This window comes from Apus apus, chromosome 6 (assembly GCF_020740795.1).
Source record: "Apus apus isolate bApuApu2 chromosome 6, bApuApu2.pri.cur, whole genome shotgun sequence".
Lineage (NCBI taxonomy): Eukaryota > Metazoa > Chordata > Aves > Apodiformes > Apodidae > Apus > Apus apus.
In genome coordinates, this window is record NC_067287.1 from 37,548,893 (window position 1) to 37,687,472 (window position 138,580).

General features: G+C 55.6%; 2 protein-coding genes across 2 annotated transcripts; both read right to left on the bottom strand.

Moving 5' to 3' along the window:
* Window positions 1-12,777: 12,777 nt before the first annotated feature.
* LOC127386711 (aryl hydrocarbon receptor-like) lies at window positions 12,778-37,227 on the bottom strand. The gene is made up of 11 exons (XM_051624178.1): window positions 37,187-37,227; window positions 36,873-37,060; window positions 26,418-26,524; window positions 21,486-21,575; window positions 20,022-20,145; window positions 19,635-19,765; window positions 18,815-19,017; window positions 18,570-18,679; window positions 18,133-18,274; window positions 16,058-17,630; window positions 12,778-14,535 (listed from the first exon to the last, which is right to left on the bottom strand). The coding sequence occupies exons 1-11, from the start codon at window positions 37,225-37,227 to the stop codon at window positions 14,380-14,382; spliced, it is 2,865 nt and encodes a 954-aa protein (XP_051480138.1). The 3' UTR covers window positions 12,778-14,379.
* A 1,720-nt stretch (window positions 37,228-38,947) lies between these two features.
* On the bottom strand, window positions 38,948-56,580 carry LOC127386712 (aryl hydrocarbon receptor-like). The gene is given in 7 exon segments (XM_051624179.1): window positions 38,948-39,026; window positions 41,932-42,464; window positions 42,467-42,710; window positions 48,510-48,696; window positions 50,872-51,059; window positions 56,141-56,250; window positions 56,521-56,580. Coding segments are annotated over 7 exon segments (1,401 nt in total).
* Window positions 56,581-138,580: the final 82,000 nt, after the last annotated feature.

Here is a 138,580-nt window from a genome sequence, read left to right on the forward strand (position 1 = left end):
CTGGGGAGGACACAGGCCAGCTAGAAGCTCCCGGGTCAAGACAAAGGACAAGGAGGGTTCGCTCCCCAGTGATGGTTCTGGGCAAAACAGACTCAAGGTGGGGGGGAAAAGAACCATTTATTTTATCACTCAAGTCCAGGGGCGGCAGGTCCACATTTGCCCCCTCCTGGTGCCTTCAGGGGATGATGCTCTGGCACTTTGCTCCGTGAGTGCAGGGGGACAGCCTGCCATCTTGCCACGGGCTGCAGGGGAGCTTCTGCTCCAGCACCTCCTTCCCTGTTCTTCCTCACCCACCTGGAGATCTCCACTCCAGCAGTGCTCTCCGCTCTCCAGCTCAGCTCTGCTCCCCTGCTCTCTCTGCTCGCAGGTCTCGGATCAGGTCTCTCATAGGTTGTTCACAGAGGTGCATTTATTGTCGCTCTCCACTGGCCTTGGCCACCTGAGCCGGGGCAGCTTTTAGTCCCTTCTTCCAGGAGCCAGCCCTGGGGCCCCTCCCCTGCTTCCAAAACCGTGCCAGAAGCAAACCAGCACAGCTGGTAAGACCCCACCCAGAGCCCCCGACACAAGAAGGACACAGACCTGTTGGATTGTGTCCTGAGGAGGGTCACAAACACCGTCAGCAGGCTGGAGCACCTCTCTTAGCAAGACGGGCTGAGGGAGTTGGGATTGTTCAGGCTGAAGAAGAGTCTGGGGGGACTTCACAGCGACCTTCAATCCCTGAAAGGGGCCTGTAAGAAGGCTGGGGAAGAGCTGTTCACTGGGGCATGTAACAACAGGACAAGGGGAAATGGTTTTAAGCTAGAAAAGGGTAGGTTGAGGGTTGATATTAGGAAAAAGTGCTTGAGCACGAGGGTGATGGGTCACTGGAATGGGTTGCCTAGACAGGTGGTGGAGGTCCCATCTCTGGAGGCATTCAAGGTCAGGCTTGATGGGGCTCTGAGCAACCGGGTCTAGCATGAGGACGTCCATGCTTCTTGTAGTGGGGTTGGACTAGAGGACCTAGAGAGCTCAGTGAACACCCAATAAGCTCCTGCACGCCCCCCAGAGCTGGCGCACAGACACCTGCAGCCGAAACCCAAGGGCAGTGCTCCTCTCTGCAGATCTCAGCAGGACCAGGGTTTGAGCTGCCAGGTATGAGATATGGGGGCTGCTGTCATTTGCCATGCCTTCAAGGGCTGGAATGGAGAGGAAGAGAGCCAAGGTCAGAGCTGGATCTGCAGGGACCCCCCAGCAAGCCCTCCTGCCAGGGCCAAGCCACCCAGCTCTTCCCATGGCCAGGAGGGAGCAGGAGCCAAGGGCAGCAGCCAGAAGGTGCTGCCCTGAACACCTCCCATGCCTCTGGAGACTCTCTCTGCTCTCCCCACACTGCCCCTGCTCTGCACATAGAGTGCAGCCCTCCCTGGCCGGGCAGGCTCCTTGCCCAGGGTCTTTCCTCCTCCCCACCAGTCCCCACGGAGCCCCTCACTCACCCTCGTAGATGGGCTGGAGCTTCTCCTGCTGTCCCGTCACGTGCTGCCCGGCAAGCCCTGGGCACACAGACACAGCCTGTCACACGCCCTGCTGCTGGCCTCAGCAGCCCCCCAGCAGCCCAGCTGCCCCCCAGCAGCCCAGCCACATGCTCTCCTCCTCCCCTGGGCAGGGCTGAGCCCGGGGCTTTCCCCGAGCGGGACGTCCAAGGGCAAGGGTGGGCGAGGGTGGCAGGGGTGGGCGAGGGTGGCAGGGAGCCCCGTGGGTGCCCTGGCCCCACGTCGGCTCCTCGGGGCTCCAGGGCAGCCAGGGCTGGGGCCAAGCTGCAGCAGGGCAGGGAGGGTCCCCCTGAGGCTGGTGGCTCACCAATGAACCTGATGGCTGCTTCTCGCAGGGACTCCTGTGGGCTCTGCAGGTACCGCAGGGACTGGTCCAGGTACTCGTCCACTCGGCTGCTGTCCTCTGCCAGCTGGAGAGGGGACAGAGGGAAGAGTTGGCACAGAGGCTGCTCTGCAGCCAGCACCGGGCTGCCCTGCTGCCAAGGCCCAGCTGGGCTGGCTCTCCGCCGGAGCCTCGAGCTTGGGCAGGGAGAGGAGCCTGGAGCAGAGCGCTGGGGGCCGCGGGCAGCAGGGCAGGGAAGGGGCAGGGGCGCAGGCTGGCGGCGATGGGCTGCAGCGCTGGGCAGGGGCAGCCCTGCCAGCCCCACACAGTGGGCACTGGGGGCTTGTCCAGGCTGGCTCTGGGCCTTTGGGGCCATCCTAACCAGGTGCTTGCTGGCCGCCCGTGTCTTCTCCCGCAGCAGCAGCTGGCTGAGCCTCCTCTTCTTCAGGAACTTGGTGGCATGAAGCAGGGCTTCCCGAGAGGCCTGCAGAGCAGCAGAGACTGGGAGGTGGCAGCGCCGCCCCGGGCACGGGACCTGCGTCCTCTGCCCCGGGGCAAGGCTCGGGGCCGTTCCTGGTGCTGCCCTGGCAGCAGGACAGAGGCAGCCCAGGCCAGGAGGAGGCTGGAGCGCTGCTGCCCACGGGGCGCCAGGGCAGGAGGCAGCCAAGCCCCCTCCCACAGCAGCACCAGCAGGTCAGAAGTGCTCACCTCAGCCACGGGCTGGTTCTCGTCGTGCAAGAGGATGAAGAGCGGGAGCAGGCTCTGGTGCACGTAGGGCTTCAGGGGCTCCTCCCCTTCTCTCGCTATGTGCTCCATGACGTCTCGGAAGAGGCGGACGGAGGGGCACTTCACACTGTTGGCATCCTGGTGGAAAGGAAGAGGGCAGGGCCTCAGCACTGGCCAGGGGTCTCAAGAGCCACAGGGTGCAGCATTTCTGGGCAGCAGCCAGTGTTGTGGTGGGGGGCGCAGAGCCTCACGGCGTCAAAGAGCGGCTGGAGCTTCTGAGCCAGCTGCACAGCGACGTCGCTGCCGATCTGCGCGTCCATGTGATGGACCACCTTGCTGACAACGGAGAGGGTCATCTCAACCAGCTCCCTGTCGGCTTCCTGCAGCAGCTCGATGAGCAGAGGCAGCAGGAAAACCATTGCTTTGGCCTGTGTGGGAAACACCAGCGTGCTGTGAAGCCATCACCCCCGCTGGCAGTTTGACCCCCCGGGGCTGTGGCCCTGGGGCCCAGAAGACAAACACCTGCCCCCAAGGACTCCTCGGGCAGGTGAAGTCTCCGGCAGCAGAGCTGGGAGCAGCTGCCACAGCTCCCAAAGGCTGGCCAAGTCCAAGCTGCTGTGGTACCCAGCAGCCCTTCCCCAGCCCCACAGCAGCAGCCCGGCTGCAGCCAGCCGCCCCCTTCTTACCAGCGAGGGTCTCTTGCAGAGTGCCACGAGGACCCTGAGCACCAGGTGCCGCATCATGCCGCACTCGCTTCGCAGGTACCTGGGGATGAAGCGCAGGACCTGGCCCCCCCATTTCCTGAGTTTCTGGCAGCCCAGCAGCTGGAAGACAGCAAGAGAGCAGGGACAGGGGTGCCTGGCCAGCAGGACCCCCCGCCCGCTGCGCTGTGCCTCCCAGCCCTGGGCAGCTCCAGCTGCCTCGGCCTTGCAGGAGCCCTGAAGGAAGAGCCAGAGCTGGCACAAGGTGGGCAGGAGTCCCAAGTGTCAGCCCAGCAGCCAGGGGCCCAGCCCTGCCCCAGCTCCAGCCGCCAGGCTCCCCTGCAGCTGCAGCGACACGAGGGCAGAGCGCAGGGAGGCGGCTGGGCCAGGCAGCGCTCGCCATCCCTCACCTCGGCAAGGAACGCCATGGAAGGCACCTCCCAGCAGGGCTCCTTGCTGCTCAGCACCTGCACCAGGTGGCGAGCGATGCAGCCGCACAGGCGAGTCGAGGTCCCCCGCAGCACTCTGGCAGGGGAAGAAGGCGCCGTGGGCGCTGAGCAGGGAGGGCAAACCACTGCCAGCACCGCCTGGCAGGCGCCTGGTCTTTCTGCAGCAGGCAGGCAAAGGCAGTGCCCAGCAGCAGCAGCAGAGTCCTTTTGGGGAGGAGAGGGGGAGAAGAGCAGGGGGCTCTCACCTGGCCAGCAGACCTACTGCATAGTGGTGGGTCTCGGCGTTGAGGAGGGTGTCCCAGCCGCGCTTGCGCTCGACCGCCAAGACGACGTGCTCCCAGCCCACGCGGCAGAGCAGCGCCTTGATGGTCAGCACTGCAAACCTGCGTGTGGAGAAAAGCCCGGGTGACGCTGGGAGCCCGAGTGCTGGGGCCACGGGCAGGAGGGGGGCAGCGGGCCGGAGCACCTGCTGGGGCTGGTGGGGAGGCAGCTGTGCGGCTGGATTTCCCCCCACAAGGTTTCGACCTCCTCTGGCGTCTCCTGCGTGCTGAAGAGAACCTGGGAGAGCAGAGCCAGCAGGAACCCGGGAAAACACGCCGACAAGCCGTGTGGGGTCCTGGGCAGCTGCAGGATCTCCCACAGCGCCCTGGTTGCCTGCAGGGAAGAGAAGAGCCCGGGGCAGCGCTGAGTGCCCAGAGGTGCCGCGGCCAGGGCCGGAGAGGGCAGCCTGGCGGTGCCCATGGGCTCCAGAAACTCACGGCCAGGGCAAAGACCTCTGCGCTGTGCCCGTCAGAGGTGGTGGTGATGTGCAGCGGCCAGTCCTGCAGCACCCAGAGCAGCTCCGGCAGCACCCTCTCCGCAGCCCTGCGCTCCGAGGCCATCACCCTCCAGATGCTGGCAGCAGCCCTGCAGGACCAGAGGGGTCTGTCAGCGGGCTCTGGCCGCAGCGCCCAGCCTGGGCAAGCCCGGGGCCCCCGAGCAACGGGCTCCTGAGGGGCAGGCAGGGAGCGCGCAGCTGCAGGGCTGGCAGCGGAGGGGCCCGAGAGCCTGGGTCTCTCTTGGCAGCCTCCGTGGGATGGGCCCACAGCTGAGCCCGGAGCCCTCCAGGCAGGGAGAGGGGCCCCGTACCCGTCGCATGTCGGGGCCTGGCACAGGAGGGTCACCACCACGTCTTGGGGGCTGGCGCGGGCCAGCTGCAGAAGGGTCTCCTGCAGCTGGTGCTGGGCAGCCGCGTCCGTGTCGCCCGCCAGCAGCTCGTAGATGCAGCTGACGAAGCTGGGCACCTGGAGGAGACGTGGCCCAGGGTTGCTCTGCTGCCAGAGCCAGCCATCTCCCCAGCTCCCCCCCGAGAGCCGCTGCCCTTCCCACTGCACCCCGCTGGCCTCACGGGCTGCTGGGTGCCCAGCGGATGCGGCTGGAAGGGCCACACGATCCCTGCGAGGCTGGAGCCTCAGCCACAGGCAACTTACGCTTCCCGCCAGCACGTTGAGCGCGGAGCTGGGGCGTCTCTCCTCCATGCTGCTCAGGCCTGGCCTCGAGGGCTTCCACCGCAGGCTGGGAGACACCTCAGAAAAGCACCACGGGTGCAGGGCACCAGGGGACAAGGGGGCTGCGAAGGGTCACCTCGCAGCCACGCTCTGTCCTGTCCTGGCCTCGAGGGCTTCCCCCGAAGGGTTGGAGGCACCTCAGGAAAGCACCACGGGTGCAGGGCACCAGAAAAGAAGGGGGCTGCGAAGGGTCACCTCGCAGTCACGCTCTGTCCTGTCCTGTCTAGTCCTGTCCTGTCCTCCAGGGCTTCCACCGAAGGGTTGGAGGCACCTCAGGAAAGCACCACGGACTCAGGGCACCAGGGAACAAGGGGGCTGCGAAGGGTCACCTCACAGTCACACTCTGTCCTGTCCTGGCCAGTCCTGTCCTTAAGTCCATCTCCAGGCATTGTGAGGTGGCACTGGCAGGTGGCATTGTGAGGTGGCAGCATCTGGAACCAGAAATCTAGAGCAGATTCTAGTCTAGATTCCAGAAATCTAGGACAGGCTCTCTTCTAGAATCACAGAATGGCAATGGGTGGAAGGACCTCCCTGCAGAGCCGACCCCTGGAGCTCCTTGTGCTCTTAACATAGAATCTGAGAATACATGGAGGTAGAAGGGACCTAGAACGGTCATCTAGTCCAAGCCCCCTACATAACTGGAGACACAGAACAGAGGCTCAGCCCGGGCCTCGAATGCTTCCATGCAGGGGCAGCAACAACATCTCTTGTCTGTGTGGGCCAGCTTTGCGATGCTGTTTCCTTCATCGTGCCAGCTGACATCTAAACCCCTCTGATGGTCTGACATGGTCTGACACCCTCTGGCTTCACTGCTCCTTTCAGGGCTCTCAGATGTGGTTACTTGCCCAGGGGCTAGAAAAGGGGAGGAGAGAAAATAAAGAGCTGCTGGGTAGAAGCCAGAGTCCCAGCTAGCCTGCTGTCAAACGAGCAGAAGGTCGAGTCCATCAGGCTCTGCCCTGGGTGCATCTGCTGCTCTTTCTCCAGCTCGATGCTTCGTCAGGAAACCACCTGTTTCATGAGGCTGAGCACCTGAGCTGGGCATTTTCCTGCTGGGCTGCAGCTCCTCCTGCCACAGCCTCCTCTCCCTCTGCCACTTGGCTCTGCCCTTCTCTCCCTTCAGCCCATCTTCTGCTGGAGCACGGCTGTGCTGTCAGCAGGCAGAGGCTGAGCCTGATGCTCCTCACGGAGTCGTTGGGCTCGGAACAGCTTTGAGAGCCAGCCCAAGCGCTGAGCCAGCACCCTGCCAAGGCCAGCACTTGAGATGAGTTCAGTCCTTGAGGAAATACTTGAAGTCACGATGCTGTATACTTGTGCAGATCCCATTTCTTCCACACAGGGTCAGCAGAAAAACATGCACAGCCAACGAGTTTTAAGCAGCTGGACTGAAAGACCATCCATCACTTTGCTTTTTTTTTTCCCTAGCCACTTTCAGAGAGACTGGGGAAAAAACCCAACAGAAACAAAACCATATCTATCTATCTATCTATCTATCTATCTATCTATCTATCTATCTATCTATCTATCTATCTATCTATCTATCTATATCTTTTCCAGATATTTCCTTTCCCCATTTAAAAAAAAAAACAACTGTGATTTTAGCATCCAATAAGATTTTGTAGTGCAGTTTTGAGCACTTTGCCTTCTCCCTTAGCAAAGGAAAGGCCCTTCCCCTCAAAAAGAAGATAAATTAAAATCTCACGCAGTCAGCCTCCCCCCCTCAACCCAAACCCCACAAAGGAACCTGCACCATTCCTTCTTCCCTCTCCATGGAGGAACAGGATTGGGTTTCCCAGTATTTCCAGGCAGGTAACTACACCCTAAGTGAGCTGCTATCACCTGGAGAGCGGGTCCAATCCCTAGCAGTTGACTCACAGTGAGAAATGTCCCCCAGCCCCAATGATCAGGATACTCAGGAGGAAGAGCAGAGCCAAGGAGATCCCCCAGTGCCCCTGGAAGGGTCCCTGCTGCTTGGTGGGCTCACCACACCACGGTGAGCCCCTTCCTCAGGCATCTAGGGATGCCACAGACACTCAGGATCCTGAAGCCCAGCTCCTCAGCCCCATCTCAGTGGGTAGAGGGAGGACACCCTGGAAAGCAGACAGGATGTAGCCACCTCTTCTGTGTTTTGCCCTTTTGCAAATTGACTTGCTCTGTGGCCTCTGCTCTGCTTAATTGATCCACTGCCCATCTCCAGCAAACAAATAGTTCTCCTGACTCGTTCATAATGTGCTTCAAATAAAGTGTGCTTCTGCCTGAGTGAACACCCTTTGGGGGCACTTTAAATTGTCACAGTGCATAAGGATTTCCCTGAAATCTGTGTTCTTACAGTGCTGGGTCTCCACAATGGCCCCTGGAGCCACACTTAATCTATTTCAAGGGATATAGAGACTTATTTTGCTTAACAACCAAGTTCTTCCCATCCTCTATCTCCCCCTTCCCCTCAAAATAAGCTGAGTTTTGCTTTTTTTCATCCAGAAAACAAAGAAAGCCAACTTCCAAAAAGTGCTTCTTGATCCAGCTCTGAGAACCCACCAAATCAAACCACAATCCAGTAGAAACTGGGCAAGAGGTGTAAGGATTCAAGCCCATGTGGGATCTGATGACTGCAGTTGATTGAACCTGCTGCCTGAGGAGCATTGCTGAGGAAACCAGCGAGATTAAACCTCCCCAAACTTCCCCTCCTGTTTTGAGCAAGTAGCCAACGTGCCCAGGAGACACAATCCACAAGTGTGAAGTCCCACCACGGTAATGTCATTTAGCCCAGACTTAACACCAGTACAGAAATACTTCTGAAGGAACAGCCATGGCTGCTGGCCAACAGGGAGGAGCTCAGATTTGAGCTTCTTTGCACCCTCCTCATACATTTCCAGGGCACAGACCACAAGCAAGCAGCAAAGTGCCCCAATGCCTCCCAGCCTGCAGTTCTTCAGTGATGCCAGACCCCTCTGAACAGCTTTGTGTGCCAAGGAACTCCGTGAAACAGAGACAAGGGGGCTGGATGTTGCCTGTGTCTGCACAGATTTAGAAGGTGAACCACCTCATGAGAGTTATGAGCACGAGAAGGCCCTAAAGTGCTGCCTGGTTTTACTGTCAATCCTAGCAAGAAGCATCTCAGATGAGAGGAAGTTCCCATGCTTGCACAGGGTGGTTTTGGGTAGCAAGGAACTCCTCAGCGTCAGGAAGAACGGATCCAACTGCTCCGTGTCTGCCTTTGGATCTGTCTATCATGGAAAACCCAAAAGACCAAGGTCCCACACGCTCTTCCCAAGAGCTGCGATGTGGAGCGTGAGCTTGGCAGGATACTGCAAAAACTGGGATCAGAGCTGCTTCCCAGCTGGAGTCTAAAATAACCATGAGATTGCCTCCACAGGGGCACAGCCAGCACGGGCAACGCTTGGCGTGTTCCTCTCCCAGCTTGCCCCGGTCTTGCCTGGCTTCCCCTTCACCTTTCTTCAAAGCTTCCTTCACTGCAGGTACTTCATCCCTGCTGAGGGGAAAGAGAGGGCTGAGCTTCACCTCCACCACCACTTCTTCCTGCTCTCCTTTCACAGAATCACCAAGGCTGGAAAAGACCGTGAAGATCATCAAGTCCAGCCTATGACCTGACACCACCTTGGTGGGCATGTCCCATGGGAGATGCTTTGCCAGCCACCTCCAGAGAGCCCCTTGCCATGCCTGGCTCACAGAGGCTGCCCAGTACCCCTGCACCACCCGTACCCCACCATGCTCCCAGGAGTGCTCCTTGGCTCCCTGCACTGGGAACAAGATTTCCCAAATCAGGCACACGGACACCTCTGGGAAATGACTCTCACCTTAACTGCATGCAAATACTTGAAGGGCAGGATCAAATCCATAAACCCCAGGATCAACCCATGTAAAGCCTCCTCCTTCTCCAGAGGTGGGAGAGAAGAACCCCGTTTCCACAGAGACTCCTGTTCAGAGGTCAAGTAGACCTGACAAGACGCAGCCGATTTCCCTCGGGGGATGAACTGAGCCCCGTGGGGTCACAGTAACTCAGAGGGCACCTCAGAAGATTCCAGCCCAACGTCCTGTTAGGCTCCACAAACTGGCTCAAAGAACTCTACCCCACAGGAAGGCAACAAGGTCCAGGCAAAAGCAAAGATCTTCCAAAGACACCACGCAGTGTGCTGGCCCTGGGGTGACCACTTTGGTGTCACTTTTGCCCCTAAGGTTGATGTAGAGCTCATCCACCTCTGAGCTCCACCACTTTGTGCACAGACACTGCATCAGTTGTTTGCTAGCTCCTTTGGGCTCTGCTTTCTGGAAAGCAATTCCAGCTATTGATTTTGCGGAGGGACAAGGTGCAACTGGATTTTCTTCTCCCTCGAGAGCTGCAGTTCCCTTTCCCTTGTGTGGCCAGGACACCACCAGCTTGGGCTGGGATATTTAATTGCTGTTTCACACTCAAGCCAAGGGTTTTTCTGACACGAGCCATCCTCTGGAAAAGCAGCAAGTGCAGAGATGCAAGCTCTTCTTGGGCAACCTCGCAAGAGCTGTTTCCTCCCTCAGAGAGCCAAACCCACTGAAGATGCCTGGAATAGCTGGGGCTGGAGCCCAGCACCAATGCAGAGTCCACCTCTTCAGGTTGGAAAACCTCTCAGATATGTTTGAGGGTTTAGCAACCACTGTTGACAGCTGGCCAGGAAGAGGGGAACTAAGGATTTGGGAGGAGGAGGGGACAGAATTCAAAGCAGAGATGGAACACTCTGACACCAGGCAGCCCCAGAACACCTCTTTGCTCAGTGGAAAGACATCACAGAGACATTTCAGCAACACACCACCAACAATACATCTGCTAGCAAGGGCAGGAGCTTCTCACAGTTGCAGAACAACAGGCTGGCTGCATGTCAGGAGAAAGAGAGGACAGCAATTCATGGTTATAGCCAATGAAGCATTAAAATAACCAGGGAAGGGCAACTTCAACACTGGCAGGTGCTGGTTACTTTAGCATAAAGCTAATTCTGTTCTGTCCTGAAACAGCAAAGCCTCAGGAGAAGGGATCTGACAGACACAACCTCAGTGATGCTTCACTGGGTACAAACCAGCAACAGTAAGAAACATAAAAAGAAAGCTAACATGCTTGAAAAGAAAGGTTTCACTGGAGGTTTAACAGTGATGAGCTTTGACCCCAGCTTTCTAAAACCCTTCAAGTAAACTGAAGGAAGTTTCAGTACAAAAGGATGAAACAGGGGAGCTGAAAATATTTCCTCTAGAAAGATTCCACATTAGAGTTGAGATTATTTTTTTCTGACAGGTGCATTTATCAAAACAACATGAAAAGTTTGACCACCACCACCAGGATTCCAAAGTACCTCCTAGCTGTCAGCTGGTTCTTCCTTCCAGGATGATGCTGGATTGCTCCATCATTCTTTGTATTTCCAGAGGCTTGGAAAGTCTTTGAACCCTCCCAATATTGGTTGCCCCCCCAATATCAGCTCATGACAACCTATCACAGGGACACACAAATTAATTTCTTTGGGTAGACAACTGTTAAGCTCATGCCCATCCTAGGTGAGATGGGGTTGGCCACTCCAGGAGCCCACAGGCCAGGCATGAAGAAACACCTCCCACGTCCTCCTTCATCTCTATTTAATGCAGGAGCTACTGGGAAGCATTCTGCTCTACTGCCCACAGCTCCAGCCCTCATGTATAATGGATGTCACACACTGGTGGTGTGGGCAAACAGCAGGATGAGCTTTTACAGAAATATTTACCTTGCTCTCTGCTGCCTTGGGGCCTTGGGATACATCTGCTCCCAGCCTCCTGGGAACCAGTGCTTTCAGCTTCATGGATCAGGCAGCACCCGACGTTCCCTCTCTCTCCCAGCTGGCTTCAGCCCAGAACCTTCTTTTGCTGCAGGCTGTAGTTCACAGACCCCCACCCTGGCTAGCATTTGCTGCCTGGGAAAACTGGGTATGACAGCAAAGGAGGAAGATTAAAAAAAGAGGAAAAAAAAATAATCCCCTTTGCTCTCCTAATATCTCACCTAAATCTCCCCTCTTTCAGCTTGAAACCATTCCCCCTCATCCTATCACTCCATACCCTTGCAAAAAGCTCCTCCCCAGCTTTCCTGGAGCCCCTTCAGGCACTGGAAGGTGCTCTAAGCTCTCCCCAGAACCTTCTCCTCTCCACACTGAACTCCAGCTATCTCAGCCTGTCTCCACAGGAGAGGTGTTCCAACCTTCTGACAATCCTCCTGGCCCATCTTCATCATCTGTTGCTTGAGCCCTCTGAAGTGCTGTATCACCAGGGTGCACAAATCCACAAAGCACCTCGAAGACCAGGCTGCATCACCCACTGGAGCTGGCCCAGGAGGCTCCTACAACAAAGGGATGATGCTGATGAACCAGCCAGGCTGGTGGCTGAACCCACCACAGGGCCCAGACCTGCCCAGCCCACCAACCTCTCCAGTACTTGTGAGGCTGCAGGCACGTCCATGGCAGGAGCTGAATGAAAGGTGGACTCCTGAAGGCTGTGAGTGCTGCTGGGGTGGGGTGGCTGCACTCCTGGCTGCTTGCTGTTTCAGTGGTGGTGTCACCTTCAGTTCTTTCAGGCTACACGTCCTGCACGCAGCAGTCCCCAGCATCAGAGGGGACAACACCAAACCAAAAACTATCATACAGAGAGGAAATGTTCTCTGAGGGCTGATCATCATCCAGCAGCAGCTCAGATCTCCCTCAGCAGAGGACTTCTTACAGGCATGGCAAGCAGGAGGCACAGCCTAGTGACCAAGCCAGACTGCACCCCAAACTGATGTGGAAGCTCAGCTGCACCCTTCTCCAGCCCTCTAAGCCTCAGCTGTTCACCAAAGGCTGTGGACAAAGGTCCCCAGGCTGAGCTCTGCACGACTCACAGGACCAAGGAAAAGCAGGTACAAGCTGAGAAAGCTCCTCTGTAGGAGCTTTTGAAGGGCTCTGCCTTCTTCTGGTGTGGGAAAGATGCAGAAGGTCTTTCCACCACCCCAACTGCACAGCTTGCAGCTGCCTCCATCACACAGTTGTTCTGGTTGGAAAAGGCTCTTTAAGATCGAGTCCAACCACTAAGAGAACTCCACAGAGTCAAGAGCTTAAACCATGTCCCTCAGCACCACATTGCTCCCAACCTCCTTCAGGCAGTTGTAGAGTGAGCTGTTCTCCTTGTCTCCAGGCTGAACACCCCTCAGCTGCTCATCAGGTTTGTGCTCCAGCCCCTTCCCCAGCTCCACTGCCCTTCTCTGGACACACTCCAGCCCCTCCACGTCCTCCTTGTCAGGAGGGGCCCAGAACTGAACACAGTACTCAAGCTGTGGCCTCCCCAGCACACCAGGGTGGGCCCTGCCAGCTTCCCTCACAGGCAGCTGCAAACCCTGCCATGCTTGAGCCAGGGAGGAGAGACAACCAGCAAGGGAGATGGCTGGGGCTGAGCTCCAAAACCATTTATTGAAACCAAAAGGATTAGAAAGTTCACACGAAACCAAAGCTGGACACACAGGAGGAGGCTTTTTTTTCAGGTTTCTTAAAGAGTTGCTGTACTTTTGATCTTTTGAGCAGCCTTTTTTGTCCCTTCCCATAGGATGCTACTTTGGGAAGGCAAGAGGGTTGGTTTTTTTGTTCTCATCCACTGGAGTGGCATAAAAATAAATCTGTCAATTAACAATATGTACATAGATACAGGCTGTATTTGTTTTCTGTGGGAAAAGAACACTATCAGTACTTAAAAGGATCGTTTTAATTACTTCCTTCATCTTATGGGAGACTTATTTTTGTACAGTTAAAATCCAAAACCATCTCCATAGCTTAAGCAGCTCCACAACTTCTCTGCAGGTAGGGCTGATACACCAGCCTGCTCCTGCTGTTTGAGGACAACCCCTGCTGCCTTTCTCAGGTACTTCAGACCCCATTCCCCAGGAGAAAAACTGCTTATCAGCCAACCTGGGCACCTCACACAGAGCACAGCAAATCCCAGGGGTTGGTTTTTGCTAATCTGGAGTCTAAAAAGTGGGAACACCCAGGATGCAGGGAAACCCGGTGATGGGGAAGGACCAGTGCAAGACGAGAACACAACTCAAGGTTCATGTTCCTCCTAAAACACACAACAGCCATACAATGTGGCCACAGCCACTGGTGCCTGGCTGGGATGGCAGGAAATTCAACATCAGAGATGAAAACCTTCCCTGTCTTTTCTTTTTTTGGACACAGGAGTCTTGGATCTGCGTTGGTTCACCCATGTAATTGAGAAGCTTTGGTGAAGCTGGAGGATGTTGGCCATCAGAAGCCACCTTCAGGGCAAGAGCTGCTTACCACAGACACCATGAGGACTGAGGACTCCTGAACTGTGGGAGCCAAGGAACAGCTGGGCAAAACACACCCAAACACACCCACAGTTAACAGCAGAACAGCAAAGATGGAGAACTTGCTCCCTGGCTTCTTGGCAGACTGCAGGATTTGCCCCACAAATGTCACACCTCCAACACATCAGCCTGGCTGCTGATAGAGAGCAATCCTTTTTTTTTCTATTTTTGTTCTTTCCAGAGCACCAATTAGTGTCTGAATGCCATTTAAAAAGGCAGCAGCTGCCATAAAAGGCCCAAACATTTCCAAGCTGACCCTCAGCGTGACGTGAAGGCAGGATGGGCAGACACTCAACCCACTGGAGAAAGAAGAGCAAGGAGGCTGGGTGGTCAGGATGAGAGACAGCAAGTGACAAATGTGATCTCTAAGATCCTCCAGCTGAGACACAACTCTTGGACACCATGAGATAAAGACAAGGTTGCATGGGCCAGCTGACCCACCTCATGGCCCAGCTGTCTCCCATGCCCTGGGGAAACCTGCCCTCCAGCCCCACTGCCCTCCTCAGGCCAGGGGCACCTCCACAGGTCCAGCACGTGGAGCCTCAGCAGAGGTGTGATGGTGGGAAGCTGATTAGAAAAATAACATTAAAAACAAAAAAAACACACACACACACACAAAAAAGCCCCACTGAGCCAAAGCAACCGACACCAAGAGCAATGGCAGGACGTGTGGTGGGGGAAGTGTTGGGTATCTGCAACTTGAAGACAGCTCCTTCCCTGGGGAGTAGTCCTGCTTTGTCTGGTCCAGTCTCTCTCTCCTAGAGGCAGAAGTCCCTGCTGGAGGCATGAGGGTCATCTGGCAGCACTTCTTCCCGAGGATGGAGCTGGCAAGGGGGAACCAGGCTCCCCCCCAGCACTGGGTGGTCTCCAGGGGGTCTCACAGGAGTGCTGGACAAAACACAGCCACTGTCAGGCTAGGAGAAGAGAGAGAAAACACAGGGTGTTGAGGCACTTTGCAGCTTTTTACTAGTCGTGATGGGACTGGTGCCCAGAGGAGGCTGGTAGGAGAGGAGCAGGTTTGCTCCTGCTCTTCCACCCCTGGTGGGGCTCAGCAGTGACCCCATACACGTCCCCACACCTTTGCCCAGGTCCTGTCTCACAAATTCTGACCTGTCCCTTCTTTGGCAAGAGGCTGAAAGCACACAAAGGGTAAATGCATCCAACCTCCTCAGCAGGCACTGGTTTTCACCTCCTGACCTGCTAACTGACCTCTGCAGAGCCTGACCAGGTGTGCCCCAGCCCTGCAGCTCACTCCTTAAATTATCTGTAAATGGACCTGGACTGCATCTGAAGCAAGTGCCTGGGTCCTGCACCCTTGCTGCACTCCCCCTGGCAAGGCAAGACCATGCCAGCCACATGAAGTGGTCACCAAGCACTAGAGAAGTGTTGGGGCTGTTCTCCACAGGTCCTACAAGCTCCCAACCCCATAGGCAGGATCAGAGTCAAGCTCTTCAACAAAGCTAGAAGGGACCTGGTGTGTTGGGTGGAAGAGATGGAGCATGGGAGCACCAGAGGTGCAGATTATGGCCTTCAGGAAGAACTAGAAGCTGCTTTGACAGCATGTGAAGGGCCCAGAAGTTAACATAGACCCCTGTGAGACAGCAGGGCACCAATTCCAGTGACAGAAGATGTCTGGCAACAAGTAAAAGCTGCCTCGGGGACAGTAATTGCCAGGGCAGGGCAGGGCAAGCAGGGAGACAGGACAGACTTGGACATCTCAGCCTGTCTGGTGGTGCCCCGGGATGGGGAAGCATCACTCCAGAGATGGGCTCCTCCAGGATCTAGGCTGGCTCTCCATACTAGGGGCCCCAGCCCAGAAAGGCATCTGCATCTCTTTTAAATCCCTGCAGGGATGGGGACTCCACCACTGCCTTGAGCAGCCTGGGCCAGGGCCTGACAGCCCTTTCAGAGAAGAAATTGTTCCCAAGAACCAATCTAAACCTCCCCTGGCACAACTTCAGGTCATTCCCTCTTGTCCTATTGCTTGTAACTTGGGAGAAGAGACCAACCCCTCCTGATCCCCCCCCAACTCCAACCTCCTTTCAGGGAGTTGTAGAGAGCCAGCAGGTCTCCCCTCAGCCTCCTTGTCTCCAGGCTGGACACCCCCAGTTCCCTCAGCTGCTCCTCATCAAACTTGTGCTCCAGCCCCTTCATCAGGCTGGAATTACTCCCTGTACTGAAACTGCAATTAAATACACCACATGGAAACCAGACTCAGAGACAGTCACCTCCTAAAGGGAAGAACACACTCTCTGGGTCTTTTGGCTCTTCAACTCTTGGTGCAAAGAAAACCCCTTCAAATCTTCCTTTCTGGCCATGAACCAGCTAGAGCCAGGCCATTCCTGTCCACCAAGCAGGTGCCTCCCTGTGCTGAGACCTCCAGGAAATCCCAGCACAGACAGAGCTGAGGATGAGAGTGGAGAAAAAGGCCCTTACCCTGTGCCTGCTCTCCTGGCTCAGGGTGTGTGTCCCATAGGAGTTCACAGGAGGCTCCAAGAGGCTGACGACGTTCCCGAAATGCTCTGCAGATGAGCTTGGAAAAGGGTGCTGGGATGTGGAGGGAACAGGGCTGGGCTGCTTCTTGGGAATAAGCTGGTATGAGGAAGGGGAGAAAAACCCAGAGTGTGGAGCCACCTCTTCCTGAGCCCCCACGCTGCTGGCAGCTTCCACACTGCATAATCTGCTCAGGCTGAAGTGGGTGGTGGGCACATCAGGCCCTGGACCCAAGCAGCCCTGGTGCTGGGAGATGAAGTCTTGGCTGATGCCAGAAAAAACAGGCTGAGCTGGGGAGCCCAGGAGTGGGGAAACATAGTCCTGCCATGGGCTGGGGCTGCTGCTGGCCAGGAGGTGTGGAGCAGAGCCAGGGCTGTGGCTGCACAACCCATTCACGGGCAAGTGACAGTGTCTGGGCTGGCTGGGAGGTCCCAGCTGGCCCTGGCTCTGGCTGGGCAGGGAGAAGGAGTGGCAGGGATCTTCTCGGGTGGGACGCACGGGCGTGAAGTCACCCTCCAGCTGCTGAGTCCCGGGTGGCTCCCGTGGGCAGGGCACTCCTGGGGGTGAAGTGGCTGCTTTGTCCCACGAGGTGCCCTGTGCTGGCTGAAGGAAGTGGAGCAGACCTTCCTCCCCAGCTGGCTTCCACTGCAAGCCATCAGATGGCTCTTCCTCCTCCTCGGCTGGCACCGGTTGCTCCCAGAGGGGAGCAGGGGGCTGGCCTGGGGCCATGCCGGGCTGCATCACAGGCTGGGGCAGGAACTGTGAGTCCTTGTGCTCCATGTGGGCCTGGTAGGTGGCAGTGCCTCCCCGTGGGCTCAGGGATGTGCCTGGCAGGGGACAGACCTGTTGTCCCCCTTGGTTCTTGCTCACCAGAGTGGCGTGGACATAGGAGAGAATCTCGTTGCTGGCGAAGCAGTTGTTCAGGGATGGGCTGTGCTCAGGGTCCCTATTGACCATCACCATTTTCTCATCCAGCAGCAGGAGCTCCAGGTCCTCAGCGTTCAAGCCCAGGCCCTCCAGTGCACTAAAGAGCTCATTGTTGGAACAGCTCTCATCACTTTTAATGGAGAGCGAGTCCAAGGTGGCCAAGACAGGGCAGTCCCGCTGCAAATCCACGAGCCCCTCTTGGAGGCTGTCCCCTTTCAAAGGAACTGGAGCAATGTTCATACTCCCAGCATCTCTTCCTGCATCCAGCAAGGACACATCCTCCAGGGGGTCCCCAAAACTGCTGCTGAAGGAGTGGTTAGGTGCAGGAGCTGGATGGGAGACATAAACCGCCTCATCCTGTCGCATCACGGCACCCAGCAGAGAACTGGGGTCAACAGCATCCTCCTGGGAGTGCCCTCCATGCCTCTGGGAGACCCTCCTGGACCTGCTGGTCTTCCCTTTGCTCTGGAAAGGGTCAGGGAAGCCCGGGAGAGGGTAGGCACTTTGGTATAAGAGTGCCTCTCCTGTAGCGAAGGTAAAGGGAAGATGCATGGACCGCTTCCGAAGGTGCTCTCCTCCCTCTTCATCTCTGCGGGGCAGGAAGAGCAGGGTGAGGCTTGTACATGCACAAACACGTGCCACAAAATGCTACTGCAGTGGAGCGTTGTGCAAGCCAAGGTCCCTTTGCTATGACCAGCCTGCACCTACCAAGCAGGGCCACGTGCACACACGCTTACATGTGCGTTTGCAAACAAAGACGCGCGCTTGTTTTTATACACGTGCACAAACCCACTCGGCTGTAGCATAACCAAGAGGACACTTAGAGGGTGACAGGGCTCTGCCAGGCAGAAGCCACGCCTTTTCCCTGCTCACCTAAGCTGCAGCCACCCCTCAGGACAGGGACGTTGCCACACCTGAGCCCCCAGGCTCTGCAGCCACGCGTCCCGTGTGCAGCCCGGTGAGCAGCCACCAGTCTCCCCAGGGCACGTCACAAGAAGCGGCGACAAACCAGACACCCTGCCCAGCTCGGGGCATCCCAGAGCCCACCCCGCTGGGAGAAGCCAGCCTGGGCTGAGCCAGGTGGCACTTACACCAGGGGCCTCTGGGTGACAACGATGTACTCGGGCTTGCCGTGCCGGTAGACGAGCCGCGCGTTGGCCTGCACCCACTTCCAGCGCTTCTCCTTCGTCAGCAGGCGGAAAACCGTCAGGCCGCTCTCCCCCGTCCTCATCACTGCCAGGAGGAAGGAGGTGTGCCCAGGGCTGCCAGCTCATCACCAGAGCCTGGGCTGCCTACCCTTTCCAGCCGCGAGGAGCGGGTGGGGCGGCGGCAGCAGCACGGCTGGCACGCGCAGGGGACGCCGTCCCAGCCGAGCAGCCTTCGCTGCCAGCCCACCCCAGGCTCCCCCGGCAGGAGCGTCGCAGCGAGGCATTAAAGCAAAGCTTCCTAATGGGGGAAGAGCTGCCAGGCTCCAGGCAGCAGCCCACAGAGGTGGAGAGGAGGGACCGAGAGAGAGAGAGACTCTTACTCCGGACGTGGTTCTCGGCGCAGTACAGCATGTCGGCGGCGTGGACAAACTGGTAGCCAGTGCCGCGCGTCCGCAGCTCTGCCTCGGTGTAGCCCAGAACGATCTTCCCCCTGCGGAGAGCGAGGCAGGCAGCCAGCTCAAGAGGCAGAGCCACGCTGGGACATCACCCAGGCAGGGGGCAGGGTATGGACCCCAGCCCCCTGGAAGCTCACAGCATCACCCCTCCAACCAACTCTGCCGCTCACTTGGCATCGCACGCCAAGGGGGTGAAGTCCAGCTTGTGCTTCGTCCGGAAGATCATGTTCTTGGTTCGGATCTGCAGGATGGAGGGGGGCTGCAAGGGGGTGGAGATGGCGAAGAGAGCCAGCTGGGGTGGCAGTGCAGACCCATCTTCAGACCTTTTGTTCTGCCCATGCAGGAATTTCAGCCTGCCCTGAAGGTTTAAAGCCTGGGGAGAGAAGGAGAGTTCCGTGTCATGCCGAAAATCGGACAGAGAGAGGAGAGCTGCACAGAAAGCAAACCATCTCACTGCAGAGTTGATGCCCAAGAATCCTTGTGATCCCAACACTCCCCACTAAAACGAGACAGAGGACCTGGGGGATGCTATGCTGAGCTCCCTGTGACAGCAGCCCTCTGCTTTCTCCCCCTGCAGCTGCTCACTGCCAGCCTGGGGCAGGACGAGAGGGAGAAACAGTGTCCCTGCACCTGGGGGTATGAGGGCAAGAATCTAACCTGCAGCAGAGAGGAGGAGGAAGGAATACCACCTATTGGGTCTTTAGGCATGCCTTTAACACAAAAAACCTGGGAAAACATGTGGAGGAAAAGCACTTTTGTTCAAGATTCAGCACCTCTGATGGGAGAAGAACAAAACCCACGTGGAGACCAAACCTCTGAAAACCAGCAGAGATATATCCCGGTTGAGACACACGGGGCTTGTGTGTGGCAGAAAGGAGCACTGGGGTCTTTCAAGGCCAGCTTTGATGCTGCAAAAGTGGCACAGACCCCTCGGGGTGAGCCTGCATCCCTCCTGCTGGGGAGGAGGTCACAGCGTGGGTCTGTACTCACCAGGAAGCCAGAGGAATTGTCCAGGAGGCAGCGGAAGCGGCACACAAAGCTCCTTTCCAGAAAGGAGGAATTTTCAGGGGGCAGCTGATCTGGCTTGTAGGCGACAGCAGAAGAGCCAAGACTCTTCCCTCCTGTGGGAGAGAGGGACTGAGAGAAGCAAGCAAGGGTCCCCAGCAAGGGCTGGAGGTGCCCAGCATCGGGGGCTGCAGCAGCCTGCAGAGCAGCAGGAACCCGTGGTGATCTCCGGGGCTTTGGATGAACCCACAGCCTGAGCCACGAGGATGCAAGTCCCACACAAGAAATGGCAGGGAACTGGGCTTCCCGACATCCCTGGGGAGCTACCCTCCTCATGACAACTAGGACGCCTGCCTCCCAGCCCATGTTTACCTTCTGGAGAAGGCTCACCCTCAGGAGAGTGTGGTGGGTTGAGGGCCCAGTGGAGGTTGCGTCTGAATTCCTGCTGGTCCTCAGTGTGGATCAGCTCAAAGACACTCTGGTGCATGACATCTGTCTAGAGGAGAAAAGCAATGCATGGGCTCTGTGGCCTGCCCACAGGCCCCAGTTTTCATGTCCCACCTAGAGAGGGCCTGTCACAGGCTCAGATCCTGTACCGTTGGCCATATCCCACCTAGTTTCCCCAGTGCTCAACTAGGTCACTGACTGAATGAGGTTTGACACCTGCCACCAAGAACTGGTGCTGGTGGGAACAGGCAGCACATCTCAAAGGACTGCTTGCTTGTGTTGGGCCAAACTTTCCCCTCTTCCCTCCTAAAAAGCCACCAGCAGCAGTTGCACAGCACCTCTCTGACATGCCCATGTCCCCGTATCACGGTGTCCTTCAAAATCCTAGTGCTGGCTTATGAGATGAAAACATGGGCTTGGGAACAAAACAGCAGCAAAGCCACCTCATTCCTACACTGTTCCAGACAGAACAAGGCACCTGCTCCAGCACTTGCTCCTGCTGCTCAGGTGGATGGTCCTGATGGGAAAAGCCAGCTGGTGTGTGGGAACACCACCAAACAGCAGTAACTAAAGGACTTTCCTAAAGTCCCACTTCCTCACACATCTGACCAAGTGCCTTCCAGGTTACTTGGGTGCCCAGATAACCACAAAGCATCACAGCCTCATGGGGATCACCAGGAATCACCCAGAGGAGCGGGTGCCTGAAGGCAAACTAGGCAGGAAACCCCAGACTTAGGGTCATAGAACCACAGACAGGTTTGGGTTGGAAGGAACCTGCAAAGATCATCCAGTTCCAACCCCCCTGCATGGGCAGGGACACCTCCCACCAGCTCAGGCTGCTCCAAGCCCCATCCAACCTGCCCTTCAACACTGCCAGGGAGGAGCACCCACAGCTTTCCTGGGCAACCTGTGTCTCACCACCCTCATAGTGAAGTATTTCTTCCTAATATCTCCTCCAAATCTCCCCTCTTTCAGCTTAAAACCATCTCCCCTCCTTGTATCACTCCAGGTGCTTGTAGAAAGCCCCTCCCCAGCTTTCCTGTAGCCCCTCCAGGTACTGGAAGGTGCTCCAAGGTCTCCCCAGGGCCTTTTTCCTTCTTCAAGCTGAACGACCCCAACCCTCCCAGTCTGTCTTCATAGGTGAGGTGCTCCAGCCCCTCTAACAATCTCACCATGGGAACATGAACCTCATAGCCTGTCAACGTGGGTGGTGGAAAACACCAGTGGGCTGGTGAAACTGCTTTTACAAATTCCCCCCCCCCCCCAACCACTTCTGGCAACACGAGGTCCAAATTCACAAGACCAAGGGGAAGCCCCACAGAGCCCCCAAGGAAAAAAAAACAATCCATCACTCTGCAAACCCACCCCAGGGAGAGGTGTCCCACCAACCTGGTGAAATCCCAGGTAGTCCTGAATCGTATGCGAGGAGTAAAATATCAGCCCTTCTGATGTCACCACCAGCACGAAGCCATTGAGGGCCTGGGGGGGGGAGAGAGGAGATCAGCAGGTACCTGCCATGCTCACATCAGCCTCTTCTGGTTGGGTGGTGAGTTCCTTTCTGCTCAGCCACCCAAGTCCTGGCGGGTGCCAGCGAGAAGGTGGCTTGAGCTGCTGGCTCCACCAAAGGAAAGATGTAGGAAAGGAGACAAAACGTGGGAAGCCCTGGGGGGAAAGGAAGACCTGGGCAGGGGGGGGAAAGGAAGCCTTGGGTGGGGGGGGAAAAGAAGCCCTGGGAGGAAAGGAAGCTCTGGCAGGAAAAAAGGAAGCTCTGGGGGGGTGGAAAGGAAGCCCTGGGGGGGGGAGGAAAAGGAAGCCCGGGGGGGGGGAAAGGAAGCCCTGGGGGGAAAGGAAGCCCTGAGAGGAAAGGAAGCCCTGGGGGGGGGGGGGGAAAAGGAGGCCTTGGGGGGGGGGGGGAAGGAAGCCCTGGGGGGGGGGAAAAAGGAAGCCCTGAGAGGAAAGGAAGCCCTGTGGTGGGGGGGTAAAAGGAAGCCCTGGGGGGGGGGGAGGAAAAAAGGAAGCCCTGGGGAGGGGAGGAAAAAAAGGAAGCCCCGGGGGGGGGGAGGAAAAAAGGAAGCCCCGGGGGGGGGAGGAAAAAAGGAAGCCCCGGGGGGGGGAGGAAAAAAGGAAGCCCCGGGGGGGGGGGGAAAGGAAGCCCTGGGGGGGAAAAAAGGAAGCCCTGGGGGGGGGGAAAGAAGCCCTGGGGGGGAAAAAAGGAAGCCCTGGGGGTGGGGGGGGGAAAGGAAGGCCTGGGGGGGGGGGAAAGAAAGCCCTGGGGGGGGGGGGGAAAGAAAGCCCTGGGGGGGGGGGGGAAAGAAAGCCCTGGGGGTGGGGGGGGGAAAGGAAGGCCTGGGGGGGGGGGGGAAAGAAAGCCCTGGGAGGAAAGGAAGCCCTTCTTAATGGCATCTTGCTGCCATAACACTGGGTACTACCTTGGATCCCACCAAATCCACCAAAGCACCTTCTTGGTTTCACATCCTTCCAGCAGGACAGGAACAGCACCAGAGACCTCCCTCCTTGCAGCTGCCTCTGTGCCCCCTGCCTTGCTGTGGCGCCAGAGCAGACACAACTAGGGCAGTTCTTCACAGACCTGAGGAGCCTTCTCAGATTCTGCTCTGCTCTGCCTCACTCAGGTGAACTCCACCAGCTGACCAACGGGGATCAACCCCAGCAGGGCCGTGTTCACCAAGGAAACAAGACGGTACCTTCTGCTGGGTTTCTCTGAGGTCCCGTAGCTCTTCTGGGCAGCTCTTCCCAGACTCACACTTGGCCACAGCCTGCTGCACAGCACTCCCCCGACCTGCACAGCCCTCTTCTTCCAGGCCCAAGCATCAGTGTGTGTGTGTGTCTTCAGGGAAACAGGGTGCCTGCCTGCCCCTGGGATGCACTCATCAGCCACGGGATGCTCCCAGCCATGCTCCTCTTCCTCTGGGGCTGGCTGTCCCTAGTGCATGCCCCCTTTCCTGGGGCACCTGCTGGCTCCTGCACACTCTCCACCCAAACAGGCTGAACACTGTGCTGTGTTTTCACAAAAGAAAAGACTCCAGCTCTGCTGCCCCTGCAAGCTGGAAGCACGAAGCCTCCCCCCCCCCAGAAACCAGCCATCAGTGCCAAGTTCCTGATGCATTTTTGATGCTCCACCACTTACATATTTTACAGCCCACTGGCCCTTCCATCCTCTACTCAAGCTCCAGGACTGCAAAGTCATCCTCCAAGGGAGTGCTCTGTTCCCAGGTAGGGATGGGCTGAGTGGACTGGAGCCTCCATCTTCCTCAAGAGATGCTCGTTGGCTTGAGAAATGTGGGAAGGAGCCTGGGTGTCTCCTCCAAGCCAGCAGCCCCAGGGCTGGCAGGACAGGATGCAGGAGAATGGACCAGGGTGAGTGGTCCCTTTACACCTGGAGATCCATGAAGATGAGAAGGTGCACAGGAGCTTCCCTGCTAGTCTGGGAGTGCAGCAGCTGTCCCAGGAGCCTTGGCTTCTCATCGCTGGCAGGAGCTGGTGCCCATGAAAAGTGCTGCTGAGACAGGCACCCTTCAAGATGCAGGGAAGCAATCCAAAGCACTGCACCAGCCTTTGCCAGCCATGGGGGACAAGCCCAGAGCTTTGAAGACCACGTCATCGCTTTGTCAGGCCAAGGAGCAGACCTACAGGAGTGTCCCCTTGGCCCCGGGAGGCCGCCATGGCTCCGTGACTCAGTTTCCCCAGCTCTACATGATGCCAACAGGCTTCCAACAAACACCTTCAAGCCCACAGCGCTGCCTAAGAGCAAAGGCACTGAAGTCCCAAGAGAAGAACCACCAGTTTAGCTCTGCAGAAGCTGAGCAGCTTTCCAGGCTGGGACAGCACTGCCCTGCCAGGGCAACAGGCCCCCACGGGGATGCCTGAAGCAGGAGCCCTTGTAGGAGGCAGAGGTTCTCCTGCAGCATGGACCCCACAAGTCCTGTGTCTGCCCAGAGCTGAGAGCTGCCCTGGAGCACAAACCTGGCTGCAGGCAGGGAAGCCCCAGTACCCAGCCCTGACCTGCTTCCCCCACTTTGCAATGTATGGACATCAGGATTCATTAGGGTCTAGCCTGTGGTCTCAGCCAAGCCCAGCTATTGTTGCTGCCAGCTCCTGTTTCATCGTCCAGGTCGGGTGTTTCCCCCTCCCCACCCCCCCTTCTCCTTTCCCTTTATTCTGGGTACAAACGCTCTCTCTATTCACTGGGGGTTGACCTCAGCCTGTGGGAATCTGCTGCCGAGGTTAATTAGTGCTGCCAAATGCACTTTAACCCTTTGGGCCACTCCAGAGGCATCGCCCTGCCACAGCCAGCACCATCCTGCAGCACCCTGTCCTTCCCCCACTGCACCAACCAGCACCCAGAGGCAACACCCAGCACCCAGCGAGGTGCACCTGGGCACAGGTGGCCCACCTGGTTCTCAGCCTTCCCGAGACCCCAGCCCCTTATAGAGAGGTTTTCATGCTTAGCCCCAGTTTAAGATGTGTCCAGTTTTGGGCCCCTCACAACAGGGAGGACATGGAGGGGCTGGAGCGTGTCCAGGGAAGGGCAAGGGAGCTGGGGAAGGGGCTGGAGCAGAAGGAGAAGGGGCTGGAGAACTTGTGAGGAGCAGCTGAGGGAGCTGGGGGTGTCCAGCCTGGAGACCAGGAGGTGAGGGGAGACCTGCTGGCTCTGCAGCTGCCTGAGAGGAGGTTGGAGCCAGGGGGGGTCGGGCTCTGCTCCCCAGGAACAAGGGATGGGACAAGAAGAAATGGCCTCAAGTTGTGCCAGGGGAGGTTGAGGTTGGATCTTGGGAACAATTCCTTCCTGGCAAGGGTTGTCAGGCCCTGGCCCAGGCTGCCCAGAGTGGAGTCCCCATCCTTGGGGGGGTTTCAAAGCCCTGGAGATGGTGCTGAGGGGCATGGTGCAGTGGTGGATTTGGTAGGGCTGGGTAATGGTTGGACTTGAACTTAAAAGGTCTTCTCCAACCAAAATGATTCTATGATCATTAGATATTTTCCTCTGCTGCTGGAGACAGCCTTGGGGGAAAAGGAGAGACCAAACAAAGGCAGGCTGGAAAACTGGACGAGAGAAAGGGGAAGAATCAGGGTGGACCAAAAGATGAGACGAAGTTCAGACATGAAAGGTGACAGAGCTGCTGGAAGTCGTTTTAGAAACATGTAGGGACACTTCTGCGTGGCACAGAGGCAGGTCCTGAGCCCCTGATGTGTCCAGCATCACACAGACAGGCCCCTGGAAGTGCCAAACCCACCCAGAGCATTGAACACCTACCTTGATCCATCTACAAGGCTGGCATCAAGTCGATGGGCAGGACGTTCATCTCTGGCAAGACCTACTGACCATAGTTTTGTGATTTCCTCAGGATTTTGGTTATTCACCAGCTCAGCTTTAGCCTCGCTCTCACTAAACACCAAGGTCCCAGCTCTCCAGCAGGACAGTCATCACACTGAGTGATGTAGGGCAGGAGCTGGGGCTGCCCAGCATGCTTGCCCTGCTCTGGACAAGAGCCAGCCAGGGGACAGTGCTGCAGCCTGGGTTTGGGTGCCAGGCAGGGAGGGAAAGGGAGACCCATGTCCTTGCAAGACAGGAGCCTGGCCTCTTCCTAGTCACTGTGGGGGGTTTGTAGAGAAGAATGTCACCTCCTGGTGCATCTGAATAAAGCATGGAAGCAGCAGGCTCAGCCCAACCCTGCTGCAGCAACACCAGCCTTGCCTGCAGCATCACCAGAGGAGCCAGCTCTCACACATGGCCTCGGGCAGAGCTCCTGGGATACATCCACACTTCCTGTGTCTATGGACTGAGCATATAGCCCAGCAGCACCTACAGATGTCCTCAGTGTTGTGTACTGCTGCCCAAAAACCAGGGAAGGACTCCATGACATTTTCCTCCTCCTTTTCACCAGTGTTTGAGCAACACCCCTGAGTCAGGACCACGTTGACAGCCACATCTTGGCTCCCGTGTCCACACCTTAGGACCTACACACACAGAGAAGCAGAAGAGCTCAGCCTCTGTGGCCCAAAGTTTAGCACTGATTCCCCTGAGATGGAGGGGGTTCTGACACCCACACCATTTACAGGTGGCCTTTTTCTTCAGGAAGGAGGGGAAAAAAAGAGAGGAGAAGCAGCAGCAGAGTTTCAGCCCCAGGGACCTGAACCTTAAACCTCCCCTGAGTCAGAAGCACATGAACTCACTTCTTCACCACATCAGCCTGCACTCAGTGACAGAACAGCCTGGTTTTTTTTTTTGGATAAAGCTCAAAGGTGCTGGCAAGGGGAAGAGAGGAGAATGCCAGCAGGGACAGGTGGCCAAGGAGGAGCACTAACCTGTAGGAGCAGCTCACCCTCTGGCACTGCTGCTGAGCCTGGAGCTGGCCCATTCCTGCAGTCCCCATCACTCTCTGCTGCTTTGGCACCGTGATTCTTCAGGGCAACTACACAAAGCAAAGAGAAAGGGCTTCAGTGCTGCAGTCACACACACACACAAACCACCACCACCACCCCCACCTGGAACACCGACCTGCCTGCAAAGCTGGGCACTCCCCTGCCAGGGGAAGCTGGGATGCAGTGTCAGCCCTTTGCTTCACCTCCCAGAAGAGCTGATTTGAACAGGAGATTTTTCACCCAATACCCTCAGCTTCTTATTTTGCTCTATTTTTTGTTGGTTCCCCTTCCCCCCGACCTTCACCATCCTACAGGTAAAGAGCAGTTAACACCAGGGATCACTAAAGCAGACAGGCTTCAGCAGCATGGCTACAAGTTCCTGCATGTACTGGCAGTTACCTGCAACCCCCAGCACAAAAAGGATGTGTTCAGTGAGCTCACCAGCTGGAAATCTCTCTTATCACCTAGTAGCAGCGACCGTGGAAGTCCCCACATCCTCATCTGGATCCAGGACCAATGTTTCCTGCTGCTCCTTGCAAAGAGCAAGAGGCAGCCCTGGGGCAGCACAGCACACACCCCCCTCTGGGTTCCTGGGGTACAACCACAGCTCTGCCCTCGCCAGGGGAGTCACTGCACCCAGCGTTTCTCTGCCACCCTGCACCAAAAGAGAGCAGCTCTGGCATGCCCTGACTGTGCAGAGCACAGCTCACCTAACAGCAGCCAGAGCCTGCCCCAGATGAGAGGCACTCTCTCCCAGGACAGGGAAGGTGTAATTTTGAAGGGTATAAGCCCGACAGGCTGGACAATGGTGTCTCACTGCAGCTGGCAAAGAATCATGGAATGGTTTGGGTTGGAAGGGACCTTCAAGACCATCCATTTCCAACCCCCCTGCCATGGGCAGGGACACCTCCCACCAGCCCAGGTTGCTCCCAGCCCCATCCAACCTGCCCTTCAACACTGCCAGGGATGGGGCAGCCACAGCTTCCCTGGGCAACCTGGGCCAGGCTCTCACCACTTCACAAGAAAGAATTTCTTCCTAATATCTCATCTCAAGCTCCCTTCTTTCTGCTTAAAACAGTTCCCTCTTGTCCTATCACTCCCTGGCCTTGCAAAAAGCCCCTCCCCAGCTTTCCTGGAGCCCCTTCAGGCACTGGAAGGTGCTCCAGAAGGTCTCCCCAGAGCTTTTCTCTTCTCCAGGCTCAACAACCCCCAACTCAGTGACACAGCAGGTTCATTCAATCAGTTTAAGACAAGTGACAGCTCACAGTGGGAGAAGAACAACAGGGGAAAACACCTCCATGGATCCCACCACAGACACCCGAGATGGGAGGCAACCTCCCAGGGACCAGTGCACAATCAACACGCCTGAGGAAACCCCTCACTCCGTGCAACCAAAGCTGTGCCTGGAAGTTTTGTACCATTCTCCCCGAGGGAACAACTCCTGGCAATATTGTTCGGGCAGAAAAGATTTTCAAGAGTAAGATGACAAGAGGCCTGGGCGTGGCAGGCCTGCCCAGGAGGCAGCAGAGAAAGCAGGAAAGCTGGGAACAGTTCCTGCAAGCACCATGAGGACAAGGGAAGGCATTTGGCCACTGCTAGACCAGTACCTAGGAGGAAAGGTGGGAAACTTCTGCAGCAGCAACCACTGCAGCCTGCCTGGAACACCCCTTGGCTCCTGCTCAGCTCCTTTGATTTTGCTTCTCCCAGCTCTTGTGCTGCATGTGCCAAGGAGCTGCAGGACTCAGCTGCGATGGGAGCGTCAAGGGGACCCTGGAAGCAATTTAACACCCCATGGAGCTGTCAGCAGGAGCAAAACCGTGAGCCAAGATCGAGCAGCAGGTCAGAAGGCACCTGCCACCAGCGTGTAAACCAAGCCAGGCTCTGTAAGGCTCAGCTTGCCTTGGGCTTTGCCAAAGCAGCTGTTGAAACTCCACGCCAACCCTGAAGAACCTCAGCACACGAGGGCTGAAGCTCACAGGGGAAGCAGCTTCCCAGCCACTGCAAAAGGTGCATCCTCCAGAAGCTTCTCTGAGCCTTCCAGGATCAGGAGGTCCAAAGCTGAACCCAGAGGGTTCCCCAGGCACCACGAGCAGGAGGGGCTGGTTCATTCCCCAAAAGCAGGGACCCCCCACCTGCCAGCAGATGGCTGCTGGGACAGGCACAGGCATAGCAAAGGCATGCTGTCCCCTTCAGACCTGCTCTCTTCTGCTGCCAGGGGCTCCCCTTCCCTCCCAAAGCCCTCTGCAAAGTGCTGGCTGGATGGGACCAGGCAGTGTCCCCTGCCTGGCTTGGAGCCCAACAAGCCACAGGAGCACGGACGGGCCATCAGGCAGAGCAGCCTGGGAGCACAGTGGCCACATCAACCAGGCAGGGCCCTGTGGTGGGGATGGAGCAGGTTTCTAGCAGTCCCCTTCCAGCAACTTGCTTTTCTGACCCCTGGGAGCAAGAAATGCAGGAGCACTGAATTATTAAAGGCTTTCCGTGCTCCTCTGCTGGCTCCCAGGCTGCTGGACTGAAGGTGCAAGATGAAAATGACCCTGGGTGATGGAAGAGCAGCTGAAGGGTTCTGCCCTCCACCCAAAGGTCTGGCTTCATGGTTTGGGATTTCCCCACAGAAGCCAAACTTGATCACAGCCAGCACCTAAAAAAAAACACAACCAAAACCAACCAGACTTTGCCACCAGCATCTGGGCTGCTCCCAAGATTGGGGGCCCAAGGAAACTCAAGTTAAACCCAGGGGATGGCCCAGTGTGTTGCAGGCAGATGGTGCTGCCCAGCCCAGCCTGCTCCTGCAAACAGGATCGGACCAACTGGGGCTGAGGGGCCACCCCGATCCACCAGGATCTCCCCGGGGACCTTCCCCCCCCAGCCCGTGCCTTTTCCATCCAAGCCACCCACGGGACCTTTCTCTTAGCCGCCAGGCACCTCAGCCTGGCCTCCTGCCTGGTGCTCCCCGGGCTTTTGTCTCTCCAGAAACGGCCCCGCTCAGCCCCCTCGGGGCAGGCAACTCAGCAGAACTGTCGCTCCGCATCAGCCCGACGGAGCGGACAGGAACCGCGGAGCCTCCTCCTCCTCTCCCCTTCCTCCTCCTCCTCCTCCTCTCCCCTTCCTCCTCCTCCTCCTCCTCCTCCTCCTCTCCCCTTCCTCCTCCTCCTCCTCTCCCCTTCCTCCTCCTCCTCCTCCTCCTCTCCCCTTCCTCCTCCTCCTCCTCCTCCTCTCCCCTTCCTCCTCCTCCTCCTCCTCCTCTCCCTTCCTCCTCCTCCTCCTCCTCTCCCCTTCCTCCTCCTCCTCCTCCTCCTCTCCCCTTCCTCCTCCTCCTCCTCTCCCCTTCCTCCTCTCCCCTTCCTCCTCCTCCTCCTCCTCCTCCTCTCCCCTTCCTCCTCCTCCTCCTCTCCCCTTCCTCCTCCTCCTCTCCCCTTCCTCCTCCTCGTCCTCCTCCTCTCCCCTTCCTCCTCCTCCTCCTCTCCCCTTCCTCCTCCTCCTCCTCCTCCTCCTCTCCCCTTCCTCCTCCTCCTCTCCCCTTCCTCCTCCTCCTCCTCCTCTCCCCTTCCTCCTCCTCCTCCTCCTCCTCTCCCCTTCCTCCTCCTCCTCCTCCTCTCCCCTTCCTCCTCCTCCTCCTCCTCTCCCCTTCCTCCTCCTCCTCTCCCCTTCCTCCTCCTCCTCCTCCTCTCCCCTTCCTCCTCCTCCTCCTCCTCTCCCCTTCCTCCTCCTCCTCTCCCCTTCCTCCTCCTCCTCCTCTCCCCTTCCTCCTCCTCCTCCTCCTCCTCCCCCCTTCCTCCTCCTCCTCCTCTCCCCTTCCTCCTCCTCCTCCTCCTCTCCTCTCCCCTTCCTCCTCCTCCTCTCCCCTTCCTCCTCCTCCTCCTCTCCCCTTCCTCCTCCTCTCCCCTTCCTCCTCCTCCTCCTCTCCCCTTCCTCCTCCTCCTCCTCCTCTCCCCTTCCTCCTCCTCCTCCTCCTTCTCTCCCCTTCCTCTTCCTCCTCCTCCTCCTCTCCCCTTCCTCTTCCTCCTCCTCCTCCTCTCCCCTTCCTCTTCCTCCTCCTCCTCCTCTCCCCTTCCTCCTCCTCCTCCTCCTCCTCTCCCCTTCCTCCTCCTCCTCCTCCTCTCCCCCTCCTCTCCTCCTCCTCCTCCTCTCCCCTTCCTCCTCCTCCTCCTCCTCTCCCCCTCCTCTCCTCCTCCTCCTCCTCTCCCCTTCCCCTTCCTCCTCCTCCTCCTCCTCCTCCTCCCCCCCCACCCCAGGGAAGGGCCAGGCAGGAACGGGGCGAGCTCAGCCCCCAGGGGCGGGGGGAGGGATGGAAATGGTCCTCCTGCCCCAGCACGTCTCCTCACCCCGAGCAGGGCAGCGAGGCGCATCCCTCGCCCTCTGTGGCTGTAGCCGGGGCTGCAGCAGCAGGAAGGGGTTTCTCCCCCTCTGCTCTTGGGGGAACCCCCCCTTGCCCTGCAGGGCTGGGGCCAGTCCTGGGGTCCCCAACGCAAGAAGGATGTGGAGCTGTTGGAGAGAGGCCAGAGGAGGCCACGGAGATGATGGGAGGGCTGGAGCAGCTCTGCTCTGGAGCCAGGCTGGGAGAGCACTCTCATCCCACCCGGTCTCATCTCCAAGGCACAAGCTCCCTGCCCACAGCAGGAGGCTGCTTTCTGTGCCACGGATGGTCCTCACCCACGGGTGCCCACCTTGCTCCACCACCCAGCCCTGTGCTATCATCCCCCCCTCCAGGAGCTGGAGGCACCAAGAGGGGGGGGGGGGGGTGGGTGGGTTTCCTCCACCTCCAGGATGGTGCTTCCCTTGGCACCCAGCCTGGGAAGCTGCTCCACGTGATGCTGAAGGGACACCTCGCCAGGTTGGCCAGTGAACTCCTGAACCTGCCAAGGGGGGCTTTGTGGACCTGAGAGATCTCTGCGCCAACCAACGGGGTATGAACATTTCTGAGAGGGTATCTCCCAGCCCCATTCCCTCCACCCAGCAAAAACCTCCAAGTGGGAACAGGGTTTTCACGTCAGCTGCTGCCTCAGGGGGAGGAAAATGAGGTGACTTGGTTCCAAATCCACTCCAGACGTGGATGGAGGAGGAAAAGGAAACCCCACCGTTTCGTGGCTATTGCAGAGCAGCGAGGGGTCATGTCTTTTCACCACTGCTGGCACCACGAAAACAAGGCAAGGAAGCACTGAACCCCAGCACCAGTGATGGCCAGGACATCTCCACACTGATTAGCAGTCCAATCAGGCCTTGGACCAGGAGAGAGAAGAAGGTTTTGGCCATGGTGCTCCCTGCAAGAGCTCTGCTTTTTTTTTAATGAATGACATTGACTTCTATCCATCTCTGTCTTTCTGTGGTTTGTGCCAGTGCCCTGACAAGCAGGGCTTCCACTCACCTCGCCCTGAGATACCTCCAGATCTTCTTTTCCCACCCACCTCTCCAGCTCTGAGAAGCTCACAGGCAGAGTGACCTGCAGCCCTGCTGCTCAGCACCCTCAGCCTCACATGAGACAGTCCTGCAAAACTCTTTCCTGCACTTCATTATGAATGACACGTTGGGAAGAAACCCCTTCAGGTTTCTTTTCAATAAGCTGAGGTTGTTTTCATTTTTCATGTTTTCCACCCAGTAAGAAGGATGTTTTCCTGAGAAAAGCAGAACAAAAAGCATGGGAGCAGGCGAGTTCCCTTCTGCAGCAGCCTCAGTTTCTCCCTCCTCTCTTGGCTTGGCAAGGTCCCTCTGCAAACAAGGGCTGGCATTGCCTGCCACCCACCCACACTGCTGGGGGCAAGCTCCTCAAGCTGGTGGGAAGTTAAGTGGCTGTTGTGCAGGCAGGCCAAGCCCTGTCACCTCCTCTCTGGCTTCTCCAACAGCACCTGTGCTGTCAGCACAGCAAAGCTGATCACAGAATTGGGGTTGGAAAAGACCTTTCAGATCATCCAGTCCCAACTGTTAACCCAGCCCTGCCAAGGCCACCACTGAACTATGCCCCCAGACACCACATCTACACAGCTTTTAAAAACCCTCCAGGGATGGTGACTGGGCAGCCTGTTCCAGGGCCTGACAGCCCTTTCCAGGAGGGAATTGTTCCCAAGATCCAACCTCAACCTCCCCTGGCACAACTTGAGGCCATTTCCTCTGGTCCCATCCCTTGTTCCTGGGGAGCAGAGCCCGACCCCCCCTGGCTCCAACCTCCTCTCAGGCAGCTGCAGAGCCAGCAGGTCTCCCCTCACCTCCTGGTCTCCAGGCTGGACACCCCCAGCTCCTTCAGCTGCTCCTGCTCACACTTGTGCTCCAGCCAGCAGGGCACACTGCTAGCTCACATCCAGCCACTGTCTCCCAGCATCTTCAGTCTTCCCACGGCCCTTCTCCCCCTCCTGAGTTCACCTCTGTCACCCTAACCAGCATCCTGACAGACAGAAGCCACCTGGGTGCTCTGTGAGCTGCAAAGCCAGGCAACAGGGCAACAGAAAGACATCTGAGCCCCCTGCGGAAGAGGAGCCTCTTCTGCCCCACCAAGAAGCAGACCTGGCATGCTGGGGTGTGCTTGCTGGTGGCACAGCTGGCTCCCCACCATCCTCGTGTGCCCTGCACTGTGCCACCGTCCTGGGACGGGCACTCTGCAACCCCAAGGTTGCTGCTTCATGTCCTGAGGGCCACGGGGGGGGGGGGGGGGGTGTCCCTCAGATGATCTAAATCAGAGAGAACCTCTTCCCAAGATCAGGATGCCTTGTCCACCCAACTTGCAGCCCAGACTTGTATCAGCACTGCTGCACAAGGCAAAAAGCAGGGCCTCCTTCCAGGAGGAGGACAGAGCATGGCCAAAAGCTCTCATGGCCAAGAATTCTCCTTCCCCAGAGATGCTGAAAGCATGGGGCAAACTCCTGGCACTGAACTGCTTCCCGCTTCGTTAAACCAGAAAGATGTGCCAGATGGCAAAAGAAAACTGGAACAGAACGAGTAGACAAACACACACACAGATGCTCTTGTCCTTTGGAAGCAGCAATCTGGCACCAGGGGCTTCAGCAGAGACACCCAGGACGTGGCAAGTCACCCTGAGGAAATGTTTATTTAGATAAATAACCTGGCTTAATGAAGACAATGTTTGATGGTCTCTAATCCCCTCCAAATGTAAAGAACAAAACACTTGACTGGCCTGAAACCCTCTGATTTCTGTCACCTAACGTGCAGGAAAGGAGCAGGGACACTTTCAATTCAGGCCATACAAACCAGAGAAAAAAAACCCCACCTCCTGCGTGAAGGAAAAAAAAGAGGTGTGTTTTTAAAAGAATGTCTTTAAAAAAGACCTCCTGACAGCATCTCCCCAAAACCCCACACTCAGAGCTCTGCTGTTCAGATAAAAGCACGTGCAGATGCTTCTTGCATGTGGTGCCTCAGCCCATCTCCAAGAGCTAAACAACAGGTTTGCTTCCACCCCAACTGCTCCTCGGTCAATCCACCTCGACCTGTGAGGATCAGCCACTGTCACCTGAATGGGGTTAACGAGCTGTGAAGCCTGCTCTGCATTTCCAAGAAGGAAAATCAGGAGCCCGAAACACAAGGAGAGAAGCTCCCCAAGGTTTAACCAGCGACCAAGAACCCACCCGAGTTTTAATCACTTCTGCCTGGGCAAATTTCCCTGTAGACAGGGAAAATTTAAAGTGAATTGATTTTGCAAGGGGAGGGAGGGGACGTAGAACCAATTATTTAAGAGAGGGGCTGAAGAACATGCAGCTGGCCTAAACTTGCTGGGTAAATTGGTGTCTGTGATCCTTCTCACCACCACCTGAGACCTGCTCCAGGAGAACATGCTGCAGAGATGATTCTCCTCACAAGGCAAGGCAGCCCGCTCCAATTTCTGCCAGTGCTTTTCCTTGCTCTTTTCCCAAGGAGCACTCAAGCAGGGACACCTCCTTCCTCCCAGTTGATGTGAAGGTTTGCACTGGGTGTTTCTGGGGCTGCTCTCAAGAAACAAGAAGAGGCACCGAGCCACTTCAGTTTTCTGATCCAACCTCACACAGGACTTAGCAGCTAAAACAGTCTCCTCAGGATTCAGTTTCACAGAGCTCAGGATGCTGAGCAGGATGATGGAGCATGGGAACAGGCAGGGAGACCAACCCTGGCTGCTCATCCTCTCCCCCTGCTCCCTGAGAGACCAAGGGGGGGAAAAAAAAAATAATCCTAAACATGCAGATGACCAAAAATAAAAGTAAAAAAGAGGAAGAAGCTGAGTGTTTTCAACAACAGCCTCCCAAAGCTGAACTTTCTCTCAGCTCCAGCACACCTTGTCAGAGAGCAACATCACCCTGGCATTCAGTCTGAAGGGGACTAAAATCACTTGCAACGATTTGGTTTTGAAGATAGGGCTCTTTTGAAAGGTTTTTCTTTCTTAAAAGCCGCAGGAAAGACTCAGGGAGGTCTGCAATCACTGTTTGCATCTAAAAGGATGAGGCTTCCCCTCCTTCCCCCCCGCCTTGAATTACTGCGACCTGCCTTAAACCAGACAGAGGAGGTACCACCCCATAGGTTCAGACACACTCTGTGCTGGCACCACGAACTCAAACCAGATGAAACGACAGAAAAATAAAGGGAGAGAGTATCTCAGAACAGGGATTTCCCAGTTTCTCACCAAGGCAAACCCAGCAGCCACCCCGGGTGCCAGGGATGCAGGAACGTCCGAGCACCACAACTCCTGGGGCGACGCTTGGCACCAAGAGCAGCCCTTCCCAAACCCCCCTCGGAAGGAATCTCTGACTGACACATTTCCACGGCCACCTTGGAACTGTTCAGGCTCCAGGGGGAGGGAAAGGCTTGCACCCCCGTGCAGGAACACGGGTCCTCCAGCCAACGGTTTGGGGGCCACACGTTCAGCACCTCAAAGGCTGATGCGGCAAGAGCTCCTTGCAGGGGCCAAAACCAAAAGTAATGAAAAACCAACCAAAAAAACAGGGCAGAAAACACAGCCCGAACAAGCACACGGACCTGAGGCTTCCAGGCAAATCGTCCCCCCTCCCAGGCCACTCGTTTTGCCTTTCAGTCCTACCAGCTGGGCTCGAGAAGGATGGGAAAGGGAAGAGGGAAGAAAAGGGGCGTGCGACGGGTTGGAGTTCAGAAGATGGTTTTCCTGAGGTCATCCCCAACGTTCTCAAGCTGCTGCTGCTTCACCCGGGGCTGCCTCAACCCCCGGGGTGAGGCTCAGCCCTACACCTCAATTCTCCTACTTCAGGGGAACCCACAAGCAAAACCAGCTTCCTCCTCTGCCCGCATCTCCTGTCATTCCAGACCCAGGCGCTCCCCTGCCTCCTGCCCAGCTGGGATGCGTCCTGAAGCCTGGCAGCTTGAGGTGGCAGAGGGTGCTGCCTCACACCCAGAGACCCCAGGTCACTTCTCACAGGGATGGAGGGTTGAGCTGACCTGCCTGGAGGGCACATCTCCTCTGGTTTGCCTCTGCAGCCCTGCTGCTCAGAGCCTGGCGCAGGGGGGAGGCGACCGTGGCTGGACAGGGCTGCTTTTTTGCTGCTGCTGCTCTTGGCACCAGGGGCTTGTTTGGGGTATTTCTGCCCCTGTGTGCATGTGCCATAGAACCCCAGACTGGGTTGGGTTGGAAGGACCTTCAAGACCACCCAGTCCCAACCCCCTGCATGGGCAGGGACACCTCCCACCAGCCCAGGCTGCTCCAAGCCCCATCCAACCTGCCCTTCAACACTGCCAGGGATGGGGCAGCCACAGCTTCCCTGGGCAACCTGGGCCAGGGGCTCCCCACCCTCACAGCCCAGAATTTCTCCTAATATCAAATCCAAATCTACTCTTCCTGCTAACAGGTGACAGCTGTGATTGCCCTCTGCATTTTCACCTGTCACTGATCTATCTGAGATAGTTTCTGCTGTGTGCATGTGCCATAGAACCCCAGACTGGTTTGGGTTGGAAGGGACCTTAAAGACCATCTAGTTCCAACCCCCTGCCATGAGCAGGGACACCTCCCACCAGCCCAGGCTGCTCCAAGCCCCACATTAGATCCTTCAACATTTCCAGGGATGGGGCAGCCACCTTGAAGATGGTTGAATGGATCATCTGGGTGGTCATCAAGGTCCCTTCCCACCCAAACCATTCCATGACCTAAAGCTCATCCAGTCCCAACCTCCCTGCATGGGCAGGGACACCTCCCACCAGCCCAGGCTGCTCCAAGCCCCATCCAACCTGCCCTTCAACACTGCCAGGGATGGGGCAGCCACAGCTTCCCTGGGCAGACCCTTTCAGGGTCTCCCCACCCTCACAGCAAAGAACTTCTCCCTAATAATCCCGAATCTCCCATCTTCTAGCTTAAACCCATTCATCCCGGGGTGGGGGGGGGTGTGAAGCAAGAGTAAACCCCCCAAACCCCCCCCCAAGAAGGGGCACAGACCCACCAAAGCCCAAGAAAGGCAGGCTTACCGCTGAAGAAGGTCTTGGCACGGAGGTACCCGGCGCTGAGACGCAGAACCGACAGTTTATCCAGCCCGGCCACCACCTCCCGGGGGAAGGGCAGGAGCCCCGCCAGCCGCTCCAGCTCCCGGTTCAGCCGCTCCCGGTGCCGTTTGGAAGGGTTGGAGCCTTCTCCTGCGGCCGATTCCAGCCTCACCCTGCCGGGCACAGCCGCCTTACCGGGGTGCCACCCCCACCCCAAGACCCCTCAACCACCCACCCACCCACCCACACCCCGTCCATCCTTCTCCATCATCATCAGCAGCATCATCAGCATCGCTCACCCCCGCGGCACCGGCTTCCTCCGCCTGCGAGCCGCGTACATGGCCGGGGCTGCGGCAGCCGACCCCCCGCGACCACCCCCCCGGGAAAGGGAGGGGATGGGACTGGAGCGGGGGGGGGCGGGGAGGAAGGGGGGGGCTCCGCCTCCACCCCCGCCCCGGGAGGGGAGGGGCTGGGGGGGGTGGAGAGTGGGCTGAGGGGGGGGGCTGGGGGCTTGGAGGGGGGTCGGGGGGGGGGGCTGGGGGCTTGGAGGGGGATCTGGGGGGGTCTAGGGGCTTGGAGAGGGGATCTGGGGGCTTGGAGTGCGATCTGGGGGGGTCTGGGGGCTTGGAGGGGGGGATCTGGGGGGGGGTCTGGGGGCTTGGAGTGGGATCTAGGGGGGTCTGGGGGCTTGGAGGGGGGTCTGGGGGGGTCTGGGGGCTTGGAGGGGGGGCTGGGGGCTTGGAGGGGGGGATCGGGGGTGGGTCTGGGGGCTTGGAGTGGGATCTGGGGGGGTCTGGGGGCTTGGAGGGGGGTCTGGGGGGGGTCTGGGGTCTTGGAGTGGGATCTGAGGGGGGGTCTGGGGGGGTCTGGGGGCTTGGAGTGGGATCTGGGGGGTCTGGGGGCTTGGAGGGGGGGATCTGGGGGGGGGGTCTGGGGGCTTGGAGTGGGATCTGAGGGGGGGTCTGGGGGGTCTGGGGGGGTTTGGGGGCTTGGAGTGCAATCTGGGGGGGTCTGGGGGCTTGGAGAGGGGGCTGGGGCCTTGGAGGGGGGGATCTGGGGGGGGGGGTCTGGGGGCTTGGAGTGGGATCTGGGGGGGTCTGGGGGCTTGGAGGGGGGTCTGGGGGGAGTCTGGGGGCTTGGAGGGGGGTCTGGGGGCTCGGAGTGGGATCTGGGGGGGTGAGGGGGGTCTGGGGGCGGTCTGGGGGCTTGGAGGAGGGTCTGGGGGCTTGGAGGGGGGGATCTGGGGGGGTCTGGGGGCTTGGAGTGGGATCTAGGGGGGTCTGGGGGCTTGGAGGGGGGTCTGGGGGCTTGTAGGGGGGTCTGGGGGGGTCTGGGGGCTTGTAGGGGGGTCTGGGGGCTTGGAGGGGGGTCTGGGGGCTTGGAGTGGAATCTGGGGGGGTCTGAGGGCTTGAAGGGGGAGAGGGAGGGGAGGAGGGACGTGGGGTGATGGATGAGTGGGGCCGGGGGTGGGAAAGGTGTGGGAGTGGGGTGGGGGTGATGACTGGAGAGGAGGGGCTGGGGGGGATGGAGAGTGGGGGCTGAGGGGGGGTCTGGGGGCTTGAAGGGGGGATTTGGGGGGATCTGGGGGCTTGGAGGGGGATCTGGGGGCTTGAAAGGGGGATCTGGGGGCTTGAAGGGGGGAGAGGGAGGGGAGGAGGGACGTGGGGTGACGGGTGAGTGGGGCTGGGGGTGGGAAAGGTGGGGGAGTGGGGGCAGGAGGGAGGGGGCTGCTGAGGAACAGGCTTCCCGGGGGGTCACAGCATCCTCCTCCTCCTCCTGCTCCTGCCTGGGGGTCCTCCAAGGCCTGCAGGTGTGTAGCTGCTCCCCCAGGGGCTTCTGGGGGGGGGGGGGCAGTGGGAGAAGACCCTGCCTCACCCTGGTCCTCAGCACAGGCTGCGGGGGAATCTCTGCTCCAGGTTCTGGGGAACCTCCTCCCCTTCCTTTCTGCCCTGGCCCGGCTCTCTGCAGGGCTGTGTCTCTGACCTAGTCTCCCTCCTCTCTCGAGCTGCAGTTTGGGTTGGTTTGGTTTGTTTTTTTGTTGGTTTTTTTTGTGTTTTCCTTCACCCTTTTAAAATCCGTTCTCCCGGAGGTGCTACCACCATCCCTGCTGGGCTCAGCCTCAGCCAGCACTGGGTCCATCTTTGGAGACAGAGGCTCTGTCAGACACAAGGGGAAGCTTCTTGCAGCTTCTCACAGAAGCCACCCCTGCAGGCTTCCCCTCCCCGACCCCCCCCAACTCCTCCCAAAACCTCCCCACACACCCCCTCCCACTGCAGGCTGGGCACACACGGCTCCACGCTCACCTACCCCAGGCATGGTCCCCAACCCCCCCCTCACTGCCTCCATCCTTCCAAAAGATTCCACCAAGGCACCAAGCAAGGCCAAAGCACAACCATGCAGGGCAGCAACGGGTGGCTTCATTGCCTGTAACCCCCTCCCCAAGCATCCTGAGGGCTGCACCCCCCCCCCCCCCAAATAAATCGACCCCAAAGAGGGCAAAGCAGGGGCCTTCCTTGCCTGCCACCCCCAGCCCCACCTCTCCCTGGGTCCAGGAGCAGTGGGGAGCCAGACCTGTCCTCCTCCAAAGTCCAGAGAAACCAGGCTCAGGCCTGAGCTGGAAAGAGGCTCTTTCAGTTGCTCAGTCAAGAGCAAAAAAGGCAGAGACGCCGTTTCGGGTCCGACCAAACCGTCAGCACCACGAGAGAGCCAACAGGCAGTTGGTCAGACGTCGGTCCCGGGCAGGGAGTGAGGTTCAGGGCATCCTTTCTCCTCTGCACCACCCTGCCTGCCTGCCAAGAGCAGCACCAAGAAACCAGCGGGTGGAAAAACGGGACGTGGCCGGGGAAGGTCGAGCTCTGGCTGCACACACACACACACATGATGCGATGAAGGGAGAAGAAGACACAAGCCACAGCAGGGCCTGGCAAGGGGGGTCCCTCTCCCCGTCTCTCGGAGCAGGAGCCCTCAGCACCCCCCTGCTGGGGTTTCCCAGCCTCTGGCAGGCTCACCAGCAGAGCCCACCCCGCTGATTTGTAGCTCCACCGATGCGCCAGGCTGCCTGTCACGGCCGGCCAGCTCCTTGCCCCAAGCCTAGGTCGTCCTCCTGGGCCACTTGGGAGGGCTCTGGAACATCTCCAGCATCTCTGTGGAAGCCTGACCCTTCCCAAGCCCCGTCGTGCCCAGTGAGCAGCCCCAGGGACCCCAGCCCCCAACGAGGGGGAGCATTTAGGAGGAGACCCACAGAGACGAGGCCACCCCCAGCCCAGGACACATGCAGGCTTGTCACTGGGCTGGCCCTGCACTAATGACCTGATTTTAGCCCCCCCCTGGCAACCAGGATGTGGTGTGAGAGGCAGGTGGGATGCTCAGGGTGACACAGCCAGCAAGGGGGCCAAGAAGTGGAGGGTCCCCAACCCCTCTGACCGAGCTGGCTTGCCACATCTGGCCTTGAATCAAAACCCTTCCCCAGCCTCCCATCTTTTTTTTTCGGGGGGTTTTGAGAGGGCTGGGAGAATTTGCTCCATGTTGGGGGACAAGAAAGAAAAGAATAATCATCACGTCTTAGGTTAAAAAAAAAAACAACAACACAAAAGGAAGGGAAGTCAACAAAGTGGTTGTGCTGGTCTCCAGGACGATCGTTTGAAGGGCACAGAGTTGGTCCTAAGTGGGGAAGGCTTCGCTGAGAAAGTTCCTTTCTGAAGGACCTGCATCAGCAGGGGCTGGGGAGGGGGAGGAGGAGATGGAGAGCAGAGGAGGGAGGGAGCAGGGAGCAGAGCAGAGGGCCTCAGGCAGGCTGGGATGGTGCAGGTGACCAAACTGTGACCTGGTGCACTCGGGGAGGCAGCGAGACCAGGCTGCACGGAGGAGCAGCAGCTCAGTGCTGGGGCACCTGCTGAGGCCAGTGGGTCCAATCTGCAAGAGGTTGCCCAGGAGGGCACAGGCCAGCCAGCAGAGTGTCCTTTCTTTCCTTTCTGGGACCCCAAGAGTCTGACAAAGCTCCTCCCTGGCCTTGCTGCGTCTCCCTGAAAGATCTCACAGGAAAACAAACAAACAAACAAACAAACAAACAAACAAACCCAAACCACTTCATCCTAGGCCACCAGAAAGCTCTGCTAGGGCACCTCGTGTCAGGGGCTGGAAGATAAAATCCTGAGTGACCAGGCAGCTGCTTAGCACCTCAAAACAGAGCCTGGTGAGGAATGTGATGCTGCAGGGTGGTTCTCCCTGGGGCAAGGCAGAGCACTGGGGAAGGGGTATTGTAGAGGCATCCCTAAGAAAGGTGCTCTCATGTCCAAAAAGGTTATTGCTGTACAGGCACTCAGGCTGGGGTCCATCTGGTGGGTGCTGAGACCCATCCTGGACCCCCACAGTCCACGGTGGAGCACTGGACCTGCCCCACCACATCTGAGAGGAGATGCCCCAGCTTGCAAGGACCACTTGCCCTGCTCCCCTTCCCAGGAAAAGCTGGGCTCTGGGGGCAGTATCTGGGGTTGTTTGGGGAAGTCACCATCCCCTGGCATCTGGCTGACTCCTAAGGGTGCTGATGCTTGTGCAGGGAGAGCAGCCTCCTCATCCTGGAGGTCCCCAGCCCTGGAGAGCAAGGGCTCATACAAGCCCTGCGTGGGGCAAGGAGCTGGTTGGGGGGGCAGTAACCACAGCCCAGCCCCTGAGGGGCTCTCAGGGCTGCCAGCCAGCAGAGCTTCTGACTCCAGGGCTTTTCCTGTGCCTTCCAGCTGCTTTGGAGCTTTGGCCATCCAAGCCTCTGACGGGCAACCTCCAGGAGAAGTGTTCTGACCCAAAGCACTGGCTGGGTTTGCCTGGACTGGGACGTTGTGCCACTGAGTCACTGGTGTGTAGGAGGGCATCAGAGGTGGGCAGCTTGAGCCCACCAGCTCCCAGCCAGGGCTGGCTCTGAGCAGCAGGAACAGTGTTCTCTACAGGAGCAGAGGTGGTAGCTCCTGTTGGAAGCACTTGTCCCAGGTTTGCCAGCTGAAGGGCTTGCTGCCAGAGCCTGGGACATCCAGAACTGTCCCCACCACCCCACCTGGCTGGGTGAGATGGGACCTGCAGTGCTGGGTGAGCCGAGCTGATCTCAGATGGAACAGAGACTAGACAGACTGCAGCATCCTGGCCTTGTGCACCAGGTACCTGGGGCTGAGGTGGGGCTGGAAAGGCTGAGTTAGCTGCCCAGCAGTGCTGGAAATGAGCCAGAGCAGCCTCTTCCTCACTGCAGGGTGACCCACTGCAGCACGGGAAGGCCACGCTCTTCCCAGCATCTTCCCTGAGGAGCACCTGCTCCACAGAGGAGGTCACCTGGGTGCCCAGCCTCTCACCAACCTCCTGAGCTGGCAGCTCCTCCTCTGCCCCCAAGCTGAGCAGAACCTCCTCCAGCTGCTGCAGCTCTGCACTGTCCACACTGAGGCTCTGGCAGGTGTTGCTGTCCACCTCACACTTCTCAAAGAGGCTTTCGACAGTGACCAGAAGGGAGTCACTGTCCTCCTTGGCATCACTGACTTCTTCATTCTGGCTCCATCCCTCAGGCTCAGCCACGAGACCTGGCAAGGAGACCTGGGGGGGGGGGCATGGTCAGCGTGGGAGAGGCATATGGATGCATCCTGCTTCCTCATGGCCCCAAGGAGAGAGCTGGGGTCTACCAAGCACTGCTTCGAGTGGGAGTTCACTTGTGTCTGCAACTCCTCCTGAGCCTGGGAGAAGTCTAGGCACCCAGGAAGGTCATTCCCATGCAGAACTGCTTCCCCCGTGGCAAAGCCAAACGGCAGCTGCAGGTTTCTCCTCTGCAGATGTTCCTCCCCTTCCTCCTTCCTTCAGAGCAGAGGGGAAGGAAAAAAATAAGACAAAACCACCTCCGGGTGTGCAGGCTCTTTGACAGCTCTTCGAGGAGGCACCAGCACCCTGTTCCCAATCTGTCTCCCACTCCCACATCTGGTTTTGCTCTTGTTCCTGACAAGCGTCTCAAGGAGGCCCCACCGCTCTGGAGAGGTTTGTCAGGAACAAAGCCCCTCAGATACATCCCAACATGGAACTGCGACACCACATCGGGAGCAAGAGGCTCTTGCTGATGTCCTAGATGGCAGGAGATCAGGTTTGAAACCCAACTCCCCCAGTTCTCTGTCGAAACCCCCCTTTGTGCTCAGCCCATCTGCCAGCTTCACCTCTCGCCTGGCGCGCTGCAGTGACCAGGCACGTGGCCCTGCAGCTGAACCCATCCCCAGCTGGTAGCTCCTTGCTTGGAAAAAGACCAAATCCATGCCAAACATTGGACAAAACAGGGGGAATCATGGCTAGGGTGGAGGGAGGGGAGCTTGTGCATCAGGGAAAAAGAGGCAAGCTGAAGATCCAGGGAAGTGCTGCACTAGATGCTGAGTCCTGCCCCCCTCTTAGTCTGTACTAGATTTATTAGTCAACACAAAGGAGATAAATTAGGGGGAAAAAATCCCCTAAGCAGAAGCCTGGGTTTAGTCAAGATGTGGGCAGAAGTCTCAGCAGGTCTCCTAAGCATCAGGCCAGGACCTGCCACAAAGAGAAGACTCTGCCTTGGCTGCCCAACGGAGCTGCCCCTGGGGGGGACCGTGGGGACCTACCCCTTGGGGGGTCCATGGGGACCTGCTGCTTGCTTCAGGGCTTATTTTTAGCAGCTTGGATGGTTGGAAAAGCTGGTGGGTTGAGCACAGTTGCTTGACACCAGACAGATCCAGCTTGGAGCAGGATCCTGGTCCCTTTTCTTTCTGCCCCCCTGCCCCCGAGTCAGAGTCTTCTGCAAATGGCAGCATCCGATTCAAATGCTCCTTGGGGGACAAACAAAACCCATCAGGCAGCTCAGCTTGGGGGATTTCTGTCACATTAACACCTCATAAGCTTTCCAGATGCCTGCAGTCACTCCGGGCTGCCAGTGATCTGTGGCTCAACAAATTGCCATCATACCATCCAGCTCAAACCCCCAGAGAGCACCCAGGAGCAGCTCCCTCAGGGGAGCAGGGCAACCACAGGCTCCCTCCTGGCTATCCTGTCGTTCCAGCTGCTCCTCCTGTTCCACTTTCAGAGACTTGAAACTGCTCCTGGGAGCAAAACCCCCGGGGGGTGTTGCTGGGGCTCTGCTCACACCTGTGGGCACGGGTGTCAGGCTGGGCAGGAGCAGGGTTGGAGGCACCAAAGTCAGGCTTGAAGGAAAGGCAAGCATCCACCTGGGAGGCTCTGGAGAGCTGGAGGAAGGGAGGAGAGGAGGGAAGGCCCAGCAAGCACAGCCATGCAGAGATGAAAGGTCCTGCACAGCCTTGCCCTGCAGCCCCAAGGAAGAGCTGACGTGCCCAGAGGTCTGATCAGCACCCAGCCTTGCCAACCTCACCTTCCTATCCCTGTTTCCTCCCAGCTGACATTTCTGAGCTGCAGCCCAAACAAACAGTGTCCTGGCCAGCTGATTCGCCAGCTCCTTGGTCTCTGAACTTCATGGAGAGCTACTTCATCAGACACACACACTGGCCTTGCTGCAAAGCAAAGCTCCCACCACCCTCTGATTTTGTCCACCACTGTCTTGCAAGATCCTTGTCCCTTCTTTTGTCCCTGACAAGCTGCAAACTGAACCTGGGCTTTTTCCAGCCCAGGCAGGCTGTGAACTGATGCCAGGGAGCTCATGCAACAGCTCCTGGGAGCACCATTCTCCTCTCAACCCTTGCTAGAACACAAGGAATCCACCACCCACCTCCGAGACTACGTGGGGATCAGTCCCTACCCTGCTACATCAAATGGCCTCGAGTTGCACCAGGGGAGGTTTAGATTGGATACGAGGAAAAATTTCTTCCCTGAAAGGGTTGTCAGGCCCTGGCACAGGCTGCCCAGGGCAGAGGTGGAGTCACCAGCCCTGGAAGGGCTTAGAAGACACGTAGATGTGGTGCTGAGGGACACGGGTTAGTGGTGGCCTTGGCAGGGCTGGGTTACCAGACTGTGGTGGGATGGAGCAGTGGACCTGTCCCAGGCAGGCAGTGTCACCCTGTCCCAAGGTGCCCAGTGCCTGCAGGAATCACAGTGAAGCAGCTCCTGGCAAGGCAGGGGCTTCCCCTTGCTCCACAGCTGGCACCCCAGAGCAGCTGTGTGGTTCAGCAGACCTGGCCCACCCGTCATGCCCTGTGGGTGGGGGGAGCCCAGGGAAGACCCTGAAGGGCTGAGCTGCAGCATAAAACCTGGAGCAGCAGCTCTGCCTCAGGAAGCAGCTTCTTGTCAACCTGCAGGTCCATCTGTCTGTCCCCTCCTGGGACCCTGGGCTGACCCACCATGCCAGCCCCAGCTCCCTCAGCTGCTCCTCACAAGTTCTCCAGCCCCTTCTCCTTCTGCTCCAGCCCCTTCCCCAGCTCCCTTGCCCTTCCCTGGACACGCTCCAGCCCCTCCATGTCCTTCTTGTCCTGAGGGGCCCAGCCCTGCCCCCAGGATTGGAGGTGCCCCCTCCCCAGTGCCCAGCACAGGGGGATGATCCCTGCCCTGCTCCTGCTGCCCACCCCAGTGCTGACACAAGCCAGGAGGCTGGTGGCCTCCTTGGCCACCTGGGCACACACTGGCTCATCTCCAGCTGCTGTTGACCAGCCCCCCCAGGTCCTTTTCCCCTGAGCACATGGACCCAGCCCAGAAGATGAGACTAGTGGGAGCTGGAGCAGAGACCCTTCACAGAGCCATCCCTAACTTGCCCAATGCTTCCTCCCAGAGCCAGCAGCCCCTGCTTGTCCCCACTTCTGGGAAACCTTGTTCCTGCCACGATCTGGGGCAGAGATGCAAAGGATAGAGGGGAGGGGAGCATTTTTGGGCTGCCCAGGTTAGGAAACACCCCCAACACAGCAAGAAGCCTCCAGCTGGAGCCTGGCCACACCTCCTGCTCTTCAGCACTGCCCAAAGCTGGGGGCAAACCATCCCAAACCATCCCAGATGCCATGAAAGCACCCAGGTCTGTTTTCCACCTCTGGCTGCTGGGAAGCAGATCGGGGGGGTTGGTGGCTACAGTGCTCCTGGTGGGACACCTGAGCAGTTCTCTGCAACCAGACCTTGCTGCCGTGACCTCCCTGGGCTGATTCACCTGCTGCCCTCATGCTTCCTCAGGAGATGCCTGCCAGGCAACACCCGTGGGTGCAGCTGATGTGAAACCTCCTGCCCTGGTCACAGGGTAATCACAAGACACACAACAAAACCCACTTGTTCAGGGAACAAGAATGGGGATGGTAGATGACACCAAGTTGGGTGGGAGCATTGATCTGCTTGAAGGTATTAAGGTCCTTCAGAGGGATCTAGACAGGCTGGATCAGTGGGCTGAGGCCAGTTGTATGAGGTCCAACAAGGCCAAGTGCCAGGGCTTGCACTGGGGTCACAACAACCCCACACGATGCTCCAGGCTCGGGGAAGAGGGGCTGGCAAGTGCTCAGGGGAAAAGGACCTGGGGGTGCTGGTCAACAGCAGCTGGAGATGAGCCAGCGTGTGCCCAGGTGGCCAAGGAGGCCACCAGCCTCCTGGCTGTGTCAGCACTGGGGTGGGCAGCAGGAGCAGGGCAGGGATCATCCCCCTGTGCTGGGCACTGGGGAGGGGGCACCTCCAATCCTGGGGGCAGTTCTGGGCCCCTCAGGACAAGAAGGACATGGAAGGGCTGGAGCGTGTCCAGGGAAGGGCAAGGGAGCTGGGGAAGGGGCTGGAGCTGAAGGAGAAGGGGCTGGAGAACTTGTGAGGAGCAGCTGAGGGAGCTGGGGGTGTCCAGCCTGGAGAGGAGGAGGTGAGGGGAGACCTGCTGGCTCTGCAGCTCTGTCAAAGGAGGTTGCATGGTCTCCTCTCCCAAGTAACAAGCACCAGGATGAGAGAAAATGGCCTTCAGGTTTAGAGTGGCTGTTAGGAAAAAATTCCCATGTCTGCTGGGGACAACCTTCTGCCCAAGACACATCCCAAAGCAGCAAGAGGTGGATCAGCCAGGCCAGGGGGACATGAGACCTCTGGGAAAGGTTGGGAAAGATGAGCTTCAACAACAGGAAAGCAGCCACTGTGCTCAGCCTGCTCATCCATTCAGGAAAGGCAGGTCCCCAGGAGATTCCAAAGAAAGATCTGAGGCAGTCACCAAGCCCTCCCCAGGGAAAACCACCCAAAGCCCATCTGGGCTGTGGGTTGGCTTCAATTTGCACGTGATGGAGCAGAATAGTTTCAAAATGAGACATCCATTCTTTTTTAAAGTTGTCTTTTCAAGGGCTGGCTCATCTCTAAAGGCCTGACATGAGGCAAGCTGGCAGGGAAACTCAGAAAGAACCCAAGTTCTTCCCAAACAAAGCTCCAAAAGGGCAGAGAAGCCTTTGGAGAGGACACGGGTCCCAAGAACATGTGGCTTCCAGCTCTCCCCCGATGTCCCCCAGCAGCATTTGCAGGGAGAGGGAGACTCAGAATCCAACACAAAACACCCATTTGCTCATTTGTGCTTTCCAGCCCAATGATTTTGTCCACCTCTTCCACCCACCACGGGGAAGGGGCTTCATTTTCCACACCAGAGATGCCCACTTCCCCAACACAGAGCGCTCCATTTCTGCACAGCTGAACCAGAAAATCCTGCAGGTTCTATCTCCCACGGGACACACCAGGATGACCTGGCTTGGGGAGAAGGCCTGGAGCACAGAGAGAGGACAGGAGGGCTAAAGAGGAGCCACCAGGCTTCACTGCACTGGGGCTGCAGGTCCTACCTGCAGGGCATGGGTTGTGGCTGGTGCTTCGAAATCGTGGTGGTCCAGAGCAGCTTGTGTTCATCCAGCCCAGTCCTCACCAGCCAAGGCTGAGGAGATGCTGAGGTCGGTGCCTGAGGCAAAATGCATGGCTCTCTGCCATCAAAACCATCCAGGGATGTTCAGGTTTTGCTTCTCACACTCACCAAGGCAAAGCCAGCACTGCAGCCACGGGGCTACCACACGTCCCTGGCCTCTGGTGGAGCTTGGTCACTGAAACAGAGTTGTTGGTAAATAAAAGAAAAAAAAAATCAGTTCCTGGAGTCAGCTCTGCTGTCATGGACTGAGTGACACTGGTAGGAGATGATAGACTTCACCCTTTCTCTTTGAGCAGGTGCCAGAGGTGAAGAAACCAGGAGCTCCCAGCTCTTCCAGCAACACCAAGCCAGGCACAACTGTGTTCCTCTTGGATCTGATCCCAAACCCCAGCAAATCAGCACCAACCTTTGCCAGGAAAAGCCAGCCAGGGTTTTTCTGAGGAGCACAGAAACACCCAGGGGAGCTCTGGCAGCTCCAAAGCCCACCCCAACCTTGCCAACCTGCTACAAATGCTCCCCCAGGATCCTGCAGGAGCTTGCCCCAGGAGGGATGGAAGCCTGACTCCTTTCACTGCATCAGCTACTTCAGGTCCAGACCCCTGCAGCTTTGGCCCGTGGTGACAGCAAACAGCAAGGAGGTGAATTAAAACAGCTGATTTGATGCTGGCTGTGGTGGGATTCCCTGGAGAAACCTGGGGCCAGCAGCAGAGCACTGCAGAGTTGCAGAGGAGCAGAGGTGGGAATGGAGCTGCTGAGACCTCCTAGGCCCACTCCCTGCTGGAGCAGGTTTCCCAGGAGCAGGAGCAGCCCCCGGTGCAGATGGGAATGTTGGAGCAAACCTTCCTGCTTGCAGCAGGGCAGAGATGGCAGAGGTCTGAGCACAGAGCTTGGGGGGGTTCCTCCTGCTCTCCGCCACGGGCAGGGGAGCAGAGACCCACCAAGACTCCAGCTCCTGTGGTGGCAGGACCTGCACATCCTCATGGGATCCACCTCTCCACTGGTACCAGCTGGTGGTCAAATGCTTGCCTGGAAAGAGTGGAGCTAAGGGGCTGTGGAGCTAAGGGGCTGTGGAGCTAAGGGGCTGTGGAGCTAAGGGGCTGTGGAGCTAAGGGGCTGTGGAGCTAAGGGGCTGTGGAGCTAAGGGGCTGTGGAGCTAAGGGGCTGTCCCCATGGCTGAAAAGGTGGCATGGCAGCCAGGACCACTTGGACCTGGCACAGATAAGCTCTTGCTCAGCACAGGCTGAGCAGAAGCTCCCCTCCCAGTTGCCTGGAGGGTGCCCAGGGAAAAGGCTGCATCATGCAAGGCCTGTTGGACTTCCTGATCTCCAAGGTCTTCTCTGACCAAAAGGGTCTCTGTGCTCTCCAGGCAGTGCCACGCCAGGCAAAGCCTGCAGGGAGCAGATGACAGCAAAACTGAGCTGGAAAGCAGGGCACAAGGGCCTTCACCACCACCCCACGGGCCACGCCACGGGTGGGCTGCCAGGACTTGCAGATGACACGGGTCTTCACCAGGCAGGGCTCAAACTGCAGCCCATCCTTGCTGAATCACTGGGATGACCTGAAGCCAAACAGGATAAACTTCAGGGCTCAAAGCCAGGGGAGGGAGGTGGCCACGATGGGTGCAGTGGCCAGATGGGAGCAACTGGCCTGGCAGGGTCTCCAAGGAGGGGCAAGGCTGCCACCAAACATGAGCCTGTTTAATCAGGACTGCTCTTCCAGAGCAGCTCTCACCCTGGGAAGCAAACCCTGAGAGCATCCAGTGGGAATCCCTCCTGCTTGGAGGCAAGGGTTCCAGCTGGAGAGCTTGGCACAGAGGTCCATCCCCAGCTGAAGAAAGCCCTGGGAGAGCCCCAAGGGACTCGGTGCAGGGAAAAAGCTAAGGCAGCCAAGTTTATCCAGTCCTGAAAGGGAGAAGGCACAATAGGAGCCTCTAAGTATAGAAAGCTGCTGATGGCTTCCTGCCCTCCACATGCTCTGCTGTCGCCCTCTTTCCCAGGTTTGTCCCCAAAAAAGCAGACAAGGGAAGAAGAGAGGCTTGGCATGGTTTGCTCTCAGTCCAACCTTGCCTTTGAGGAGCCCAACAGCACCCAAAGCCCACCCAACAGGGTGTCTGCAGCCTCCTTCTGCAGAGGCAGCCCAGCACAAGGCATTTTACCTCCCCAGGAAGGTGCTGCTCTGGTTCCCACCTGAGAAACCAGCTCTGCCAGACAGGTCATGGAACCGTTTCAGTTGGAAAAGACCTTTAAGATCACGAGGTCCAACCACTGCCAAGGCCACCACGGATCTGTGTCCCTCATCTACACACCTTGGAAATCCCTCCAGGGATGGTGACTCCACCACTGCCCTGGGCAGCCTGTTCCAGTGTTTACCAACACTTCCAGTGAGGAAATTGTTCCTAATATCCAACCTAAACCTCCCCTGGCACAACTGGAGGCCATTTCTTCTTGTTCTATCACTTGTTCCTTGGGAGAAGAGACCACCCCTGGCTTCAATCTCCTTTCAGGCAGTTGCAGAGAGGTCTCCCCTCCTCTTCTCCAGGCTGAACCCCCCCCAAAGACTTGTGCTCCAGACCCTTCCCCAGCTCCATCGCCCTGCTCTGGACTTGCTCCAGCCCCTCCAGGTCCTTTCTTGTAGTAAAAACCCACCATTGCAGCCCCATGTGGGAGCTACAGCTTCAGAAGTAGGAGCTGAACCATCTGCAGCTCCTGAGAGGCTCCTCAGCAGGGTATGGCATCAGCACAAGCCTTCCCTGGGCTATGGCTGGGGCAAGAGGGTGGCCAGCAGACCTGGGCCCCCAGGGTAGGCACCACACCAGGTGGCCTGCAGTGTGTACAAGGGATCACTGATCCTCAAACCCAAGGTCTGCAGAAAACCCTGGAGCCTCCAGCACCAGTGTTTTCACCAGCAGAAACTCTCTCAGATAGATCAGTGACAGGTGAAAATGCAGAGGGCAATCACAGCTGTCACCTGTTAGCAGGAAGAGTAGATCTGGATTTGATATTAGGAGAAATTCTGGGCTGTGAGGGTGGGGAGAGCCTGGCCCAGGTTGCCCAGGGAAGCTGTGGCTGCCCCATCCCTGGCAGTGTTGAAGGGCAGGTTGGATGGGGCTTGGAGCAGCCTGGGCTGGTGGGAGGTGTGGCTCGGGGGGTGGGATGTGAGCCAGACAGGAGCTTTTTCGCCCCTTGCAACACAGACACTCACCCATCAAGTAGCTCCTCACCTTCAGGTACCCAACCACCAGCTGGAGAACGGAGAGCTTGTCCAGCCTGGTGCACACCTCTCTGGGGAAGGGCAGCAAGCCAGACAGCCTGTCCAGCTCCTGGTTCAGCCTGTCCCTGTGTCTCTTGGAGAGGTTGGCCTTCACACCCTCAGGGGGCAGGGGTTTGGGGCTGGAAGAGGCAAAGGAGAGTTTAACCAAGCTGTGCCTGTCTTTCCAAACCCAGCAACGCAGCCACGACAGTAGAACGTCTGGTGGCCAAGGTAAGGCCATGCAGCAGCAAGAGCAAGCTCCAGGAAGGTATGATGTTCTCCAGCTGGAGTGTGGGGTGATCCTCAGGGAGGCACCTTAATGCACAGCCTGGCTGAGCCAGCTCAGCTGGGTGCTACAGCCTTGCAGCCAGCACTGATCCCAGGCAGGGAGAGGCACACCAAGCGCAGAGACCTACGAGCCATCAGAGCATCCCTAGGAGTGCTGGCTAGACTTTTCCACCCACACTCTGCTCTGTCTGCCCTTTCTCCTTCCCCTTCCTCATCCCCTACCCTTCCCACACAGCAGGTCTCCCCCTGGCCACCCTCCACGTGCTGACACCAGGTCCTCACCGTGGCAAGCAGCACCTCGAGTTGCTCACAGGCTTCAGGCCAGCTGCTCTGCCTGCCCAGCACTGAGAAGCCCTTGGCCACAAACATGCTAACAAACAGCACTAGTGGCAAGTGGGAAGGTCCAAAAGGGATTATTTGGATTTATTTCAGTGAGCTGCTCCCAGGTTTCCTCTGAATGCTCAGAGCCCAACTCCATTGCTTTACTCACCAAGACTGCAAAAAAAGGAGCACGGGTGGACACCAGCGATTGCACCAGGACAGATACTACATCTGGTGGGTGCTTTATGGAACAGCACCTAGAAACAGTAGATTTAAAGAAAAAATAATCACAGAATCACAGAACTGTTTTGGTTGGAAAAGACCATTACGATGGCTGAGTCCAACCATCAACCTGACTCTACCAGGTCCAGTGCTGCCCGTGTCCCTCAGCACCACATCTACTCGTGTTTTACACACCTCCAGGGGTGGTGATTCAACCACCTCCCTGGGCAGCCTGTTCCACTGCCTGATAACCCTTGCAGTGAAGAAGTTTCTCCTAATATCTAAGCTAAACTGCCTCTGGTTTGTTTTCTGCTAATATTTTAGGTACCCCCATGAGTTAGTCACTTACCAAATAGTTCTGAGGTCAGCATCACTCACCAGGAAGGAAAAAGATGAACTCATTTTCAACTAGAGACAGTCAAGGGGGAAAAAAACCCACAACAACCCTATAAAAGGTGACAAAATGAATCTGTGTTTCCTCAGAGAGATAGAGCCAAGGGGGGAAAAAAACCCACAACCCTGTAACAGGTGACAAAATGAATCTGTGTTTCCTCAGAGAGGCAGAGTCAAGGGGGGAAAAAAAACCCCACAACCCTATAAAAGGTGAGAAAATGAATCTGAAACTCCACTTGATGCCAAACTCAGGCTCTGAGACCGCCCCTCAGGCTGCAGATGGAGGAGGGGCCACAAGAGCAGCTCTTGTGTGTCTTTACCTCCCATGGGAAGGTGTCTCCATCAGCTGTGGTTATTCCACAGGCTACAGCTGAAGCCCCAGCCACAGCAGTAAGAGGTTCGTTAATGACTCTAATGAGTCTTGGGCATCACCTTGTCTCCTTTGGTTTTTAATGCTGATTGGAATGTTCTAGAAGGAAAACCCTTCAGGGCCTCTGCCTTTGGTTCAGTTGCATCCCCTGACGTGTAACCCGTGTTGTTTTGGTGTCATCTGTGTCACCACAGACTCCCCTCTCTGCAGGCACCCTTGCTTCAGAAAGCAACTTCCAAAAGAAAGGATCTGCCAGCATTTAGCAGCAATTGAAGCTCTCCCCTCTCCTCCAGCTCTCAGATCTCACCTGGCAGGGCTGCTCGTGTGTGTGACACGAGAGGAAAGGGGTAGTAAGTGAGATGCCCTGTGAACTGGGGTTGCAGGGGGGCTACCAAGGGGTCTTCCAAGCACGGGTGGGAAGTTGTAGCATTTATCCAGGGAAAAAAACCAAACCAACCAACCAAAAAAACCCCACCCCACGCTGTTTTATAACAGCTTCTCAGGCAGGTTGGGTACAGCTCATCACCAAACTTGTCCATACAGGCTGGGCAAAACACACTGGCACCAGTGCTTTTAGGTACCCCCCTGAGTCAGTGACTTACCAAAGAGTTCTGAGATCAGTGTCACTCATCAGGAAGGAAAAAGATGAACTCATTTTCAACTAGAGACAGAGTCAAGGGGAAAAAAAAAAACAACCCACGACCCTCTAACAGGTGACAAAATGAATCTGTGTTTCCTCAGGTATCCTTTAAAGAAAAGTCCTTCCCCTTTGTTTCAAGGAGGCATCTCCAAGGTCTCCAAGCTCCGTCGAGAGGGTTTGAGAGCCAGAGGCTCCTTTTCACCCTGATGTTTCCAGGTGCCTTCCAGGTGTGGCTCTCTCCAGAGGCAAAGCAAACCTGCTCTCCATGCTTCCCAAAGCAGGGCAGCTTCTCCAGCCCTCCCGTTGCCAACCACGGAGGGCAAAGAAACCCCAACGAGACGGGGAAGCAAAGCCACCCCCCGGGGTTTCCAGCAACCCGTGCGGGAGCAAAGAGGTGATGCTCTGCAGACAAGAGGCTTCGAATGTCACCCCCTCCCTCGAGCAGGGTCAGCAGGCTTTCCCAGAGCCCTGGGAAAGGTGGGGACCTGGGATTTGGGTCCCGGAGGCAGGCAGGGAGGAGCAGCTCTCTCGCAGCATCACCCGGCCCCATCTCGTGGCGAAGAGCAGCAAAACACCTCCGTGGGGAGGGTGAAGAACTCGCCTTGCCTGCTGCGTGGGCATTGGGGTGGCTTCCCTGGGGACCTGTCTGCTCCTGCCCTATGGGTCTGGTTAAAGCATCTTCTCCTCCAGCATCCCCCACCCCAGCCCCCAGGCAGGGCTGACCAGAGCTCCAGCCAGCCGGGGGGGACATGTCCTCGGTTGTTGGTCACCCCAGCTCTTTCCTCTGCCCCTGGAGCTGCCCTGTTCCCAGCTCCCAGTGCTGCCAGTGCCCCATAAAGTGCTTCCCCCAGCCCTGTGCTCCCGTTTAGCTCCTGTCCTGCCCCCTCTGCCCCGGGGGAGCAGCAGCTGAGGGGCAGGGGGAGCGGTGGGAGTCCCAGGATCCTCGTTAGGAAGTTCAGTAGAAATGCAACCCAATAAAAATGTGCTGAAATGATGAGCTTGCTGTACCAAGGGGTTACTTGTAAAGGGAAACTGATCAGTCAGTGATGCCAAGCATCCTGCAGGTTGTGGTAACATCAAGTCTTCTAAGAACCCGTGGTGCCTGCAGACACTGATGTGGGTTCTGACCCATCCTGTGGGTTCTGACCCACCTGGGCAACCTACCAGTGGGAGACTGGAGACAGGACCAGGACAGAGACAGGACCAGGACAGAGACAGGACCAGGACAAGAGACAGGACCAGGGCAGGGACAGGACCAGGGCAGAGACAGGACCAGGACAGAGACAGGACCAGGACAGAGACAGGAGCAGGGCAGAGACAGGACCAGGACAGAGACAGGAGCAGGGCAGAGACAGGACCAGGAGGAGAGACAGGGCCAGGACAGAGACAGGACCAGGACAGAGACAGGACCAGGGCAGAGACAGGGCCAGGACAGAGACAGGACCAGGACAAAGACAGGACCTGGACAGAGACAGGAGCAGGGCAGAGACAGGACCAGGACAGAGCCAGGACCAGGACAGAGCCAGGACCAGGAGGAGAGACAGGACCAGGACAGAGACAGGACCAGGACAGAGCCAGGACCAGGACAAGAGACAGGATCAAGATGCCAAAGGACTAGAATCAACAAAGACCCCCCCGCAGGAGACCCTCGAGCAGGCATCATCACAAAGACAGCCAATCCCAGGGAATAAAATGCCTGTGTACAAGAATTCTGGGAACCCACTGACATGGAACTGAAGATGCCTGGTTTTGGTGTCTTTGAGTTGGGGTGTTTGGCTCCCTGGTCGGAGCCCTCATGGTGGAGAATCCCCAGCGCTGCAATAAACAATCCCTGCTCAACAACAGCTTCTTTGCTGTGATTGGGTCTGAGTCTGGGAATCCTCACCCAGCCACACCAGCCTCCCACTGCGGTGAGGACTGTTAGAAAGCAAAGGGGGTTGGAAGCTCCCAGTTTTTGTTTCGGGAGCCAAGCTCCCTAGGATCCCTAGGATCGATGATCTCTGGGCTCGATTGAGGTCCCTGGGATCGAACATTCTGGGACAGCTCGCTAAGCCTGGAATCCAGGAATCTCAATCCATGCCAGAATCATCGATCCCAAGAACCTCAATCGAGTCCAGAATCGTTGATCTCAGGAACCTCAATCGATGCGAGAATCATCGATCACAAGAACATCAATCGAGTCCAGAATCATTGATCTCAGGAACCTCAATCGATGCGAGAATCATCTATCAGAGTGATCTCAATCGAGCCCAGAAATGATCTATCATAGGGAGCACAATGGAGCCCAGAATCATCCATCTCAGTAATTTCAATCGATGCCAAAATCATCCATCCCAGTAACATTAATCGATGCCTGAATCGTGGATCCCAGGAACTTCAGTCGAGCCCAGAATCGATCCCAGGAAGCTCAATCGAGCCCAGAATCATCGATCACAGGAAACCTCAATCAAGTCCAGAATCATGGATCCCAGGGAAACTCAATTGAGCCCAGAGATCATTGATCCCAGGAAACCTCAATCAAGTCCAGAATCATGGATCCCAGGGAAACTCAATTGAGCCCAGAGATCATTGATCCCAGGAAACCTCAATCAAGTCCAGAATCATGGATCCCAGGGAAACTCAATTGAGCCCAGAGATCATTGATCCCAGGAAACCTCAATGGATGCCAGAACCATTGATCGATCCCAGAACCATCCATCAACCAGGGAATCATCCCTCCATCTCAGGCTGCTCACACCCGCTCCTGCTCCATGAGATCCCTGGGCTCTGGAAGGCAGGAAAGTAGATAAATGGGGAACATACTCTGTAGAAACACTTTATTTGTCCTCCTGGCTTTGGACAGCTGGGAAGAGGGCAGTGCAAAGGGCACAGGAAACAGCCCCAAAGGTCTAGGCAGGCTTTCGGTGACCACAGTCCCAAAAATGGGGAGATCTTCCTTCCCAAGGGTGTTTCTCTTGCCCCATCTTCCTCTTTCTAATCTCTCTTGCCTCGTGGTTCCTTCCACACACATGACAGATGCCTCTTTTTTCTTCTCCAGCAGCAGCTGCTGCAAAGGCAGGAGGGTGTGGCCAGGACCCAGACGCCCCTGCTCCTCTGCCTGGAGGACAGAGGGATGTCAGGACAGCCCCCACACGGAAACTCTCCACGGCACCATCGTGCTCAGGTGGCACCCCGCTTCCATCAGTCCATCTGCACCCTCTTCTTGCAAGGAGGGCCCCTCGTTTGGCCATCACCCTGATACTCCGGCCCCGGGTCCTGGCCAGGGGACAGCCCCTCGATCGGTGACCACCTGGACAGGTGGGACACTGACCTTCTCTTACAAGGAACAGCAGCTGGGCAGAGGAGCCCTGTGGAGCCAGAGTGCCACCTTGTGCAGGACCACTGTCCTGTTGTAAGGGCAGACTGCTTGCATGAAGATCAGGGTCATTGCTCCATCAGCTGGGGAGGTTCTAATGACCACCTGCACCCCCCCCCTCCCCATGCTCACAAGGACGTGGCATTAGCAAGAAGATGAGCTCTGGCTCTTCATGTACTGTCCACTCCTTTTCAGAGCTCCAGAAAGTTGCTGTTCAGTGCCAGCTTCTCCCACCTGCTTGCTGACTGGTGGGGCTGGAGGTGGGGAGGGAGCCTGGCACTGCAGAGCTCACTGGTGGGGCTGGAGGTGGGGAGGGAGCCTGGCACTGCAGAGCTCACTGGTGGGGCTGGAGGTGGGGAGGGAGCCTGGCACTGCAGAGCTCACTGGTGGGGCTGGAGGTGGGGAGGGAGCCTGGCACTTCAGGGCTCACTGGTGGGACTGGAGGTGGGGAGGGAGCCTGGCACTTCAGGGCTCACTGGTGGGGCTGGAGGTGAAGAGGGAGCCTGGCACTGCAGAGCTCACTGGTGGGGCTGGAGGTGGGGAGGGAGCCTGGCACTTCAGGGCTCACTGGTGTGACTGGAGGTGAAGAGGGAGCCTGGCACTGCAGAGCTCACTGGTGGGACTGGAGGTGGGGAGGGAGCCTGGCACTGCAGAGCTCACTGGTGGGGCTGGAGGTGGGGAGGGAGCCTGGCACTTCAGGGCTCACTGGTGTGACTGGAGGTGAAGAGGGAGCCTGGCACTGCAGAGCTCACTGGTGGGACTGGAGGTGGGGAGGGAGCCTGGCACTGCAGAGCTCACTGGTGGGGCTGGAGGTGGGGAGGGAGCCTGGCACTTCAGGGCTCACTGGTGGGACTGGAGGTGAAGAGGGAGCCTGGCACTGCAGGGCTCACTGGTGGGACTGGAGGTGGGGAGGGAGCCTGGCACTGCAGAGCTCACTGGTGGGGCTGGAGGTGGGGAGGGAGCCTGGCACTGCAGAGCTCACTGGTGGGACTGGAGGTGAAGAGGGAGCCTGGCACTTCAGGGCTGACTGGTGGGGCTGGAGGTGAAGAGGGAGCCTGGCACTGCAGAGCTCACTGGTGGGGCTGCTGGTGGGGAGGGAGCCTGGCACTGCAGAGCTCACTGGTGGGGCTGCTGGTGGGGAGGGAGCCTGGCACTGCAGAGCTCACTGGTGGGGCTGGAGGTGGGGAGGGAGCCTGGCACTGCAGAGCTCACTGGTGGGACTGGATGTGGGGAGGGAGCCTGGCACTGCAGAGCTCACTGGTGGGGCTGCTGGTGGGGAGGGAGCCTGGCACTGCAGAGCTCACTGGTGGGGCTGGAGGTGGGGAGGGAGCCTGGCACTGCAGAGCTCACTGGTGGGGCTGGAGATGGGGAGGGAGCCTGGCACTGCAGAGCTCACTGGTGGGACTGGAGGTGAAGAGGGAGCCTGGCACTGCAGGGCTCACTGGTGGGACTGGAGGTGGGGAGGGAGCCTGGCACTGCAGAGCTCACTGGTGGGACTGGAGGTGAAGAGGGAGCCTGGCACTGCAGAGCTCACTGGTGGGGCTGGATGTGGGGAGGGAGCCTGGCACTGCAGAGCTCACTGGTGGGACTGGAGGTGAAGAGGGAGCCTGGCACTGCAGGGCTCACTGGTGGGGCTGGAGGTGAAGAGGGAGCCTGGCACTGCAGAGCTCACTGGTGGGGCTGGAGGTGGGGAGGGAGCCTGGCACTGCAGGGCTCACTGGTGGGGCTTTTTGGTCCCCACCACCATCAAGTGGTGACAACAGCCCTGTGGCCCTGACACCCAAACCAACCCTGCTGTCCTCCTCCCACGACATGGGGCAGAGGTCAGCAGAAGCTCAGCTGAAAGCCTGGAGAGGCACTTCTTCTTGTCCTTCCCCCAGTGCCTCATCCCTGACCTGCTGCCTCTGCCAGCGCAGAGTGTGGCTGGGGCTGAGCTTCAGGATGTGACTGCTGTGCTGCTGGTGTCCTGAGAACCCACCTCCTCAGCCCCTCCCGTGTCCACGCTGCTCCTTACGGGGCTGGTAAATGATGTTCTGCAGAACATCTGAGCCTGGCTTGGGCCAGTGCCCTTTGCCAGCCCTCCCTGGCACTAGCCCTGATGAAGGACACCACAGCCCATGCTGCTGCATGAAGATGCTGTGGACAGTTGCTGTGCAGTTGTTAAGCACCCATAGGTACTTGGGAGCATGGAGAGCTGCCCAGTCTGTAGGTGCTTGCTCTTTTGAGTCCACTTTCAGAGTAGAATTAAACAAGTCAGCCACCATCTGGTTCCAAGACAGGGAACTTAGCAAAAAACAATACTAGGAGCCTGGCTCCCTGCTTTCCCCCCCCCCTCCTCCTGCTCTTCACTGAGCAGGGACAGTCAGTTCAAACGTGTGAGCGAAGCACAGGCTGGAAACATGAAAGGCAGGGAGACAAGGCAGCTCTGAAACTAGGTTAGAGATGAAACGAGCCTGAAATTTGGCAGCTGCTGGCAAGGCTGGGTGGCCCTGGGGAAGGGGCTCAAGATGATTGATGAAAGACATGATTAACGACACAGGATTGCATTGCTGTGTGGATCCCCAAGCCAGAAACTGAGAGGAGCCACGTGGGTGCCAGCGACGGAGAGAGTGCAAGGGCAGCATCTCCCAGAAGGTGGGCAGATCTCTCAGGGCAGCCTTGTCTTGGCTTCATCACACCCTGCAGGGTTTAAAATATGCCCCTGCTCGGAGGCTGGACTCACCATTTGGGATTTGCCACCTGCACAGCCAGCCTTCCCCTGTGGGGGCAGCTCAAAGAGAGGGCATCTCATTCCACCCCTTGGCATTTCCCCCTACCTCCCCTGCCATCCCCTGAGCACCTGGGCAGAGCAGGTGGGGTTTTATTCTGGTGTATCAGGACTATGGGGTCTCCTGGGCTCCCAGTGGCTTCTGTTTGGGGGCAGCAGCAACCTCAGGGGTTCAGACCTCGTTCTGCTTTTCCCTGGCAGACACTTCTTGCAGGAAAGCAGGGTGGTGGTGCGAGTTGTTCGGGTAACAGCTAATCTGTCACGCTGACAGGGGTGTCAGTGCAGTCTAAATAAGAGCTTGATCTGCCTTTACGTCCCCTGCCAAAGATTTCAGAACCTGGAGTGGCTTGTGAGAACTCGCTGCATCTGCCCTTGGATTCAGAGATTCAGACTTTGGGATGAGATAAGTATGTCCTCAAGGGGTTGGGGTGTTGTGGGGTTTTTTTTTTTCCCAGTTAAAAACACAAATACCTCACTGTTGCTCAGGCCCAGCTGTTGACAGCTGCCAATCAAACTCCTGCTCATTAGGAGCCTGAAGAACCAGTCTCTTTGGGCCCATCAGATGTCTTCTTTATTTCCAGAACTGCAGACAGATGTGCTGGCTTTTCCATGGCTAGCGTGTCCTGACAAGTGGACACCTCCTGCTGTACCAGCTACAGCAAAAGCTGTGCCAGGAAGAGGCTGTTTCTCCCAGAAATGGTAGCACCCTCTGATTATTTAATGCCAACTGCCTGGGCTGGCTGGAGACTAAACATGTAGGTGCAGGTACACACATACACATGTATGTATGAAAAGAACTTACTGCATCAAAAGCAGCGTGGTCAGCAGGTCAAGGGAGGGGATTGTGAGACCCCCCCTGCAGGGCTGGGGCCAGTTCTGGGGTCCCCAACACCAGAAGGATGTGGAGCTGTTGGAGAGAGGCCAGAGGAGGCCACGGAGATGATGGGAGGGCTGGAGCAGCTCTGCTCTGGAGCCAGGCTGGGAGAGTTGGGGTGTTCAGCCTGGAGAAGAGAAGGCTCCAGGGAGACCTGAGAGCACCTTCCAGTGCCTGAAGGGGCTCCAGGAAAGCTGGGGAGGGGCTTGGGACAAGGGCAGGGAGGGATGGGATGAGGGGGATGGATGAAAACTGCAGGAGGGGATAGAGGTGAGACATGAGGAAGAAATTATTTGCTGTGAGGGTGGCCAGGGAAGCTGTGGCTGCCCCATCCCTGGCAGTGTTGAAGGGCAGGTTGGATGGGGCTTGGAGCAGCCTGGGCTGGTGGGAGGTGTCCCTGCCCGTGCAGGGGGCTGGTACTAGATGATCTTTAAGGTCCCTTCCAACTCAAACCAGTCTGGAGTTCTGTGATTCCACACATCTACAGATGTAAATGTGGATGTCTTGTCTTTAATACCTAGCAGATTTTCTTCTCCCCCTTTGCTCTGCCGTTCTTCAGCTGCCGTTAATTAGGAGGACACTGTTGTATGGAAACCACTTAGTATAGAAAGGCCAGGTTTCTTCACCTCTTCCTTTCTGACACGAGGGACTTCTTCAGCACAGCCTGGTGGCAGAGAGGGCGTCCTGAGCAGCACAGGTCTGGGCCCTGGCCCTGCTTTTGCTGCTCTGTGGAGAGGCAGCTCACTTTGCAGCCCTGGATTGCCTCCAAGAGCTGCAGAGGGAAAACCAGCTCTGTATGAAGGCTGGTTACTTCCCCAAGGGCAATCAACTTGCCTTGTCATTTGCTCGTCCTTTTTCTTTTTTTTTGCTGCTTCTTCCCAGCAGGATGGCATTTTGGGGAGTGTGTGCTCTTCCAAAGGCTTGGATGGGACTCTTGGGCTGGCTGACATCACGGTTTCCGTGCTGAGGTGGATTTCAGGTGCCTGTGAATGTGGTGAGCAGAAAGACCCAGGGCAGTGACTTTGCAAGGCCCTGACATCAGGAGATAAGGAGCCCTTGTGAAACTTGAGGTGTTACACAAGAGCTGTCCCCCTTCTCTTGCTCCTGCTGCCAAATGAGGCTGTTTGGGTGGCTCCTTTACAAAACTTCATGGGACTTGTGGGAGCAATTGCCCACAAGGGTTTGCCTGGGAGGGAACTTGCTCTGGCTCTGCTGTGTGATGGTTAAATGCCAGTGGGGCATTGCAGTGGTGCCTCTTCTTGGCTGAACATCAAGAGGCAGGCAGCCAAATGTCAAGGGTTTGGGTTGGTTTTTTTTCCCCTGTGTACACAACCTAAATCTCCTTTAAATGAAGGGATTAAAAGGAGGAGGCAGGAATGAGATCACTCCGTGTAATCTGTGCTGTCCTTGATGCTGCAGAGGAGTTGTGTGACTCCCTCTGCTCCTCAGGGAAGCCAGAGCTTGCAGCTTTTCCTTTGCTGCAAAGGTGTCCCTTGCTGAAATAACCAGGTAATTGCCTTCAACTGAAACCTCCAGGGCATGGAAAGCTACCAAGCATCTCGTGTTGGACTGCTGCTGAGGAGGCTGGAAAGCCCTTGAGACCAAAGATCTCCAAGGTGCGTCATTGTCACGAGACAGAGAGAGAACAAAGAGCTATGCAGGAGCCAAGTGGACTGATCCCTTCTCTGATGGTACCAGGAGAGAGTTTGTGACACCAAGAAGCCATCTGCCTTGCTTTCCTACAGGTCTGCTTTCCTTGGGAGTGGAGAAGCCTTAGGGAGAAATGTCCTAACCCAAGGTCTTGTCCTTCTGCAACCATTCCCTGCCTTCTGCAAGGGCACACCTTGCAGGCTCACTGGGAATACTGAGGGTAACACTTCATGCTCTCTTCCCTGCCTGTCCTTCCTTCCTTCCTTCCTTCCTTCCTTCCTTCCTTCCTTCCTTCCTTCCTTCCTTCCTTCCTTCCTTCCTTCCTTCCTTCCTTCCTTCCTTCCTTCCTTCCTTCCTTCCTTCCTTCCTTCCTTCCTTCCTTCCTTCCTTCCTTCCTTCCTTCCTTCCTTCCTTCCTTCCTTCCTTCCTTCCTTCCTTCCTTCCTTCCTTCCTTCCTTCCTTCCTTCCTTCCTTCCTTCCTTCCTTCCTTCCCTCCTTCCCTCCTTCCCTCCTTCCCTCCTTCCCTCCTTCCCTCCTTCCCTCCTTTCCTTTCCTTTCCTTTCCTTTCCTTTCCTTTCCTTTCCTTTCCTTTCCTTTCCTTTCCTTTCCTTTCCTTTCCTTTCCTTTCCTTTCCTTTCCTTTCCTTTCCTTTCCTTTCCTTTCCTTTCCTTTCCTTTCCTTTCCTTTCCTTTCCTTTCCTTTCCTTTCCTTCCTTTCATTTCCTCCTTTCCTCCTTTCCTTCCTCTGGGTATGACACGTGCATCTCAAGGCACTGGGAATCCTGACAGTTGCTGAATTTGGTTTCAGAAGCCAGACTGCCCTTGAAAAAAAAAAAGAAAAAGACACAACTATTTTAAAAAAAGAGAGTTGATAAGAAGAAAGTGGTACAGAAAATTAAAGAGCAGACTGAAAGAGACTGACAGGGTGGTTTCATCAGCTGCTTGCTGTCTCAAGAAGCCTGTACTTGATGTGTATATATATATATATATATATATATATATAAAAAAGCTTTCCCAAGTGACAGGAATCTTCAGTGCAGTCCTGCTGCTCCATGTCCTCTCATGGCTGAAGAGGAAGACTGTGCTGGCTGCTCCCCTGGAAGTGGCAGGGAACAAGCCAGTTCTGCTGCCTGCAGATTCCCAGGGTAAAAGGCACTTGGCAAACGTCACCAGAGGGTCTCAGGACTTGGGACATCAACTGTCGTCGCCTTGGCCCCGACGTGAAGTCATAGGCAGGGGGGTAATAATGATGAAGGGATTAAGAGGGAGAAGGGAGGGCAGAACAAAAACTGAGCTCCAAGCCAAAAGCAGGCCGGCCTCTGGAAGCTGTTTTCTGATCCAGGAGGTCCCTTTTCTCCCCACATGTCGGGGGGGGTTGACCTTAGCCAGCTGCCAGGTGCTCTCACACTGCTCCTCCTTGGCAGGGCCAAGGGAATAAATCAGATGGAAAAGCTCATGGGTCAAGATAAAAAGCCAGGGAGACCATTTACCCGTTACCATCGTGGCCAAAGCAGACCCACCTCGGGGGGAAATGCATTTCATTTCTTGCCAATTAGAACAGAGTGGGATGGTGAGACACAACAGACAAAAAGGAAAACAACACCACCTCCCCACCCAGCTTTTCCCAAGCTCAACTTCACTTCACTCACTCCTCTGCCTCCCCTGTTCTTTGAGGGATGGGATATAGATCCAGGAGAGCAGCTACCACGAGAACATGGGCTGAGACTTCAGGAATCTGGAGGGGGGGGGGGGAAATCATTTCTCCTCGGGGCTTGAATTTCTAAGTCCAGCAGAGAAAACACTGTTGCCCTTCCCCTGGGAAATATTTGGGGGTTAATTGATAACTCTCCTAATTGAGGGTGTAGTGGGATTGCCAAGTTATTAAAAAATTCCTCTTTCCGTGTTCATTCTTGCCTTGCCATGTAGTGCTGAAGAAATCCTTTCCAACCCTGAGAATTACAGGCACTTTAATAGGTTGTCACTTCAAGTGGATGTTATTTTAGCATTTGCATAACTGCATCCATGATTTTGGCACTTCATCCAAAGCCACCACAGAAGTCCTGGCTGCTTGGCTCAGGCAGCAGCAGGAAGCAGGGCTGGGGGGAGATGGCAAGGGCTGGTTTTCCTGTGGGGTGGGCAGGAATGTTCTCCACGCTGGTCAAAAATAGGCTGGTTCTAGTTGAGGCATGAAAGTGGATCTGAAGCAGACACCAGTTTGTGGTCCTCCCACTGCTCTTCCTTCCTGGCAGCTACTCCAGCAGCAGCAGCTGCTTATGGGCCTGAGCTGCTTCAGCCCAGGCAGCTGAGACCTTGTTCCAGAAGGGAAAAACCTGGGCCCAATTCATCATCCCTGTTAAATGCCCCTCGTGTCACATCATGTCATGCTGAGCCTGGATGCCTCACTGAGCAAAACCTCCCAGTCTCTTGCCAGAACTTCAGCTGGGATTCTGGAGGAAAGAGCCTTTTTTTACCCTCCTCCTGGTTTTGTTTTCCCTGAGGAGCCACCAGCCCCGTTTTCTTGGGAAAATGTCTTTCAAGAACACAGCCTGCAACACCTTGGATGCAGACCTAGGCTTTTCTTTGGAAGGAGTTTCTTGGCTCTGCCTGTCAGAACTGGCTGAGGTTCCTTTTCCAAAAAGACTTGTCAACGTGTCCCCCCAGTGCCCTGCTTTAAAACCAGAGAGTGCAGAGAGTGAAAAACAGGTGATACAAGATGCACAGGCCAAGCCTCTCCTCCTGTTGCACACATGAGACAGCAGAAACACCCAGTTGTCATTCTACACCTTGATGGTGTCTGCCTGAGGTGGGACAGGGCTCAGTGTGACAGCAGAACTGCTGAAACAGGGAGGAGGAGAACACCAGGGAAGAGCTGGAGGCAAAATGAGCTGGGGGGTTTTCACAGCCAGGCTCCAAAAGGCACTGAGCTCCAGGCAGCAGTGCAGGTGTGCCTTTGTCTCACAGCCCTCCAGATGCTTTCTGCCTGCCAGAGGATGCTGAAAAAGGACCTTTCTTAGGGAATGGCTGCTGAGCTCCTGTTTCTGCAGCTGTAATTGCCCTGAGATTGCCTCTGTGAGCTCGTTCTGAATCTCAGAGGAGAACTTCTTCCCCGACCCCTCTGAGCATCTGGCCCTGATCTCTGGGGGTATTTAGAGCTCTCACCCCTTGTTCCTGTTCCCTCCCACTCGACTGTGTTGCTACGGGTGTCTCCAGCCTCATCTAGGCTGCTCCAAAATCCACAGTAAACATTTTTATTTGGTCTAGTGATGTGAATGTACAGGCACTAGTTTAAGGCAGACCCCTCCACATCTTCTAGTTCCCACCTTATTTCTAGGGAGCAGCCCAGTCAGGAAAACACCACCCAGGGAGCCCACTGGAACCTTGTTTTCTGGTTTAAAACCAATCCTTCCATTGCTGGGGGACCCTTAAGCTTAATCTTGGCCTCCAAATACCTGACTAAGCCAATATCCTATTTGATACTCTTCCAAGATTGTTTTTTGGGGTTGTTTGTTTTTTTTTTTTGCCACGTGGGAACTTGACGCTTCCACGTTGCCCCGGGTGCAACCAAGGAGATTTCTGAAGATTCCTGCAGGAAAATGCTCCCTGCTGACGTGTGAGGAGGCTGGGAACAGCTGCTGTGAAGTGGCAGTGTCCCTGGAGGCTCCCAGAGCTCAGCCAGCAAGGGCAGAGCAGAGACAAGGGGAGGTGAAGGCAGCAGAGGGAGGAATGTGGAGCATGAGAAGGAAGGAAGAACACCCTGCAGCCAAGTGGAAACCAAAGCTGGGGTGTCTGCTGGCAGCCAACTAAGAAGAGGAAACAAACCAGCTAATGAGAAGCTGAAATTAGTGTGGCATGCAAGAATGCTGCCGAGCTGGGGTGGGAAGGAGGTGAAAGTTGAAGGGAGGCGATGGCTTCAGAGGTAGCTCCCACCTTAACCTCTGAGCAGCCTTTGCTGAGTGAGACAGGCTTGAAGTGTGTGTCCCACCTGGCACGGGTGTCTCTGCTGCCACTTCTCTTGAGTTTCAACACCTCAGGCTGAATGGCCTTGTTGAACAAGGAGCAGGACCTGTGCTTGGGAGGAGCCAGGGGGAGAGGACCATTTGAAGGAGCCAGCAAGGACAGACTGGTGAGGATCAAAGCCACCTTCACAGGTGGGAATGTGAAGGTCCAGACTGTTTGTCCCCCGTTCTTTCCCCAGTTTCTCACTGCCCTCCCACAGCAGGAGGAGCTGCTGCTGCAGGGCTGCCCTCCCCACACACCCAGAAGCAGCTCCTGTTCCCTTACCCTCAGAAGATGCCTTAGGCAGACACTAAAATTTGACCCATAGCTCAGAAGCTTGAGAAGCAAACGAGTCCACGTGTGTGTTTTTACCTTCTCTGCATTCAGCAGAGCTCAAAGCTGAACATTCTCTGCATGAAAGTGGGCATTTTCTTGATTGCCTGAGCCAGAAGTGGAGAAAAAACCTCTTCTTTTCCCCTCATCCTTCCTTAACCAGCAAGGACAGACTGTAGAAAGGTGGGGAGAAATGAAGCTGCTTGAGCAGACACATTGAATTGAGGAGGATTTGTGGGGAATATGAGGTCATAAAATGGCTGGGAGCTGGGCTAGGGAGCAGGAATGAGGATGCAGAGCTTGAGTGCAAAGGGTGATTGGAGGTTTGATGAGTGAGAGAAGAGAGATGGACCTGAACAGGAAGGCAGAATTGGCTCTGGAAGAAGACACGTGGAAGCAGGAGGAAAGTGAGGGTTGTAGGTAAATGAAGCTAGTCTTTTATACTTAACTGCAGCAGTGTGAACATTGGCACCTACTGCTGCACTGCCAACTGGAGCTCCCAGGAGTCACCTTCTCCAATTTCCAGTTCCTGCCAGGTGGTGGTGGCCTGAGAAAGGGGTTTGCTGGGCTGTGGGCAGGATGCCTCTCCCCTGCAGCAGGAGAACCTGACCCGGGATGCACGTGGGGGAGGGAGGTGGCTTTGGAGATGCTGTGGGAGGCCTGTGTTTGGAAAAGTGCTGCTCAGCACCTCGGGGGGAGCAGTGAGCACTGGCCAGGGGTCTCCAACAGCACAGCAACAGCTCCTCTTGTTCCCAGCCTCTTCACACAAGACGTCTGCAGCAACGGAGGGGGCTGGGGTCTGGCCTTCGTTCCAGCCCCCAGAAGGCTTCCCAAGTCTTTAGTTTTCTCCACGAACCAGCATTTTCTCCAGGACCAACCTTCCCAGCACGAACCAGCCCGTGTGGTGGTCACGTCTCCCAGGTTGGGGGGTGGAGGAGAGAGGCTGCTGCCAGTGCTGGGACTTCAGGCAGCTGCTGAGACAGAGCTGAGCTCCACGCACAACCCAGCACCGGGGCTATCGAGCAGGTGGGTTGTCTTGTCTGCAGCAGCCTCCAGGGGTTTCCTGCCCCAAGGACACGTTTTTGCCTCGTGGTATTGTTCCATCAGTTGTGTCCTTACAAAACCAGCTGCTGAGGCCTTGCTCTTTGCCCTCAGCCACCTCCTGGCGAGGCCAAGGCAAGTGCCTGTCAAGTGGGGCAAAGAACCACTCGTCTCTACCAGTCCCTCTAAACACTTGAGTTATGTTGGGAAGGAGGGGAAACTACCCCTGGCCAGGGCTTCCTGTCCTCCTGGCAGGAGGAGCCTTGCTGCAAGATGTGGAGATCCTGGGGAGCTTGACCACGCATACCTAAGTATCTGGCAATTCCTGTTTCACCCTTGAATTACTTTGGTTTCCTGAAGTGGTTTTACCACCTGGTTATGTACCAGTTAAAAATTTACCTCTGCAAAAAGCAGACTTGGTTCCTCGTCTACAAACCGAGGAACTCTAGGGCTTCCTGAATGCAAGTGGTGGTGGTAGAGGTGCTGATTCCCACAGACAACCCCAACACTGCCCTTCCTGGCTCCTGTCTGACCGTGGAGAGTGAGCCAGACAAGCTGGCTCCTTCCTCTTTGGAAATGGTGTTGAGGAGGGACTGACAAATACCTTGTTCCACTCACAGCCCCCATCCCACTTGAGCTTCCTGAAAGGGAAGCCCTTCATGTCACACCTCAACTCCCCACCTGGGGCTCTGTGGCTGCCTCCTGGTTTCCCTGCAAGTCCCAGAGAAGTGGAAGGAAAAGCTACCCTGGAGTTTTACACTTCAGACTTGACTAGTAGCTCCAAAATCAGGGTCAGCTTTGCTGCCTGTCCCTTTTCAGGGATTTCCAAAGTCTTCTTTGCAGCAGTAATTGTGGGGACTTGGATCCAGGACCCAAAAGTCAGGCAGCCTGCAAGGAGTCTTGAAACCACCTTCGACATGGTTAGGGCTCCTTCTACACGGGAGGTTGCAAAATCTGCCTGAGACATCAGCAGTTTTTCCAGGAGGAATTTGGCAGGCAGGCAGGAGGCTGCATGCTGGTGTCACCTTGTGTAGGCTGGAATAAATGCCAGTGGGAGCTGGGCAGGGATCCCCAGGGAGCACTGAACAAAGTCAGCTCATGGTCTGCAATCCTTCTTTCCTAGCTGGGAAAAGCCCTTGCTGAGCAGACACCTCTGGATGACATTCCCAACTCCAGTCTTTCCCCCAGTTTTCAGCAAGATTTTTGGACAGTCTTGCTCTTGCCTTCATTTCCTTCCATGCTGAGACCTTCTCCTTGCACATGCAAACGGTGGGAGGATGTTTTGTGTGCCCTGGGTGGGGGGGGGGGGGGTGTTTTTGGCAGCCAGCAACCAGGGCTTTGACACCCTTCCCAAGAGGCATCACAAGGGAAGGAGCAACACTCAGCATCTCTGGCACTCTTGGTGTCCTTCCAACTGAATTTAGCACCACCATTATATTCTCTCCTGAGGACCGAGGTAGGATGAGACCAACCTGGCCACCTACCTGTGTACCTGTAGGGTGGTCCCTCTGTGATGGATGCAGCTAGAAATGCTTCACCTCTTGCCAAAGGATTGATTAACGCTCTGATTCGCTGTTCAAATTAAAGCTTTAGATTAAGGACACAACTTATTAATTAACAGCCACAACCAACTGCCCAATACTTTCCAGGAACACTCACCTTTTCCATCAGCTCTAGCTCTCCCCTGGCTCTCCTGCTGCTTCCTTTCAGACCTGACAGCTCTCAGGGGCTGTGTAGAGGCTTTTCATGCCCAAGCTTGTTGTCAGGCTTCTTCCATGACTGCTCCTCTGAGCTCCTGCTGGAAGGGAAGACCTGAAGGTCTTAGAAGAGACCTGCTCATGCACCTTTGACCTTGGGTATTTCAAAGAAGCATAAGCTATTGCTCTACTTCTGTTTATTTCCTACTCAACTGTCTGATCTTGTGGGGGATTATATTTTTTGTTCTCTTTTTTTATTTCCTTGAGGGGGGTTGTGACATGTTTTGGCTCTTAATTCTACCCATCACTGGCTTGGTATATGGGCTTGAGCAAGTCACATAAGCTGGCTGGCTTTGAAGCTGTGCCAAGAAATTGAAAAGCACTCATTGAAAGTGCTGTCATTAGAAAAAAAACCCCTACATCCTGGGAGCTGTTTCAGGATGCTTCCTCTGATTTTCACAGCAATGCCAACAGGATGCATGGGATTGTGGTTAGTAGGTCAAGGGAGGTTCTCCTCCCCCTCTGTTCTGCCTTGGTGAGGGCACATCTGGAGTCTTGTGTCCAGCTCTGGGCCCCTCAGTTCAGGAAGGACAGGGAACTGCTGGAAAGAGCCCAGGGCAGAGCCACAGAGATGCTGAAGGGAGTGGAACATCTCCCTGATGAGGAAAGGCTGAGGGAGCTGGGTCTCTTGAGCTTGGAGAAGAGGAGACTGAGGGGCGACCTCATCAGTGTTTACAGATATGTAAAGGGTGAGTGTCAGGAGGACAGAGCCAGGCTTTGTTCAGTGATGTCCAGTGACAGGACAAGGGGCAGTGGGTGCAAACTGGAGCAGAGTAAGTTCCATGTGAATATTAGGAAGAACTTCTTTGCTGTGAGAGTGACAGAGCCCTGGGACAGGCTGCCCAGAGAGGCTGTGGAGTCTCCTTCTCTGGAGACATTCAAACCCCCCTGGACACGTTCCTGTGTGATGTGCTCTGGGTGACCCTGCTCTGGCAGGGGGGTTGGGCTGGGTGGTCTTTCCAGGTCCCTTCCAACCCCTAAGATTCTGTCATCCTGTGATTCTGTGACCTTGTAGGAATAACTGCAAGAGATCCTGGCTGGAAAACGAGAGGCACAACCTGGGAAGGCAGCAGCAGGGAGCAGAGAGCTGCCTGAGGGAGGATCCAGTGCCTGGCAGATCCTTGCCTCCAGCTGACAGCTCAGCTCCAGCCATGCCCACCTTTCTGCTCTGCTTTCCTCTGTGTCCCACCCAGTGGGAACTCTGCTGAGCTTTCCTTTTCCTGCTGAGCGTGGAGAAGCAGCCAAGTGGATGTTGCAGCTTATTTATAAAAACACGAGGAAGAGGATTTACATGCATGCTGGGTTTTCCCTACCCCCTTTCCAGCCAGGTGGCTTTCACCAGGGAAACTGAAATTCAAACTGGGAGTGCCTTGTAAGTTTTGGAGGTGCCAGGAGCCTGTGTTGTTAGTGCCACGGGCAGGCTGTGGGGCAGACAGTGCTGCTGACAGCAGGCAGGAGAAGATCTGTCTGGACACTGTTCATCCCACTCCTCGGCAGGCTGGGTGTTCCAAGCCAAGCCCAGATGGCTGCCCCTTCTGCAGTGGCTTCCTTCAAGTATGAACTCACTGTTAGTTGTGGCTTGGTGGGTATTTTGTGCATCTACCTGGCTGGAGCACGTTTTCTGGCTTCTCCTCTCAGCCACAGCTCTCCTCTGCAGTGCCACTGACCTGGGGTGTCTGTCCTCCTGGGCCATTCCATGGCTTTTCTTTGAGAGGGCTTCCCCTTAAGGAGTGGAGCAGATCTCCTGCAGCTTCAGTCATCCTTCTGTACTTCACACCAATCAACACCTTCACTGGAAAGCTGATCAGGAGGAACTGGAATGCAGATCATCAGTGAAAATATCCCTTAACAGCTCTGCATCTGGAAATGATCCTTGAAACACTGTTGCTCATTGACAACTGATTAACAGAAACTCTTTACATCATCATTAACACACCTGACTAATGATCAACCTTGTTAATGCTTTCATCAGGGTAACAAAGGAGGCAAGTCAAGTCTTTGACACAGAGTCACATTTTCAGTGTCTCTCTCTAACAGAGACATAACTGTGAAGGTCACCATCTCAGCTGCTGTCACATCAGCTCAGCACTTGGAGCTCCTGCTGGCGTGAAGACCCCAAGTGGGTGATGAAGGTCTCAGATTAATTCTAATCCACTAGACCCTTCACATCTTTCATTCCTTCAGAGATGGAAGCGGTTTGTGACAGCCCACAGCTGCTCTTTGAATCTAGATGAGTCCTGCATGGATCCCTTTGTGGATCCAAGGGGCTTGCATTGGTGGCAGGTGCCCAGGAGCTGGCAGGGGGGGTCTTGGTGGAGGTCCCAGCTGTCTCCAATGGACCCTCTGCAGGGCACAGCTGAGTACATGAGCCACAGGTGGGGGAAAAAGGTATTTAAGCAAGGGCAAATAGCCTAGAGATGAATGCTCTGCTGAGAACAATCCCCTTCCTCCCTCCCTCTCAAAATCCTGCTCTCCTTGTGTCAAGGTAAGTCTGTGTGTGAAGTGAAGTGAAAGGAAGCAGGGGGGGTTTGCCTGCTGATTGCAGCCAGTGCCTATAAATACTCCTAAGTGCTGCCTGTGCCCTGCAGAGTTGTTGGTTGATGTTCTCTGTTAGTTCAGCACTTCAACAGGTGTCTTAAGAGTAGCATTTATGTTTGAGTGGTGCCTCTCTCACCATCCAAGCCAAGGGGGGGGTGCAGGGTGGAACTGCCTATCCAAGTCCAGCAAAAAATATCCCTCCTGCTTCAAGCCTGGGAAGGCTCAGTGACAAGTTTTTTTTGGGGGGAGAGGTCTGCTGGAGGTGGGGGGGCTGCATTACTGTGCTGAGCAGCCTGCCAGGACCCAGCTCACTGCAGGCTCTGTGCATCTGTGCTGCTGGTCCTGGGCTCATTCCAGTGCTCATCTTCTGCCAGGCCATGCCCTGCAGCACTTCTTCTTGGTGCAGGGATTGCTCCCAGAAGGTGCCTGAAGAACCTCAAGGATTCCTTGTAATTGAACTGGGAGAAATAGGGGATATCTACTGGAAAAGGAAGGCTGTGGGTTATTCTGTAGCTTGCTTTTTTCCTTAGATCCATCACCTCTGCAGGCAGTTACACGATGCTACCAGAACAGCTTTCAGTTGATAAAATTCATAATGAATGAGCTTTGGCTACCAGAAGGCTGATTCTGTTCAGAATAAGCTCCCTTTCCCCCCTTGGGTTTTCTAAATACTGATGAGTCTGGTGTTAGTGGAACCAAATGGCATTTAGACATAAATTCCCTGGGGATAAATAGATCCTTCAGCTGCCTGGTGCCCCTCGCAGGCTGGTCTCAGGGATGTGTTGGTTTGGGGCTTCTGGGCACGAAATGGAAGGAAGAAAAAGCTTTTTTTCCCTCTATTTTATTTTAAAAGCTGGCTGTGGGGCAGGACAAAGCTGGCCCAGGTGGGTTCCTGAAGCATGAAGTGGATGGGGATGGTGAGGTGAGCTGGGTGTCTGCTTTGGCATCGGGGCCTTCTGGTTTGTGTGGGTCTGAGTCATTTGCTGGTACCCAGAGGACCTGGGAAGAGGGTCTTCAGGACCCCAAAGGATCCAGGAGGGGTCGAACACAAGGGTCAGGATTCCCTTCTTCCTGCCAATGCCCTTTAAAATCCCAGGAGCAGGGAAAGCCCAGCCCCTTCCCTTGCCTGCAGGTCCTGGGAGAGGCTCCTGCTTTTCCATCAGCTCGCTGGGTCTTCTGCAGGATCCAGCTCCATGGGGTGCTAGGAAGCACCGTGGGTCCCTCTCCTGGGTCAGCCCTGCCCCAAGGGACCCTTGGGCACCCATCCCTGCCATCACCCAGACCGGGTTTGGTATTGATTTCATCCCCTTGGTTCCTCATCCCCTGGGGTCGCTGCCTTTTTTTTTTTCCTGGTAAACCTGCTCCAGATTGAATTCCCAACCTCTCTTCTTTGTTTCCCTTTTATCCTCCCTTGGGAGGGGGGAGGTAACAGAGGGCAGTTCTGTCCCCTGGTTTTTGGCTTGCCCAGACCACTGAACAAATCCATCCATCATCCATGAAAAGGATGGAGAGAGTGATGTGAGCTTGACTGTCTTTGGCATCAGTGTCTCCCTCCCATTGCTTTCCTCCCTCCTGGAGGAAACATCTCCAGACCTTTGCTGTGGCTTCTCTGGAAGCATCTCTTCCCAGGCAGATGGCAGTGCAGGTAGGTGGTGGGCTGGGAGGGTTGGAGAAGCTTTGAGCTCCCCATGGAAAGAGGGAGATTGGTTCTGGAAGACCTTCTACCATTAGAGCCTTGGGGGGGGGATAGCCCAGAAATCCCAGGCTCCTGACCTAAAGAAGGAAAGCCAAGCACTGCAGGAGGCAGCAGAGAGGTGGAAATAGCATTTATCTGCTGGAGATGGCGGTGGAGAACATCACCCTTCCTCCTTCTGCTCTGTTGGGCACTGGTAGTCAAAGCTGGGAGCTGCAGAACAAAATCTTCCCTGGCCTGATGGGCTTTCCTTGGCATGTGTTGCTCAAGAGCTTCTCCTGTTTGAGGTTAACCAAAGGGTCAGGGAAGCTGGAGCTTCAGGCTGTGGTAGCAACGAGTCCTGTGTTGCTTTGTCACCAACAGTTGGAGACTTGGCCAAGGATGGTGGTTGTGTTGCTTTTCAGCAGTACTAGGTGGTCCTGGAAAAGCACCTGGGAGATAACTCCAGGTGTTGGCACCACAGGTGCTCGTGTACCTGGCCTGCTGCTGTGATGCTGTGTAGGCTCCTCCTCCCCAAAGCCACCTTGTTTTGTCCCCACAAGTGGCAACAGGAAGACGGTTAGGCTGGAAAAGAGGGATTTTGAAGTGAATCTGCATGACTTTTTGCAGGCAGCCTGCTCCAGAATGGCACTGCCAGCCAGCAGCCCCTTGCCAAGAGTCTGGTGAAGCTCCTTGGGTTGTCTGAGGAGGGTTCCTGTGCAGCATCTTGCAGGAGGCAAGCTCAGATCCTGGTGCAAAGCTTGTGAGTCCATGGAGAGCTCCCTGTTCCTGCTTTTCCATGGCAAAGTGTGGCTTTCTCTCCTTTAGCTCACACCTCCTGGAGCAAAGAACATCTGGGCTTGGAAAGGGCCGTGAGGGAGGCTTGGGCTGCGTGTGGGTAGAGCAGGTAGGACCATGTGGGGTTGCAGGCAGCTATGTGGAGACTTGGTGGGGGAGACTACTTGGTAACTGTGTGTTGAGGTGATCCAGATTAATTTTTACAGGGCTCTTTCCCTCTTGTCTTCCCCTGGATGATCAGGGATTGAGCCCTGGCTCCAGCTGCTGGCTCTTCCACCAGGCAAGGTGAAGTTCCTGCCCTGTTCCTCACTGTACAGAGTCCTTCAGCCTGGTGGGAATAGGGGAGAAGAAAGAAGGAAGGGGAAGAAGGAGGTGCTTGTAGTCTTGCATCTGTTGTTTTGGGGTTTTTGGTTGGTTTGGATGCTTCTAATACTGGTGCAGGTGGCCCAGCTGTCTGAAATGGCTGGGCCAGGCAGGGAAACCTTGAGCTTCATCCAGCTTCCAGAAGGGGGGATGTGTTGAGTGAGCCACCCTTGCAGGCAGTGCTTTGGTTAGAGGGTTGTTTTCCTGGCTGTGGCTGGCTCAGGGATCTGAAGGAGTGTGTTTGGAGGAGGAGAGGTGGAGACAGGGCTTTGCAGCAGGGAGCTGGCTGAGTCTGACATGAGGCTCTTCAGGCTTTGGCACTCCTGGCTTGCTCAGGCTGCCACCAATGGATGAATTGCTTGCAGAAGTCTGCAGGTAACCAGGAGAACATTCAGGAAGCCAAGCAGGCTGAGGAGAGGTGAGCTGGGAAGGTTGAATTGGTGGAAATGAAGGAGGCCTCTGCAGCCAACTCGAGTGAGGCTGAGGAGCACAGCGTGATGAGGTGCTCACATCTGTCAAAACCAGAGGAGGGTTTTGAAGCTTCAGATTAGCTCTGCCCTGTCAGAGATGCTGTCATTGATTATTTTTCATCTGAGCGAGCTGGTTGTTGCCTTAAGTGTGGCAAGCACCTGTCACCCAGGGACCTGTTGTGGAGGGCGAAGCGTTTTCCCCTCTTCCAGGTCTCAGACTGTGTCTCAGGAGGCTCAGTTTGGTGTCAGACCCCTTCACACCTTCCCCACGGTGTCTGCTGCAAAGGTTTGTCTTTGTTGGTAAAGGAAGTTGGTTGTGTGGTCTTGCTGAGCTGCACGAGGAAGCAAATCCATTCAGGTGCTGGGACGTGTCCTCATCAGCTGGTGTCTGCACCCACACGGGGCATGGATGTCATGAGGACATCAGGGTGACTGAAACGGTGACAATTCCTTTTACCAGTGAGCTGAGGTAGCAGTCAGGCCAGAGAACCCCCCCCAGGAGCTGCCCTCTCACGGGTGGGAGGTTCTGGGGGCATCTGAGGTGGCCTAGGAAAGGGGTGACAGACCAGAAGCTGCACATCTTGGAAAGAAGAAACCCAGCAGAGTGGGGGGAAAAAAACCAATCCTGATTCAGGACTTTGGGAGGTCTCTTTAAGACTTGGCCGTGCTGTTTAGAAGAAGCAAAACCCATGAGACCTAAAGCTCTGGAGAAGCAGCATCCCTGTTCACCTGCTTATTTTTTTTTAAAAAAAAGACAAAACCCCAGCCCTGTTTGACTTGCTTTAAGAGCTTGAAACAATCCTCCAGGTGGGGTGGAGTGTGCAACGTGGGCACGAGGACCTGGTGCCTTCCACGGGTGTTTTCCAACCTGCTGGCAAAGGGTTGGATACTATTCCTTGAGGATCCCAGCCCCTTCACAGTCTGGTGCATATTGGGGGGCATGAAAGTGAAGCCAGCTTTGTAGCAGGATTCAAAGGGAGGAGGGTGAGCTGTGGTCTCCTCCAGCTTCATTAAAAGGCAGCAATTCTTGGTGGTCTCTCAAGGGGCACCAAGGAGAAATATGACACTGCTCAGTTTGAGAGCTGCAGTTTGAGGTCTTTAGTAGAAAGTGATAACCTCTGTATTAGGCACAAGAAAGGGGAACTTGTATCTAGGTCAAATCAAAGCATGAACATCCACAAAACTCCTGCTTCATTCAGCTTTTTCACGATTAGCTTCACTTTCTGGTGCCTCAAGGGAGGGGGGGAAAAAAAAAAACCCAACCCTTTGATGGAAGAAAAGAGCATTTTTTTTCAGGTTTCTCTTTTAACTTCTCCTCCCTCCCTTAAAGTTTTGCTGTTAAAAAAGGGGGGAGAAGCTTGGTTCACGGGGGGCTTTCACTGGGGGGTTCTTGGTTCACGGGGGGCTTTCACTGGGGGGTTCTTGGTTCACGGGGGGCTTTCACGGGGGGTTCTTGGTTCACGTGGGGCTTTCACTGGGGGTTCTTGGTTCACGTGGGGCTTTCACTGGGGGTTCTTGGTTCACGTGGGGCTTTCACTGGGGGTTCTTGGTTCACGTGGGGCTTTCACTGGGGGTTCTTGGTTCACGGGGGGCTCTCACGGGGGGTGCTTGGTTCGGGGGGGGCTCTCACGGGGGGTGCTTGGTTCGTGGGGGGCTTTCACGGGGGGGTTCTTGGTTCGGGGGGGGCTCTCACGGGGGGTTCTTGGTTCGGGGGGGCTCTCACGGGGGGTTCTTGGTTCGGGGGGGCTCTCACGGGGGGGTTCTTGGTTCACGGGGGGCTCTCACGGGGGGGTTCTTGGTTCACGGGGGGCTCTCACGGGGGGGCTCTTGGTTCACGGGGGGGCTCTCACGGGGGGGCTCTTGGTTCGCGGGGGGCTCTCACGGGGGGGCTCTTGGTTCGCGGGGGGCTCTCACGGGGGGGCTCTTGGTTCGCGGGGGGGCTCTCACGGGGGGGCTCTTGGTTCGCGGGGGGCTCTCACGGGGGGGCTCTTGGTTCGCGGGGGGCTCTCACGGGGGGGCTCTTGGTTCGCGGGGGGCTCTCACGGGGGGGCTCTTGGTTCGCGGGGGGCTCTCGGTTCGTGGGGGGCTTTCACGGGGGGCTTTCACGGGGGGCTCTCACGGGGGGCTCTTGGTTCGGGGGTGGCTTTCACTGGGGGTTGCTCAAATTCAGCCAGTCCTGTTGTGGCTGTGAAGGAGCCATAAAATGTCACTGCTGCTTTTCCACAGAAACCAGTTCCAGTGTCCAAGGCTTCAAGTTCTCCCTCTAGAACTGCTCTGTGCCTCTTCCACATCCCTCTGTGGCTGCCAGGTTCAGCTTGCACTTCCTGAGGTGTTTCTCTGGGGCCTGAAACCGATTCAGACCCAAGGATGAAGAGGTTCTGCTTTTGGCTTCCCTTCACAATTTTGGCTTCACCTTTGTGAGCATCCCCCTCTGCAGGCCACCACGAGGCTGGATGTCTTCTTCTTCACGTTGATTTCTGCACAGAGATGGAAGAAGTAGCTCTGGTGCCACCTCACAGTCTTGTTTCTAGCTGAAGAACTTCAGGGTGCTGGTGTGTTGGCTTTTTGTGGTGGGTTTTTTTTCCCCCCCTGCTAAAGCATCATCTTTTGCTGATGCTTCCCTGGTGAGGTCCAGCCTCGGGGCCCTGCTTGAGAGGCTGAAATGGAGGGTTGCAATTAGCTTTACATTCTCTCCAGGGAGATTTCATGCCTGGATGCCTGTGTCAGCAAATTGAGCTATTCATTGTGTGAAAGGAAGGTGGTTTGTTTTGGTTTAAGTGGCTGTGCTTGTTTTCCCCCCCCCCTCTCTGAACTCCTTTCCTCTTTGACATCTGGAGTTGGTTTCTACTCAGGCCCTGATGACTCTGGGCATGTTCCACTCATACCCTAGTGATTCTTCTCCATTAATAGCCCTTCAAAGAGCTTTAAAGACAAAGTGGTCATCAAAAGAAGACAAAACTTTCACCTTTAGCTCTTTTTTTTCCCTTGTATGTTAAAGCTCCTTTGGAAATGTCACTTGTCTTTAGGTTTGAGACACTAGGAACAGTTCCCAGAGATCTCCCACCTTCAGAGGACACACACACAGAGGAAAAAATGGAGTTTGAGAGCATGTCTGGAATATTTTAAGGTATTGCCTTGGCAGGTGGTATCTGGGATGTGCTGAGGCAAGGGGGGTGGTGAACTGGACCCCCAAAGCTGAGTGAGCAAGACCCAGAGGCAGCAGTTGTTTGGCCTCTTCACTGTGGTGAGAAGACAAGGAGGGTGTCTTGGTTTTGGCAGCTCCTCTGCACCAGTGTGAGGTGTGATGCACTAGGCTGCAGCCTGGCTTGGGCAGCTTTCTGACTTGACCAGATACAAAGCCTGGTGCTGCATCTTAGATTCCTGCCACCAAGAGCACTCTGGAGCCCCCAAAACACCAGAAGGACATGGAGCTGTTGGAGAGCAGTCTGGAGGAGACCGTGGAGATGATCTGAGGCTGGAGCAGCTCTGCTCTGGAGCCAGGCTGGGAGAGTTGGGGTGTTCAGCCTGGAGAAGAGAAGGCTCCAGGGAGACCTGAGAGCACCTTCCAGTGCCTGAAGGGGCTCCAGGAAAGCTGGGGAGGGGTTTGGGACAAGGGCAGGGAGGGATGGGATGAGAGGAGACAGTTTTAACTGAAAGAGGGGAGATGTAGATGGGATAATGGGGGGAAATCCTTTGCTGTGAGGGTGGTGAGAGCCTGGCCCAGGTTGCCCAGGGGAGCTGTGGCTGCCCCATCCCTGGCAGTGTTGAAGGGCAGGTTGGATGGGGCTTGGAGCAGCCTGGGCTGGTGGGAGGTGTCCCTGCCCATGCAGGGGGTTGGATCTAGATGATCTTTCAGGTCCCTTCCAACCCAAACCATTCCATGATACACTCATATCCCTACTCCAATGATACCACCCTTGTCCATACAACTGGTCACACTGAAACACTGGCTCAAAATCCTCCCCTTCCCAGAGATTGCAGTTGGAGTCGGGCTGTGAACTCATCTCGACCACTCTGCTTTGTCTTCAGCTTGCACCAGGGACTGCCTCAGTTGCTGACCAGTGCAGTGAGGCCTGATCCTTTCCCCTCTCAAAACATCCTCCTCATCTCCCAGAGGGCTGAGTTGTCTCCTCCGTGTCACTTCCCCTGGAACAACAACAGGAGAGCAGTGGCAGGACCACGGGGACCACTTCCTTTGTCTCCTGAAGGCTTGATGAGACTGGAGAGGTGAAACTGCTGCTTGTCCCCTCCTGCAATGACACGGCCAACTGCTCCTCGGGGAGCCCAGGCAGAGCCTTGCTGGATGCCAGGAGTGAGGATGAGGATTCATGCCTAAAAGCAGCCACTCCTCCTGACCCACAGCGAGGAGCATCTCTGCTTCCAGTGCCACTGCAGCTTGCAGGCCAAGGCCACCTGCACATCCCAGGTGGCCCATGGGACAGCCCTTAATGGGCACAGACCCTCCTGCCAGCTACAGGCTGAATAAATCCCTCTTCCCATTCTGGTTTTGCTTTCCCAGGTGACTTTGACTCTCCCACCACCACCCCCATGAGCACAGGTTTATTTTTGAAGGTGTGGCTGTGCTGGCAGCAGGGGAGTTAGTACCTTTGCAGCTCTTGCTTGGTGCAGCTGTAGGAATTAAGTGGCTGCTTTCTCTTTCTAGTCCCAGGAATGTTCCAGCTTCTCCTGACTTCTCAGTAGACTTTGATTCCCAGGGAGTTGTGGCCTTGTGTGTTTTGTGTCTGACCCAAGGAAATCCCGATTGCTCTGGAGTGAGAGCTACAAAGGGAAAGTAGAACCCCAGATGATCCTTTGGCATGAGGGCAAGGAGACCTTGGTGGGCACAAATGGCTTTGTCGAGTCCAAGATGTGAGCAGAAGAGCTCAGAGATACAGGCTGTGCAGCAGGCAAGGAGGGAGGAGCCACATCTGCTGCTGCTGCCCTGGCTGGGCATTGGGGTGCTGGAATTGCAGACTCCTCAAGGCTGGAGAAGACCTTTCAGGCCATCCAGTCCAGCCTGTGACCAACACCCCCACATCTCCAGCCCGTGGCACCAAGTGCCACCTCCAGCCTTTCCTTGAGCACCTCCAGGGATGGTGCCTCCACCACCTCCCTGGGCAGTCCATCCCAATGTCTGGTCACCCTTTCCATGGAAAGTGCCTCCTGATATCCAACCTAACCCTCCCCTGGAGCAGCTTCAGGCCAGGCCCTCTTGTCTTGTTGCCTGGACAAAGACCCCAGACCCCCCTGAGCACAACCTCCCTTCAGGTGGTTGTAGGGAATGAGAAGGTCCCCCCTGGAGCAGCTGGGCCAGCACTGGAGGTGTTCCTGGTGGCCATTCATTAAGGGTAGGAAAACTGAAGCTTGGATGTGCCATCTGGGAGCCAGATGAGATGTTTCACCTGAGACAGCCTTGGCAGGGCTGTGGTAGCTGAGACTTCCTGTGTTGCTGGTGAATGAGGTGAAAACTGTGGTTTGGGTTGAGGGAGAGAGATGTGAAGGTGTTACCTCCTTAAGGGAAGGCAGTTTTGAGTTAGAAGGTAGACCCTGAAGTGGAGGGGGGGGGGGGGATCTAGCAGTTGCCCTTCACATGGAATGGAAGGGTTGCAGCCAAACCTTTCAGTCTGCAGCCTCAGCCCTCCCCCTGAAGGTCCCTAATCTTGAAACCTGCTTTTTGAGAACAGGTGGCTGCTTGCTGGAGTAGATCCACTTGTTTTCTCTCATGAGAGCTGTAGGGCAGCCTGTGCTTGAGCTCCTTGTGTCCCACCACCTAGAACATCTTAAAACCCCCATGTACTTCCAGTTTGGGGCACTCCCAGGTCTGTAAGGCTTGGTGTTCCCTTGGGGTGAGAGGGGGAGAACACAACCTCTGCTGAGGAGCTCTGTCTTCTGTTTGGTAGCACTTCTTGCTCTTCAGACCAGTTTCTGCAGGTTTTCTGGCCACCTCTGCAAGGGTTTGACCTGTGACAGGAGCCTGTGCTTTCAAATATGGGTACACCTGAGCTGGGGGCACACTGTCCCCTTCCTTATGTACCTGAAGATGCTGTCAAGAAATCTGGGGGGAGGTTTGGAGGGGGCTTGGAGGAAGAGCAGTGAAGGCTGCCAGGGGTGGAGAGGGGAAAAGCTGGACTCCCTGCCAGACCCTGCAGCCAGACCTTTTCCAGACCACATCTGCTTGCTTCAACAGAAGACAACCTGCCCTTTTGCCTGCGTTTGCTGGCAGACTTCTAGGATTTTTCTCTGGCCTCCCACGTGGAGAAGAATGCTTCCAAGGTGCAGGTGGCAGCTCCCGTGGCAGAGCAGGAGGTTGTAGCTTGACTTTACTCCTAGCCCACGTGTATATGTGGCTTGCAGGGTGTTACACTTGGTCTGATATTCAGAGTAGCTGCTGTGTGAAGCTTCTCATTCTCACCTCTTTGCTTGCACTCCTGATTTTTGGAGTCGTTTGTGATGTACAGTGTAAAGCTTCTCTGTGGTGGAGAGAGCTGGTCTAGCTTTCTAGGAAGTGTCTGCAGCTTTTGTCTAAACCCAGGTTCTGGGTTTCCAGGAGCTGATCATTAAAAGCATCAAAAGATGGGATTTATTTTAAAACTTGCCAGAGTGACCCCTGGACATCTCTGCCCAGGTGCCTAAGAGAGTTGTTCTGGAGTGAAGAGCAATGATGTTGCTGCACAACTGGACATCCCACCTGGGTGGGAGAAGGGGCAGAATCCTCCTGATGACTGTCAAGCTGCTGGAAGTTGGCACTGGAAAAGAGAAGCTTCTTTTTTTTTTTACTTTCTGGAGCTTCTGCCATGATTTGTGCCACGCTGGTGGCCATCTGCCCAGAAAGCTGCAGCATTTGGATGTGCTGTGTTTCTGGGCTGCTGCTCTGCAGGGAGAAGGAGATGAAGTGGGAGCAAGAATAGAAAGATGAGAGGGGGTTTTGGAAGGAGTGGAACTCCCCCCTTTCCTCCTGCATTTTGTCCTGCTTCATTTCATTATGATTAAGAGCCTCTTGCTTTCTTGTTTGGGTAGAAACTTGACTTGTTCCCATGGAGAAGAACCCTGAAAACCAAAAGCCTTGGAGTGAACTCATGGTGTCCAGAATGCTGCTTCTGTGCTGGGCCAGCAGCAAGGTGTCCTGGGCTTGGGCTGGGCAGACTGGTTTGTAGCCTGCAGATCTGTGGGGCTGAGTGTGAGTGGCACCCACGTGGGCCACGGGCAGGCTGGCAGGGCTTGGTCCATGGGTGTCCTCAGCAGGTGGCCTGGCATCTGCAGCAAGAGCCCATCGTGTCCTGGCCCTCTGGTTGGCTGGGCCAGTGACTTTTGGGCACACAGGAGCCACCAGGGCACTCTGGAGCTGTGGCTGTTGTTTCAATCCATGCATCAATTCTAGCATCATCTCTACCATGAAGTTATTCATGGAAACCATCACCCTCCTTCAGTAGCTGCCACCACTCAGCAGATTAACCTTTATCAGGCAACTCTGCCTTGCCAGCTGCATGGCAAAGTGATTACTTTTAATAGCATCTCCCCTTGATTAAAAGCCACAGGGGAAGCAATTAAATTTAACAAAGGCAAAAGCCATGACTTCTCAATGAAGATGGATGGCTTTTGTTACCCCTTTCATACCTCTCCTTGTGTACAAGTGTTGGGAAATATTCAGTCATCTGGTGGTTGGGCTGTTTTAAAACGTGATCTTAAGACTTTTTTTCAGTCCAAGGATGAACTGAATGTCATCAGTTCTAGCTCTGGGACCTGGCTCAGGACCAGAGCTTAGTTCCCTTCACCTGTCACAGGTGACTTGCAGGGGCTTTTGAACTGGAGCTGCCACTTACTGCTTCAACCTTTGCCTCTTGTGTTCAGCAAAGAATGTAATGCTGGGGATGCTCCCTGAAGTGTATGCTTAATTTCTGCTTGCTTTTCTGTGTCTAGCTAAGCAGGCAGCATTTATCCTTAAACAATGATGTGTCCTGTATTGTTCTATGTGTCTACAGGCACTTTCAATTAAGGTTGTGCCAGTGAAAAAGAGTTCTCCCTTTTTTTGGGGGGGGGGCCCTTTTTCGTAAACAGTTCATGAGCAGCAGCTTCTCCAAAGCCATGATGGTGTCTGAGCTCTGTGGGAAGCAAATCTGTCCTGATTCTTCCTTTCCACAGCTGCTGTGTTTGCTAGGAAAGGTTGGCACGTGGGTGGATGGGCATGGGGCCTGCTGAGGTGTGGACAAAAGGTTCTTTTTTAATTCAAGTGGGATGGGATCAGCTTGTCTGCTGGGAAGAGCTTCTTCTTTGTGGTGGTGGAGGTGGTAGTTCTAGGAGTCTCTGTGGACTTGCATAGCAAGGTGGTTTCTCTAGTGTCAGACATGTTGACAGACTTGGCCAAAAAGGAGCTTCTTGCACTGCTGGATTCTTTTTTTGGGAGGATCTTAACATCTGGTGTGGGTTGGGTTTGGGTGTTCTTCAGGTTCTCTTCAAGGAGATGAAGGTCATGGAATGGTGTAGTCCTTCAGGTTTCAGCGACTGGACAAGGGATGTCTGCTTGAGGTGTTGGACTCTTGTCCCTGGTGGTTGGTGGGATCTCATCATGGCACTTCATGCTGCAGCATCCGCACCTAACTGAGCCCCCTGAGCTTCTAGCTGAGCCTGGTTCTCTGTAAGAGAATCCAAAAGGTTCACCAGTGTAGGTTAGGCTGCCAAAACCAGTTCCAAATGGGGCTGTGATAGTTAAGGACAGGGTGGTGCTGACCAACTCCTGTAAGGAGATCCTGCCAACTTTGCAGTGGGAAGGTGTGTAAGAACCTTGAAGACTTGGTTTGAGGAGAAGGTTTACCAAGAATTTGTGACATGGGAGGGGTCCTGCTGTGAGGCAGGTTGGTGCCTTGATGTCAGGAACCAAAAATACAAACGTCCTACATTTTTTTTTTCAGTTTAACTCTGCCACGTTTGGCTTGTTCTAGGTGTAGTCATGGCTGTGTGTCCTGCCTAGACCTCCAGCCAGGCTTGTCTCCTTCCTCCACCACCCTGCTGGGAAACAGCTGCCTGGCCAGCAGCACCCTGCCTGTGTCAGCACTTCTCCTCAGCCTAACATGAAGCTGTTCCCTAGATTTCCATCTTGCTGACAGCTGGGTTTAGAGGGCTGGCTCTGGAGAAAAGGCTTCTCAGCAGCACCTCCAAACGATGGTGAGAGCCTGGCCCAGGTTGCCCAGGGAAGCTGTGGCTGCCCCATCCCTGGCAGTGTTGAAGGGCAGGTTGGATGGGGCTGGGAGCAGCCTGGGCTGGTGGGAGGTGTCCCTGCCCATGGCAGGGGGGTTGGAAATGGATGATCTTGAAGGTCCCTTCCAACCCAACCCAATCTGGGCTCCTATGAACTGTGTGCCAGGGTCCTGTCTTCCCCTCTCCCTTCACTTGCTGCCTCTGCAATGGATGCTCAGTGGGTGGGAATGCTGACTTTCCTGAGTCTTCCTGGCAGTGCTTTGGCCAGGTGAGTGGTGGGACGTGCTTTGGAAATGGAGCTGGAAAACCCATGGGCTGCAGCCCAGGTGTTCAAGCAGGGTCCTGGTGGACAGGAGGATGACCATGAGCCAGCAATGTGCCCTTGTGGCTAAGAAGGCCAATCCTGGGGTGTGTTAGAAAGGGGGTGGTTAGTAGGTCAAGAGAGGTTCTCCTCCCCCTCTATTCTGCATTGGTGAGGCCGCATCTGGAGTATTGTGTCCAGTTCTGGGCCCCTCAGTTCAGGAAGGACAGGGAACTGCTGGAAAGAGTCCAGCGCAGAGCCACAAGGATGATTAAGGGAGTGGAACATCTCCCTGATGAGGAAAGGCTGAGGGAGCTGGGTCTCTTTAGTTTGGAGAAAAGGAGACTGAGGGGGGACCTCATCAATGTTTACAAATATGTAAAGGGTGAGTGTCAAGACGATGGAGTTAAGCTTTTTTCAGTGAAGACCAGTGATAGGACAAGGGGTAATGGATACAAGTTGGAGCATAGGAGGTTTAAGATGAATATCAGGAAAAATTTTTTTACTGTAAGAGTGACAGAGCACTGGAACAGGCTGCCCAGAGAGGTTGTGGAGTCTCCTTCGCTGGAGACATTCAAAACCCGCCTGGATGCCTTCCTGTGTGATGTGCTCTGGGTGACCCTGCTCTGGCAGGGGGGTTGGACTAGATGATCTTTCGAGGTCCCTTCCAACCCCTAGGATTCTATGATAGGACAAGGGGTAATGGAGACAAATTGGAGAACAGGAGGTTTAAGGTGAATATCAGAAAAAATTTTTTTACTGTGAGAGTGACAGAGCCCTGGGACAGGCTGCCCAGAGAGGCTGTGGAGTCTCCTTCTCTGCAGACATTCCAACCCCCTGGACACATTCCTGTGTGATGTGCTCTGGGTGACCCTGCTCTGGCAGGGGGGTTGGACTGGATGGTCTTTCCAGGTCCCTTCCAACCCCTAGGATTCTATGATTCTCCTAGCTGTCACCTCTGGAGAGAAATCCTCTTTGTTCTGCTTTGTCTGTCAGAGCAGCTTCTCCTCAGGTTGCAGGATGTTGTAGCAGGGCTGTCTGGGCTCTGAGCCCTGCCTTGGCTTTGCTTTCTTCAGCTATTATCTGCTTTGCCATCGAGTCTCTGGGCCTGAGACTTTGAAGTGTCTGCTCCTCTTGCAAAGTGGAGGAAGCCAGTGGTTTCTGGCAGGTGGAAGTTGGTGTGAAGCTTCTCTGCTCTGCCCTAGATGTCTCTGCTGACCTGAGTCTTCCTCTGCTTCCTGGGGCTGCTTGAGGTCACCTCCCTGGAGCTGAGCCTCGACCCTTCCCTTCGGTGCTGGGAGATGGGGAAGGGGCTTTGATCCCAAGCTCCTCCAAGGAGGAGCTGGGAGCTTCCCTGGGAGCTGCTTTGGCTCTGGAAAGCAAACTGTCCTCTGCACACCTCTGTGTGGGTGACAGCAGAAGAAAGCCTTTGGTTCTGGGTGGTGTCCCTGGGTTTCCACTGCCATGGAGGGGATGTAAAGCCCTGCTGGGCTCCAGGCAGCCCCAGCTGCCCCAGGAAACCAGGAGCATGAAGGCTGAGCTTGCAAAGGGCAGGGACTGGAGGGCAAGATGCTTGCAAGGTGCAGTGGTGGCTTGGCTGAGCTGCTCTGAGAAGCATCTCTGTGGGGATCTGAGGTTCCTCAGGGAGGCTATTTTAGTGCAGCTGATGGAGAGGGGGGAGTAAGGGTGACAGCTCTTGGGCATGGAGCAGCTCATGAGAAGAGGAAGCAGGTTCCATCCTGTGCTAGGGCAGCCTTTGATTGCTCTCCTGGGAGCTTTGCACCCCATCTCCTCTGGCAAACCAAAACTGGGGGCTTCCCTGACTGGCATTTTCCTCACTGGGTGCTGACCCTCACCTGGGAGGTGCAGTGTGGTGCAGGACATCTGGCTGTGTGACCCTTCTCCTAAGGCTGGTAAAGGTATCCAGGTGGTTGGGACTCTCCTGGAGGCAGGAGGGAACAGGCTGGAGCTTTGCATGACTCCTGGTTTGTCTGTGGCACAAAGCTCCTTGGGTCTTGTGGTTTAGTGCCTGTCCTTATTTTGATCCAGTGGTTTTATCCTCCTTTGGGGAGATGGGTTGCAATGCAGAGGGTGTGCTTTGGCTGGTGGAGACAGTTTAAAGTGTAAAAAAAACCCACCAAACCAGCCTTGAAGGCAGCTCTAACTGTCTGATGTAGGAATTGGATGTATTGCAGCCCCTCGTGAGCAGCTCCCCAGAGCAGCCCTGGTCTGGCAGGGAGCAGCTGCCTCTGCACCTGCAAGGCCCATTTAGGATCCAGTGCTGCTTCCAAGCTTCCATTTAGTCTCCAAACAGGCTTCTGCTGGCCTGGCTGAGATGGCAAGTTGTATGAGATGTTGTGGAGGAGCCAGTTTCCTCCCCAAGGGGTGAAGCTCCTCCTCTTAACCAGCAGCCCCCAAGGAGCTGCATTCTAGAGCTGTGGAGCTCCCTGGGAATGAGGAGGCAGGAGCTCGTGGAGCCAGACCAGTGGTCCTGTGCTGGGAACCTGCAGGGCACTGCTGGGCCAGGCTCTTCAAAGTGTCACAGACTGGTTTGGGTTGGGAGGAACCTTAAAGCTCATCCAGATCCAACCTCCCTGCACGGGCAGGGACACCTCCCACCAGCCCAGGTTGCTCCAAGCCCCATCCAACCTGCCCTTCAGCACTGCCAGGGATGGTTCTCCTGCAGCCCCTGGGAGCTGAGGGACAGCTCAAGGGCCACTTTGGGCTGAGCCCCATCTCCTAGCAAATTCCAGGGGTCATTCCTGGTGTTTTGGCTCAACCTCTTGTTCTTTGCAGCTGCTGTCAGGATGGGGACTGCTGCCAGCAATGGCTGCTCTGATGTCTCCTGACACCTCTCAGGGGACCTTGGAGGGGCCTGATTTTTTTATCCCTGGATGCCCAGAGTGTAAGGATGCTCTTCTGCTCTGCTCAGTCTGTGTGGAAACCTGCTTCCTCCCCCAGTTTGGACCTACAGCCAGGGAGAGCAGGGTCAAGGCTTCTGGCTCTTAATAGCTCCCAAATGAGCTATTCCCAAACTTCTCCTGTGGCAACATCACTTCTTTTTCTGTCCTTTGTGGCCAGACAGCTGCCAGTGCTCTCTGTCCAAGATCTGCTTGGACAGATCCTGCCAGCTCCTGGTTTCCAGAGATGATCCAGCTTCAGTTCAGCTCCCGAGCATCAGAAGCTGAATCTTCTAAGAGCTCCTTTTCTGGGCCTTACAAGCTGTTTGCTTTGCAAAACCCTGGCTTAAAGAGCTGTTGAGGGAGTTTGACAGCAGGCAGTCCTTGCAAATGAGGGGAAGGCAAAAAATGGATGCTCTGAAGCAGCCTGGTTTTAGGTGGGAAGCTCTCCTGTGTGGTCATGTTTATCTGCTTGAGCACTTGATTGCAGCTGCTGGTGCTTCTTCACTGTGAAAGGCTGGGGAGAGAAAAAAAAACCAAACCACAACAAACCCCACAGCCCAACAAAACCTCTTCTCTCTTGTGTGCTTTAATTTGCATCTGGAACAGGGAGATGCTGTGGTGGGTGGAATGAACAGCATCAGTTGTTGAGTACTGCTGGTTTTACCATGACACAGATTCCTGCCTTGAAGGAGGTAGGATAAATATTAATTAAAACACTTGATCTGAAAGGCTTGGAAAAAGCAATTGATACCTCTAAGGGGCTTTCTTGTTCAGATTGAAAAGCCAAAACAACCTACTTGGTGCCTTGCTGTGCTTGCTGAGCTGCTGTTCCTTCTCCACTGCTGTATCTCGGAGCACTTGGCCCATAAACCACCAGAGCAGTGGGGAAGGAAGAGCAGGGGATTTCAGTGGGAGAATTTTAACACACATCACAGAGCAAAATGAAACGGTGAGGGGTTTTTAGGTGCCTTGGTGGAAAACTGGCTACCCAGCCCCAAAAAAGTCTCCTGGGGGGGGAAGTGTGTTGAGCCCTCAGCTGCTGACACACAGGGCTGAGTTTGACTTGCTGTGTAAAGGCAAATCAAAGACCTCACCTTGCCCTTGGGTCTTGTTTTGGACTCGTGGCAAATGGCACCAGAGTATCTGTATTTCCTGCTCAACAGCTGAGAAGCTGAGGATTAAACTGCATGGCTTAGGGATCTGTCTGTGTAGTCTTCCCGGGAGAAGGTGGGGTGTGAAGGACAGACCTTCACTCTCTGGGCTGTCTTCTTGGCAGGAGATCCACAAAAAGCTGCTGTGGCCTCAGAACTGCTCTTCTTTGCCTTGAGGAGCTGCCACCACCCAGGATGGAGCTGGGTGCCCCCCAGCAGCACCTGGGAGGAGAAACCCTAAGAGTTGGTGTAGTCAGTCAGTCAGGTGCCCAGCAACATGCCAAGGAGGGGGTGTATGCCCTGGAAGCCCTTCTCTGGCACCCTTGCCTTTGTGCCACAGCACCCACTGGGCTTGGTCAAGACTCTGCCCTTCCCACAGGACCTCTCCAACCTCTACCTTGAGGAGCTGCCTGGCCACCTCCCAGCTGCTCAAAGATGGGTGAGCTTCGACTGCCCGAGGGCTTTTGGTGGAGATGCTCTGGCTGAGGTGGCTCTCGTGCTGCTTCTCAGGTCCTTGGGGATGTTCTGCAACTAGCTGGAAGCTGGTGGCACTGCATGGTTATCACTAGGATGAGCATAATGATGAGCAAGCACATCAGACTCATCAACAAAACCCTTCCTGGCAGGTGGATTCCAAGGCAGGTGGGATGTCCCACTCACTTCCAGGAACCTGCCTCCAGGTGTGGGATGAGACTGCTGGCTCCAAGTAACAGTCCAACAAAGCCTTCTTCTGCTCTTTCTTTGCACCTGAACTTGGGTGTCTAAATAAAACCAGAGCTCTAGCATCTCCTGCTAGAGGTGCCTGCTGCTGCCTTGATCTTTTTCTTTCTGAAAGGAACTTTTCAGGGAATGGCTCCAGCCTTGCCCTGGGGAGATGAGAAGCAGGTCCAGGCTCCAAGGTAGTAATTTTGTCTGGCATTAGAAAACACTCCAAGCTTCCACAACAGCCAGTCTGGCAGAGGAGAGTTCTCTCTCCATTTTCCACTTGAAGCTTCTCTGTGTCTGGAGTATTTTTTGGTGTCCCTGTTCCCTCTTGCCCCCTCCTTGCCCTGCCTTTTGTTGCTGTTGATTGGCTGTTTTGGGTTTTTTTAACCACTTGCACAGCTTGTTGGGAGGCAGGTGTCCTAGATCAGAGGTGATGGGAGGCAGGTGTCCTAGATCAGAGATGCTAAGTTCATATTTACCTGTCTCCTGCCTGTCCTGCTGCTGCTGCAGACCTGATTGTTGCATGGGTCGTGTCTTTCATCCTAGCAATGTGCTTAAAAAGCTCTCTGGGCTTTTGGGTCTGCATGCCACGGGTTGGCTACCAGTGGCTGTGTTTCCTTGTAGTGGAGAAGCTCCATCTTTGGATGCAACAACACGAATGGTCATGGCCAGGAATAACTGCCCCCTGCTTGCTGCTTCAAATGAGTGAGTATGATGAAGAGGCTGAACACACTGCTTGGCTTTGTGGGAGAACACGGGCTAAGCTGTCTGTGAGGAGACATCTTTGGCAACCTCACTGAAATAGAGTTTAAAAAGACCCCACCCTAAACCTGGAGTGGAAGAGGGAAGTGTGCTTTGGGCAAGTTTAGAGGTGGAAGAAAGGATTGAGCTCATAACCAACTTGCATAAGTACGAAATGGGGTAGTTCAGGGCAGGTGCAGTAACTCTTCCCTGCAAGTTGTGAAAGCAATAGACATCTGAATCCAGGATATTTTGGATTTCTCAGGTTGCTTGGTAGTGTTGGTTGGAATAAACATTCCCAGCAGACCCCAGTGGGCTTGTGGGTGCCTCCACGACAGGCTAGGACAGTCTTATTTTGAGAAGGGTTTGCTTTTCTAGCTCCTAGGTGTGACTTATTTGGTTGTACTGGAGCATCTCCCTGAAATCTTGGGCTGTTTCACTTTCTCCAGCAGTTCCCCTTCTTGATCATAACTTGATTTAGTTACCATGACAGGTTAATCTCAAGGGATTCCCTGGATGTGCCCTTTCCAGGTGCTTGTTTCCCTGTTGATGATTTAATTTTGAGACCTGTTGATGAACCAACTTAAATTGTTGTGAGGAAAGAAAATGTGTGGTTAAGCTGTCTCTCTTCTTTGTACCCCAAAAGCTTTCAAAACCATCATCAAATCAAGTCCAAACGAGCTAGAAAAGTTAGTTCCTTTAGGACTTGAATGTCTTTCCAGTCTTGTTTTGGGGGAATGTGGAGCTGGAGCAGAATTGCCTGTTGACCAAGGGGAGAGGAGGAGGAGGAAGGGGAGAGGAGGAGGAGGAAGGGGAGAGGAGGAGGAGGAGGAAGGGGGGAGGAGGAGGAGGAAGGGGGGAGGAGGAGGAGGAGGAGGAAGGGGGGAGGAGGAGGAGGAGGGAGGAAGGGGGGAGGAGGAGGAGGAGGAGGAAGGGGGGAGGAGGAGGAGGAGGAGGAAGGGGGGAGGAGGAGGAGGAGGAAGGGGGGAGGAGGAGGAGGAGGAGGAAGGGGGGAGGAGGAGGAGGAGGAGGAAGGGGGGAGGAGGAGGAGGAGGAAGGGGGGAGGAGGAGGAGGAGGAGGAAGGAGGAGAGGAGGAGGAGAGGAGGAAGGGGAGAGGAGGGAGGAGGAGGAGGAAGGGGAGAGGAGGAGGAGGAGGAGGAAGGGGAGAGGAGGAGGAGGAGGAGGAAGGGGAGAGGAGGAGGAGGAGGAGGAAGGGGAGAGGAGGAGGAGGAAGGGGAGAGGAGGGGGGAAGGGGAGAGGAGGAGGAGGAGGAAGGGGAGAGGAGGAGGAGGAGGAGGGGAGAGGAGGAGGAGGAAGGGGAGGAAGGGGAGAGGAGGAGGAGGAGGAAGGGGAAGGACAGGGAGGAGGAGGAAGGGGAAGGACAGGGAGGAGGAGGAGGAGGAGGAAGGGGAAGGACAGGGAGGAGGAGGAGGAGGAGGAAGGGGAGGGAGGAGGAGGAGGAGGAGGAGGAGGAGGAGGAGGAGGAAGGGGAGAGGAGGAGGAGGAGGAGGGGGGAGAGGAGGAGGAGGAGGAGGAGGAAGGGGAGAGGAGGAGGAGGAGGAGGAGGAGGAGGGGAGGGGAGGAGGAGGAGGAGGAAGGGGAGAGGAGGAGGAGGGAGGAGGAGGAGGGGAGGAGGAGGAGGAGGAGGAGGAGGAGGAAGGGGGGAGGAGGAGGAGGAGGAGGAGGAAGGGGAGAGGAGGAGGAGGAAGGGGAAAGGAGGAGGAGGAGGAGGAGGAGGAAGGGGAGAGGAGGAGGAGGAAGGGGAGAGGAGGAGGAGGAAGGGGGAGAGGAGGAGGAGGAAGGGGAGCTTGCTGGTTACTAAGCTACAATGAAGACCAAGATAGGAGATTGCTGGGAGAACCACCACCTGTTTTTTTTTCTCCATGAGCTAGATTGAGGGACAGAAATGCAAAGAAATCCAGAAGTTCTTAACTGGAAGCTGCTGTGGCCACCTTTGATTTCCACCTTTGTGGTCTCCACTGCAGAGGTGCTTTCTCTGGCCACAGCAGCCAGAAGCTTCTGATGGAGGTAGCAAGGAACCTACTGGGAGATGAGGTCTGGACACACAAGATGACTAAAGGCTTGAGACTCTCCTCAGACCTGTTGGTGTTGGGAGGGTTCTCTCTGTGGGCTGGAGGGTGGAGGAACCAGGAGAGGGTGCGTGTGGTGTGGCAGAGGTTTGGGACTGTGAGGCTGCAGTGCTGACCAGGAGTTTGGCTCCTGCCAAGGCTGTTTGTTTGAAACAGGGGGTCCCAAAGGAAGTGGAACACCCGTGGCTGTTCTCTGGAGGGTGCAGAAGAAGCTGAGCACGTGTGAGAAACATCTGTGGAGCCAATGAGCAGCCCCACATGGATCCTTCAGCCAAGCACAGTTTATTGACATCCTTGCAAGAAGGGGTGACCTAAACAAGCAGGCACACCCATAGCCAGGTGAATAACAGTTTATATTCCCTATTCCCAAAATTCCCTCCCCTGTTTCCCCCCTGGCTGGGCACTCCAGGGTTTCCAGCCTCTCTGACACTTCTAATGATCCTCTAAGTTTCCCGCCCCTGTTTACACATTCCCTTCTAGCAGGTCACTTTTTAACTTTCAAGGTAAAATTTTGACCTTTTCTTGCCCCCTTGGCTGCCTTCCCAATTAACAATCTCCTGGTGCCATCCTGCCCTGAGGAGCAACATAGAAGTAGCTTTGTTGGGTCTGATCTTGGGCCTTAAATCCTTCTCCATGTTCAGATCCCCCAGATGGAGCCCAATTCAGTCCCTCAGTTTCTTGGCCCATAAACCCCTCCAGGTGTCATTGGAATGTGTAGATATCTCACTTATCTCAAACTATTATATTCCTAACACTAAAGTCTATATATTTATGTGCTCAAACTATATATTCCTAACACTAGAATATATATATGTGAACCAAACCCAACACTACGTTTCTAACACTAGAATGCAAAATCAACACTACATTTCATTTCTAACACCTGGTGGTTGAATTATTGGATCCCCCCTCCTTTCCCCACAGATATAAACTAGGGATAAAACAAATCAATGGATTTAGCATCCAATCCCTCCTTCCCTCTCCTCTCCTTATGAAGATGACACGGCTCACATCACTCACACTTCTCTTCTCCCCCCCAGGCTTTTTAAAACAGCAGTCTTCCTCCAGCCACCATATCTGTGGTTGTCTAGCACCTTTTTTATTTTTTTCCCCCTGTTTTGAGGAAAAACATCCTCACTGTGACTTCTGACTCCTTTTTTTTCCCCCCCCCTTGCCTGTGTTTGGTCTGAAATCTCCTCCTGTGTCATGGGTTTGCTTTGTCTGTGCAGGAGCAGGTGAGTGGGGTGGCTGGAGCAAAGGCTGCCTTTGCATTTTGCTGCCTCTCTGGATTTCTCTGGGCTGTGTCAGGATGGCTCTGCTGGGGGGGGAGGATGGTAGGAGGGAGGGGGGAGCAGCTTTAGAGGCACTTTTGGTCGACTCCGAGACGTTTTTTTCCCTTAAGCCTTATATTCCTGAGGAGGCTTGGGAAGTGTCAGGGGGAATCCCCCCTGGTGAAGAGTTTCCCTCGAGTTTTGTGGAGGAAGGAGCTTGAGAAAAACTCTCCCATCCTTTCTTTCCTGGCAGAGTCTGTGCTGGAGGTGCCATCCCTTCCACCCCCCATGACACCAGTGGGTAACACCAGCCCAGAGCACCCCTCCCCTTCCCCAGCAGGTTATGAGCACTGACTCCTTTTTTTTATATATTCCAATCATGCAAATCCCTCCCAGGAGGTTTCGGAGATCCCCAACTAGGTCAAATTGATGCTCTGCAAATGAGCAATCCCCATTTCTCTTGTTTCTTACCCATTGCCTCTCACAGCGGCGTGAAGGCAATGACAGGATTTTGTCTCCCCCCCCCCCCCCCAGGGTGACTTGATTAACTCCTGACATCTTGGTTTCTTTGTGCTCAAGGGAGAGTCACTTGTTGCCCTTCCCCTCCCCACCTCCTCCTTTCATTCCTTGCCTCTCCTTACTCAAGGTCAGCCCCAATGTGTCTCCTGGAGGAGCCCAGCCTGTCCCCCCCCCAGCCCCCACACCTTCACAGCTTCCTGCAGGAGCTGTTTGCTTGGACCTTTCCTTTTCTCCTGCTGAAATCCCTTGGTGAGGCACCATCCTGTGGGATGCTCTGGTACCCTGTGCCAACTGCAGGATCTTAGGCTGCTCTGATGAGAGCTCCAGCTGGACTCTGGTGTGTGCTTATCCCAGATCCATGGAAGGGTTTGGGTCAGAAGGGACCTCTAAATGTCCTCTAGCCAAGCCCACTGCAGTGAGCAGGGACATTTTCATGTAGATTCAGGACCATCTTCAACTTGACCAATGCTGGAAGTGTTTCTGTTGCTCTTGACAACTTTCTCCAGGTTTTTACTTTGCTTTTTTTGTAACTTAGTGCTTGAGATTATTAATACCTGAGCTGGCTTCTGACCCAAGTGAACTGCTGGCTTTTAAAAGCTTCCTCTGGAAAACTCCTCTCTCTAAATGCATACAGGTAGTCAGGGCAGCCTTGATCTTCATGCACCACTGAATTATGACCAGAAACTAGGGCAAGCATAAAAAAGAAAGGAGCTTTTTCCTTCAGCCAAGGAATGCAGAGCCCAGCTGGAGGCTGCCTTGCTTTGAATGCAGTGCAGGTCTTAGTGCAGAGAAGAGTAACCTGCTGGCAGATGCTTCAGGAATGTTTTTGCACCCCCCCTACTGCAGCTGCAGTTCAGTGATGGGCAGGGAGATGCAGGTGTCTTGGTCTTGCTGCTGGTTTCCAGGGGCAGGGAGGTGCAGGTGTCTTGGTCTTGCTGCTGGTTTCCAGGGGCTGGGAGGTGCAGGTGTCTTGGTCTTGCTGCTGGTTTCCAGGGGCTGGGAGGTGCAGGTGTCTTGGTCTTGGTCTTGCTGCTGGTTTCCAGGGGCAGGGAGATGCAGGTGTCTTGGTCTTGCTGCTGGTTTCCAGGGGCAGGGAGGTGCAGGTGTCTTGGTCTTGCTGCTGGTTTCCAGGGGCAGGGAGATGCAGGTGTCTTGGTCTTGGTCTTGCTGCTGGTTTCCAGGGGCAGGGAAATGCAGGTGTCTTGCTCTTGGTCTTGCTGCTGGTTTCCAGGGGCAGGGAGGTGCAGGTGTCTTGGTCTTGGTCTTGCTGCTGGTTTCCAGGGGCAGGGAGGTGCAGGTGTCTTGCTCTTGTTGCTGGTTTCCATTTCAGGGTGACATCTTGAAGAATAACCAGGGCTGTTCAAGGAAGGAGAGAGCTGTGAGAGAAGGGAGGTTGGAAGCACTTGGGAATCCAAGGTGAAAGAGCCCAGAATAGCTGCTTGAATGGGTGGATTTGTCTGGGCAGTGCCTGGAAGGGAAGACAAACACTGGCAGGTAAGGATGTCTGGAGGTTGTCCACAGCTCTGAGGAGGGGAGAATCTCAAGATCCATATGGGACAGCTTTGTCTTCCTTGTGTCAGGAATACTTGTCAGGAGACAAGGATTGTTTGTGCTGCTACTTGACCTTTTCTTCCACTCACTTTCCTCTCTGGGCCCACCTTGCCTGAAGTCATCTGTGCTGGGAGATTTCTAGGCTTCTCAGTTATCTTTGGTAGAAAACTGGCTGAGGTGGGACGTGAGGATGGTTACATAGGTCCTGTGGACTGAAAACCTTCCAGGTATCCCTCTTGCTCCATAAGGACATAAGTTCTTTATCTGTAGCTGAGTTTTTAATTCCAGTCTTCCCCTTCAGTGGGGAGAGCTGTTCTTCTGTGCTGTGGAAAAGCTGCTCCAGGTCCTCCCAAGAACTCGAAGTCAGGAGTCTGGAAGTGTTGCTCTGCCTGGGTTTTTTGCTCAAGGGGTTTGCTCCTTGCTTCCTGCCTTTCAAAGTAGCCATAGGTAGTAAGAAATGAAGCCTCTGAAGACCTCTGGAAGAATGGCTTGGCCTCTTCACTGCAGTGACCAGAATATTGATGGATTCAAGACCATGGCTGTCTCCAGTGAAGAGCGTGACTGTCACTTCTGCAAACCAATTCAGCCCCGCCAGCAGAAAGGCAAACCAGCCCCCAAAGGAGGAAAGCTGCTGTTTTCCCCTGCCTTGGACAGATGGTGCACATCAGTCCCAAGCCAGCACAAGGCTTGTCAGCTCTCCTGGGGTCTTAACATCTGGGTGTAAAGTTCAGAGACACGTTTCCAGCGAACAGAGCCACCTCCTGAAGCGATTTCTTTTCGGCTAGAAGCAGGTTTTTAAGACATCCCTCTCCCATCTGCTCCACCACTGCCCTTCTAACCAGTGGGGAAAAGGAAATGTCTGCAATTCCTCCCCCAAAGCCCTTCTTTTGATGGTCTGGTGTCCATAGTGTGGCTGGAGCCCACATCCTGCTGCATTGCTGCTTCCCTAGAGCTCTGATCCTTTCCAAATCTTATGGCCAGTGCTGGAAAGGGATGGACCTGGGGGAGAACCACCCTGTCAAACACCACCTTTTCTGTCTCTTTAAAACCTGTTGGTTTTTTTCCCCAGCTGGTGCTCTGGCAGATGATCTCTGGGAGCCTTTCTGCTGCAGAGATCTGGGGGACATAAATTCCAGGCGGGCGCATTCGCTTCCCTCAGGCCATGATGATGGAGAAATGATTCTCATTTATGGCTCTGGGCAGAGACGTGCTCAGCATCCATCCCGTGGCACTCCTGCCTTCCTCCCACACTGTCCTTGGGGAAAGAAGGCTCCTTCCACGTGCTGCAGGAGGACTGCAGCAGCTCGTGCTGCCTGGAAGAAGTCCTGGGAGAGGGATCAGCCTGTGGAGGCCAATGAAGGAGAGTTGAATTCTGGGTTGCTGCGTGGAGAAATTCAACTGGTTTGTTTGTTTGTTTGTTTTCCCAAGCCTGGGTTTGGAAATTCAGCTTGCTGAGTTGGGGTTTAGGTTTGAAGTTGCTGCTTTGCTTGCTCTGTGCTTGTTTTTTGCTGGTGGGCCTGTGCTTTTGGTGTCTGTGCAGTTCAGACCACTGAGGTTCCAGAAGAACTTGGTGAAATCCTGAGTTGCTTAAGCATCTTTTGGGTTTGTTTGGGTTTGTTTTTCCTCTATTTCTTGTTGAGGATTGTTTCTGCTGAGATCTTGAGATGTTCTAGCAGTGCCCCTCAGGGGCAGGAGCTGCAGCATCCCAGCCTCCTCCACAGACAGTGCTTGTGCCTGGAGGCAAGTCCATCCCTGCTAGCTTGGGAGGCACAGGAGATGAAACACCTCCCATATCCTGGGCTTCAGCTTGGCACGTTTGGGGAGCCTGGACCTTGGACCTGAGCTCTCTAGCCCTTTTCCCAGGTTACAGGGATACTGTAGAGTGTTTTGACAGCTGAACCTGGCTGGAAATGATGAGCTGGAAGCAATGTTTCCTCTCATGTCCTCTTCCCTTTGAACAAGATGTATCATTCAGCAACCACGGCCAGGTCTGTTTGCTCAGGGCTGTTGTTTGGTCAGGGGGAGTGAGTGGAGCTCTTCTCATGGGTTCCCTTCCCAGGTTTTCATCGGGTTGACAGCTGAAAAGCACTTTCTCCCAAGGCTGCAGGTCAGCAGAGAGGACAAGCACCCAGCAAAGGTGGCTCAGATTTGTCTGCTGCCATCCTTTGGATCGCCATCCTTTTCCATTTTTGTGTGTTTCCAGAGTTACTGTTGGTGTTTCCAGAGCTTTCCAGAAGCTGGTAAAACGGGCAGGCCTTCCTGCTCCACCACTGTCATTCTGCCACCTTTGTTTTTCTTGCACCTGGTGGCCTTGCAGCAGTGGTTTCCACTTGAATGGCTGTGATTTTTTTAAACTGGTTTATTCTCCTTCGGGCAATTCAAAGCTATCTGGTGGGAACTGCTGCAAGGGAGAGGAGGGATGTGCTGCATCCATTCCTGTGTGGCTTTGCCTCAATAAAATCACAATGAAAAGAGGATCACAATTAAAAGATTCAAGGTAACCAGGAGAGGAAGTGACTCTCCTTCCACCTTCAGCACGTCTTGACTTCTCTTTCTTTGAGGTGTTACAATGAAAGGTGCTTTGTTCCTGAAGCACTTGTTCCCAGAGGGAATCTGCTTGGATTTGGGTGTTTTCCCAGCCTGCTTGGGTTAATTATTGAGAACAGACTCCCCAGCATTTCTGTCTGGTTCAGAGGGCTGTTTGTAATCACCTGTAATCACCTGCACTGCACACCTAGTTCTGAGTGTCCTTCTCAAAGGCAAGGCAAATAAATGCAGCTATGATGGGTGGAAAGTAGAGGCTTTTGGCCAGGTTGGGGTTTAACTTCATTGTTTGGTTTCGTGGTGGGCTGATTTATGCTAATGGGTGTCACTCAGAGCCTGGGGAACAAGGTGAGCCAAAGCCACAGGGACTTAGGGGTGTCTGGTAGGAATGACATGGGGTGTTGTTTTTGCATCCTGGTGTTAGAAGCAGAGTGCTGGGGGTTTTATTGTCTATCCCCTAGTGTTAGGAACACAATAGTTAGAGAGAGAAGGGAGATCTCTGCACATTCCAAGGACACCTGGGGTGGTGACAGTGCAAGAAGCTGAGGGACTGAACTGGGCTCCATCTGGGGGATCCCGACAGGGAGCAGGATTGATGGCCAAGCTCAGACCCAGCAAAGCCACTTCCAGCTCGGCCCCCCGGGGCAGGATGACACCAGGAGGTACAGATCGTCGTGGTGGTTGGGAAGGCAGGAAAGGTCAGAATTCCAGGTCAAAAGTACCTGCTGGAACGGAGGGTGTGAGCAGGGGGGGAACTGACAGGACCATTAGAAGCCTTGGAGAGGCTGGAAAGCCTGGAGTCCCCAGCCAGTGGGGAAACAGGGGAGGGAACTTTGGGAACAGGGAATATAAAGCCTGTTCTTCCCCTTGGTCTGGGTGTGCCTGCTTGTTTAGGTCACCCATTCCTGCCAGAGTGTCACTAACCTGGGCTTGGCTGCAGGACCCGTTTGGGTCTGTTCGTTGGCACCACAAACGTTCCTTGCAGTGTCCACCTGGGATTTTTTCATCTCCTGGGTTGCCCCTTTGGCCCTGCTCACATCTGCTTTTCTTGCTGCTCTGCACCACAAGGCTGTCCCAGCTTTTGGGCCCCTGCAGAGACCTTAGCTCCAGGACTTTTTGTGCCTGGACGTCCGGGGGTTCTGCTGGAGTTCCGCAGCGTGTCCCCTGGGCAGCAGATCAGCTGCCTTTGGAATAGACTGGCTTGGGAAATGCTGTGCCAGGGCCACTGCTCATGGGGTGAGTTATCCCCTGGCCTGGGGTGACAGCCCCCTGAGGCTGGGAAGGGCTGCTTCTGGAGAAAATGCCAGCACACGGTGCTCAAGAACACGCACTGCCCAAGGCAAGGAGGTTATGGAGACAAAACCCCACTTGTCCCTCCTGCAGCCCCTGTTTTCCTGGAAAGCTTTCCCTTCCAGTGCCTGTTTCCAGTGGGACCAGTAGAGTCTCTTGCAGTTGTGTCCTTGCTAAACGGCCTGCAGGCCAGTCCAGCCTGGCCTTGCACTGGTGGGACTGGGGTTGTGCTGTACCTGCTGAGGTTTGAGATCCAGCAGGTGTCACAAGCATCCCTGGCATGTGGCCACTCCTCCTTTGTCCCGAGAAATTGTGACTGGTGGGGGGAAAAAAAATCACCTGAAGCTTGCTTGGTTGTTTTGGTGGTTATTTTGGGGTTTTTTTGTCTTGTTGTTTTGGGTTTGTATTTTTTTGGAGGAGTGAGAAATGAGCTGTGGCTGCAGAAGTGTGAGTCAGGCTGGCACTGCAAGCAAAGCAGAGCCTGCAGGATGGCTTGTCTCTCAGCACCTGGGACCTGCCCCAGTGCTGGGCTGCTTCCTGTGCTTAAAAGCCTTTGAAGTCAGGTCTTTGCCTTGGTCCTGCTGCAGGCTTCTGCTCTGGTGGCTGCAAAACCTGGGGGAGAGAAGTGAAGTGGCCCTGAAAGCAGCAGAGCAGCGTGACCGTGTCTCCAAGGTCCTGCTTGGGCATGGCAGGATATCTGGGAAGCTGATCATTTCCATCCAGCATTCTGTGGCTCAGGATCACTTCTTTCATCCTACCAGGCTCCCAGGGTGTGATTTCACAGCAGATACTCTTCTGGGGAACATGAAGGCTGATGTTTTCCCAAGGGCTCCCTGCCCGTGACGGGCACTAGGAGTGGGATGGGCTGGTTGGTTGCCCTGTGCTGAGTCAGCACTCAGGTCGAGGAGCAACGGCCCCCAGACCTTACTGAAGCTGCTTCAAGGTTGGCAAATCATGCCCAGAGCTGTCTCAGTGCTCTGAACACAACTGAAGCAGCTCAGGCTGCTCCCTAGGAGGGTTTCAAACCAATGCTGGTGTAAGATGGTCCACGCAACCCCGTTCAGTTCTGGGAAAAACCTGGCTTGCCTTTCTCAAGTCCTTCTGTCAATATCCAGGTGTTTATCCCTGTGGGAAAGGGACCAGCAAACAAGCTTTCCATCCCCAAATTAAGTTGGGGAGACCCTCTGGCCTTCCTACAAGGCTTTCCTTCACTGATGGGCAGGGTGACACCTGTCTCGGGGTGTGCAGCACCTCTTGGCTGCAGCCTTGCCTCTCTTCTGCTGGGACAGCTTTTCCAGCTGCACAACTGAGAAGGTGCATCTGTTTCCAAAGTGACCCCCAGCCCCTGGATGGACTGCCAAGTCATCCCTGGGGAAGCTACCCCCTTCTGGGGTGTTGCTGTTGTCTCAGTGGGGCAGGGGGAGACGGGTAAATGGGGGCAGAGCCTGTGCTTTGGTGACTTGGAATGCCTCAGCTCATATCTCCTTTCCTAGCTAGGGCTGTTTCCTCCAGCTCAGCTTGCCTGTCCCCACATCCAGTTTTGACCACCACGACAGCTGGAGGAGCATCACCGTTCTTTGACCATCTTGAGTGGGTTTGCCCCAGAGAAGACCCTCTTCCTCAGCCATGAAGTGTGGATGGATAATGCCAAGGCCTTTTGGGAGCCCACTGAAGAGGGAATTCTTTGCTTGGCACCAGTGGGGATGGGTGGGAGCTGCCAGGGAGGAATTCCAGAGGCTGAAGTTAATTCCCAGCAGGAAACCTTCCCTCTTGCTTGGCTGCTTCTGGTTCTCATGGAGTGTTTTGCCTGGAAAGGGTTGAATACATCCTATCAGCTTGAATGCCCTTGATTCAACCAACCAGCACCTGCTCGACAAAGAGGCCCAGAATGAGCCTCTACATGTGTTATTTTTGGGTGCAGAAGAAGGCAGCCCTTCAATTCCAGCTGATTTGCAAGGATCAACTGGAGTGGGAGAATAACACTGACTCAGCCCAGCACTCCAGATGCATTCAGCACTCCCCTCTCTCTTCATCATTCAGCACAGGCACTGAAAACATGGCAAATCAGATGCTGAGGAGACTTCAGATGTCTTGGTTGGCTTCATCTCTAGGCATGAAGTGGCACTTAGGCTTCAGAACAGTTGGTCTTTTGGTTGGTGGCTGCTGGCTTGGCAAGTTGAATGCATGAAGAGGGACCTGGTGCAGGTTTTTATTTCCTAAGAGCCACCCCACTTGAGGTATGGCAGCTCTGGTGCCACTCGTTCCACCTCAGTGATAGAACCTGTGCTGGTGCTCAGTCTCCATAGCAGTAAAAAGGTGTTTCCCAATATTCAGAGGGAACCTCCTATGTTTCAGTTGGTCCCCATTGCCCTGCTGGCAACATCTTGTCTAATGCAGCCCCATCTTTGCCCCAAGGGCACCCTGCTGGCTCACGTTCCACCTGGTGTCCACCAGGTTGCTTTCTGCAGAGCTGCTTTTTCTGGATGGTCACCCTCCAGGATGTCTTCCAGGAGGCAGTGTCATAAACAAAGTCCAGGCCAAAAGTATCTGCTGCTCTCCCCTCAGCTGCCAGGCTGGTCATTTCCTTGGAGAAGTTCATGATTTTTTGGTCAAGCATGACTTCCCCTTGGGGAAATACTGCCAGGACTAGCTGCTCCATCACCTTCCCAAGGACTGAGGTGGGACTGTCTGGCCTGTAGTTCCCTGGATCCTCCTCTAGCCCTTCTTGAAGACAGGAGGGATGTTTGCTTTTCTCCAGTCCTTGGGTCTTCTCCCACTCACCTTGATGCAGCAGAGATGTCATTGGCTCTGCAATCCCATCAGGGCCCGTGGACAACTGTTTGTCCACTTTGAAGTGTCCCCCTGACCTCACCTTCTTCCACCAAGGGTCTATCTTCCTTGCTCCATCCTTTCCTCCTGGTCTCTGAACCCTGGGACCTCATCAGACAAGCTGGAAGGGCAAATCCTAGTATGGGTCTGGCATGGCTGGTTTTGTTCCTGGTGGGCGTGGATGCTTCCAGAAACCTGGATGCTTGTTTTACCCCACTGGGAGCTGGGGGGATTGCCCTGTTTTATGGGCTGGTTGAAGTTGGGGGCAGCTTGGGGCTTGTGAGGGGCAGCTTGGGGCTTGTGAGGGGCAGCTTGGGGCTTCTCAGGGGCAGCTTGGGGCTTCTCAGGGGCAGCTTGGGGCTTCTCAGGGGCAGCTTGGGGCTTCTCAGGGGCAGCTTGGGGCTTCTCAAGTGCATTGTTGAGATGAAGGCAGGTGGCCCTAGGGGGGGAAGGCTGCCTGGCTGCCTTTGCCCCAGAGGGTGGCACCTATTCCTGGGGAGAGGAGAGACAGGAGACTCTTTCTGCCTGGGCACGGGAGGGAATCTCAGCCACAGAGGCTCTTCAGGAAGACCTGGTGGTGTGGGGTGGAGGATGCAGGGTGGCTGTGCAGTCTAGAGAAGGGCAGGGGGCTTGCATCCTCCAAGGTGTGGAGCCACAGCCGGGTCCTCCAGACCCAAAGGGCTCCTTCCCCAGGAGAAGCAAACCTGTGTTCCTCAGAGATGGGGAGGTGGCTTGGATCCTCAGTGGGCTGCAGCACTCCAGATGGCTGCAGGCTGCAGCGTGTGGTGTGCTTGCCAGTGCTGAGGAGGGATGATGTTTTATTTTCTCCATTTCCAAGGGGGTTTCTGCGCTTGATTATTCAAAATAAATAGCTCTGGCTGTCTTAAAGCAATTATCTTGCAGTGAGCAGCCTTCAAAGGGAAGGTTATTGTCGACAAGCCCCTGGGGACAGAGATGAAAGGCTCCTGGGCTCAGATGGTTGTGAAGTCCTTCAATTGCTGGTCCCTGCTCCCCCCTCTTTGTAGCCCCTTCCTTAGGGAAATGCAGCTTGCATGATAAAATCAGCTTGGGGGGGGTGTCAGAAGCTGGTATCTGGGGCTGTCAAGGGGCTGGGGTAGATCAGAGGCTCTCCTTGGAGCAGGGCTGCAAAGCTTACAAGGGCACCTGGGTGCTGTTAGATCCTGTCTGAGCTGGGCAGTTGGGGCTGCTGAGCAGTTCCTCTCCCAGCAGTACAAGAGCTGCCCAGCCTGGGGTTGGAACGAGATGGTCTTCAAGGTTCCTTCCAACCCAGAGCAGCCTGTGATTCCATGGAGAGAGGCTTGTGCCTGCTGGCTCTTGGGAGGCAGATGTCAGTGTCCACGGCTGTGGCATGGGGCAGCTTGACTGGGCTTGTCAGAAAAAGCTGTTTCAAGCTTGGCTGTGCCTGGGCTGTCCTTGCACCAAGCTTGGGACATCTGTTTGGCTGCGGGGGCCCGGATCTGGTCCAGCCTGGACGTGCAGGATGGGGTGACTCTGGATCCTGGCTCCAGCTGTGCTGACAAAGGTGGCTGTGTCTGGCCTGGCTGGGCTGCCACGACCTGTTAGAGGCAGGGTCAGTGCTGCTGTGATGCCTCCAGCCTGTGTGTCAGGGCAGGGGCAGCTGTGCTTGCTGCTCTGGTGGCTCAGGTGGCAGGTACAGGGGCAGGACTGGGAGCACCCCACGCCCTATGAGCACGAATTATCCCCTGTGTCCATGCATTTCGTGGGGGTGACACCCTGCCCAGGGGTGTAAGGCTTCGAATTCTGCTTGAGAGGCACCTAACAGAGCTGGCTGCCCACACCATGCAAGGCAGAGGTGCCACTTCTGTCAAAAATAGTGCCCAAGGAGCTGGAAAACCTCAGCGTCTGGGTCAGGTTTCCAACAGCTGGTGGTGGCCCAGGGTATGGTGCATTTGGAGGTGGTTTCCATGCTGTTAGCAGGCACAGAAGGGTCCAGAAAGATATTGTCCAGTCCTTCCACCCCTGGACTCTTTTCTCTACCTGCTCCAACTCCCTGCTCCACCTAATCTGACAGTTCTTCTGTGGCCATGGCTCCCTGTATGGACACAGTGAGATGTGATATCTAGGTCTTTGTTTAGATTGGCTGTTAGGAGCAATTTCTTCATGAAAAGGGCTGTCAGGGCCTGGCCCAGGCTGCCCAGGGTGGAGTCCCCATCCCTGGAGGGGTTTCAAAGCCCTGGAGATGGTGCTGAGGGACATGGGGCAGTGGTGGCCTGGGCAGGGCTGGGGGAAGGGTTGGACTTGATGATCTGAATGGTTTTCCAACCAAAACTATTCTATGATTCTGTATTGCATACGGTTCTGCTGCCCTCAGCACAAAAAAGATAGACCTGTTGGGAGAGGGTCCAGAGAAGGCCACCAAGATGATCCAGGGCTGGAGCAGCTCTGCTCTGGAGCCAGGCTGGGAGAGTTGGGGTGTTCAGCCTGGAGAAGAGAAGGCTCCAGGGAGACCTGAGAGCACCTTCCAGGGCCTGAAGGGGCTCCAGGAAAGCTGGGGAGGGGCTTGGGACAAGGGCAGGGAGGGATGGGATGAGGGGGATGGATGAAAAGTGGAAGAGGGGAGATGTAGGTGAGATATTAGGAGGAAATTCTTTGCTGTGAGGGTGGGGAGAGCCTGGCCCAGGTTGCCCAGGGAAGCTGTGGCTGCCCCATCCCTGGCAGTGTTGAAGGGCAGGTTGGATGGGGCTTGGAGCAGCCTGGGCTGGTGGGAGGTGTCCCTGCCCATGGCAGAGGGTTGGAACTGGATGATCTTTGAAGTCCTTTCCAAACCAGTCTGTGACTCTGTGATCTCCTCTTGTCTCTGCCTCCCCCACACCTGCCTGTCTGCTGACTACCTGGGTCTTTGTGGGACCAAACCAGGTTGGCTCTGCCTGCTTGGGCATCCCTTGGCCAAGCATCAGTCCCTCCTCAGCCCTGCCTCTCCAGGGTCCTGCTGCTGCCTGGCATGAGACTCTGGGGAAACCTTCTGCTCCAGTGGCCTCAAACAGAAAGAGCTTTGTGTTGGTGTCTCCTGTCTTAATGGTACTGAGGGCATCTTCCTGGCCCTGCTGCAGTCAGGAGCCCAGCAGAGAGTGAGCACAGCAAGAGCAAAGGGGCTTTTTCTCTCTGTCACAACCCCCTGGTGCTGTTTCTGATCAGTGACAGGGCCTGACTGGGGGGACTCATGTGTCCTCACTGGGGTGATGATGGTCTCATCAAGGCTGTTGAAACAGGGTCTGACTGGGGGACTCACCTCCTCACTGGGGTGATGATGGTCTCATCAAGGCTGTTGAAACAGGGTCTGACTGGGGGGACTCGTGTCCTCACTGGGGTGATGATGGTCTCATCAAGGCTGTTGAAACAGGGTCTGACTGGGGGACTCACCTCCTCACTGGGGTGATGATGGTCTCATCAAGGCTGTTGAAATGGTCTGACTGGGGGGACTCATGTCCTCACTGGGGTGATGATGGTCTCATCAAGCCTGCTTGGACATGGAGTCACCATGGTAAGCAAAATCCTACCCTGGCACCAGCAAGAATTTCTAGGAAGCTGGAACAAAACCTGAGCTGCCTCAGGCGTTTTGTGACTTCCAGGTCACCTGAGACACCAGACCCCTCAGGTGAAGAGCAGCAGGGCTGTATGTGTCACTAAAGACAGGTCTGCTTTTGCAAGGCCCTTGGGCTGGCTGAAAACCCAGTGAGCTCTGCTGATTTTTCTAAAACCAGGCAGCAGGGCAGTGCAGGCTGCCTTTGGGAGGCTTTTAGGGCAGGCCAGCCTCTCTGGGTGGACCTGTTTTCAGAACATCTGAGAGCAGTCTGGAGCAGAAGGTGCTCCAGCCTTTTTCCCTGTGGGTTTTGATCTCCTATCAGGGCTTCAGTAGCATTTGAGGTGGTCCTAGGACTCAGACTTAGACACTTCTTGAGGTAGCAAGGGAACCACTGTCCTCACAGGCTGGAGCAGGAGCTTTGAGGCAGCTTCTCAGGGACTCACCCAAGCCAACACAGCTTGTCCTGGGGAAAAGAACAGGCTGTGTTCACTGTGGGCTTCTCAAGTAAAACCACTTCAAATGTATCCGTGGGGGTTTTTTTGTGCTAAAAAAAAAAAAAGGCAGCTGAGCATCTTGTGGCCAGTTTGAAATGATGGGCTTTGTGCTGGGGCTCAGGCCACTCTTTTCTATTTATTGCCCATAGCAATTCCCTTGGCCTTCAGGAAGCAAGATGGGTAAGCTGAGCCCTATAATCCCTCTGGAGGTTCCCAGGGCACTTTCTCCACCCCACTGAAAACTGTTATGAAACCTGTGCTGGAGCCAAAAGGGTTATTGGAGGTGTCTACCATGCTTCTGGGTGAAGGTCAGCCATGACTTTAGTGCTTCAAAGAGAGCCAGGCTGCAGTTAGGCAGCTGCAGCTCCATATCTCTTTCTTCTGCCTTCCTCCCAGCACTTTGTTCCCAGAGTCAGGCAGCTGTTCCTGCAGGAGCAGTCACCCCAAAAACCATTTCTGGGCAATTAGAGCTGCAATCTCTTCCTCACCCAAGCATGTCATCCTGCATTTACTCTTCATGTCAGGCCAGATCTGGGAGCATCCCACCTTCTCTGTGGCGTGGAAGAAGCCACCTCCTTTCTCCTACAGCTTTGCAGGAGCCTCTTCCCTGCTTCCACTGCTGCCTGAGGGTTGAAGGAGCTTCAGCTGGTTCTTGTTCAGGTGAAAAGGCAGGAGATGAAGGGGACGTGGACCACAGAGTGGAGGTTTGGGAGTGCAGCTGTGGATGGAGGCATGGCCAGGTCCTGAGATCCAACCCCCCCCCTTGTGGTACTGCATCCAGTTCTGGGACCCCCACCACAAGAAGGATGTGGAGCTCTTGGAGTCCAGAGGAGGCCACGGAGATGCTCAGAGGGCTGGAGCAGTTGGAGAGTTGGGGCTGTCCAGCCTGGAGAAGAGCAGGTTCTGGGGAGACCTCCTAGCAGCCTTCCAGTGCCTGAAGGGGCTGCAGGAAAGCTGGGGAGGGGCTTCTTCTCAGGGTGTGGAGTGATGGGGTGAGGAGGAATGGTTTCAATCTGTTCAGCTGCCACGTGGGGGTGGCTCTGGCTGCTGTGGTGGTGCTGCTCCATGTGCAGCTGCTCCGGGTGTGGAGGGGAAAACGTTTGTCTGGGGCTCTTTGCCTTGGCTGCCACAGAGCAGCAGCCCCTGCCACATGTTCCATCTGGGGATTCCATCCGTCAGGCAGAGAACAAAGTCCCCTACAGGGAAGCTTGGTGGGGAGGGGAGCCCACATCTCATGAAAAGTCAGCTGGAAACCACTAGCCAGGATCAGCTGCACGTGTTGCAGGTCAGCTTGTCGTGTCCTTGAGGCTGCTGGATGGCAAAGGGCAGGGGAACGTGTCCCTTGGGCACCGAGGGGGAGGGGTGATGCTATCAAATACCCAGAGCTGGGGTCCCTGTGTCTGGTGGCACCTCCAGGAACAGGCAGAGCTACCTGGAGGTGCAGCAGCTCTGCTTTCCCTGCCACCTGACCCACACGAGAAGGCTGCTCGTGGTGGTGAAGAGGGCAGGGGTCCCAGGAGGCCTGATTTAGCTGCTTCCCTGAAAAAGCTTCCTGGGAAAAGGATGAGACCCACGCTCTTTGGACACCAGGGAGGGAGGGCAGAGTCCATCTCTGTCCCACCTTGCTGCCTCCCTGCAGAGCTGTGAAGCAGGACAAAGCTTCAGCCTCCCCGTGTCTTGGAGGGGTTTGCTCTCAGCAGTGAACAAGATTTCCCCTGCAAGAATTTAGTGCTCAGCTTCTCATTTTCCAGAGCCCTCTGGTTGGAAGAAGCCTCCAAGTTTACTAGGCTGGATCCAAGCATGTTTGACATCTAGATGGGGCATCTCTCCATCACCAAGATGATGTTGAGGAGAGTTGCTGGGGTGTAAAGCCATTGCCTCTGACAAATGGCAGGAGACATTTCTTCCTGCTGGCCTCCCTAGGAGCCCACATCCTAAAAGACCTTAGAGGAAAGCTGCTCAGGCCTCAGCAGGGGAGTTGGAAAGGTTGCCAGTCCTGGGGAGAGGAATGCAGGTGGTTTCTGAGTCTGGGGACCTGGATCCATCACCATCAACTGACCTGGGTCTCGCCGTGTTGCCCTTGTGGCTCAGCTCAGTTTCCCTGCCTGATTTCTTTTCTACACTGTAGGCTCATCTTGAGCTTTCTGGGTGAAAAAAAAGGGCCTTTCTGTTATTTCTGGAAAGCTTGGAGTCATGGGCAAGGCCTAAACTGGTGCTTGGAGGCAGGCAGGACGTTCCTGGAGAGCCAGGGTCATCTGCTCTGCAGCCCTGATTCAGAGGGAGCAGAGGAGACCCCCTGAGGCAGGAGGAAAATGCCATCATGGGGACCTGACTGGGGAGCCCCCAACCCTTCCCCTTTATTTAAGACCTTATCTTTGAGCAGTGCCTGCCACTTCATCTTCCAGCTATGGAGGAAAAGGGAAACTACATGAAAAGGTGAAGTCACTGAAGAATGACATTTAGACTAAGAGAGAGAAAGAGAATTACTCCTTCTCTCAAGCCTCAGGGCAAGTTCAGTAGCTGCTGCATCTCAGCAGGCTCTGCTAGTTGGCTTTGAAAGAATCCTCTTATATTCCCATTCCCCTTTTTCAATACAGGGTTTCTGCTTTGCTGATGGACTCATTTCTTGGAAATCTCAGAGGGAGTGGTGTCTTCCCTGGTGTTCCTCCAGGACAAGGGGTTGGTGAAAGTGGGTTTTACCTGCTCTTTGGAAAAGGCTCTTCACCACCAGCCTGGAGTGAGGCTGGGATACTGGGTGGGAATGCTGATGCTCAGCCCTGTGCTGCTCCAAGAAGTTATAGGTGGTGTTTGTAGTTCTCACTTCAGGTTTTGGGGTGAGGTTTTGTGGGGTTGGTTGGTTGTTTTGCTTGGTTATTGAAGCTCTCTTGCAGGCTTTGAGGTTTGCTTAGGAGAGTGGGCTAGAGGTGGGCTTCCCCCCCTGCCTGCTGCCTTGTTTGTGAGCTGTGCTGATGCTCCAAGCACAGCCTGGCTTTGGGTTGTTAGAAATGAATGGTAGTGTTGATTTTGCATTCTAGTGTTAGAAATGTAGTGTTTGGTTTGGTTCACATATATATATTCTAGTGTTAGGAACATATAGTTTGTTTGACCACATTTATATTAGGACCACATACAGGGATATATAGTTTGTTTGAGATATATATTTTAGTGTTAGGAATATAATTGTTTGTTTGAGAGATATCTACACGTTCCAATGACACCTGGAGTGGTTTATGGGCCAAGAAACTGAGGGACTGAATTGGGCTCCATCTGGGGGATCTGAACATGGAGAAGGATTTATGGCCCAAGATAAGGCCGAACAAAGCTGCTTCTATGTTGCTCCTCAGGGCAGGATGGCACCAGGAGATTGTTAATTGGGAAGGCAGCCAAGGGGGCAAGAAAGGTCAAAATTTTACCTTAAAAGGTAAAAAGTGACCTGCTAGAAGGGAATGTGTAAACAGGGGCGGGAAACTTAGAGGATAATTGGAAGCGTCAGAGAGGCTGGAAACCCTGGAGTGCCCAGCCAGGGGGGAAACAGGGGAGGGAATTTTGGGAATAGGGAATATAAACTGTTATTCACCTGGCTATGGGTGTGCCTGCTTGCTTAGGTCACCCCTTCTTGCAAGGATGTCAATAAACTGTGCTTGGCTGAAGGATCCGTGCGGGGCTGTCATTGGCGCCACAGACGTTTCTCACAGGGTGAAGAGCTGGGATGACTTGCATGGCTTTGTGGCTGCCAGTATCTCAGTGGCCACTGGGTTGGGACCTTTCAGCTTGTGTCCTGGTGGCTGTAGTTTTGTCCTGGGTGCAAGGAATCACATCTAGATCGAGGTAAGGAGAGGGCTGGGGACAAGCTCATCCTCTCAAGAGGACTCGAGCCTTTCTAGTCATGAAGCTCCTGCTTCATATTTCCATCAAAGCTCATTTGTTTGATGGCCAGGCCTGCAGGGGATGTGGCAGCAGCTACTCCCTGCAAGTGAGAAGTGCTGACATTAGGAGGTCTTGGCTGCATCTGAGTTTGGTGGTAGATTCACAGGTTGGAGGAAAAGAGAAGCAACTCTTGTCTCCCTCCCATTGTGCTGCCTGGTGTCCTGTTGCTGGCCACTCCTTGCAGACCTGAGTGGCATTCCCTGCACTGTCCTGGTTGTAGCTGGGCACCAGGGAGCTGTGTCACAGCTCATTAAGTGAAGCAATTGGTTTCCCATGCAGGGAAGAACACAGGCTGTTTGGATCTGGGGATCCAGATGATCCCTCGTGCCGCAGGATGGAGTTTTTTAGCTGTCACGACAGCTAAAACGAAATCTTCCCAGTTCAGGGAGGCTGGTGTGGATTCCTGAGGTGTGGATCCCTCCAGGGCTGCTCCTGGCTTACAGTTTGTGTCCTGCTTGCACGTGTGCAGGAAAAAGAAATGGGTAAAGCTGGTGGGCTTTGTTTGACAAAAGGCCTGTAGGACGTTTCACGTCTCTCTGCCAGGGTTTCTTGTGCTGGTGAGCACGAGCAGGTGAGCTGTCTGAGGTGTGTTCTCCACCTCAATCCTTAGGATGCTCCTGGCTGTGCTCCCCATGTAGTCCCACTCCGTGCCTGCTCCCGTTGGGTCTTGGTCCCTCACCCTTCTCTGATCTGGAGAAAGCCCAGCCAAGGAGGTTGGTCTTGGGACAGCGCTATGGACATGGAAGGCCAGTCGTGGTGCTTCTTGAGAGTGGACAAACCCTTATTTCATTGCCTGCTTGTAGAAAATCCAAACCTCCTCTGCTCCAAACCCTCTCCTGCCTCTCCCCACCCCTGCCCTCACCTCCCTCCCTCTGCTGAGGTGAAGTGACTCCCCAGGAAACCTATTCAGACACGAATGCAGGAGGCTGAAGCCCTGCACTAAAAAGCAGGGCCTGGAGAGGTCATTTGTCTGCAGAGAGTGAGATGGATGTGTTGCTGCATCACTCTGCAAGCTGAGTCAGCTGCTGGGGAAGGGGGGAGCCCAGGGTTGGCTGTTGGGCTCCCCCAGGCTGTGCTGGTGCTACTGGCCTGGAGCTGCAGCTGGCCAGCTGCTTTGGGGTCACCATGGGAGGAGGAGGAGGAGAGCCCCAAGCTTGGAAAGGCAGCCCTCCCTCCCTCCCTGGTGGCTTGGTGCTGCTCTGCAGCCCTCCTGGGGCTCTGCGAGGGGTCCTCCCTCTCTTGGCCATATTGCTTTGCCCCTCGGGTCACCCCTGGTTCTGGGAGAGCTGCTGCCCTCGTGTTTGGTCCTTGGTGGGGCTGAGCCTGGTGCAGGCTCCCTCCCCCCTGGCCCCCAGGGTATTTCACGATCCCCAGGCTTTCAGGTTGACCTCTGGGCAGCCCCACAATGATGGCTCATCAGCTTTTTAGCCAGCAGGTATTTCCAGGCTTGTTGCTTGCCTTTCCATCAGACCTTGGCTGAGGAAGCCTTCTTGAACTGGGTGAATCCTCCACATAAATCAATCCTCCCAGCCCCAGGCTGTGTGTTGTTAAGCAGCTTGGAGCTTGCTGGGGTTTGTCAGCCTTCCTGGGAAGGGCCTGCCCCAAGCTCAATGCAATCCAGATGCCATGACAGGGGTCCTGCAGAGGGGGAAGGATTCCTCCCCTGCTCCACGAGCTGGGGGCTGCACAACCTCCCTGCCTTCTTCTTCTCCTGCCCTGCTGCTGGGCTGTGTGCTAGGGCTGGGCTGGTCCACCAGGGAGCCATCCTTCCTGGGGAGCAGCAGGAACAATCAGAGGTGGTTCAGCCAGGGGGGGTGGCTCTGGTTGATGCTGCTGGGTCCTGCTGTGCAAGGTCTGGGGGTGCAGGGGGGTTGTGGGGATCCCAGGAAGGTTAAATTCCCTGTTGGAAAAGTGCATTGCAGGTGCATGCCAGGTGTCAGCTGCAGGGTGACCTGGGTTGGTAGCTACCAGGTTTGGTAGCTTGGGTGATCACTTTGGCTGGCAAAGGCCTTTAAGAGCATCAAGTCCAGGTGCTCTAGCAAGCCATGGGCTGATGGTCAAAGATGGGACAAAGACCCACACCTGTCTGTAGGGGCTCACCACCCATGCAAGGCAGACACAACCCTCCTGGCAAGGGCTGGGTGTGGGAATATGCCTGGAGACTGCTCACCTGCACCTTTTCAATGCTGTTTGCAGCCAGAGGAGCTGCAGAGCCAACAACAGCCTGAGCAGGCTTTGTGGGGAGCCATCCACCCATGAACCCCAGCACTGCAGGAGGTGCTCTCAGATGTTGAGATTCCTCCAGGCAGAAGCATGTCCACGGGGGAGAGTCAAGGGGTGAGCTGGGGAGATGGTGGAGGAAGAGGAGGAGCAATTCTGCCTCCAAGGTGGGACAAGGAGGTGGGACAGGTGCCTCCCAGGGAGAGCACCAAGGGCAGACCCAAGTGGCTGGTGCTGGATAAACTGGGGATATTGGTAAGAGAAGGATGAGATGTGCCAGATACCAGCTGAGAAGGGGAGGGGGAGGAAAGAAGAGGGACTGACAGCAGCCTGGAGTTTTGTAGGGAGCTTTTTGAGGTGTAAAAGGGGGAGGAGGCAAACCAGTCCTGTCCACGGGCAGCGTGGTCTGCTCTCGAGAGCCTGAGGGAGGGAAGCAGAGCTCCAGGTTATGGCAGCAGGGCTGACCAGGCCATGAACTTGTGCCCTCAGTTCAGCTAGGCAGGCCTGCTGGCAAGGAAGGACATGAGTCCCAAACCAGGGAGATGCTTTTCCTTTCTCTTGGAGACAGGCAAGGTGACTAAAGCTTCCTAGCATCTAATTCATTATCGTTGACTCCCCACAAAGCCCTGTCGGTGGTGCAGAGGGCTTCATCTCTGATCCAAGGCTTCTGGCAGCAAATCCCAGCCTCTTTGTTCCCTTCAGTAAGCTCTGTGTCTGGCCGTGGAGATTGGAGCATGAGTGTAGCATCCGGAGCCACGGATCTTCTCACCATGGAGCTAGGTTCTGTAAACACAGCTATTCATCTCTCCCTGCCATGTTTCACCCAACTATTTCTACCCTGGCTGTCTAAGCTTCTCCATTCCTGTTTCCCAAGATGTCTTCAGAAGAGACGGATGGGCTCTGCTGGTTTGTTGTGTCAGGAGTTTTGATTTCCCTGGCTGGAGGGTTGGTTTTCATCTGCCCCTTGCAGCAGGACTCGCAGCAGATCTGCAATCCCTTCTGTCATGTCCCCACACTCAAACCTCCCCTGCAGCCAGGCTGCACTTGCTTTACAGCTCAGCTCGGGCAGGGAGCCAGAAACCTCCAGGAATTCTCTTTCAGAACAACAACAACAAAAAGTTGAGCAGGTTTTGTTACCCAGCTCCGGTGAGAACCCAAGTAAATCCTGCTCCTGAGGAAGCCAGGCTGGCAGGGGGTGGCAAAGAGACACCTTGCACACTGGATTGGAGGGAGGGGTGTTAGAAATGAATGGTAGTGTTGATTTTGCATTCTAGTGTTAGAAATGTAGTGTTTGGTTTGGTTCACATAGATATATATTCTAGTGTTAGGAAGATATAGTTTGTTTGACCACATATGTATTAGGAACATATAGTTTGTTTGAACACATTTATATTAGGACTACATATAGGAATATATAGTTTGTTTGAGATATATATTTTAGTGTTAGGATAATTGTTTGTTTGAGAGATATCTACACATTCCAATGACACCTGGAGTGGTTTATGGGCCAAGAAACTGAGGGACTGAATTGGGCTCCATCTGGGGGATCTGAACATGGAGGATTTATGGCCCAAGATAAGGATGAACAAAGCTACTTCTATGCTGCTCTTCAGGGCAGGATGGCACCAGGAGATTGTTAATTGGGAAGGCAGCCAAGGGGGCAAGAAAGGTCAGAATTTTACCTTAAAAGGTAAAAAGTGACCTGCTAGAAGGGAATGTGTAAACAGGGGCGGGAAACTTAGAGGATCATTAGAAGCGTCGGAGAGGCTGGAAACCCTGGAGTGCCCAGCCACGGGGGAAACAGGGGAGGGAATTTTGGGAATAGGGAATATAAACTGTTATTCACCTTGCTATGGGTGTGCCTGCTTGCTTAGGTCACCCCTTCTTGCAAGGATGTAAATAAACTGTGCTTGGCTGAAGGATCCGTGTGGGCCTGTCATTGGCGCCACAAACGTTTCTCACAAGGGACAGGGATTTGGTGGCATTTTTTGAGGTGCAGAGCTGATCTGGGTCCCTCCCAAGCTGTGGCTTTCTGCCCTCTTGACTCTCCGGCAGGATTTCTGCCCCTTGCTCCACACAACCAGCCTTGGGTATGTGCTGGAAAAGGCATTTTCTGGGCTCTTCCTCTTGCCCAACAGGTGGAAAGATTCTGACCCACCTCCTGCAGCCTTGGCTGCGTGTCTGTGCACAGCTGGGAAGGGCAAAGCCAGGTGGATTTGTTTGTGGGTTTTTTTTTTGTTAGAGGGTGGCTTGTGTGTGGATTGAAGAGCTTGGAGCTCTGGGAAGTCCTGAGCTGAGCCCCAGTGCTGGGGTGGGGAAGCCCAGGGGACCTGAGGCCTGGCTGATGGCCACGATCTGTGCACTTCATGCAGAACCTCTTGAGCTGAACCTAAAATGTGTTGGGCAGGTTTTTTTTTGGGGGGAGGGGGGGGTTATTGCTTCTAAAGAAAATAGTAACTTGTGTCCCTGTGTTTCTGAGCACAGAATAATCCTTTTCTAGCCGTGTTGGTCTTAGGAACTGCCCACCTTCTGTGCTTTTGAATGAACCTTTCAACTGGAAGAGGGGAGATTTAGGTGAGATATCAGGAAGAAGTTCTTCCCTGTGAGGGTGGTGAGACCCTGGCCCAGGTTGCCCAGGGAAGCTGTGGCTGCCCCATCCCTGGCAGTGTTGAAGGGCAGGTTGGATGGGGCTTGGAGCAACCTGGGCTGGTGGGAGGTGTCCCTGCCCGTGCAGGGGGTTGGATCTAGATGATCTTTAAGGTCCCTTCAACCCAAACCATTCTGTGGTTCTATGGAAGCATGGAGGGTGAGTCTGTGTTCCAAGGGCAGGAGCTTTCAGGGCTGCATCTCCCTGGGAGAGTCCTGAGCTCTGGGTGTTTTGCAGCCCTGTCCCATACAGGTCTCACCAACCTGCTGCCTGGCAGGCTGGAGCCCTGTGGGTTTAGGAGAAGAGGTGGCTGAAGAACCCCTTTGCCAGGAGCTCACCTCTGCCTTGTTGCCCTCACAAAGCCCCGTGCTCAGGGGGAGCAGGAACCCACCCTTTCCTGGGGTTGCTTGTCCTTGCTTTCCTGAATTCATTCTTTGTTTCTTTGCTCCTGAGCTGTAACACAGGCAAGAAAGGAGCACACACCAGGATCCCTGGAGGCAGGCAGGCTATTGTCTTTGAAACAAAGGAACTTTTCCTTCAATGTACCCAGCAACCACGCCAAGTGTCCAAGAGCCTTTACTTCATCCTGGAGCAGGCTTCCTGATGTTGTCCAGGATGCTGGCCTGGTCTGACAACTCTGAAATTGAGCCTTCTTACTCTTCTTGATTCCCCTCAGGTCTGAGAAGGCCCCTCAGGGCCAGAAATGACAAGTTATGTCCCCACACCTCAAAAAAAAATAAAAAGCAGTGGTGGTGCTTTTGACAGGGCTGAGGACTGGGCAGGATATTGGGAAAGCAGAACTGGTGCAGCAGGTCACCCGTGTCCAGGTGACAAACAGCCACATCCAGGGTGTGAAGTGAACAGCATTATCATGAGCTGCAAGAGGGATGTCTTCTCATGGACTGTGTGATTTGCAAACAGAAGCACCACGTGGATGAAGGGGAAGCATTGCAGGGCTTACCTTCCTCAGCATCGTGTGAAGATCCTGTGTTTTCATCGTCCTGGGAGAGGAGCAGAAGGGAAGGGATGCCTGAAGACAGCAACCGGGTGAAGTCCTCAGCAGAAGGGTTGGGTTTGTGCATCAGCACCTCCTTGGCTTGTGCCTCGGCTGCACGCCTGGACCTCAGGCTGCTCCGTGGGGAACATGGAGATGCTCAGACACAACATCCAGTTGCCTCACCTGTGCTGCACTGCCGTGGGGACCCCTTCATGGGGTGCCCTCAGCCTCAGAGCTGCTCCACAGCCTCCTGAGATGGTCCAGAGCAGGAACTGGAAGCGAGTGCAGATGCTGCTGCTGCCTGCTCGTGTTATCCCGACAGTTCCAAACTGCAGAGAGCTGCATGTTGGTGGGTTTGTGTTTTTTTTTTTATTCCTAGGAGGTACTGGCATTCCTCCAGGCACAGGGGGACCAGATGGAGCAGTAACACAGCTAGAACTGGGGGGGGGGAGTATCTGTTCAGGAGCTGGCTTGAGGAGATGATCATGTAAACCAGCTGTTGCTTCAAGAAATAGTTTTGTTGCTGAGTCCAGAAAAGGCTGGATGGGGGGGGGGGCTGGTGTAAAGAAAAAAAAAATCAGCCCTGAAGACCAGATGTGTTTAGACCGTGTTTTAAAAGGTTAAAGGGTCAAATCTAGAGACACTGGGGAGCGTGAGGGGGTCTGTCTGCTGGAGGGCACAAGAGCTGGCTGCTTGGGCTTCTTGAGCTACTCCTCTGGGCCAGTTGGCAGAGGCTCAGAGAGGCAGGGTGCTCACCTCCTCAGCGCTGGGGGTTGCAACTTCCCCCCTGACAAGTCTTCAGCAGCGTGTTCCCTCTGCTGCAGGGACAGGAGGACACACCGTGAGGTCACCATTCATCTAAGTGGCTTGAGGTGGCTTTGCCTGGCATTGAGGTGGCCCAGCCATGAAAGCCCCGGTGGCATCTTTGACCTGGTCATCTACTGGCTGAGCAGCCAGTGGGGGATGTTGTTTAGCCTGGTCTTTGGTTGGTGTCCCACTGGGAAGAGCAGGAGCTCTGCTCCCTGTTTCCCAGCCTTGCTTCTGGGGGTTCCTGAAGGAGGTGAAGGGCAGCATGACCAAACAGCACGAGATGGGCTGTGTCCTGGGGGACTTGGGATAAACTTGGCCAGTGCACACCCTGAGAAGTGTCCTGGGCACAGAATTCCCATCCACACCACCACACGGTGCTGCTGTCAACACTGATCTCGGGGAGAAGCTGGGGGAGATCAGGGTTAAGTGCAGGCAGAGGGGCCGTGGCTGCTCCTTGAGGACAGGAGCCCAAGTGGCCTGGGCTCGTGGCTACCTCCTGAATTTCTCCCTCAGCTGCTGGGGCAGGTGCCCACCCATTTCTTCCCCATCCCACGAGGTGCTGGTGTGTGACGTCGTGCGGGTGTGAGGAAGCTGCAGGAAGAAGCTCCAGCTTCAAGGTGACTCCACGAGGTTCGGGGAGGTGCTTGGGCTCGGGGCAGAGCTGGAGGATGTTGCTTCCCCCCTGCAGATCACACCTCCTGCCAGCAAAGCTGTGGCCCAACCCAGAGCTCGTGTGATGATGCTGCGGTGGCCGTTGGCGCTGCGGGGTGGATTGATTTTTTTCTGGCCAAAAAAAAAAAGCAGGGAGTGTAGGAATTTGGTCTCCTTGGTGACAAAACCAACCAATGGAAAACATACAACAGCAACAAAAAAAAAAAAAAGGAGGCTAAAAGTGTCCACAGGCTCTTGCTTGTCTTTGCAGAGAGAGGACGGTGAGTGAGTCTGTGTTGTGCCTGCTTTGGTGTTTGTGGCTTCTCTCCCTCTGCTCTGGTGAGACCCCCCCTGCAGTACTGGGCCCAGTTCTGGAGCCCCCAGCACAGGAACTGCAGAATCAGGACCTCTAAGGTCACAGGGTCCAACCACCAACACACAGAAGGCCCCACAAACCTGGGCCACTAGAGCATGTCCTGAAGGACCAGATCTGCACCTCTCTGAGCACCTCCAGGGATGGTGGCTCCAGCACCTTCCTGGGCAGGCTCTTCCCAAGTGCCTGACCACTCTTGCAGGATGCACACTCTTTCTAATATCCAATGTAAAACCTCCCCTGCTGAGAAGACATGGAGGTGTTTGTTGGAGAGAGTCCAGAGGAGGCCACGAAGATGATCCTTGGGCTGGAGCAGCTCTGCTCTGGAGACAGGCTGGGAGAGCTGGGGTGTTCAGCCTGGAGAAGAGAAGGCTCCAGGGAGACCTTAGAGCACCTTCCAGTGCCTGAAGGGGCTCCAGGAAAGCTGGGGAGGGGCTTGGGACAAGGGCAGGGAGGGATGGGATGAGGGGGGATGGATTAAAACTGGCAGAGGGGAGATTTAGGTGAGACATGAGGAGGAAATTCCTCAGTGTGAGGGTGGTGAGAGCCTGGCCCAGGTTGCCCAGGGAAGCTGTGGCTGCCCCATCCCTGGCAGTGTTGAAGGGCAGGTTGGATGGGGCTTGGAGCAGCCTGGGCTGGTGGGAGGTGTCCCTGCCCATGCAGGAGGTTGAGACTGGATGATCTTGAAGGTCTCTTCCCACCCAAACCAGTCTGTTATGATAGGAGAGGGTGTCTGCCTTAATTGTTTGGTGTTTTGTGATGGACAAGCGTTCTTAAAGAGAGCTTCAGTTTGCCATAGAAAGAGATGATCAAGAAATGTAGATGGGCTGTGACAGGACAGGGAATGGGGACAATGAGGAAGATAATTCTAGAGCTCTTGGCCACTTGGTTTGTATCTGACAAATGCAGCAATCTTGGCAGAAAGCCCCTCAGTGCCTAACAAGTTGCTTTTTGTCTTGTTTCACTGGAGGTTTCTCCACAATTTGACATTACTGGGTGAACCTCAGGAGTTTTCAGAGCAGGTGGAAGGACTGACCACCCAGCTGACACTTTCTGGGACTGCTCCTTGCAGCTGGGTCTCTTGAGCTTGGAGAAGAGGAGACTGAGGGGTGACCTCATCAGTGTTTACAGGTATGTAAAGGGTGAGTGTCAGGAGGACAGAGCCAGGCTTTGTTCAGTGATGTCCAGTGACAGGACAAGGGGCAATGGGTGCAAACTGGAGCAGAGGAGGTTCCATGTGAATATCAGGAAGAACTTCTTTGCTGTGAGAGTGACAGAGCCCTGGGACAGGCTGCCCAGAGAGGCTGTGGAGTCTCCTTCTCTGGAGACATTCAAAACCCCCCTGGACACGTTCCTGTGTGATGTGCTCTGGGTGACCCTGCTCTGGCAGGGGAGTTGGACTGGATGGTCTTTCCAGGTCCCTTCCAACCCCTAAGATTCTGTGATTCTATCTCCCCCAGGTCTCACCACTGTCACAAGGGGCTTCCTCTGGCTATGGGCAGGAGGTCAGCACACCTTCTCTTGCCATTCCCGGGTAGAAGCAACCCAAGTCCTCCCAAGGCAGGATCACCCACCCCAGGAGCATCCCTGGAGAGGGGGGTTAGAGCTGACAGCTCCCTGTAATGGTAGACCTTCCTTCCCATGAGGGGAAAAGATGCCAGGACAGCCTCTGTGGGCTGCAGGAAAGCAACCTGTGAAATGTTCTGCATGCTCAGCTCCTGTTGGCACCTCTCCGAGTGGCCTCGGGCACCATCCTTACCATCCCTCTCTAACCTCACCATAACAGCCCTGAGTTTTGGGGTGTGTGTGTGTGCTGCCCTTCCTCCAGAACCCTAGAGCCAAACCAGCATCAATGAAAACCCACAGACTGCCCGTGGTGACACGCTGGGCTCAAAAAGCTTGATGCCTCCTGGAGGTGGCCACGTCTCACCTCTCGAATGCCTGGACAACACCAAATCAAAACAGGGTGGGTTGTTGGGTTTGGTTTGGTTTGCTTCAGCTCAACAGGCTGAAAAAGCAAGATGAGGTTTCCCAGGTGGAAAACTTCCCACAGAGAAAATAACCCGAGCCCTGTTTTCTTCCTGAGGCAGGAACCTTGTGACCCTCTGTCCTCAGCCGATATTGGGGGGGGTTTAGACTGATGTGGGGAAGAAAAGGAACAGTTTCCCACACCCTCCCTCCCCCCAGTCATTCCAGTAATGCCCCGGGACCCTCATTAAAGGCTGCCCTGAGCAGCTCTTGCCATTGTGCAAACACACGGGGAGGCTCCAGCCCTTCTCCAGAAAGCTTCTCATCTAGTTTGGTTTAGGCAAATGAATCCATTGAAGCTGGTTTTCCTTTCCACCCCCCCCCCTTACTTTTTCAACAGCCCCACAAAGGAGCCTTTCATCTCCACCTCTCTTGGCCTCTGCTTTCAAAGGCTTAGGTTTTTGCCTTCAATTGTGCTGAGGGCCTTTTGTCTTCTTAAGCCTCTAATAACTTTTCTTCCCTTCCTCTGCCAGAAGAAGAATTTGGATTTCTTGCCTGGCTCGGCTTTCTAAAGCTTGGAGTGACAGTTCCCTCTTCTCCCTCAGCTTTGCAAAGCTTATCTTGTAATTTTTCAAGAGCTGAGCAGCAGGGGAGGGGGGAGATTGTGTGTGTGTGTGTGTGTGATGAGTAAAACATCCTCGTGCCTTCTGAACGCTGTCGCTAGGAGAAGGCTCAGTGAGCCAGAAATACATCAACTGCCCCCTCCCCGGGGTGGCTGCCAGGTAGCTGTGCTGAGCTGGTGCTGGTGACAGAGCCCTGCCCCAGGATGGAGTCAGGGAGGGCAAAGTCAGCACCTTCTTATGGTCCTGACCCCGAGCTGGGGGCTGGAGGCCACCTCTGCTCCCTGAGGCTCGGGGTGCAGCTGGAGGCAGAGCACAGAGTCACCCAGGGGTGGGTTTGGGATGGGGATCTGAAAGTGCTCAGGGCCCTAAGGGTGGTGTTCCCTCTTGCAGGCTCCTAGCCCAGATGGCTGAGGTGCAGCGTGCTCCTTGCCAGCCTAAAACCCTTCCAGGGGTCAGGGCTGGGCTGCACCTGAGGGGCTGCTCCTCAGGGGGGGCTCAGAGGGTCTCTCTGTGCATCTTGTGCCAGGGGTAGCACAGGCAGGAGGCTGGAGCCTGGAGAAAAGGAGGCTCCAGGGAGACCTTAGAGCACCTTCCAGTGCCTGAAGGGGCTCCAGGAAAGCTGGGGAGGGGCTTGGGACAAGGGCAGGGAGGGATGGGATGAGGGGGGATGGATTAAAACTGGCAGAGGGGAGATTTAGGTGAGACATGAGGAGGAAATTCCTCTGTGAGGGTGGTGAGAGCCTGGCCCAGGTTGCCCAGGGAAGCTGTGGCTGCCCCATCCCTGGCAGTGCTGAAGGGCAGGTTGGGTGTGGTGAGCAGTGTGATGCAAACCTGTAGGCAAACAGCTGAGTGTTGTGAAGGAGAGAAGTGGGCTTCCCAGAAGATGCCTTCCACTTGAGTTATGAAAGAAGTGGGAAAACAGCCTTCTGGCGAGCTGAGCTTGGAGAGATCCAAGGGAAGCCAACGTGATCAGCTAACTTGTCGTGTTTCCAGCCTGGTTGCTCCTCCTCTGGAGCATCCTGCTGTGAATCTGGGAGCTCTGCTTGGTGCAGGGAGTAGCAGGAACCAGAGGGACAGGCACTGCTGCTGAGGGCCTTGCTTTTGTTCTAGGATGGGCCAAGTATGGTCCAGACCCCCAGCGTGGGGTCTGCTGCCGGGCAGGACCTTGGGCTTCCTGCTGTCCAGGAGACCTGCTCATGGAAGAATGCAAAGACCCACCTCTACATCCCTCTCAGGAGGGATGTCCAAGCTGTTGCTTTGGTGGGTGTAGCTGGGAGGTGGCTTTGGGTTGGAAGGGGAGCCAGTGAGGACAGAGCAGGTGACAACCCCCAGACTGCCCGCTGATCCTGCCAGGTCCTTCATAGCTCAGTTTGGGTGAGTTCAACTCTTTATTCCCCTTCTTCCCTTTCCCAGTTAGGGGTATGGAGGAGCTACGTGTCAGACCTCTGGCTTGGTGGCACAGGAGCCACGGGGTGTTCCTGCTGAGCTTGGTGTGCTCACACTTTGTGGGGCAGCAAACTGCTCCTGCCTCCGGAGGAGCGGAGGTGAGAGCCAGGGTGTCCTACCCTCCCTCCAGTGCCTTCTGCACTGCAGTGTCCCCTCTGCCCTGAAAAAGCTCCCTGTTTTAATCCCAAAATTGGCATTTCCAGAACATTCCGATTTTGGAAGACGCTTGGAAGTTGCTGCTTTCATTTCAGGCCGGGGGAGCTGATTTTGAAAGCTGGAGAGCTGCCGTGAAGTGGGATCATCACCCATCAGGGAGCTCCGGTGCCCCCGTGCCTCGCAGCACCCACCACGAGTCCTCATCCCAGCCTGGCACCACGTGGGTTCGGCCCAGTCCCTTGGGAAGGTCGGGAAGTGCCCCCAGATCCTCCTGGAGCAGGGTAGGCTGGGTTTGCAGCTCCGTGCTGGTTTGGCTGCTCAGGCTTGTGACTCAAAAATCAGACAGTCTGGCAAGTCATGCACCCACCAGGGCTCCCTCGGTTATTTCTCATCCTGCCATGCACGGATGTTTTTTTTCTTCTTCAGGTTTCCTCCTCCTCACCCCCCTCTCTCATTTGGCTCCCGTTGCCACAGGGACCAGCACCAGAGCATCCAAACCTCTTGAGCTTCTCAAGGGGAGAAGCCTCCCAGGGGAGCGTCTCCCAGACCCAGCCATTAAGGCTACCAGAGCAAACCAGTGAGGGTTATCCCTCTTCACAAATCCATCTTTTCATGCTCTTGGTGGGCTCTGGGAAGCTTGAAGCAACCCTTTGCCACTGGCCTGACCTCCAGGCCCCCCATCTAGGTCAGGTTTGGAGGAGAAGCAAGCTCTGGAGCTGCCTGTTCAGGCAGGGAACAGGTAATTTCGGGGTAGCTGAAGACTCCTGATCCTTCCCCTCTCCCCCTTCCCTGGCAGTGGGCAGCAGAAGGGAGCCTAGAAGGTGACCACTCAGTCCTCCAGCAGGTGCAGGGCTGCGTGGAAGGCTGTAAGGAGTTGGGTGGCACTCTTTGGAGCAGGCCTGGAGTGCTAGGCTGTGCAAAGAGGTGCAGGGACCTCCTGTCTCCAGGAGCATCACTGCCTGGTGCGTGACCACGAGGGAAGGCTTCTCATGCTGGGGATTGACAGAATGCCACGGGTTTAATGAAGCAGCACCAGTGGTGAAAGGAAAAAAGAAGTTGAGGGGAACTGGGGGGGGGAGGAGGTACTTTCTCCTTTGTTGTTTTGTTGGGTTTTTTTTAAGAGGGGAAGAGTTATTTCAGCAATGTGATAGCTGTCGACAGCCAGCTTGGTAGAAGAGCAGCATCACAGCAATAAGCTGCGTGTTGTTCTGCCAAACAGGGCTCTCTTCTCCTGCTGTCTCCCTTCTTTCCACCCTTGCAGAGCAGCAGGCTGTTCTCCCTGCCAGCCTGGCTGCTTTGGGTGCAGCCTGTCTGGGCAAGGCCACCACATTTTCCTCAGCTAGCAGCACCCGGCCATCACTCCAGGACAGAGTGGGGTGCTCCCTGTCTCAGCAAGGCAGAACCTCACGTGCCAGGGCTGCTTTCCAGCCCAAAATGCAAAGGTAGCATCATCACCTTTGAGGTGGGACTCGGGGATCTGAAGCTGGGATCCACGGGCTCGTTTGAACGTCAGCCTGTGTGGCACCAAGTCAGATCAGCAAACATCAGGCTGGCTCAGGAGGGCAGCCCCCTCTCCAGCACCTTGCCAGGATCCACCTCGTGCGCAGGGATGCAAAGAGGAAACGTTGATTTCTGTGGTGACAGATCCTTGGGAGCACCTCACCTGGATGTCTTGAGGTCGTCAAAGCTGCCTGAGCTCCAGGGTGCCTAGACTGCAGGGCTTCTATTTCTAATGCTGCCAATCTGGCCCTGCTTTTACAAGCACTAAACCCAGCACTTCTCTGCAAAGCAAGTGGAATCGGTGGGTGCTCCTTTCTGCGTGGGCTGGGAAGCAGCCCCTGCTCCCCAGGCAGTGGTGGGCAGGAGTGATGGGGGCTGAGAAGGCTGAGGAGAAGCTGAGCCAGACAGACACAGGGATAAAAATCGTTCCTGAGCTCCCTTTTGCTCCACAGTGGTGCCACGAAGCGTGATGGGGATGAGAAGAAGCTGGCCCAAAAGTGCTGCTTTGCAGAGCAGCTTGTGGGGGGGACTGGGAGCTTGGAGGGGACCAGCAGCAACACTCCTGCCTACCCTTGCAATAGAGAAGCCCCATCTTCAGCCAGGAAATGGGTATCACAGAACTTGCAAGCTGTGCAGCAGCAAGGGAGGGGGATGTTCAAGGGTTTTTGTAGGGGGCTGTGGCCAAATGAGTTTCATTCTGGATCCCCAGGGACGCCAGATGAGTCTGAAGGGTTGGTGGGGTTAGTGCAGCCAGGGGTGAGAGCAGTAAAATCTGAGGTGAGGTGAAGGCACCTGGGAACAGAGCTGCCTGGAGGAGTTCCCAGCCTGGGGAGAGGGGCAGCACTTGCCAGGCAGGCAGGTTGGCAGCTTGGTGGCCGTTGCACAGTTGGGCAGTCTTGGAGAAGAAAGCCAGAAGGCCAAGTCATTCCAGCACAGCAAGTGCAGTTAAGAGCTGCCATATGGTGCCTTTTGCAGAGGGAGAGGCAGCTGGGGAGTGAGCCATCCCCACTGCTTTGAAATGAACTTCCCAGCTCTTCTCCTGCAAGTCCTGGAAAAACCTGGTGGCCTTTGGAGGTCCCCAGAAGTTGGCAAGGTAGTTTCAGAGAGCCCTGGGAAAAGGAGTCCGAGGGAATGCAGGAATCCCCCGTGGATGGGATCCCATTTAGGCCCTTCCTACGTCTGGGAGGAGGCTGGTGGCAAAAGGACAAGGCACTTCTAACAGTGGAGAACCTGAGGTGGAGCAGAGAAGAGGGAGGAGAAACTCTCTCAAGGGTGGGTGGTAAAACCCTGCCACGTCAGGTGAGGAGGAGGGGGAAAGAAGTCTCTGCTGCTGGTAACAGGGTGTAGGAACTGTTAGAAACCATTGCAACCAGTTTTATTTCCTGCCAGGCTTTTGATGCAAGTTGGGAGAAGGGTAGGTAGATGTTTTCCAGCAAGGGCAGGAAAGAAAACAGTAGGATTTTCTGCTTCATTTATTAAACCTGTTGCTCTGGTCCTGGGTGTTGTAGCCTGTCTTAACCCTTGCACCTCAACTCACCTTGCTGCCACGGGGTCACCCATGCAGGTAGGAACCTGCCCTGGGGGACAAGAGTTTGCTGCTCTGCCTCTCTCTCTGCAGAGGGGGGAACAAAGAGCAGCCCACTCAGCCAAAGCAAGAGCCTGGAGAGGAGGAGGCTGGGGAAGCAGCAGCTTTTGTAAGCGAGGGATCCTCTGAGACCAGTTCTTAAAGAGAGAGGAGGAGAGTGTTTGGGGAAGGCTCTTCTGGTGGAGGAAGAGCTGCAGTGGGCTCAGGGGAAGGGATGGGAGATGCAGCAGAGACAGAAGGTGGGTGGGAGGAGGGAAGATGCAGAGCTTTGCAGCAGGGCAGCGAGCTGGGAGTTTTGGGGGCTGGAGGGTGGCGTTTGCTGTCTTGTAGCAACTGAGATTTCACTGGCAGAGGAAGATTTCTTCTTCCCCATAGCAGGCCCCTTCCAGACCCAAACCCCAGCACTGCTAACAGTCCCTAGCAGGATCTCATTGTCTCTTCATTTCTTCTGAAAAGCCCTCAGCCCTGCAGTAGTATAATTGCATGAGAATAACTGCTGGTTAGCCTTTTCAGAAGGGCCTTTTTGACAAAAAAAAGGTTTGTGGCCAACCCTGCTGGTCAAGAAGGAAGCTTTAAAATCACAACAGCCCAGCAGAGAGAGAAGGGAACAACTGTGAGCAATTAGAAAAAAAACCCTCCCAACAAGCCACCCAGCTTTTTGGGGACGTTCAGGATGCTGGAGTGGACGTGGCTGCCAGGATCACAGCTCCAAACCTCAGCTGCTAGAGCTGCTGAAAGGATCCTCACCATCTCAGCCCCTGGGCTGGGGGGACAGCCCTGCTGCTGGTGGGGTGGGGAAGGCCACCAGCAGCTCCCTGAGAGCTCCCACTCTTTCCCTGTGCTGGCACGATCCAGTGGGGTTGGGGATCTCACAGATCCCTCCCCTGGTGGAGGAGTTTATCCATTATCCACCTTACAAAAGCCCTGCTAATGGCTTTTGTCTTCTCCCTCAGGCTTTGCTCTTCTCCTGGCTCACTGGCAGTGCTTCCTGGCAGCCCATCAGCACTCGGTCCCTCATGCCCAGCCTGCTCCCTGCCTCAGGCTCTGCACGGGAGCCACACAAATGCCCCCCCCCTTCTCCATCTTTCCACCCCTAGAACTTGCTCAGCAGATGCACCTTGGCTGCTTCTGGTCCCTTCAAGCAGGCGGCGATGCCAGGGTCTGTATTTCCCACTGGAGGTTCAGCTGTCACCTTTCCTTGTCTGGCCAGGGTTTCATCCATGACATCCCCAGCTCCCAGCATCTCTGCTGCTGGCACTGTCCCCTGCCAGCTGCCTTTGCACCACTGCTCCAGGCAGGATTGGCACCTGCACAGCTCTTGCCACGCTGCCACGAAGCTCTCCTGCAGCAGCGCTTGGGATCGCGCTCCCGTGCAGCTCCCAGAAGTTCTCTGCCCCCCCGAGTCTGTCTTTCCCTCTGGCAGAATAACTTCCAGACACCTCTCTGAGGGTTCTTGGTGAAGGACCTGCAGCAAGGGAAGGGGAGAGCACAGCCTGGCCCTGCTGGCAGGAAGGCAGTGGCTGCAGGTATCAGGGGCCCAGGCTGAGAGTGAGAAGAATCGTGATGAGTATGTGGGCGAAGGCTGGTGAGATCCCAGCTTCAGGCCCAGGGGAAAGGCTTTTAAGACTTGACTGGACACTGTGATGGATGAGGGGGGGTAAGAAAAACCCAAACCAACCAACCTGGCAGGGTCCAAACCAATACTTGTGCTGCTTGTTGGGTTTTTTTGTTTAAATTCCCACAGCGTAACCATAGAACCACAGAGTGGTTTGGGTTGGAAGGGACCTTAAAGATCATCTAACTCCAACCCCCCTGCATGGGCAGGGACACCTCCCACCAGCCCAGGTTGCTCCAAGCCCCATCCAACCTGCCCTTCAACACTGCCAGGGATGGGGCAGCCACAGCTTCCCTGGGCAACCTGGGCCAGGGTCTCACCACCCTCACAGGGAAGAACTTCTCCCTAATATCTCACCTCAATCTCCCCTCTGCCAGTTGGAAACCATCCCCCCTCACCCCATCCCTCCCTGCCCTTGTGAAAAGTCCCTCACACACCGTTGACCACTTGAGCTGATTCCTCCTAATCCTCAGCAGCCCCAGTCCCTTGGCCAGGGTCTTTGTTCTTTGGCATCTTCTCCTGGGTGTGCTGGTTCTTGAGTCAACCCGAGTGGGTGCTGAGACTCTCTGAAGCCCTGTCCTGTGTACGTGGATCATTATGGTCCTACCAAAGGACTTGGTGGCTCTCTGTGCTGCTGACTGAGTCATTAGTGGCCATAATAATTCTAGGGGAGCACTTGAACTTCAGGGGAGGCCTAATGGGATCCAAATTTGTGGGACTGGGCAAGTTTCTTCCTCTTTTAAATTGTCCTTTATGGCATTTGGGTGAAGTGTTGGGCGAGCTACAAGGAGTGGTTTGGTTGCTGGAGCAGGAGGAGCTGTCATTCTGTGTTGGCATCCTCCTCTGTGATGGATTCACCACCTCTGGTTGGACTCTTGGAAGACACCAGTGAGTGTCAATGGTAAATCATCCACCTGCTGGTATGTGGTGGGGAACAGAGCAGAGGGTGGAAGGTGCCTGTGAGTTTGCTGGAGGTGTGTATAACCTGCCTGGCTTGGCTTGGTCGCTTCAGGCTGGGGTGAAGCACAGAGCTGTGGGGCCAGAGAGGAGCTGGGTGGCTACAGGGACCTGGCAGAAGGACAACCTTTGGTCCTAGCAGAGGAATTTGTCAGTACCACCCACTAAGCAAACAGAAGGGGGGAGGAAGGGGTGTCAAACCAGTCTGGGACGTGGTGGCTCAGCCCTGCCGGGGGCATGCAGTGAAGGTGAGGACTTCTCCCCAGAAGCCAAGCTTTGGTTATGGGGGCAGCAGGGAGGCTCTTGGCTTGCTTGTGTCCCCCATTAGACCCCTGGGGGCTCTGCCAGTAAAAGCAGTGGCAGGTTCTGGGATGGTGGGCCCGGAGGGGCTGCAAGGACTGTCCAGGGACTCCCTAAGGGAGTCCTTCCTTGCAAGGCAAGAGGCACCTAAGGGCAGTATTTCTCTGAGCTACAAGTGGGACATGGAGCCCCAGCTACACAGGGTTTGGGGGGTTCAGTACCTCCCGAGTTCCCTGTCCCACTGGAGCATGCATTCCATAGGGATGAGTCCTCCAGCAACACGTTTTCCTTTGCTTAGAGCTTTGCCCCCACCTCTCGTGTCTTGCCAAGACAGCAGAGCGAGTTTTTTCTTTGGGGAGGGAAGATGGGGCTGCAGTCATCCCAAAGGCAGCCCTTTCTGCCCCAAACCAGCTGGCGAGGTGGAGGCCCCCACCCTGAGAGCCATCCTGCCCCTGGTCCTGCTCTGCCACCTGGAATGCAGCTCCCGCGTGGCTCCTTTTGGGTGGGAGCAGATGATGCTTGAGCCAAAGGGTAGGCAGGTGATTTCAGCCTGTTGTGAGAGGGCCTCACCGGTGCCTGGGCTTTGCAGGCACCTTCTCAACATCCCCAACCTTCCAGAAAATCCCTGCTCATTGCTGGTGGGAGCTGTTTGGACCTCACGTTGTGCTTCTTCGGAGCCTCCAGCCACGCGGCTTCTGCCGACGGGATCCTCCGGGGCCAGCAACACCTCCTCGAAAACTCAGCCACTGGAAGCCATTTCCTTTTCCATCCTGCTGGGCAGGAGGTAGCAGGGTCTGCTCCTGAGCTCCGCCACCTCAGGTGCCCCAGGTGACCCTCTTCCCCTTTCACCAGGAGGTGCCTGCTGCGCTCACCCCGTGGGGAGGACGCGGGAACCGAAGCCGAGCTGGGGACAGGGAGCAAGTGGCTCCTCCAGGCAGCAGCTCAGCTGAGTCTCTTCCCAGCAGATGAGGAGCTGGGCTTAGGGGCTCTCCCTCCCCTGGTGGTGGCTGGGCACCCCAGCTCAGGCTTGAGTGGCTGTGCTGCCAGTTCCTCCGCAACCAGCCGCACGAGGAAAGATCTCTCAGATCATCTTCTTCCCCCGTGGAAATTTTCCACTTCTCTTCTGTCCTTGTTTCCTGTCTGTTAGCCAGTTAATTATCCCTCAGAGGACCTTCTCTGAGTCTCTTTTGGGGTGGAAACTTGGCAAACGCTGCCTGACTGTCCTTGCCCATTTACATGAGAACAGTGGCTTCAATTTTAGTACCTTCTGGAGAGAAAAAGACTCTGTGGTTGGTTTTTTTCCCCCCTGCCTGTGGGAAGCTGCCAGCAGCAGAGCTCTCCTCTTTGGGTCTTTACTGGGATGCACGTGCAAGTGGCCATCTCTGCAGTGGGAGTGTGAGGAGGAGGCACTTGTACTCCAGCATGTGCAGGTGTGTTACCTGGATGGAGCCCTGGGCTCACTCCAGAGCTCCTCATCCCCTGCTGGGGCCGTCGGGCTCTCCTGACCATCAGCCTCTTCCGTGGGTGTCCTTCAGGAAGCATTTAAAAATGCAAACCATTTTTTGTTGGTTGCTGCTGCCACAGCAACCACTCTCCTGGAACTGGGAGAGAACCCCCGGGGAGGTCTGTGGTGGGTCCGTGGTGGGTGCTGGTGGCAGGAGGACGGGTCGCAGCCGTCTGCCCTTGAAGATGATCTGGTTCATCTCCCCTGCTCTGGGCAGGGACACCTTCCACTAGGCCAGGTTGCTCCAAGCCCCATCCAACCTGCCCTGAACAGTTCGCCCGAGGTGCAACCAAAGGAGCTCTCCTGATGAACACCCATGGCTTTGGAGTCTGGCAAAAGGCTGGGAGCGAGCTCAGGGCTGCCCCGTGAAAACGTGGAGCCCGGTGGCTGTGTCCTCCCCCCTGTCACCTCTCCCTTTGCCGTGGGCTTGCAGGGTTGGGGTCCCATGGTCCCCAGCTCTGCACTTGCAGATGGGCCCTGTTAACTCAGCCAGGGGACTCGCTCATCCCCACGTTGTGCTTGGGATGAGACACCAGGTAACCCCTCCATCAGGGTTTCCGTCACGGCGGGGGAGCCCGGCCAACCTCCCGGAGCTGCAGAGTCAAGTGGGAACACAGGGAAGTGCTGGGAACAAACCCAGGGCAACCCTCACCTGCTTCCAAAACCGCAGCTGGCAGATGCTAGAGATCAGATGGGTTCATCCCAAGCAGTTTGTGGATACTCCTTCCGTGCCACTAGAGTGGGAAGATGGGCTTATCCTTCTCAGTTGCTGGCACGGTGGTGGAAGCTGAAGGTGCTGAGCCTGTGGATCTCCTTCCATGCTGGAGCTGCGTGCCAGGAGGGACTGGGGGGTTGGACTAGATGATCTTTTGAGGTCCCTTCCAACCCCGAGGATTCTGTGATTGAGGAGGGATTGGGTGTTTCAACACTTCAGAAAGTCCATGGCAGATGAGATGGCTGCTTTGTAGTAGGTCACCTCTGCAATCTCTGTGTCCTGAACTCAAATGGCCTCTTTGGACCAAGCCCCCAGGGGAAAAAAGGGCTTTGCCAGCCTTGGAATTCCAGCCAGGCTGGACTTGAGCTGCTCTGGCAGGGGGGTTGGACTAGATGATCTTTCGAGGTCCCTTCCAACCCCTAGGATTCTGTGCCTGTGTCTGCTGGATCTTCCTGCTACCTGTACAAAGTGCACTGAGGGGTGGAGGAGAACCTCCTGGTGTGGGCGTTGCTTTGGGGCCTGAAGGATCTCTGTTCATCTTCAAAACCCTTGTATGAAGCACAGGAAGTTGCTTTGTCTCTGAGGCACCTCAGACTTTCGGGGTTCTGTTCTCAATGCTGACTCTTCTGTATCGCTTCCTGAGGAAAGATGGTCTTCTCCTAGGTTGGTGGAGCTTCCCATAAAGCTGAGAAGGGCATCGGCTCTTTGACTTCTAATTGATTTGGTTTCTGACTCTCATGTGGCTCCACCAGATGTGTAATGCCCCAAAGTCTGCCCGGGGCAATTCCTTCCCTGTCTCCAGAAGTTGTCTCCAGCGTTGTCTGACGCCGAGGCCGAGATAAGCAGAGTTTGGAAGCCAACCAAGTTGTTGCACCTTCCCAGGTTACTGAGTGTAGCTGAATCACAGCAGTGAGACGTGCCTGTGCTGTTAGTCTGTGGGCTGAGTGAGGCAGAAGGTGCTCTTGGTCCTTCACCTGTGTCGTCTGACGTGGAGCACGAGGGTCATGACTGTCCCAGAAAGCTCACGTGAAGTGTGAGGGTGTTTCAAGGGTCATCATCTCTCTTTAGCCTCCAGAGTCAGCATCTCTGTGTCTAGGACAGGAGGACAGTGTTTTGAGTGCGTGCTCAGCTCAGCTGAACATCTCAGTGATGTTGCAAGCTCAAGTAGATGAAGCCAAAGTAACTTAGCACCTTCTATTCATAAGTGATGCTTTTTCTTTCCAGTGAAGCCAGCCTGAGCGGTACTATGGAAATTTCAAGTGGGAAACAGGATGATGGAGAGTCAACAGGAGGTGTTCAGAAGTGAACATCAGCTCAGGGATTCATTTTGGAGCCTGTCTTCATTCATATCTCTCTGAATGAGCTGGTCACACACGGAGGAGCATGTGGGTGACTTGTGGAGATGAAAGAGTTGAGAGCGTTGCCAAGGTGAGAGAGGATCTGAAGGTCACACAGGAGGGATGGAGTGACCCTGGGGACTGCTGGAAGAAGCAGTGTCAGGTATTGTAACTCAGGTGGTGTGTTTGGATCTATTAATAAAGCTTCTCCCGTTTGCTGGACTCTCATCCAAAGAAGAGGAAGTGAAGGAGTAACTAATGGCAGGAAGAGATGGATTTAGGAGAGAGGGAAGCGTTGCTGCCTCCGTGTGATGCTTTGATTAGACCTCGACCACCACCTTGCTTATAGCTCCTGAAGAGCCAAGCAGAAGTGTGGAGGAGCAGGTTGTGGACTTCTGGAGGTAGAGAACTGGATGTGGGTCCGAGTTCTGCCCCTCATCTGCCCCCTTGCCAAGGCCAGCACCCTGGGATGCTGTGCCCCGGGATGGGCGAGGGTGGGCTGGGTGTGGAGCAGGGAACTCACCTCACTCACTCAGGCTGGGAACTCCTGGCGCTGGGGAACTGCTGTAGCTGTGCACAGCTATTCCCACCCTGGGAAACTGCAGCCTTGGTGTCCAGGCAGGCCCAAGGCAGACTGAAGGCTGGCAGGAGAGAGGAGGTTGCATCCTGATGGTCCCACTTCCCTGGTGTGACACCAACGCCTGCCTGCGTGGACTGGTCCGCCCGTCTCCTCTAACAATCCCGCCTGGCTCCACTTCCAGCCTCTCTTAAACCCGTCAGCCCTCCTGGTAGCTGCCTTCCCAGCTTCCCACCCGGGAGCATTCTGAAGGCTGTTGAGGCAAGGAGATGTTCCTAGGTGGCTTTTGTGGAGCAGCGTGATGCTGGAGGAACTAACCGGCGCAGCCCCTCACGCGGGTGCTCGCGGTGCCAGGAGGAAGCACCTGCAAGGTCTCCTGCCCCACCAGCCCTGCTGTACTGGCTGAGGAGCTCTCCGTAGGAGGTTTGGGCTTGGGGCTGCTCTTTGCCCTTGGGAAGGAGCAGCTAGGAGCAGGGGGAAGAGGTGCACCCTCAGCAGGCTGCCTGCTTGGGAACGCCGCCCTTGAAGCTTCGTGACCCCCGTGGGGCTTCTCCAGCCCAGCCCAGGACGTGCCCAGGCACAGGGCTTGCTCCCCGTGCCAAGCTCTGAGCACGGGTGGCTTTTTGCAGCAGAGCAGGGAGCTCCTTGGGCTTAGCAGGGCACCTCTTGGCTATGCAGGGAGGCTGCTCTGCCCTGGAAGGAGACATCTTCACCTCTCAGGCAGGTCTTCAGAGCTCGCTGCGCTTAACCCCCTCGTGCCTCACCTGCAGCACCCAAGCTTGGCGTGGCAAGCAGAGGCATCCCTGCTGGGTTGGTGAAACCCCCGTGGGGCAGGCACGAGCTGGAGAGAGGTTTTGCTCTTGCTGAGGCCAAACCAGCCCTTGCTGAGGGCCCACAAAACCAAACCGTGGTTCCCGGGGCTTCTGGGTGGTTGGAGGGAGGATCAGTTTTCTGCAACGTGCAGGCACCAGGGGTTGTGTTGGGTTCAAAAGTGGTAACATCAATCTCTTTCTCTTTCTTTTTTTTCCCCCCAGCAGGGTTGTTGATGTGACCCAATAATCCTTTGCAGCACATGGTGGCAAATACAGGCTTGTCTTCGAGTTATTGACTCCCCCCCCCCGTCGTGTTCTGTTTAACGTGATGGTTCTGCAGAGCAATCAAGTCTCCTTTGCCCAAACCAGCCTGAGGTTTCAGGTGTGGCCCAGGCAGGCAGTTGGTTCGGGTGGCCAGTGGGTGGTGGGAGCATCACAGCCTCAAGTGGGCAAGTGAGGTGGCTTGGAGCAGTGGCCCTGGCTGGCTGTGTGGTGGGTGAATTGCTCCGAGACACACGTTAGCATCATAGACTGGTTTGGGTTGGAAAGGACCTTCAAGATCATCGTGTCCAACCATGAACCCAGCTCTACCAAGTTCAGGCTGAACCACGTCCCTCAGCACCACACCTGCCCAGCTTTCAAACACCTCCAGGGATGGGGATTCAACCACCTCCCTGGGCAGCCTGTGCCAGGGCCTGACAACCCTTCCAGTGAAGAAGTTCCTTCTCATGTCCAAGCTAAACCTCCCAGATGTTGATTGCTCTGTTCCTCTGGTAAGGCAAGGCCTGGAAAACAGGGGTGTGATCTGCCCAGGATGGGACAGAGAGCTCATACAGACCATGAGTTTTGTGAGATCTCATGTTTATTCCTTCAGCATCCAGAGATGCAGGAGTAGAAAGAAACCTCCTGGCAACAGAAGGGTCTGGATTCTGTGCTTGGGATGACACAGCTGGACAGATGTGGTCAGACTCTACCTGAAGGAAAAGGCATGAGGAGAAAGCAGAGGTTCCTGAGGTCATCCTTCAGCTTTCAAGTCCATCTCCCAGCTATGGGTGCCTTTCTCCTTGCCAGGAGCTCGTGGGGAGGTGACATCACTGCTGCTCCTCTGCACAGCTGTGTCCTCCAGGTCAGGCTCTCACACCCTCAGTGGCTTCTCTGGGCAGTTTTGGGATGAGCTTGTGGGCCCTTGTTGTCTTCCAGCTGCACGTCCTGGGAGGAATGGTGCTTTCCTTCAGCAGCTCCACTTGGGGTGACCTGATTATTCAGAAACCAAGTGGTTTCTATTGCAAAGTGACACACCCCCGTGCAGAGGAGGTGACCAGTGGTCCCTGTGCAGCCCTGGCTGAGCTGGGTTGGGGTTTGGTGGCTTCCCTGTGCTCAGGAACTTCTCCTCTCTCCTCAGGTTTCCATGCCAAAGGTGGCTTCCATCCCCATTCCTGCCCACTGTCTGCTTCATCCTCACCCTCATCATAAGGTCTCCTCTCCCTGGCACCCAGAGCAACCCTGAGCACCCTCTGAGGTGCCCTCAGCCTTCCAGGAGCTGCTGCCCTCAGCAAGACACTGGCTGGTCCAGCACGTGGTGGAGCTGGAGCTGGCTCTGGATGGGACCACGAGGGGACAGGGGAGGAAAGCTGCTGCTTCCAGCCCACCCACCACAGCCCAGGCTGGCTCTGCCCTTCTCCTGAGCCCCGTGGATGCTGCTTCTCTCCCGTTTTCCCACCGCAGGGGACGTGCCAGAGCGGTTGGGGGATGTGAAGAAGCTTGTGATGGTGACACATGCCTGGTTAGTCAGCTTCCCGGGGAGCTTTCAGCCACTGGCTGAGGGGAGCTGGGTGGGAGAGGGTGTTGGTGGGACTGCCTGGTGCTTTGGGAGGGCCCATTGCTTGTCCCTCAGGCCAGGAGAAGGTGCCTGGCTTGCACCAGCCCTCGGGCTTGCTGCCTCCTGGGTTTGGCCTTCCAGGACCACTTGGCTTTTTCTCCTGAGTGGACCTGATGCAGGGACCTGATGCAGGGACCTGATGCAGGGACCTGATGCCTCTGCCTCGGGTTTATCCAGCTGTTATCAGCACGCTCAGTGACTCACGCCCTGCTCTCTAACCACATCCCCTTCTCTCTCCTTGCCCCCTCCCCTCACCCACAACTGAGTCACTTGGCCTCCTGTCACAAGCCAGGGGCCCCTGCCTTCAGCCAGGCGTTGCAACACTTTTGGAGCTGACTCTGACCTCAGCTCCTCCTGACTTCCTTCTTCCAAGCAGGCTGCTGGAGCCTGCTGGCTGTCAGAGGGCTGGTCCTGACCTGCCTAGACCACATCTACCCAGCTTCTTCTGCTCCCTCTGCATGCTAAGGGAATGCTTTGCTGCAGCCTTGTCCTCTCTCTGGTTGCCCAGAGGGACCAGTCCAGCCCCAAGTGGTCACTGGAGGTTGCTGGGCAGCTGTGGGCAGCACTCTTGGCTGGCTTGGCAGGAGGCAGGTGTGGCTCATGGAGGTGGGAGCTGAGAAAAGCTGCTGCTCAAAAGCCTTTCATAGAACCCCAGACTGGTTGGGGCTGGAAGGGACCTTCAAGACCATCCAGTTCCAACCCCCCTGCATGGGCAGGGACACCTCCCACCAGCCCAGGTTGCTCCGAGCCCCATCCAACCTGCCCTTCAACACTGCCAGGGAGGGAGCATCTACATCCCCATCTTCTGACCCTCCACTAGCCCAGGGGAAGTGACTTCATGGTTTTATCCCAGGCCCTGGTAGCTGAAGAGCAGCTCAACCTCCCTGCCACCAAGCCAGGTCTTACAAGCTTCACTTCCCCAGTGGCACGTTTACCCACAGCATGAGCTGCAGCCACTGGTGGGTGCCCTTGAAGGTCTGCCACGTGGCCAGAAGGGTCTGGGGTGAACACACCAGACCAAGCTGCCATTCAGGCTGGGTTTATTGAGTAGCTGTTCTCCTTCATGCTTCCTGCCTGTGCTCGGTGGCTCCATCAAGCCTGCAGAGCTTTTGCTAGAGGTTCTCCTGGTCAACGGTTGCTTTATTTACCAACCATCCCCTTATGCCAAAGCTTGTTCAGTTCTGACTTTAAATAACTTGCCCCAGCACTGTCATTTTTACAAAGGGCGGGTTCAGAGGAGCTGAATTCTCCAGATTCTCCTGGCAGATCTGATGTGGCCCCTGGCCTCTTTCCCAGTGCCACCATTGTCACCAGAAGAGCATTTTCAGCTGCCCAAGGAGGGCATTTTAGCAGAAGGGGAACACAGAAAAGGAAGGCACCTATTTTGTCCTGTTTCGTGCCTGCTGATCATCCCTGGGTGATGCAGGGTGATGTTTTGCCATGGGTGACTGGCCTTGATTTGGGGGTGAGAGGTACTGGCAACACCCCCCCCACACCCCCCTGAGCCTTTCTTTGGAGAAGGAGTGTGGTGTGGGTGCAATTCCAGGCTGGGAAAAACAGGATCAGACCCTGGGCTGTTTGCTTCAGGCAGCCTGAGGGAGCAGACATGGTCACTGCCTGGCCTGAGCTTGGAGACACTGGAGGAGCAGGATGGATGTCTGCCTGGTGACTCAAATGGATGAATATCCCCACCCCACCCCAGGAAAATCTTTCAGGCAAGCTTGGAAACCTTTGGATGCTCCTTGGGAGAACAGGCTGCTTGGTTTTCTGCCTGGCAGCTGGTGAGGTGGGCTGGCTCCCTGCCCCTGTCCCTGCCCCTGGGGGGTACAAAGCTTCCTGCAGGGCAGAGACCTGTCACCCTGTCAGCCCTCCCAGTGGCCCAGCTTGGCCCTGTGTGCTGGGAGTGCTGGTTAGGAGCACTGGTCCTGCATGGACACTTTGTCCTGTCCCTGATTTTATGCCAGAAGAAAACCCTGCTGGCTGTGAACACCTTTCCCCTGGGCAAGCCAGGCTAACGAGCCTGATTCACTTGGCTCTGCCACGCTCCCCTGGCTGCCTCCATCCTCTTCAACCACCTGAAGGGAGGTTGTGCTCAGGTGAGGTCTGGGATCTTTGTCCAGGCAACAGGGCAAGAGGGCCTGGCCTGAAGCTGCTCCAGGGGAGGGTTAGGTTGGGTATCAGGAGGCACTTTCCATGGAAAGGGTGACCAGACATTGGGATGGGCTGCCCAGGGAGGTGGTGGAGGCACCATCCCTGGAGGTGCTCAAGGAAAGGCTGGAGGTGGCACTTGGTGCCACGGGCTGGAGATGTGGGGGTGTTGGTCACAGGCTGGACTGGATGGCCTGAAAGCTCTTCTCCAGCCTTGGGGAGTCTGTGGTTCTCCCATGGCATTCATGGTTTGCTAGTCCATCCCGAGCTGCAAGATTTCCTCTCTTCCCTCCTCCCCCTCCTTTGATCTCTCCTTCTATCTTCTCCAGTTCCCCTGCTGCATCTCCCAGGCATGTGAGCTCCTGTCCTGGCAGCCCTCCCTGCCAGCCTGTGCCTCCTGCTTCTCCCTTGGACTGGAAGGACTTTGCAGATGTGTGTGCCTGAAGCCTCCTCATCGCTGCCAGAAACCACCAGCCTGCCCCTGCTGCAGAGAAAGGAAGAAGAAACCCAGTGCTTTGGTTCCCTGCTGGAGGAAGGTAGCTCTGGATCCCTGCCACAAGCAGTTGTTTAGCTCCAGAAGCTGTGTAAGATGACACAGGAATGGGATGTTCCAAACCTTTGGGAGACTTGATGGAAATGCAGTTGTGGTCAACCAGTCATTGCTCAGAAATGTCTTTTGTTTTGCTGGCAGGGTTTGGTTTTTTTCCTCTTTCTTCTCAGCTTCCCTTATAATTAGGTGCTGCAGGCTCCAAAGGCACGACCTGCTCTGGCAGGGGGGTTGGTCTAGGTGATCTTTTTGGGGTCCCTTCCAACCCCCAACCTTCTGTGATTCTTCTCCAGGGCATGATGCTGAGCTCAGGTCCACCTTGCAGGCTTCTGGGGGGGCTTGCTGGCCTCCGAGGTGAGCCTCCTTGGCCACCTTGGCATGGAGGGAGGGATGTCCCACATCCCTGTCCCCACCATCAGGGGACAGTACTCAGAAGTGAACACCAAGGTCCAACAAAGTGCCCAGGTCACCTCAGCCTTTGGTGCTGTTGGGAGACCCAGCTCCCCAAGTCACTTGTGATTGATGCCAAGCCTGAAGCAGAGCAGGGGGATAAGTCTGTTTCTTGTGTCCCCAGCTGCTGTGGCAGGGAAATCCCTGCTTGACCACAGACAGGCAGCACTGAGACCTGGCCAAGGTGTGTGTGGGACTCCCAAAGGAAGCACAAAGCCCCTGCTGCCAAATTAAAAAGGGTTGAGGGCCAACAACAGAATACGAGGGCTTTGGTCTTGGTGCAGCTTCCTGGCAGCCTTTAGGAGGAGATGGAGGAAGTTCCCTGGCGCTGAGGATTTCCTTCAGCTGAGGAAGCTGCCTGCAGAGGACCTTCCTCAGAGCTCGGGGGGTGACCAGCTGGGGCAGGACCAGCAGCAGGACCCCCCAGCCTGTGTCACTGGGCTGCTGGGAGGCTCTCCCCTTGCCCAAGGTAGCAGGAGGGTTCATTGCAGCCAGAGGTCTCCCTTCCCACAGTTGAGTGGTGTCCCTGGGTTCCTGACATCTCCCAGGGGGGCATTTTGCTGGGCTGGTGGCATCTCCTGGGGGTGTCTCTGTAGGGTGGTCGGGGACACTGGGTGAGGTGCCAGAACTGCTTTCTCCCCCTTCTTCCTCAGGGCTGGGAGCTCTTGCTGAGGTTTCGAGGAGGAGAATGGGATGTCCCAGCCCTGCCTGTCTCCCAGTGCCAGGACTTGATGCAGGAGGCACTGCTTGCCAGCTTGCTGCATCCCAGGCTCCTGGAACAAAGCTCCCTTTCACCTTGGAGCATCCGGAGAACAGAACGGGGCAGCAATTACTGGGGAGGGTGCAACCATGGGGCTGGGAGATGTGTGGCAGGGAGCCAGTTACTGTTCACGAGGCACGTTGCTGTTGGCTGGCCTGGGCTT

Coding starts and splice junctions, on each gene's coding strand:
- LOC127386711 (XM_051624178.1), bottom strand. CDS start 37,227: ATGTACGCGGCTCGCAGGCGGAGGAAGCCGGTGCCGCGGGG. Junction 18,680..18,814: donor CCCTTGGCGTGCGATGCCAA/GTGAGCGGCAGA, acceptor CGCTCTCCGCAG/GGGGAAGATCGTTCTGGGCT. Junction 14,536..16,057: donor GCCAGGAGAGCAGGCACAGG/GTAAGGGCCTTT, acceptor CTCTTCTCCTAG/CCTGACAGTGGCTGTGTTTT.